The sequence below is a fragment of the Paramormyrops kingsleyae genome, chromosome 12, assembly GCF_048594095.1.
Source record: "Paramormyrops kingsleyae isolate MSU_618 chromosome 12, PKINGS_0.4, whole genome shotgun sequence".
Lineage (NCBI taxonomy): Eukaryota > Metazoa > Chordata > Actinopteri > Osteoglossiformes > Mormyridae > Paramormyrops > Paramormyrops kingsleyae.
Window position 1 is genome coordinate 13,391,345 of NC_132808.1, and position 144,179 is coordinate 13,535,523.

Below are 144,179 nucleotides of genomic sequence, written 5' to 3' on the forward strand. Positions count from 1 at the left end.
AGCTTAGCCGCTAACGAGGCAGACATCAGGAGCCTCCGCTGGAAGCGAGATAGAGAGAGAGAAGAGAAGTCCAGGAGAAGAAGGACCACGGGAGACAGAGGGATGGGAGAGGAAAGAACTGAAGAGAGAGATCTGGCCACATAATCCCAAAGAGCAGCCGCTGGAGGACAGTCCCAGAACATATGAAGAAAGGTACCAGGGACCTGAAGGGGACAGAGGTGACATAAGGGGTCAGGCTCTAAGCCCATGAGATGGCGTTTCCGGGGAGTGGGGTATAATCGGTGAACAAACTTAAATTGTGTTTGCTGGTGATTGGGATTTTTAGAGCAGTTTTTAATATTATGAAAAATAACACTCCAAGATAGGACAGGGGTGTGAGAGAGCTCCCTCTGCCAGACAGAAATTATGGGGAGAGGTTTATGAGAGGATCTGCGGAGGAGAGAATAGAGACTGGACACGGGCTTAGAAACGGGGGAAAAGGACAGAGCAAATCTGCACAGCGGGTGAAGCGGAAGAGGCGAGGAAAAAGAGATATTACAGGCCCTAAGCATGGACCTCTGCTGGAGGTAGAAAAAAATGAGGAAGAGGGAAGATTAAATGTGACCATAAGAGACTGGAACGATTTGAGACCAGAGCTGTCAAAAATGTCACCCAGGGTGGAGATACCCGACTGAGACCACGGCGAGGAAGAGATGGGGCGGCCTCCAATGTTCAAGACAGGATTGTGGAGCAACGGAACGCTGGGATGCCATTATGGGAAGGGGCCCAACAATTTCTCAACCCTTCTCCAGGTGCGAAGCGCCTGAGAGATAATCGGACCGGCTGAGGCAGAGATGGATTTTAATTCAACAGGGAGGAAAGGAAGCGAGGCTAGACGATGGGGGAGAGCATATTCTGCTTCGATAGGAAGCCAGGCGGGTGGATGTTGGGGAGGACTGATCCAGCTCCAAACCGGCCTCAGGGTAAAAGCAAGGTGGTAAAATTCGAAGTCCGGGAGAGAGACACCCCCATCCAACCGGTCGCGGATTAGGGTAGAGTGTCTGACGGAGGGTCTCTTGCCATCCCAAAGAAATGTGGAAATAGCAGACTTGACAGAGGCCCAGTACCCAGGTGGAGGGGAGAGAGGAAGCATGGAACTAATAAAATTAATTCTCGGGAGCACGTTCATCTTAATAATGGCCAGCCTAGCCCGAAATGAAAGGGGAAGAGAAGACCACGAGGAGATTGAGGCTTTAATGCTCTCGAGAACGCGGCGGAAGCCAGCAGCTGTGAGCTCTGGGACTGACGGATAGATGTCCAGCCCCAGGTATCTGAAAGACCTCGCCTGGGGAATAGAAGGAGGAAGTGAAGAGGTGTGGCAGGCAGGATTCAATGGAAGGAGAGAGGATTTTGCCCAGTTAATCTTATAGCCAGACAGGGATTCACATGTTTGAAATAGGTTAAGGACATGAGGAAGATCTACAGGAGCGTTGCCAAGGTAGAAGAGCAAATCATCAGCGTATAAAGAAACTGACTGAGGGACACCTTTCACTAGGATGGGGGAAATAAGGTCTGAGTGGCGGAGGGCAGCAGCCAGAGGCTCCAACGACAGATTAAAGAGTAGGGGGGAGAGGGGACAGCCCTGCCTGGCCCCCTGAAGAAGCCGAAAAGGAGGAGAGATGTTGGCATTGGTCAAAAGGACAGAAGAGGGGGAGGAGTAAAGAGTCTGGACAAGGTTGTTAAAATAAGGGCCAAAGCCCATTCTATGCAAGACTCTCCACAAAAATGACCAATTCATCCTATCAAAAGCCTTCTCTGCTTCTAGGAGGGAATAGAGACTGGACACGGGTTTAGAAACGGCGGAAAAGGACAGAGCAAATCTGCACAGCGGGTGAAGTGGAAGAGGTGAGGAAAAAGAGATATTACAGGCCCTAAGCATGGACCTCTGCTGGAGGTAGAAAAAAATGAGGAAGAGGGAAGATTAAATGTGACCATAAGAGACTGGAATGATTTGAGACCAGAGCTGTCAAAAATGTCACCCAGGGTGGAGATACCCGACTGAGACCACGGCGAGGAAGAGATGGGGCGGCCTCCAATGTTCAAGACAGGATTGTGGAGCAACGGAACGCTGGGATGCCATTTTGGGAAGGGGCCCAACAATTTCTCAACCCTTCTCCAGGTGCGAAGCGCATGAGAGATAATCGGACCGACGGAGGCAGAGATGGATTTTAATTTAACAGGGAGGAAAGGAAGCGAGGCTAGACGATGGGGGAGAGCATATTCTGCTTCGATAGGAAGCCAGGCGGGTGGATGTTGGGGAGGACTGATCCAGCTCCAAACCGGCCTCAGGGTAAAAGCAAGGTGGTAAAATTCGAAGTCCGGGAGAGAGACACCCCCATCCAACCGGTCGCGGATTAGGGTAGAGTGTCTGACGGAGGGTCTCTTGCCATCCCAAAGAAATGTGGAAATAGCAGACTTGACAGAGGCCCAGTACCCAGGTGGAGGGGAGAGAGGAAGCATGGAACTAATAAAATTAATTCTTGGGAGCACGTTCATCTTAATAACGGCCAGCCTAGCCCGAAATGAAAGGGGAAGAGAAGACCACGAGGAGATCGAGGCTTTAATGCCCTCGAGAACGCGGCGGAAGCCAGCAGCTGTAAGCTCTGGGACCGACGGATAGATGTCCAGCCCCAGGTATCTGAAAGACCTCGCCTGGGGAATAGAAGGAGGAAGTGAAGAGGTGTGGCAGGCAGAATTCAATGGAAGGAGAGAGGATTTTACCCAGTTAATCCTATAGCCAGACAGGGATTCATATGTTTGAAATAGGTTAAGAACATGAGGAAGATCTACAGGAGCGTTGCCAAGGTAGAGGAGCAAATCATCAGCGTATAAAGAAACTGACTGAGGGACACCTTTCACTAGGATGGGGGAAATAAGGTCTGAGTGGCGGAGGGCAGCAGCCAGAGGCTCCAACGACAGATTAAAGAGTAGGGGGGAGAGGGGACAGCCCTGCCTGGCCCCCTGAAGAAGCCGAAAAGGAGGAGAGATGTTGGCATTGGTCAAAAGGACAGAAGAGGGGGAGGAGTAAAGAGTCTGGACAAGGTTGTTAAAATAAGGGCCAAAGCCCATTCTATGCAAGACTCTCCACAAAAATGACCAATTCATCCTATCAAAAGCCTTCTCTGCGTCTAGGAGGGAATAGAGACTGGACACGGGTTTAGAAACGGCGGAAAAGGACAGAGCAAATCTGCACAGCGGGTGAAGCGGAAGAGGCGAGGAAAAAGAGATATTACAGGCCCTAAGCATGGACCTCTGCTGGAGGTAGAAAAAAATGAGGAAGAGGGAAGATTAAATGTGACCATAAGAGACTGGAATGATTTGAGACCAGAGCTGTCAAAAATGTCACCCAGGGTGGAGATACCCGACTGAGACCACGGCGAGGAAGAGATGGGGCGGCCTCCAATGTTCAAGACATGTATATCAAAAGCCTTCTCTGCGTCTAGAGAGAGAAGGGCAGCAGGGAAGGGAAAGGAAGGAGCAGCGTGAAGTACATGCAGCAGGCGACGGATGTTGTCGGCCGCATGACGGGATTTAATAAAGCCAGTTTGGTCCGGGTGAATCAATTTGGAAATCACCGCCTGCAGTCGATGGGCAAGCACCTTGGCAAACAGTTTGATGTCTGAATTCATCAGGGACAATGGGCGATAGCTGGAGCAATCTGAGGGGTCCTTACCCTGTTTGAGCAACAAAGTCATCAAGGACTGATTAAGAGAAGGATGGAGATGGGAGGCAGAAATAGCAGAATTCAGCATGTGGAAGAGCGGGGTAGAGAGCTGCTTCCAGAAGGCAGAAAGAAGTTCAGGAGGGAGGCCATCGGGCCCTGGAGACTTCCCAGGGCTCATGGAGTCCAGAGCCTCTTTAAGTTCTGTCATCGAAAGGGGAGCCTCGAGCATAGAGGCTTCTGGGCCTGAGAGACAAGAAAGAGGTACAGAATCAAGAAACAAATCAGGGTCAGAGGGTGGAGAGACAGTGGGAGGGGAGAATAAATGAGTAAAATTGAAAAAAGCTACTGTTAATTTCCTGTGGGTCAGTGGTGAGAGCTCCATCCTTGGTTCTAACAGAAAAACAAAAACAAGAAGGAAGAGGTGGTTCCAGTATTTTGTGGGAAGAACACCATACAACACTGGTAATGCATATAATCAGAGATCCCCAGTCAGATGCTTTCCAGTATTTCCGTTCTTTTACTGAACATGGGACTCCTGTTAACTCTACTGGAGGTTGGACCACACAGTTAGGTTTTATACACATATGTAACTGAAGAATGCGTTATGATTGGCTCTTTAAGTGTTTTCATAAACCACGTTACTGTACACACACACACACACACACACACACCAGACAAACAATAATAGACAATAATAAATATTAAAATCCCTCTGGGTTAAGAATAAAAAGCCAATAGACAATAATCACAGTAAAAAAATCACACTGATTTATTTAAGACACATATGACAGCCAGGACAAATTAACATTTAAATTTTATGATATAAAATAAACATGATATAGCATGATATAAACACATTAAATTATTAAGCATAATTATCATTTATTGACCAGATTTGATTGATTGAACTTAAATACAAAAGAGATTAGCCCATACATAGCTATTTTTTTTTTACAAAGAACAAGACAGAACAGAACAAAACATATTCGACCCCCACCCCTCAATACACCCTGAGACAGCACCTCAAAGGAGACCAACAATGGTCACCGGCACACCCAGCCCCGAAGGGCGCAGCTAAAAACTGAGGAGAAAAGAGATAACATACTTAAATCAGTAAAAAAAAAAGGAATACAGCTTCAGGACGTGACCCGCAGCCAGTCCTCTACCAGCTGCACGTCACGGAGCCAGCTCTGGATCGTAGAAGCAGACGAATTGTTAATCCGGGCCGCAGAGAGTTCCAGCAGAAGCAGATCAAGAAAGGTGGACTTCCAGACAGTGGGAATGGCACGATCAGGAGACTTCCAACGAGAGGCTAATAACAGCTTAGCCGCTAACGAGGCAGACATCAGGAGCCTCCGCTGGAAGCGAGATAGAGAGAGAGAAGAGAAGTCCAGGAGAAGAAGGACCACGGGAGACAGAGGGATGGGAGAGGAAAGAACTGAAGAGAGAGATCTGGCCACATAATCCCAAAGAGCAGCCGCTGGAGGACAGTCCCAGAACATATGAAGAAAGGTACCAGGGACCTGAAGGGGACAGAGGTGACATAAGGGGTCAGGCTCTAAGCCCATGAGATGGCGTTTCCGGGGAGTGGGGTATAATCGGTGAACAAACTTAAATTGTGTTTGCTGGTGATTGGGATTTTTAGAGCAGTTTTTAATATTATGAAAAATAACACTCCAAGATAGGACAGGGGTGTGAGAGAGCTCCCTCTGCCAGACAGAAATTATGGGGAGAGGTTTATGAGAGGATCTGCGGAGGAGAGAATAGAGACTGGACACGGGCTTAGAAACGGGGGAAAAGGACAGAGCAAATCTGCACAGCGGGTGAAGCGGAAGAGGCGAGGAAAAAGAGATATTACAGGCCCTAAGCATGGACCTCTGCTGGAGGTAGAAAAAAATGAGGAAGAGGGAAGATTAAATGTGACCATAAGAGACTGGAACGATTTGAGACCAGAGCTGTCAAAAATGTCACCCAGGGTGGAGATACCCGACTGAGACCACGGCGAGGAAGAGATGGGGCGGCCTCCAATGTTCAAGACAGGATTGTGGAGCAACGGAACGCTGGGATGCCATTATGGGAAGGGGCCCAACAATTTCTCAACCCTTCTCCAGGTGCGAAGCGCCTGAGAGATAATCGGACCGGCTGAGGCAGAGATGGATTTTAATTCAACAGGGAGGAAAGGAAGCGAGGCTAGACGATGGGGGAGAGCATATTCTGCTTCGATAGGAAGCCAGGCGGGTGGATGTTGGGGAGGACTGATCCAGCTCCAAACCGGCCTCAGGGTAAAAGCAAGGTGGTAAAATTCGAAGTCCGGGAGAGAGACACCCCCATCCAACCGGTCGCGGATTAGGGTAGAGTGTCTGACGGAGGGTCTCTTGCCATCCCAAAGAAATGTGGAAATAGCAGACTTGACAGAGGCCCAGTACCCAGGTGGAGGGGAGAGAGGAAGCATGGAACTAATAAAATTAATTCTCGGGAGCACGTTCATCTTAATAATGGCCAGCCTAGCCCGAAATGAAAGGGGAAGAGAAGACCACGAGGAGATTGAGGCTTTAATGCTCTCGAGAACGCGGCGGAAGCCAGCAGCTGTGAGCTCTGGGACTGACGGATAGATGTCCAGCCCCAGGTATCTGAAAGACCTCGCCTGGGGAATAGAAGGAGGAAGTGAAGAGGTGTGGCAGGCAGGATTCAATGGAAGGAGAGAGGATTTTGCCCAGTTAATCTTATAGCCAGACAGGGATTCACATGTTTGAAATAGGTTAAGGACATGAGGAAGATCTACAGGAGCGTTGCCAAGGTAGAAGAGCAAATCATCAGCGTATAAAGAAACTGACTGAGGGACACCTTTCACTAGGATGGGGGAAATAAGGTCTGAGTGGCGGAGGGCAGCAGCCAGAGGCTCCAACGACAGATTAAAGAGTAGGGGGGAGAGGGGACAGCCCTGCCTGGCCCCCTGAAGAAGCCGAAAAGGAGGAGAGATGTTGGCATTGGTCAAAAGGACAGAAGAGGGGGAGGAGTAAAGAGTCTGGACAAGGTTGTTAAAATAAGGGCCAAAGCCCATTCTATGCAAGACTCTCCACAAAAATGACCAATTCATCCTATCAAAAGCCTTCTCTGCTTCTAGGAGGGAATAGAGACTGGACACGGGTTTAGAAACGGCGGAAAAGGACAGAGCAAATCTGCACAGCGGGTGAAGTGGAAGAGGTGAGGAAAAAGAGATATTACAGGCCCTAAGCATGGACCTCTGCTGGAGGTAGAAAAAAATGAGGAAGAGGGAAGATTAAATGTGACCATAAGAGACTGGAATGATTTGAGACCAGAGCTGTCAAAAATGTCACCCAGGGTGGAGATACCCGACTGAGACCACGGCGAGGAAGAGATGGGGCGGCCTCCAATGTTCAAGACAGGATTGTGGAGCAACGGAACGCTGGGATGCCATTTTGGGAAGGGGCCCAACAATTTCTCAACCCTTCTCCAGGTGCGAAGCGCATGAGAGATAATCGGACCGACGGAGGCAGAGATGGATTTTAATTTAACAGGGAGGAAAGGAAGCGAGGCTAGACGATGGGGGAGAGCATATTCTGCTTCGATAGGAAGCCAGGCGGGTGGATGTTGGGGAGGACTGATCCAGCTCCAAACCGGCCTCAGGGTAAAAGCAAGGTGGTAAAATTCGAAGTCCGGGAGAGAGACACCCCCATCCAACCGGTCGCGGATTAGGGTAGAGTGTCTGACGGAGGGTCTCTTGCCATCCCAAAGAAATGTGGAAATAGCAGACTTGACAGAGGCCCAGTACCCAGGTGGAGGGGAGAGAGGAAGCATGGAACTAATAAAATTAATTCTTGGGAGCACGTTCATCTTAATAACGGCCAGCCTAGCCCGAAATGAAAGGGGAAGAGAAGACCACGAGGAGATCGAGGCTTTAATGCCCTCGAGAACGCGGCGGAAGCCAGCAGCTGTAAGCTCTGGGACCGACGGATAGATGTCCAGCCCCAGGTATCTGAAAGACCTCGCCTGGGGAATAGAAGGAGGAAGTGAAGAGGTGTGGCAGGCAGAATTCAATGGAAGGAGAGAGGATTTTACCCAGTTAATCCTATAGCCAGACAGGGATTCATATGTTTGAAATAGGTTAAGAACATGAGGAAGATCTACAGGAGCGTTGCCAAGGTAGAGGAGCAAATCATCAGCGTATAAAGAAACTGACTGAGGGACACCTTTCACTAGGATGGGGGAAATAAGGTCTGAGTGGCGGAGGGCAGCAGCCAGAGGCTCCAACGACAGATTAAAGAGTAGGGGGGAGAGGGGACAGCCCTGCCTGGCCCCCTGAAGAAGCCGAAAAGGAGGAGAGATGTTGGCATTGGTCAAAAGGACAGAAGAGGGGGAGGAGTAAAGAGTCTGGACAAGGTTGTTAAAATAAGGGCCAAAGCCCATTCTATGCAAGACTCTCCACAAAAATGACCAATTCATCCTATCAAAAGCCTTCTCTGCGTCTAGGAGGGAATAGAGACTGGACACGGGTTTAGAAACGGCGGAAAAGGACAGAGCAAATCTGCACAGCGGGTGAAGCGGAAGAGGCGAGGAAAAAGAGATATTACAGGCCCTAAGCATGGACCTCTGCTGGAGGTAGAAAAAAATGAGGAAGAGGGAAGATTAAATGTGACCATAAGAGACTGGAATGATTTGAGACCAGAGCTGTCAAAAATGTCACCCAGGGTGGAGATACCCGACTGAGACCACGGCGAGGAAGAGATGGGGCGGCCTCCAATGTTCAAGACATGTATATCAAAAGCCTTCTCTGCGTCTAGAGAGAGAAGGGCAGCAGGGAAGGGAAAGGAAGGAGCAGCGTGAAGTACATGCAGCAGGCGACGGATGTTGTCGGCCGCATGACGGGATTTAATAAAGCCAGTTTGGTCCGGGTGAATCAATTTGGAAATCACCGCCTGCAGTCGATGGGCAAGCACCTTGGCAAACAGTTTGATGTCTGAATTCATCAGGGACAATGGGCGATAGCTGGAGCAATCTGAGGGGTCCTTACCCTGTTTGAGCAACAAAGTCATCAAGGACTGATTAAGAGAAGGATGGAGATGGGAGGCAGAAATAGCAGAATTCAGCATGTGGAAGAGCGGGGTAGAGAGCTGCTTCCAGAAGGCAGAAAGAAGTTCAGGAGGGAGGCCATCGGGCCCTGGAGACTTCCCAGGGCTCATGGAGTCCAGAGCCTCTTTAAGTTCTGTCATCGAAAGGGGAGCCTCGAGCATAGAGGCTTCTGGGCCTGAGAGACAAGAAAGAGGTACAGAATCAAGAAACAAATCAGGGTCAGAGGGTGGAGAGACAGTGGGAGGGGAGAATAAATGAGTAAAATTGAAAAAAGCTACTGTTAATTTCCTGTGGGTCAGTGGTGAGAGCTCCATCCTTGGTTCTAACAGAAGAGATTGTGGAGAAAGAGTCACATTGCCGGAGCCGAGAGCCAACAACTTACTGGGCCTAGCACCCGAGACATAATATCGAGACCTAGTGCGATGAACCAAAAACTCGGCACGGCGTGACAGAAGAACATTTAGCTCTGCCCTTGTGTTTAAGATGAGGGTCTCATGATCCGGATCAATCACTGCAGGACGAACACTCTCTAAGTGAGTTAGGCGCCTTTCGAGATCACAGATCTTCTGGCGACATTCACGAGCCAGGCCACTGGCAAAAGCAACCGTGGTGTCACAGAGAAAGCCCTTCATCGCCATCCAGCAGTAGACTGGGTCATCAGTTGAGCCTGAATTAATTGAAATAAATTCTTCAAGTCTAGGGATCAAATAGGCTATATATTTGGAGTTTCGAAGCAAAGAAGTATTGAGCTTCCATCGTGGGGCCCGAGGAGAAAGAGAAGGTACAGCTAAGTGGAGGAGAGCACACTTGTGGTCAGATAAAGAAGAAGAGATCAGAGAAGCCGTAGAAACAGCGGGGGCAACAGATCGAGAAACAAAGATGTAGTCTATGCGAGATTGGGAGTTGAAGCGGGGTGAGAAGAAGGAAAATTCTCTAGCGGAGGGTTAATTAGGCGGAATGAGTCAACCAAGTTCAGGACCTCCACGAATTTACACAGGGAACGTGTAGAGGGGGGCAGCAAGGCTACCCACGAGAGAGGGAGATTTATCAAGGACAGGATCATGGACAGCGTTAGCATCAGTTCCAATAACAAAGTCCAAGTCTTGAAATTTAAGAAGGTGGTCAGAAAGATCCTGAAAGAATGAGGTGCGTGGGGGAGTGGGAGCGTATGCAGCAACAAAGCAGACCTTCCTGCCCCCCAGGTCGGAGAGGGCATAACAGTACCTGCCATCAGCATCACCCCCGGAATTGAGAATATGAATCTGAAGGGTCCGCCTCACCAGTATGGCCACCCCACATCTACGCGAGGAAGCTGATGAAGTGGAGACAACCCTGTAGAACCTGGAGGCCGCCCGCAGTGCATCTCGCTGGAGTAAATGGGTCTCAATTAAAAAGGCAAGGTCAGCGTGCTGCCTTTTCAGAAATTCAGTCACACTGGACAGTTGTTGTTCGGGGGTATTCAGGGCCCTAACGTTCCATGAAGCTATATTTATATTGACCATTATCAAAACAGAACAGACAGTAAGGTGTAAACAAGGAAAAAATAAAAAAATTAAAAATAAAAATAAATAAAAGTCTCAATATGCCAGGCATGCACCAGAGGCTGAATGCCCTGGTCGGTCAACCGTAACTTTAGGAAGTGTGTCTCAGGGAAAACCCCCTTCCCACCCCCCCAAACAAACACAACAATTCCCCAAACCCATGCTCCAGACCGGCAACGCAGCAGCAACATTAAACACAATAGAAAGGTAAATGGTTCTGCTGCCAGGTCCAGAACATCTACCCTCCCGCCCCCTCCGACCGATGTCGGAAACTGCGCGCACGTGGCGCCCGAAGCCAAGCCGCAAAACACACTGACTGTGCGCACACGTCCCCCACCTCTTTCTGAGTAACAGCAACGGAAGTAAAATAAAACTGACCCCGTGCCACTACTTGCTGCCCCGTGTACAGAGCAGGAAAAAACGGCAAATGGGAGTAACCGTCAGCGAACTGGGCAACAGCAGTACAGCAAACGTCCAATTAATATAGTAGTAGAAGCAAAAAAAATAAAAAATAAAAAATCACATAACAGTACATTAATAATAAAATAAAATAACTGGCTTATAGGGGCGAGAAGAGGTTTCGGACCGGCCGTACAGCCTGTGGGCACGGTCAATGGCTGGCAGGAAATTGGGAAGATGGGGGAAAATAGCCGGCCAGAGCTTATTAAGGAAAGACCGCATATCGCCCCCTTCGCGCCCTAGCTTAATCCAAACCACTTTAAGATTGAGGCGACGGCTGCGGTCCTCAATCTCCGTGATTTTGTTATCCAGGGAAAGCAAAGCCTTATTAAAATCAGCCAGCTCCCTGGAGTGCCGATCGGTCACAGCCTTCACTGAGGCGACTTCTTTTTGTATAGATTTAAAGTCTGCCCTCAGCGAGTTCAGGTCAGCACGGAGCTCCGAATGGTGTTGCTGGAGCGTGCCATTTAGCGAGTTCACCTGTTCGGAAACGAAGTTCTTCATCTCCGCGAGAAAGGGAGCCAGGAGAGGGGAAAGGGCCTCCTCAGTAACGCCGCCATCAGAGCGGGGAACTTTCTTCTCCGGCCTGGAAAGGGCTGGGCGAGGTCTACGCTGATTAGCAGCCATCAGGAGGAATAACAGGGCAAGCGCCGAAATCGTGCGAAATTGCGAACGGGAGAGTGACAAGGGGACAGACTAAAGGACAAAAAGGTGGATGGGACGCGCGGACGAGCAGAGCTAGGCAGCCATTAGCGACGAGCGTCCCCATACATAGCTGATACCTAGTAAGTTGGCCCAGCCCTCGGAATATTTTTCCGTATGTGACCCTCACTAAAAAAAGTTAGGACAGCCCTGCTGTAGACGAAAGGGCCGCTGTTCTCTCTGCTGGGTTTCATGTTCAATTCACAGTGGGGCATATCTGCAAGAACACATGGGAAAATCAGGTATCTGAGCCTGATGAACTGAGAGATACTAGACTAGCAAGGTTTGTGTTGAAGGAGCTTACTTACCTTTGGGTCTCCTTTGTCGAAATATGCGGCGGAACAGCCTGACGAAGAAGTGCTTTACACGTTTAACTGTGCTGAAACTTGGCACCTTGTGGTAGCTGTTTGATGGGATTTCCTCAGGAGTGAAGCCCTAGGGTTGTAGTTTAAGATGTTTCGGTTGAGCAAAGCAATTCCTCAGGACGCATGAATACTATTGAACTCAGCAGACCAGCAGTTTGCATGTACCTTAGTGAAGAACGTATGATTCAGGATTTGCTCCAATGTGGGCCGATCCTGTGGATTCTTTTGCAGGATCCAAGAAATCAATTTCTTGGCTGATGAGGAGAGGGACTTGGGTAGAGTGTACTCTACTTTAGTGACACGCTGCTTGATTTCTTCAGCGTCGCCATCAAAGGGGTATGCACCAACAAGCATCGTATACCTGTATCGAGAAAGTCAGCAACGGCATTTGAGTTTCATTTGCATATAACAACATTCTGCATTGGTGCATTTCAGATATCATTCTTGACTCTGGCTCTGACTGTGAGGACGATTGAGAAGGTATACATACATGATACACCCCAGCGCCCAGACATCTGACTCTGGCCCGTGTCCCTCCATCTTCCACACTTCAGGAGCCGCATACTCTCTCGTCCCACAAAAGCGTCTACAACACACACAAAAGGAAAACAGTATACATGTGTTTCAGCCTGCCGCATGAGCAATTTGAAAGATTTGCTGGAGAATCTAAGAAAAAGAACCCACTTCTGCCTGCTTTCCAGTGGCTCCAGCTTGGTGGCCAGTCCAAAGTCGGCCACTTTTAATTCCAAGGCCTCCGTTAATAATAAGTTCTCTGAAAGACCAATGACTCAAATATTTCACCTAATAACACCAGACATTAAACAGTTGCAGAATACAACAGCAGGCAGCAATCATATAAACCACACAGGAAATGCCATGTAAAATGCCAACACTAACATGTGAAGAATTAAACAAATCACGTGTGCAGGCACACATACCTAATTTGAGGTCCCTGTGGACAATGCCTTTGCCATGGATGTGTCGTAAGGCCCCAATGAGCTGCCTCATGTAAAACCTCACTTCAGGCTTGCTCAGGATTTCTCGTTCCTGAAGGAGGTCTAGCATCGACTGGAATGGGAAAAGAAAGGATGGCGTGAGTCGACATAGAGTCTTAACCTTAACAAACTGTCTGCAAAGGCCAGAAACAGCTGGGCTCACCCCCCTACTGCACAGCTCCATGAAGATATACAAGAATTTGTCATCTTCTACATGATGGGAGAAGTTAACAACATGCTGGTGTTGCAGCAGCTTCAGCAGCACCACTTCTCGGAGACTCTGAAATGTCAGACGTGTTACCACAATGAGCATAAGGGAAATGCAGTTTAACTGTGGAGGGGGCTGACTTCAAGCAGGATTCAGACCACATACCTCTTTTATTCCATCAGAGTGCTTTATCGGAATCACCTTCACTGCAAATATCTCTCCAGTGAAAATGTCCATCATCTTGAAACATTGGGCAAAACCTCCCTAAAAACACAAGTGCATTAAGAATTTAAGAATTTCTGCCATACGTAATTGATTACCCATTTTCCGTAATCTATGAAAAATAATTTTTCATCCCGCTCCCGCAGAAATGTGTAATATTTCGACCCGCTCCCGTCCGCATCTGTTATGATTTGTCCAGCTCCCACCTGCTGAATCCCGCAAGCAAGGCTGCTGAAGTATAGGGTGTGCCAAAAATACCGGACACATTTTAAATGCTATAATATCTTGGCTTATAAAAATTAAATAAGGTATCAAATTTTTTTTTATCTAACTAGGCTACAGACCTGAATTAAAAAATATCTAAACAGTCTCAATAGAAACATTTCACAGTCAAAATGAGAGAAATATAGGGAAACATTGAAATTTGTGGCGCGGCTCTGCGTTTATTTCAACTAGAGGTCTGCGCAGGACTGATATTTCATCCCGCTCTGGCACAAGAAACTGTCAAATGTAGACCCGCGCCGCGTCCTGCGAGTACCGCGGGCGTCCCGCCCCGTTGCAGACCTCTACTCTACAAGACAAATTGTAACTTAATTATCTACGGTATCTTTATAGTACATACTTCTCCCAACAGTTCGAGTCTGCGGTAAAATCGCTCATTTCTGTGATCAAAGATGATCTCAGGAACTTCGTGTCTCCGCTGAGGACAAGCCATGTTGCAGTAAGACAGAAACCGACGAAGTGGCGTCCAGTAACTTGGCAACGGAACAAGGTACGTTCCATAATTACGTAACGCATAGGAAATTCGAACGAAAACATGAAAAAACTTTTTTTCCCTTCATAAAATCACAGGTATTACATAAAACGTTTCTGCAAACACACCCATTGGCATTAGTTCGACCAAAAAAAATCAGTTTCAATAACTCACAATATACACCTCTAGTTTTCATGAGAATATTAAATCAGCCATCCGACACGCTTTTACTGTCAGGTACCCAAACCCAAAGGAGGGAAAAACACCACGCGCGGCGGCTGTAAATGGCGCGCGGAGAGGAGGCCGGCAATTAGCCAATGAAGCTATTGCCATGGTATTATTTTATAAAGGGGAATCTAAGTTGCATTTAGTTAAGTATATTTATAATTTAATTTAGTAATCGCACTCTTATTGTGCTGGCGTAATATACTTAGTATACGATTAATAACAAAAAAGGAAAGGTGAAAAATATATACATATATACACGATTCTTATGATAAGCAAGTCGCAAGCACGGACACATTTTAAACGCTATAATATCTTGGCTTATAAAAATTAAATAAGGTACCAATTTTTTTTTTATCTAACTAGGCTACAGACCTGAATTACAAAATATCTAAACCCAGTCTCAATAGAAACATTTCACAGTCAAAATGAGAGAAATATAGGGAAACATTGAAATTTGTGGCGCGGCTCTGCGTTTATTTCAACTAGAGGTCTGCGCAGGACTGATTTTTCATCCCGCTCTGGCACAAGAAACTCTCAAATGTAGACCCGCGCCGCGTCCCGCGAGTCCCGCGGGCGTCCCACCCCGTTGCAGACCTCTACTCTACAAGACAAATTGTAACTTAATTATCTACGGTATCTTTATAGTACATACTTCTCCCAACAGTTCGAGTCTGCGGTAAAATCGCTCATTTCTGTGATCAAAGATGATCTCAGGAACTTCGTGTCTCCGCTGAGGACAAGCCATGTTGCAGTAAGACAGAAACCGACGAAGTGGCGTCCAGTAACTAGGCAACGGAACAAGGTACGTTACATAATTACGTAACGCATCGGAAATTCGAACGAAAACATGAAATAACTTTTTTTCCCCTCCAAGAAATCACAGGTATTACATAAAACGTTTCTGCAAACACACCCACTGGCATTAGTTAGACCAAAAAAAAAAATCAGTTTCAATAAGTCACAATATACACCTCTAGTTTTCATGAGAATATTAAATCAGCCATCCGACACGCTTTTACTGTCAGGTACCCAAACCCAAAGGAGGGAAAAACACCACGCGCAGCGGCTGTAAATGGCGCGCGGAGAGGAAGCCGGGAATTAGCCAATGTAGCTATTGCCACGATATTATTTTATAAAGGGGAATCTAAGTTGCATTTAGTTAAGTATATTTATAATTTAATTTAGTAATCGCACTCTTATTGTGCTGGCGTAATATATTTAATATACGATTAATAACAAAAAAAGAAAGGTGAATAAAATATATATATATGCGATTCCTATGATAAGCAAATCGCAAACACGGACATCGTTGATCTCTGGAAATGAAAGTTAGTTACAATAACGTAGACCGACAATTTCCCTTTGTGGCATGCAGCGAAGGATGTATTTAATGTTTCTTTGCAGCTTGTTTTACTAAAATGTAAATCCGCAAGCTGTGCATTCTATTGATTTGTGTGTGGAGTTCGCATGTTGTCCCTGTGTCATCATGGGGCTTCTTCCAGGTTTCCCAGTTTCCCCCCACAGTCCAAAAACATGTGAAGTTATTCAGAGTTACCAAACAGCCCATAGTAGTGAGTGACTGTGTGTGCTTGGTGATAGGTTGGAGCCCCATCCTGGATTGCTCCTTCCAGGGCAGGGTGTGCCAGTGCTTTTCCTGGGTGCTGCCTCACAAAAAAGATCTTGACCTGGTTTCATTTTGAGACAAATTGGCCCAAAATTGAAACAGCAGCACTAGGTGGCAACAAAGGAAGGATTGGACGGCTATAGACGACAATTGACCTTGTGAACACAGAACCTCTAAAAGTATTCAATGGATCTTTTCCAAACTCCCCATGAACATTGTGGGGCCAAAGATGATTTTCACCTCTCTGTGAAAGTTATCATGTGGGATCTCACCATACAATTTATCTGTAACAATCTGTGAGAAGGTTGGAAAAAATTATCATGGGAAACCCCCCCCCCCCACTCAGTACATTTTATTGTATCAAAAGGGATCATCAGACTTGACAAACATTTTTTGGAGGCTCAGTCAAGGTTGAGAATCTCTGGTATAGGTGATGATCTGAGACATTTCACACCAAAACTGAAGCAGTATCACTTGATGATGGCAGCTGAAAGGACCACAGACACAGATCTGCTGAACCTGATTACATTGAGAAAAGTCACACAATGTTGGGCTTTAGGTGTTACAGGTATTTTAAACCTCCCCTCGTAATTAGATTGATAATCAGGTACTTTGAGGCAGCATTCAATGATTTTTCTAATCTGAGATAAGAGTTAAAACACATTAATCGTAGCTCAAACATCTGGACATGTCATCAATGAATATGCTTTCCAAGTTAAAAGTGTGTCATTTAAGTCTGATGTAATATTTCTACCTAGTTATTGTTCTTTGTTCTGCTTCTATAAACACTGTAAGAGAGATTTGTGTTTACTAATCTCCTGACAAAGTGAGTGAAGATCATGTCTGTGGTCAGAGTTTGTTTCACGTGCATTAACTGGTGATCGTGTGGCTGCAGTGTGACTCAGTGGGTTACGGTGCTGTGTCTGTGAGCCTAAGGTTGCCTGTTTAAATCCTACGACTTCACAGTTGGGCCCTCGAGCAAAGACCTTAACTCCAATTGCTGCAGGGACTCTGCTTTTTCAAAAAGAAGTTTGTTGCTTTGGGTAAAAGTGCCTGCTAATACATATTAGATAAATGTTTATTTCTTTTATCTATCATCCACCCCCACCTCAGACACACAGCCCCTCTAAAAGGACGTGGTTAGACTCTGCTGGCCTCAGTTTAGCTGTAGAAACGGCGCTGATCTTCAGAAACGTCCAGTGGAATCATGAAGTCCCATCAGATCTCTGCCTTCTTCCTCCTGATGACAGTGCTGCTGTCCTCCACTCTGGCTCAAGGTAAGTCTGCAGCATCTCACAGCTTTCATCAGGACGTTGTCAGTATCTTGGATTTTAATAAAGATCATGGACCCAATTGTGAAACATGAACACAGTTTCTCTGGGCGTATTTCTCATGTATGTATGTATGTATGTATACATGGCTGTATATACTTTGTATATAGATTGTGTATACATTTTCCGTTCTTCATGTCTGTCCAGATGGCTGCAGACCATTTAAGTCTAGGACTTATAGGATTCTTTAAATTTCTTTGATACAAGCAAGGTTACTGACCCAATTATAAGTTTTTTCGCTGTGCATTTTTCATGTATATATTCAGAGTGGCTGTATATATTTTGTATGCAGGCTGTACATATATACATTTTATGTTCTTTATGTCAATCCAGTTGGCAATCTGTCGGTGTATTGCTGTTTTATGTACTTTCCTGGAATACTGAGGATGGACCAGATAGCTGGATATGTAGAGACCCGTAAGAACTGCATTAAACCTGGAATTATGTAAATATTTACTTTACTCATGTATTGTTTTGAACTATTACTGTTTTGAGATTTAATATTTGTTGTGTGCAAAAAATCTATAACAGAACAAAACATGATGAATGAATTTTATTACACTTGAGCTTCCATCCATCCATCTTCCAAACCGCTTATCCTTCTGGGTCGCCGGGTCGACTTTAATTCATTTGTAAAATTATTTTCTGTCATTTTCCAAGTCATATAAAATGTTACAGCGTGTTATACTTGAATATATTGGGTTTTAATTCTTTTATCAGTATTTTAATTATAAAACAACATTCTGGTACTTGGTGGGCATCTGAAAAAGACTATTAGAGAATCATGCAATTAGCATAATATAAATGTATCCATTCTCTATGTGCGTGTCACGCCCACATCAGACCCCGACCACACCCAGCCTCACCAGAACAGCCCCGCCTACATACACATCACCTGAAAACACTTAAGTAATCAAACTTTTAAAGTAAATTCTTGCCAAAATATATGTTCAATTCAGCACTTAAAAGACATGAATTTGTTATATTTGCACTACACTCAAATATTATGCTCTGATGTTCTTAGCTTTTCATCTACACTCAATCCTTCAATATTTCAGCTCTTATTTGGGGGATTTTCTCCCATTCGTCCTTGCAAAGGGCTTCTGATTCTGCAAGATTCTTGGGTTGTCTTGCATGCTCTGCTTTTTTGAGATGTATCCACAGATTTTCAGTGATGCTTAGGTCGGGTGACTGAGGGCCATGGAAAACCTTCACCTTGAGGTATTCCATTGTAGATTTTGAGGTGTGTTTAGATCATTATCTTATTGTAGGACCCATCCTCTTTTTAACTTCAACTTTTTGCTGCTGGAATTTGCTGCATGAAATTCATTCAAATCCATTCTTCCCTCTACCAATGACATGTTCTCTGTGCCACTGGCTGCAACACAAGCCCAAAGCATGATCGATCCACCTCCATGCTTAATAGTTGGACAGGTCTTCTTTTCCTGGAATTCGGTATGTGGCCAAAAGGTTCTATTTTGACTTCTTCAGTCCACAGGTCTTGTTTCCAAAATGCATCAGGCTTGTTTAGATGTTCCTTTGCAAACTTCAGATGCAGAATTGTGTGGCTAGGATACAGGAAAGGTTTTCTCCTGCAGACTCTACCATGAAGGTGACATTTGTTCAGGTACCGCTGCACAGTAGAACGGTGAACCACCACTCCAGAGTCTGCTAAATCCTCCTGGAGGTCTTTTGCGGCGAAATTGGGCTTTTTATTTGCTTTCATAGCAATTGAATGAGCAGTTCTTTCAGAAAGTTTTTTTGACCTCCATCATTCCTGTTAACTGCCATTTCTTAATAACATCATGAACTGAGGAGACATCTATCTGGAAATGCTTTGCTATCTTCCTGTAGCCTTCTCCTGCTTGGTGAGCATTAATTATTTTAATTTTAAACGTAAACGTTATCTGAGGGCTGATCTTGGACTGGCCAAACTTTTGCTTCAGACCCTTTACATCTTTTGTTATTTTGTACCTGTGAACGATGGAAATAAAATTTAATCTTGCTTAAAATATGAAAGAAATGTGTCATCATTAACTTTATGATTATACTTTTGGTGATCAGTTCATCTTCTGCTGACTTAACAGACATTTTAAGCCCAAACTTTTGCATGCCACTGTATGCTTTTGAAACAAATAACCTCAGAATTTCCTCATTTAAAATTTTTGGAAAACAAGAACAGGATGAGCTAAGAACATCAGAGAGCGCTGAGCCAGAAACCAGGGGCACCAGTGAAGCTGAGGTTGACCAAGAGGTTGGAGATGAGCTGTTGCACAGCGAGATGTTTGATCAGAAGGAAACAGGAGTCCCACCTCCTAACTAGGCAGACACTCTCGGGTGAGGAGAGCCTTCGCCAGGCAGAGTTGGAGTGGCAGGTCCTCCAGGCCCGGAAGCAGGAGGTGGCAGGACCAGCGTTGGCCTGGCATCTGGGTAAGGAAGCCGTACAAACCCAGATGGAGCAGATCCAGGCAGCCGAGCGGCACAAGGAGAAGGAGCTGGCGCGTGTGCGCCTAGAGAACATCAAGCTGAAGGCGGGCATCGCCAAGGGTGAGAGAGCACTGTCTGCCAAGAAGGGGCTGGCGGAGGGGCTGCACATCCTCGACTTCGAGCAGCTGAAGCTGGAGAACCATACGTACAGCGGTAAGGTCGAGCGAGTCGCAGAGATTCTGTTGCTGCGCGACAAGATCGCAGGTGCGTGCACGTCACAGAGAAGCTGCGATGGGTGCAGATGGCACTTGCAGCTGACCTGGCAGAGATGGAGGCGGCGGTGGCACGGTCACGTGACTCTCTGACATGCGGCAAGCGGACTCGGGACAGGGTGCGGGCAGACAACCTGCGGCTGCGCCAATGAAGCGGGCTGCTGGGGAAGAGCGTGCTGCTGAGAGACATGGAGGAAACGGTGGACGATGTCATGACGCTGGAGCTCAGGCTGGGGGCGCTGAAGAGCAGCAACTGCAGAGCCGAGAGGAAGGTGGAGCCGGTCTGGGACACACCGTAGTGGGATGAACAGGCAGGCAGACAGATAGACACACACACACACACACACATGTAAACTGTCACACATGCAGGCTTTCAGATCTATTAGTGATGGACTAATATTTAGCATCATTACGGATGTCATTAGAGATTTTGGGCCCCATGAAAGCATATCATATTGGGCCCCAACCCAGCCCAATTGCATTTTAGGGCCCCTGTAATCATCCTAACTGCAACCCCCCCCCCCCCACCCCCCTTTTTGGTGTCCCTGAACATCGCCATGCTTAAATATGAAAAAGGCGATCTGTAATTTAATGCAGTTTATTTTAAAAATCAGTTTTTGTAACAGATTGAGTGGTAGCTGAATCCTCAGCAAAGATGGATTCCTTTGCAGTACATTGCAGTTTAACACAGCAAACAGCATGTTCAACAGTGAGATTTCCCCCAGATGTGTAAGACAGTTACAAGATGATTATAGAAGAATAAAAGACAAACTTGTTTCTCTCACTCTGCATGGTTCTCCCTCGATTCCTTTGTGTGAAAGTTTCAGGTTTTATTGTCACAAGTGTGCAGAGGAACACAGTGAAATTCTTATACTGTACCACAGTTGCAGGGGAGGGGACAGGTGGGGTTGGGGGGGGGGGGGTTGAGCAGTGGGACAAATAGCAGTGTGATGCAGGAGAAGACAGTGCAGTATGAGAATGAGCAAACATGTAAGAAGTGCAATGGGGATGGAAACTGGCTGCAGTGTAATAAATACTAATAAAGTGCAGAAGTGTAATTTTAACAATGTGCAGTACAATGCAGTGGGGGGGACAGATGCAGGTCACTGTCTTGGTCACTGTCTTGGGTAGAGAAGCTGTCCCTGAAACGGGGGGGGGGGGTGATGCACCGGTAGCGTTTCCCAGAGGACAGGAGTGTTAAGGGGGTGTGAGCTGGGTGGCTGACGTCCCAGATGATGGATCCCCTTCTGTCAGTCTCACTGGACGCCAAATGCCAGAGTGGCTGATCGGCAGGATCCATGAGACACACAGACACATATATGCAGCTGAGCGTAAGCTTGGGGGGTCACAGCACAGGGTCAGACAGTGTACAGTGTGCAGTGCCCCTGGAGCAGGGATACTTTATTTCCCATTCGCACAAGTACAGGATCACTGGAATCCCTTAGTCTCCACATATCTCACCTTGCTCTCTTTGGGGCACAAACGCGGATCAAATGTTAGAGTACAAACGCAGGGTCAGCCATTTATTTTGGGGGATTAAGGACCCAACAGATATGCCATTGAATTGTCTAGGATTCAATCCAGCGACCTTCTGTTCACTGATACAACCTCCTTATACTTGTAACACACAGTGTTGGAACCATTTTTAAATTGCATATCTTTATTTTATTTGATAAGCTTGTAATAGACAAAATATAGCCTGTTTTGTATATATAATGATGCCTAAATGTAATCTGTCTTTCTAAATGCCTGTATATTGCTATATCGTATATAGGTCCCAAACCTTATTTAAATATGAATTCATTTGTCATATTGGGGAGGGGCATGTTTTTCTGGCGGAGGGGGATACAGTTTTTGGACCATTACTGACGATCGCTTAGAAGTTTGTGTAAGTGCCCTTTTCCAGGAGGGATCTACGCTTCCAAAGATCTCGGAGTCGAAATTGAGTAGCCATTCTGTTAATTTAAAGCAGCTTCGGGTAAGACACAGTTAACGCAACCCGCGTCGCCTATAGCTTATACATACGGGTATAATGAATAAGTTTGTTTGTAAAGGCTATTTAACCAGGAGTTAATAATGAAGGCGACGCGCCTGTTTATGAGTAAGTTACACGGAAAAGGCCGAACTCAGGCAGACGGTTCCGTTGCCTGATGTCCAGGACAGAGAGACTCAGGAAGAGTTTTTTCCCCCAGGCCATAAGGCTTCTCAACTCAAACTAACTCTGGTCCTTCTGTACACTACGTTCGTTTGTACTGGAATGCACATATACTGCACATGTTCACTTTACTGTACAAATAACTTTAGTCTGTACATCCTCGCCATTACACTCACCATTGCACTATATTTTAGATTTTAGATTGTATATTTGGATTGTATATTTTAGATTATGTACTTGTTTCCATAGAAAACAGCCCGAATGTGCAGGTAGCTCTCGTCACACACGCAGCATTCTACAGCACCAATGCCATGATTTCAGGGAGGTTAATGTAACACTTTGGCTTAACTGTAAAATTTGCAGGAGAAAATACAAGCTTAGTGTGAGAGAATGAGATTGGACCCAGTTGTGAGTGTCTCACGGTCAGTTATGGGACGTTTGACAGCCCTGGAGTCATTGGTTCTAACAAAGACATTGGATTAATTTAATCAAGTGCATGAATCTGTTCAAATACTGCTGACTGACGATATTATAGAAAATGAGAGGATCGATCGGAATGAGTCCATAATGGTCACTTTTAAGGACCTTGAATCTCAGGTTCATCCACATGTACTGGTAGATCCCTCTGTGCTTTCAGTGTTTCAAAAGGATCAAATCTGTGAAAGTCAGCAAAGTGTAGCTCTAATGTATCCTGTTCTATATCATCTGCTCCTGTGGCAGGTCTGGGTGGGCCGGGGGGGGCACCTGCATTTTATAGCTTCATGACTTGGACCTACTGTAGGTGTCCATTACAAAGTGATTTGTAATTTTGAAAAAAACATCTAGAGTCCTCATTACACATTAACGGTTCATTTTACAATGTAAAAATCTAATTGATGTCCCCCCCCCCCCCCCCCCCCCCCCATTCAAATGGACCAGAACCTCCAGTGATGTGCTTGTGAAAGACAATGCAGCCTTAGAAGCGATGGACGACTTAGACTGAAGGGTAGGGGTAAAAAAATAAAACAGGCACCTTCCCAACACCCCCCCCCCCCACACACACACACACTAGTAGAATCGTACGCTATGCGTGGTGAAGTAATGTTAGTCCCTGATTAAGATTATTCAACTAGAGTTTTGTCGGCTAAAGGAGACTGAAACTGCGAGCCCTTGGAAAATGTACCTGGGGGATCAGTCAGCTGAGCTCATGGATGCTGACCTGTCATCCTTACATTTTGTGACAATAGGAACAATCTCTAAACGCAGCTTTGAAGCAGTGGCAGCTCCTGCCAAATCTCTCTCGGGGGTGATTGTTAAGATGATGACTAAGGTGACCCTTTTAATAGGTAAATTAACAGCTAACTAATCAGGCAAATGTTACATTGCATTGTTCAAATTAGTCAGCTAGCTAACATGATATTTTCACGCTGCACTGAACAATTAATATTTTTTTTGGTCATCTCAGTGAAACAATACCACCAGTAACCACTAGATGTCAGAATAACACACCTGCTCCTGGTATTTACTAGTGTGGCTCATCAGAAGCCAGGTAGGACAGAAAACTTACTGGATAGTAGCTCTCCAGGACCGGAGTTGGTGACCCCTGCTGTACAGTGATTGTGGACAGTTATGTCCAAAATTTATAATTATTATCTACATTGACTGACCAATCTACTGTGGTTATAAACAGATAAATTGTCATCTATCAGTTTGCACTCATAAAAACCTTCACCATGAAGAGCGATACCTGCTTTTCTGTTAATTGCATAAAATTGAGTGAAGTCCTCGCTCTCACAATAATCTGATTCGGTCTTCATCAATTTATTCTGATTACTATGACCAGGGCCGCCCCAAGCCTTCAGGGGGCCCTAAGCAGAATTTTATTTGGGGGCCCCTCTGTGCCACCAATATGACTAATTATTGTCAATCCTTTATTATTCGCACACTATAAATCTAACACACCCAATATAAATTTTATTTTTTTGTAGCTGTGTTGCTTACATCATATCAATGTTTTTACCCTTGCTATGATCTTTAATTGTAACAGTAGCAAACCCACAGGAGCAGTCAGGTGTTAATTTGCACTTTAACATTCAAAGTCTTGCAGTACCAGTTGGCATACTTAATGTGGTGTACTGAAAAGTGGCAAAATAAACTAGTAGACAATGCTCTTACTGTAAACACTTTAATTTTTTTTTTTTTACAACATGTAAAAAGTTCAATACAATCAACACAAATAAAATAAATAATAAAATATAAGGCTAACGTTAACCACTTTAATTACTTTTGGTCAGAAAATTTTGCAACATTTAAAAAGTGCAATACAATCAAGTACAATATAATAAATAATAAAATATAAAGCTAAATACCAAAGAACTACAAATTAGTCAAATACAAACAGGATATTTTATATGAAAAGACAAACTAACTCAACATTCCACCTCAATATTCCACTTTCCTTAGAATTTGTGTTTCCTTGTTTTTCTGGAGGCAAAGTCGTTTATGATATCATTATAAGATATCTAATGGGCAATTATGTTATTAATACTAATTAGTGCAAGTCCACTCAGTCTTTCTTGGGCCATGGAAGATCTCAAATAGTTTTTGATCAGTTTGAGTTTGGAAAAGCTCCGCTCTGCAGATGGAGAGTGCAGGCTATCCGGAGATAACAACAACAACAACAAACAACAGTTATTTTAACATCAACCTATATGACACCGCAGCGAGCCATCTGTACACCTAAAACATTAAGACATAATGATATAATAACACAGACCCCAAACTTAGGCCAGTCCAGTGTAAGTAATGTTAAACTGTTATCAGTACCAAAGTTATAAAACAGAAGCTTATTTTTTATTATTCATCGGTAATTTTTGTCCGTCTCATCCTTTGCACGAGCATGAATTGACGAGCCGTTAGCTGCCGCTGGTGATCGCTAAGCGGAAGAAGCAACATTAGCTTGCAATTTAGCCTCGTTTAGTTTATACTCATTTTTTTTTACTTACCTTTATCTTGCTGTTTTTTCTCTTCCTCTGATTTCTTCCGTTTTCTTTTCTCTGCACCAGAAAGATATGTCCTTTTTTGTGACATTATTAGTTGTTTTGCTGCAGTGACGCTGCTTCTTCAATGAATTTAAGTTAACTTACCTCAGGCATCGTACAGTACGGCTGTCATACTCCAACTGTGCATGCATCCTGCAGCAGCCAGTTAAAATAATATTGCGTTGTTTTTTTTAATTGAATAATGGATTTCATTACCAATATGATGTCAACTGAAATATTAAACATATATAAATAAATAAAAAAACGATGTAATTTCATGTACTCTTGGGGGCCCCGTGGCCACCAGGGGGCAGCCGCTTAGTTCGCTTATGCCTTGGGCCGGCTCTGCTATGACGACCAATAGCAGAGCCAGAAATCACAGCGTGGGTGGGTCAGCAGAAAATCAGGCCAATTCACATCATAATCACACTACAGACTCAACTACCATACGTTTACAGTATTTTCAGTTTTTAAATGACCTGTGGCATCACTAAGACCACATTAATAAAGAGAGAGAAAAATCTACTTGTCTCTTAACAGCACATTTCCTCCAACTGATCTAACGACACACACACGTGTCTGTCTGTCGCAATCATTGCATTGTACTGTATCGCTCGCTTTGAGTGCTGAGGTGGGCCTGAGTTCCACATGGCTGCACCCAGGACTATCTGTGCCAGCATGGTAGGTGACAACTGGACGGTGTTTCTATTAATGACATGATCAAGTCATTAATAATAATAATAATAATAATAATAATACATTTTATTTATAGGCGCCTTTCTAAACACTCTAAATGCTAAAGAACAATATAAAAACCATGATAATGCAAAATACAAGATTAAAAACACAAGTTAAATTAAACAAAGCACCTGAATTCACAGAGAGAAAGCCAGCTTGAACAGATGGGATTTGAACAGTGGAAGTTAGTCAATGTTTCTGAGCTCCGATGGTAATGCGTTCCAGAGTCGAGGTGCTGAGCGACTGAAAGCTCTGTTCCCCATGGTAGCCAGACGAGCGAAGGGGATGGTGAAATGGATGGAGGACGAGGATCTGAGGGTGCGAGCGGGAGTGGCAACTTGTAGGAGGTCAGACAGATATGGAGGGGCAAGGTTGTGGATGGCCTTAAATGTTAACAGCAAGATCTTAAAGTCAATACGGAACCTAATTGGCAGCCAGTGAAGCTCCAGCAAAATGGGAGTGATGTGGTGGACGGAGGGGGTTCGGGTGATGATACGGGCAGCGGAATTTTGTACCAATTGTAGCTTATAAAGGGATTTCTTAGAGAGACCAAAGAGAAGAGAATTGCAATAATCCAAGCGAGTGGTAATAAGACTGTTAACAAGAATAGCAGTGGAACGTGGGGTAAGGGAAGGACGTAGGCGGTTAATATTGCGCAGGTGGAAATATGAAGACCGGGTGATGTTATTGATGTGAGACTGGAAGGATAAGGTGCTGTCGAGGATGACACCCAGACTCTTAACCTGGGGGGAGGGGAGGACAGATGAGTTATCAATTACTAGAGAAATACTGTCAGTGATGGACAGTGCTGGTTTAGTTCCAACTAGAAGAACCTCAGTTTTGTCTTTATTTAATTTGAGAAAATTTAAAGAGAACCAGGACTTAATTTCTGCAAAACAATCAGTGAGGGTGGAAGTTAAACTGGAAGAATTGGGTTTGCTACTGAAGTAGAGCTGGGTATCATCCGCATAACAGTGGAAATTGATACTGTACTTGCGAAAGATATTGCCAAGGGGAAGGAGATAGATAATAAAGAGGAGGGGCCCCAGGACAGATCCCTGTGGCACACCTGAAGTGACAGTGGAAAGCTGAGATGTGAAGGATTTGAGCTGAATGAACTGAGTACGGCCCGAGAGATAAGATTTGATCCAGTGTTTGCCTGATACCAATGGAGGATAATCTATCTATGAGAGTGTTGTGACAAATGGTATGAAAGGCCGCACTCAGGTCAAGAAGAATGAGAATAGTTAGTAAACCAGAGTCAGCTGCCATAAGTAGGTCATTAGTGATTTTTATGAGTGCTGTTTCTGTGCTATGAAGAGGGCGAAAGCCAGACTGGAACTGTTCATACAAATGATTGTGTGATAAGTGAGAATGAAGTTGAATAGCTACTGTTTTTCAAGAATTTTACATATAAATGGTAAGTTAGATATTGGACAGAAGTTATTGTAGTCGGTTGGATCAGCACCGGGTCGTTTCATTATTGGAGTTATTACAGCAGTTTTGAACGACGGAGGAACAGTTCCAGTGGTGAGAGATGAGTAAATGATAGAAGAAATGAGGGGAATCAGAGAAGGGAGACAGGCTTTTACCAGATCTGTGGGTAGAGGGTCTAACTGACAGGTGGATGACTTGGACTTACATATAATATCTGAAATTTCTGAAAGGGTGGGAAGCTGAAAGGATGAAAATATAAGAGTAGGGGAGTAGAGTTCAAATGAGCTACTAATGGAGGCTGACCCAAGGTCCCAATGGATCCTCTGTATTTTTTCGTTAAAGAAGGACATAAGGGAATTACAGAAATCTGTTGAATAAAGATGGGATGGTAAAAAATCCAGGGGTTGGGTGATATTGTTGAGTATTGAAAACAATGCCTTAGTATTACCCTTATTGGATGAAATTATATGGGAAAAATAGTTGGATTTAGTTTGAGCAATAGAATCTCTGTAGTGTGATATATGGTCTTTGAACATCTCTTTGTGAACAGTTAGTCCAGTTTTCCTGTAAAGCCTCTCTAGTTGGCGGCCTTTGGTTTTCAAAAGCCGAAGTTCAGGTGTAAACCAGGGAGCAGAAAAACAAAAAGAGACAGATCTGGTTTTCAATGGGGCAACAGAGTTAAGAATGTCGCGAAGCCCAGAGTTGTAATAGGTAACTAAGTCTTCTGAGGTGGAAATATTGGGAATGTCCATAAGGGAGTTAATGCTTGACATAAGTAAATCCAAATTAATATTCTTGATATTGCGAAAGGAAATGAAACGAGGGAACTTCTGAACAGAAAATGTGAGTTCAACTTTGAATGAGATGAGGAAATGATCGGTTATGGGGAGTTCGACTGCTGTACAATCAGAAGGGATAACATAGAGCAGCAAATTAAATCCAAAATATGCCCTTTAGAGTGGGTCGGAGCATCGCTGTACTGCTGAAGTCCAAAACTCTTGAGACAAGATATAAAGTCTCTTGTAAAGGGGTTATTATTATTGTCCATGTGTATATTAAAATCCCCCAGCAATATTATATTTGACAATAACGTAGATAGGTGGGTTAGAAAAGCAGCAAAGTCATTTAAAAAGTCAGTATGTGATTTAGGGGGACGGTAAACAGTTGCAATGATGGTAGGAGTAGGTCCAGACAGTTGACATACAGTGGATTCAAAGGACCCGAATGTCTGAGCAGACACCGGGGAAACTCTCCATTTCTCACGGTAAATTATCGCGAGACCTCCGCCCCGACCGGAGCCACGGGGTTCAGATATATAAACAAACCCCGGAGGAGTAGATTCATTAAGCTGAGAAAAGTCATCAGGCAGTTGCCATGTCTCAGTTAAACAGAAAAAGTCAAACTTACGGTCAATCAGGAGATCCTGGATGAGATGTCCCTTGCTCTTAAGTGAGCGGATGTTTAATTAACAGACCGAAGTTGACAGTTGAAGTTTCACGTAAGGTAGTAGTGCTAGTCGACCGAGCTAGGCTTGCTAGCACACTGTGGTCGACAGTCCTGCTGGAGTTACACGGAGGACGACGGGAGCTGGACCAGATGGAGCTTATTGTTTTCGAGGTGTCGGTCAGGAAATCCCGGCGGGACCCACGGTGAATGTATCTCCGGCGAGGGCAGAAAGCGATGTCCGGGTAAAGCTGCAGTATAGTCGGCGAATGTTCAGACAGGTGGAAACGTAGCCGGAGGAGGTCAGCCGCCGAATATTGGAGCAGACCCGTTGCAGGTTGGAAAACAAGCGACAGTGGAGTCCAGATAAACACAAACCAGATAAAAATGCAACTGAGCCACATAGTGAGTGAGGACTCGGACAACTTAACAACTTAAGTGTCCAGTGGGCAGATCCAGATCCAAGGAAGACTCGATACTGGCGAGCAGCGGCAGTCAGATCGCGCCAGCGTTCGCCCAACCGGTAGTCTCCAATGTAAGTGGGTGTGTTGAATCAAGTTGAATCATTAAGTTCAATCAAGTCATTTGAGTTGAGGTAACATTAGTCATGTTGACCTTGAATGTGACAGATTGCTGGCTGCCCCAATTATAAAGCAGATTGCATTTGATAAAGCCAAATTAGTGCAAACCCTTCTCGAGCCCATACAGAGTACAATACAGTGCCTGCAGTTTGAAAAAAAATGCCTTAACATGACAGAGTACTCCACAGAACATGGCCTGATGCTGATTGGACTATGATATTCAGATGCAAGGCAAACTGTCTACGTTAGAGTAACTGTCTACGCTAGAGTAACTGTCTACATTAGAGTAACGGTGTGGTAGATAATTCCCTCCCTTTCCCACTCTGGTCGTGCGTCGTCTGGTCGCCCTAAGGAACAGACTGCCCCTGCTTTAAAGGATGATACATGAATATGAAAATCACCAAATACATGCGTTAAATCAAACAGCACATAATATACTGGGTTCACCGTCCAATCAAACAGGCAATTACTGCAGTCAGCTAAGAGCTGCCAATGATCGTACTTACAGCAGTAATAGCAGTTATCCAGGTACAGAATGACTTCCTGCAGGTACTTGCACTCTGCATGTTCTCCCCATGTCATGTGAGTCTCTGGTTACTCCAGGCCTCTACTGGGTCCAAAAACATGGACAGGTGCCTTCTGGGATGGATTTGACCCCATAGTTGATAAGTGATTGAAATCTTGTTTCCTGTGTCTTTGTAACATATGACAATGGATTCTCTGACCTGAAACAAGAGTTAACACAACTTATTCAAACATGTCATCCATGATACCATAAGTATGCTTTCCCGATTAAAAATGTGCCATTTTAACAGTATGATTTAATATTTCTAGCTAATTATTGTTCCTTGTTCTGCTTCTACAAAACTATGAGAGATTTGTACCCACTAATCGCTTGACGTGCATTAAGTGTTGAATATCAGAAGGTTGTGGGTTCCAATCCTAAGATTATGAGAGTGATTTCACCATTGGGTACTTAAGCCAGTGTCTCTCGAATCAGTGTGGGGGGACACTCAGACGGTCCATGTTTTTGCTCTCTCCCAGTTCACTGAGAGTTGGGAGGGAGCAAAAACCTGGACCGTCTGGGGGCCCCGAGGACTGGTTTGAGAAACACTGACTTAAGCAAGGCTATTAACTCTATTTGCTCACGGTGCTCTGCTTTCTCAAAGAGTGAAATTTACTGTTATGACTTATGTAACTCCTGCACTGCCAATTTTGCAATAAAAAAGGACATGGAAGCCTTGCAAACCAAGAATCATTGTTTAATAAGGATGTCTGTAGACTATTCAAAACGCAGGGAGCAGCCAAACTGTGATTTCATGGAAATTTTCAAAAAGGCATCAAGAAGGTAAAATACAAATATTCAGAACTACATCTGAACAGCAATCTCTGCTAAGTCTGTCACAGACTAAAAATGCAACAGCTCTCCACCCTCATCCAAAGGGACGCCCCAGTGCGTGAGAAATACAACAACTTCTTTGCTCACTTTGATAGAGGAAGCAGTGAACCTGCCAGCAGGACCTCAGAATCTGAGAGCTGGGCCAGTCAATCATACAGGCTGTCTGAGAGTGAGCAGATACTGAACCTCCACACCAGTCAGACACACACTGCACAGGCTCAGTGCCAGCAGGCAGTCAGGCTGGATGTAGTTTGGACTAATTGGATTCTCCCTGCCCAGAGACGTCTTATATGGAAAAACTGCTATCTGGCAAATGCTGCCCAAACGACAAGCCTAAAAAAACTTTTCCCCAACAGCTGTAGCCAGACTGTCCCACTTCTCCGTCCCCCACCCCGTCTTGTAAATGATACACCGCCCCCACACCACACCATAAAACCAACCCATGGATTCAGACACCATTCTGCACTGCTTCACACATACCGAACATAAAGCTCTGGAAAAATGAAGAGACCACAGCAACATTTTTTGTTTCACTCATTTCTCAGTTCATGGGTATCCGTCTGTGAATAGTATTGTAGCGCTGGTTAGATGGCACTGCACAGAAGAACCTATTAGTATTTCCCAGCATGCTCGCCAGACATGTAAATACCCCCATGTGTAATTGTTGTAGTAAACAGTAATGCTGAATCTTCAGTCTATGTAAGTGTGTCTGTCTATGTTTGCTCTGTTCTGTGCCAGTTTCCCTGCCCTCTGTAAATCGTCACCATCTGTGTGTCTTACATTCCAGTGCATGCTTGTTATTTGTGTGGTTCTTTTAAGGACCATAATTAAAGATTAGCTCCAACTGAACCCATCTGGCCTCATCTCTTCTCTGCCACTGTGATGTCTCAGTCTGCTAAGTGCTACACTGGTGTTAGAAGTGGGATGCAGGAAGTGGTCCCAGAGCCGCAGCATGGAGCCCCATGTGTAACTTGCTGCGAGGAGCCATAGCATGACCATAGCTGTGTGCAGGACCATAAGAGGCAGCAGGTGGAGGCTGCTTTGTTTGGCCGTGAGGAGGCGTGTCGCAGCTGGGAGGCCCGGCTGACTCAGGAGCGCCATGAGCTGGATGAGCAGTGGGAGCGGGAGCAGTAGGACCCGAAGCGCCATGCAGCTGCTCCAATTTGTGTCGCTCCTGCTTCACAGACTCACGCAGCCACTATGGGCACAAAGCAGAGAATAATCCAGGATGCATAGTGTCCATCTGAAGCCTGCATGACTGTATAACTAACGCCGACTACAAGGCAGTTTTTTGGTTCACTCATGTCTCAGTTTACGGCTGTGTGTCTGATTTTTTATTTTTTTTTAACTGCAGCCTGGTTTTTCTCTGTTTCTCATTAATGAAGGGCTTCTTCCTTGCTTTATGGGACTTCAGTCCTGCTTCTAGGAGCCTGATATGAACTGTTCTAGCACTGCACATCACACCTGCACTTAATGCTTCCCATTCCTTTTGAAGGTCACTTGAGGTCATCCGCTGATTTATGAGGCACTGACGGACAAGTTGTCGATCATCTCTGGCATTAGAAAGTTGCGCCCTTTACCCGGCTGGTTTCTAGTAGTTCCCAATGTCTCCTGCTTCACCGTGTTCTTGTGTACTGCTGTACTTTTGAAGCAGCCTGCCTCGCAGTGTAGCCTTCTGTCAGCACAACTATGTTTCCAGAGCAGTAGTTATATTAGAAATATTAGAAACCTACATATATTGCATATTAATTACCTTTGCAAGTAAAAATGAGGATCCATTGAAATGTATTGGCTATTTCAACTAGTTTTATGTTTCATCTAAAAATGATGTTGAATATATTTTCCTGTATGTTTCATATATTATCTGTTGTTTTTATCTATTTTCATGGAAGTTTTCTTCATGCCGCTGTGGCATCCTGGCAAGTGAGATGTGTTTGGAGGAGTGGAAGCAAGGATCAGCGAAATGTGGATCAGCAAGTCTCGACTTCTGCAGGGTAGCCGGCTTGTCTGCCAGTTTGGGAGCAATTTCAAATGTGAGTAATAAGATAAGACTTTTATTGTCATTGCAGTTATACAACGGCATTGTGTTTAGTAGCTCCCGAGAGAAGACCGCAGCAATGGAGAATACAAAATGCTCAATAAGCCTGCAAGTAGACAATAAAATTACAAGTAGACAATATTACAAGCAGAATACAAGATAAGGTAAAAAGGAAAAAGTGCAAGTATGCAGTGTAAACAGGTATTGCACACATTATGGTAATTATATTAATATTTATTGTCGGGGATCCGGGCGGCTTGGGCACGGGAACGACGCATGGTGCACGAAAAAGGGCGGACGACCCACTTGCGGCTCAGGGAACAGAAAGGGTTTATTAAATAAAACAGAAGACACTACAAATCACTAACCAAAAACAAAGGACCACGGGGGGTCAAACACTAAAGGGAATAAATAACAAAAACTAGGAAGGAAAACAGGATGCAGATCAACCCAAACTAACCAAGACAAGCAACATCACACAGAAACTACCATCAACAACAATGAACCACTAGTGAACTAAACTCAGGCAGGAACTTAAATAGAAAAACTGAACAGAGTAACGAGGCAGCAGGAGTGAGACAAGCAATAAACCAATTGGGGAAGGTGCAGGACAACGAGCAATCAGGAAAACACACAAGGGCAGGCACAAGAACAGGAAACAGGTGGAACTAATGAACTCAGGGAACAAAACAGGGAAACTAAGAATTAACCAAGGAAAAAGGGAAACCGAAACCAACACTAGGGAATTTAAACAGATAAAGACACAAGCAGGGGCACAAGGAACAAAACCAAAACCAACTACAAAATCAGACATAAGAACTAAAGAAACTCAAATGAAACACTAGGGAGCCAAAATACAAAAACAGGAGGTGGGATTCAAACACACGACAGAAGGGTACACAGACAACCACATGCTCTACACATTGAGCCACATGACCAGACAGGTAACAGGAAAAACTCAAAGACAAACATGAAGGACGGGATGACCAGCAATGCCTGCTGGTCAAACGGGGAAGGGACACGGAAGGACCACAGCAGGGGCTGACCCTGACAATTTATATTGTACATGTTATAGTATTTGTACTTATGAAGTATAAAACAGGTAAACCATGTAAGCAGGTATGCAGTTGAGAAGGAAAGCTTGGGCGGTAGGGCCAAGCTGGGGGGCTGTAATGACACAGGTGAAGCTATGAGGGGAGATGCTGAGTGTGTCTCTGACACTCCAGATGGGGTTTTATTCACTGGCAGCTCGAGAGAAAGCTGAAGACAAAGTTACAAGTTACACATTTATCTACCAGATATTTACAAGAATTATTTCCAGTCAGCTGCTTGGATGTTCATCCCAGTCAGCAGAATCATTCTGGGCCGGATGTAGCCTGCATACACCATTTTCATCTGGCCCTCTGACGACATGGAATGAGCAGATCATTGCTGGTTTCCACTGGGACACTTCAGCCAGAAGAGGCACAAATGCAGATGCAGTTTCTGAATCTCACACAGAAGTAATGCTTGTTAGGGCCACTTGACAGCCAGACCTCTCTGCAGTTAATACCCAGCCCTGGTCAGGTTTTATTCTTGTTTATATCACATTCACCTAACCACCTGAATGTCTTTAACCCTATGGAATGAACCAGGGGCCCATATTTATTTTTCAAAGCACAGACGAGCTTAATTAAGCAACATGTAAATTTACACACACACAATTTCTGATTTTTTTCTACCAAGCACTTATCAATTTAAATGAAAACCAATCTCAATACTGTATACTCTTCTTAACCACGACGTAAAGACTGGTAATAAAAACGGTCTTTCAGCAAGAGTGTCAATGTAAAGGCAGCACTCATGGACACAGATTGTACAGCTTCCTATTCTGCATAAGGCAATTGGCCAGGGGCCCAAGGCAGGGATTTACCCAGGATGCAACAGTGTCTATCTGCAGCCCAGAAGACTACAATAAATGCCAGTATAAGTATAACGCCTGCTGTAAGGCCTGCCCACCTGACAGTAATGTTGCACTACAAATAGGGAAGTTTAGTATTGACTACCCTCTCCATCAATACATGAACTGAGGACAAACATAATGATGAATACATTAGGTTTTAATCAGTTAGACTTTATCCAAAAATATCCAATTGAACAGAAAAAAATATCTAGGTTAGACGGCTACTTAAATAACCAGTCTTTGTCAGTTAATCTACACAGGTTTGTGCCATTGAGTTTTCTTGAGAAAACAAACTGGTTTATGTGATTTAGAAAAGTACCAAACATGCCTCCCCCTACAAGTTACACCCCATACTCCTTCCCTCCCTGTCTTGCAATCTACAGACAGCCCCCCCTCTAGGACGAGGTGCCAGTCCATCACGGGGCAGACTCACACAGGTTTTAGAAACCCAGGCTTAGCATTTAGAAACCCACCGTGTTAGAGGATGGTATGCCACAGATATCAGTCTCTAGCTCATTTTACTCCTAATGATTCTTCAGAATCCTTTGGGTTGCTTGAGTTAATTGATGTTGCCAGTTTGCTCATTGCCTTTGGTACTGTAGTGGTACTTATAGGTGTGTAATGCCACAGGGATCCTGAATCATCCTCTTCAATGGGTGGGGTACACCAGGGTTGATATAAAAGACCTTCATGTGTAATGTGAGCTTAGCTGGGAGCAGAAACAAAATGGCCATTGTTAAGATTTTTCCATAACCTTTATTTCGACCATACAGTAGGTCCTGCCCACCCCCTTAGTGGTCCAGGCCAGCAGCTCCCCCACTCAGGAACCTATCAGACAAATCCAAAGCCCCACACACAGCCACAGGCCATCAAAAAGAACAGATCCCACCAGGGTCTATTTCAGTGGTGACGCATGTGGGTTTTAGAAATAAACGACAGCCTCTGACTATATCAGGGGAAATGGCTCCTTTATTAACCTCTTCAACCTGCTGAACACCGTACCCTTCGCTCCTATATCCCTTTAACTCCACTCCCTGGCGGTATCCTTAATGTTCCCATATACCGTATATTACCTAAAACATCTTAATGTCACCACATGTCCCCTTCTTTTTTTTCCAAACTTTATTTATTGGTTTTTTAAGCAGTACTGAATTAAAACAGGAGATTAATAAGCATATATTAAATAATGTATCAATAATTCTTCTACAAAAGTAGACTAGAACATACCCCAACAAACACATACATAGACACAAAAACAACAAAAACATACAGTAACACCATCAGTTATAATGAACAGCAATAAATAAACCAAGAACTGAAAGGCATATTCCCCTTCTTAAAATCAATGCAAACATTAGCAGACTGTTTAACATTAACATATACTGAACGTTCCCTTCAGGAATGACTTACTGTCATACTTTCGTACGGTGCAAACCCCTATAAACTAAACCAGGGTTCTTCAACTCTGGACCTCGATTCTAAATCCAGGCCGTGTTTTCAGTTCTCCCAGGTAGTTATTTAATAATTACTGATTCTGATTGGTCAGAGGCTTCACACCTGACTGACAGGTAAAGAAAGGCTAGAAAACCAGCAGTGCTCAGACCTCGAGGACCGTGAGTTGAATAACCCTGAACTAAACATACATACTTTCCTCTGTGTTAACCCTTACAAGTCCAGTCTTTGGAGTTTAACATCCCATCTCCCACTACTAGTTGTAATGCAAGTGGGTTGCATCTGGACTGGAAGCTGGAGTGGAGCCTGTGTATCTCCCTTTGGCTCTGCAGATCCTCTCAAGATATATTTATCCAGCGTGTCCCATTCTGCAGATTCCACTGGCAGAAGATGTTTCCGGTTCCTCCGCACAATCCCACATGGCCCTTCCACTAAAAAAAAGCTGGAGAATTTGCATCTGAGATCCACATTTCCTGGCCTGATGTAAGTTGGTGCAGGTCTCTGGACCTGGGTCTCCTATCATAATCTCCTCACTTTTTCCTTGGCAGCCACTGCCGAAAAATCTGGAAATTGGGGAACCAGCAGAGAGAGAGCCTGAGGAACAGGCGTGCAAAGTCTCCATCCCATCAAAAGTTGTTCTGGGCTGCAGCCATTAGCTAGTGGTGTTGCTCCATATGTGAGGAGTGCCAAGTAGGGATTGTGAACTTTATTTAACATCCTCTAAACAGTCTGGAGCTGAAGCTCTGCCTCAGCATTACTTTGAGGGAACTTTGGGCTGCTAGTAAGGTGTCTAAAGCCGTAGCATTTAGCAAACTGGGCAAATCTTTGCAAAGAAAACTGAGGGCCATTGACAGATATCAGAACTTCCGGGATGCCATGTCTGGCAAAGATAGATCTGAGATGTACTACAATGTCCTCTGACCTCGATGGCAACAGTCTGGCAATTTGCACAAAATATGAAAAATAGTCCACAACTAATAGGTAATTCTGGTCATTCAATGAAAATATGTCAGCACCTACTTTTGATCAGGGTCTCTCTGGCAGTTTGCTAGACATTAATGGCTCTACAAGACCGACTCGCTGTTTTGTGCCAATTGTGCAGCGCTGCACCAGTTTGATTAGCTGATCACCTAATCTTGCCCACCAAACAGAGTCTCATGCTCATCGAGATAACTTGAGTTGGCAGGTAAGTTGTCCATTATGGCATCCATGTAGATATTAGTGTTTTCCATGAGGTCATGATCCAACTGTTTTTCCTCCTCTGTACGCTCCACCGGTGCTCGTGACAGGGTATCTGCAGTTAGCAGAGCAGAGTGATTCTACTTCGTTGGGCCCTTGAGCAAGGCCCTTAACCTGCAGGTGCTTCATCCTGGGTATGATGATAATCTACATCCAGTCCTATAAGGAGGTCCTCCAACTTACAGGGAATAACTTGGGGGTTGGTGGCAGGAACGACACTCCAGCCACCGGAAACAAACCTCACATTGGTCCATTCAGACTAGTGTGGTGCTGAGGTACCACCTGCCTCATGGCTGCACTCAGGTTCTCATCCCTGAGGTGGTTTGTCGTGTGGTGGGTGTGGCAACACGCTGTAATGAGAACATGCTCCTTACCTCCTCCCTGTCACTCAGGGCCCCCTGGAATCATCATAACTCCCCCCGCCCCCTTATGGCGCCCCTGACTGTGGGAATCAAAAACACAACAATGGGGTATCACTACAATTTATGGAATATATTTGTAATCGTTTTGAAAGCTTGGTTAACGGTTTTGTATGTGGTGGCTAAGACAATGATCTCATACATATATAGTTTTGGGTGTAAAATTATTACAATGGGAAACTACGTAATCTATTTTTACCAACAAGACTAAATCAATTGAAAATTGTGCCAAGTGATGACAATTGTATAAACCCATGCATATATATCTGCTAAAACATCTGGAAATTTGTGTGAAGCAATGAGGAATGATTTTCTGCTGTGCAAAATTGACATGATGGTTTTGGGAATACACTTGTTTTTTCAAATGTTAATTGTCATTTGAGGAATGTGCCAAAGCAATCAAGAAAAACTGTAAAAAAAAAAATCTCTTTAATAAAAAAAGCATGCAAATATACATCCTGCACCATTGGTCTGCAGGGGAATGGGTGCTTCCAGGAACTGCACAGCAAAGGGCATCACAGAACATAAGAATTTTACAAACGAGAGGAGGCCATTCGGCCCATCAAGCTTGTTTGGGGAAAACTTAACTAATAACTCAGAGTTGTTAAAATCTTATCTAGCTCTGATTTAAAGGAACCCAAGGTTTTAGTTTGTGCTACACTAGCAGGAAGACTATTCCATACTCTAACTACACGCTGTGTAAAGAAGTGCTTCCTCAAATTCATTTTAAAATGTTCTCCCGCTAATTTCCACTTATGGCCACGAGTTCTAGTACTTAAACTAATATCGAAATAGCCATTTGGCTGAACTGCATCCAGACCTGTTAGAATCTTATACACCTGGATCATGTCCCCCCTTTGTCTCCTTTGGTCGAGGCTAAACAAATTCAGTTCAGCTAACCTCTCCTCATAAGATATTCCTCCAGACCAGGAGTCATTCTTGTAGCCCTACGTTGCACCCTTTCCAAGACAGCAATGTCCTTTTTATGGTATGGTGACCAAATCTGCACACGATATTCTAGGTGGGATCTTACCAAGGAATTATATAATTATTAGGGGTGCACCGATTGCAGTTTTCTGGCCGATCAACGATCACCGATCCTTAGGCAACCTTACCTGCCGATCTCGATTTTTTTTTGCCGATCTTGTTTCTTTCATAACTAAAAGACAGTTACTTCAATGTTTCCATTTTTATTGAGTAAATTGATATGAATACTCACAAAACATGAGGTAGTGTCCTCAAATATAAATGAACATATAAATGAGCATTGCTGTTTGAACTACAAAATCATATTTTTTCTTCCAGACTTTAATTTCTCTAATTTTGTAAAAAAAAAAAATATATATATAGCTGTTATGACACACTTGTCCAAAAAATAGGGAGGGAGGCAGCCTGCACTGCACCTCTCTCGGGAATGGGAGAAAAGGCTGATTTAACCCTCTGGGGCCTAGGGGTAGGAAACACACTTTCACTGACTGGGGCATGATCACACATTTCATCACACTTAATTCATGGCAAATAAATTATTTCTTATATATTTGTTTTGCCATTACACTCATCTTTATTTTAATATATATTGTAAATATGTCAGATTTTTGTTAAGTTTGAAATTTGACATCAAAGTATAGACATTGCAAAATGCAGTTTGGAACACTTGCAGAAACATGATAAAAGTACATAGTAAGCAATGCTGGCAGTTTGTTTTGATCCCAGATATCTGATCACCAAAGTCTTGGCTACATGAAGATGACTAAATGGTGTAGATGCAACATTAATTTGGATAAATAAATAAGAAAAACCTAACTCATGTAACTATTTCTGGCTCCTTTCATTGAATATGTAGCAACTTTCATGTGTATGAATGAGCCATTGTCACCTGGCCACGTCCCCAACCCCCTTTTATGGCGCTGAAGGGGATGTATCTGGATCGCGTTTCACCGTTGTGCTGTTAATCAAATTACCATGCGAATGCGATTTGAATACGCGCTAATGCGGATATTTAGAACGTGAATAGCGATCTTCGGGTGAGAGCGGTACTACACGCCCCCGATGCAGGTAAAACAAAGTAAGATGACATGGTTTACTTTTTTTCCGATTTAACCTAATTAAAAAAACTTTAATACTTCCGACAATGGACGTTTTGAAAAGAAGACAGATTACGGATTTAGCCAGCGTTTTTTTCATGATTATACATTAAGATTTCAGCGAGATATTTATAAACTGAAATAGACGCGAAAAGTACGCGATGTCGTCGACGACATACTCGACCCCAAAGAGTTAAAAGCATATAACTAAGATCGGTGGATCTCATGGGAATATGGTCGATTTCTGATCCCCTCAAATTAACGTGATCGAGGCCGATCGATCGGTGCACCCCTAATAATTATAGCATCACCTCCCTTGACTTAAACTCCAGACACCTAAAGATGTAACCCAACATTTATCTACGTTAAATTTCATCTGCTAGGTATCAGCCCAGTCGCTAATTAAATTAAGATCCCATTGTAGCCTCTCTGCTGCTAGATCAGTATCTGCTACACTGCCCACCTTGGTGTCGTCTGCAAATTTAATCAGTTTACTGTATGTATTGGTGTTAATATCATTAATGTAAATTAGGAACAATAGTGGTCCTATGAATGAAGTGGCCCTAACAAGCATTACTTCTGTGTGAGATTGAGAAACTGCTTTTGGGCCACATTAGGACCAGATCTGAACCACAGCCTGGCCTCTACTGGCTGATATGTGGCCCAGATGTGTCCCTGATGCGGAAACCAGCAGTGGTCTGCTCAAGTGCAATCATTCCATGTCTTAAGTGGGCCAGATGAAAATGGTGGATGCAGGCTACAGTACATCCGGCCTAGTGCTGTCTGGGAGCTGTCCGTATGTGGACATTTGCCGTCTGGGAGCTCATATGTGGACATTTGCCGTCTGGGAGCTGCCCATACTGTATGTGGACATTTGCCACCTGGGAGCTCATATGTGGACATTTGCCGTCTGGGAGCTGTCCGTATGTGGACATACCACCAGGTAGTGATCAGTTGACAGCTCCGCCCCTCTCTTCACCTGAGTGTCCAAGACATGCGGCCGCAAATCCGATGACACGACTACAAAGTCGATCATCGAACTGCGGCCTAGGGTTTCCTGGTGCCAAGTGCACATATGATCACCCTTATGCCTGAACATGGTGTTCATTATGGACAATCCATGACGAGCACAGAAGTCCAACAACAGAACATCACTCGGGTTCAGATCGGGGGGGCTGTTCCTCCCAATCACGCCACTCCAGGTCTCACTGTCATTGCCCACGTGGGCATTGAAGTCCCCCAGCAGAACAAGAGAGTCCCCAGAATGAGTGCTCTCCAACACCCCTTCCAGCAAAAGAGAAAAAAACCCATCATTATTTTGGGTTACAATAAAAACAAAGGAGGGGTGGACAACCTGGACAAGCTGACTGCCACCTATACATGCCAGAGCATGACCAGGAGATGGCCAGTGGTATTGTTCTACAATATCCTGGATGTGTCAGCCTACAACGCATTTGTGTTGTGGACCCAAATCCACCAAGGGTGGAATGCAAGCAAGAATCAAAGGCGAAGAATGATTCTCAAAGAACTAGGGGATTCTCTTATAAAGGGACACATTGAAAAAAGGGAACGCGTCCCCCGAGACCCAGCCGCTGCAGCTGTGGTCAGACAGCTGCAGACCTCGGCAAGCACTCCATCCACGTCAGCAGGAAGACGAAAAGCTTCAGCACCAGCATCCTCCTCAGCCAGCCCTGCCACAGCCAGCCCGGTCGAAGCCAGCCCTGCTGCAGCCACAGACCCAGAGAGGCCGGTGGATTCCAAAAGAAAGCGATGTCAGGTCTGCCCAAGCAGCAAGGACAGAAAAACCAATACAATGTGTGTCAAATGCCAGAAATATATTTGCAAAGAGCACACTAAAAATGTCACTTACTGTCCTACTTGCACGTAGTGTAAACTACTAATTCTATTGGTTTGATTGTTTGTTTGATCTGCATTTTGTAATTTATTTTGTGTTTTATTTTGTCTTACTTGTTTGGCTTTGTCTTTGTGATTTGAATTAAAGTTCAACTTTTGGAAAAAAAAATACTTTTTTTGCCTTCTTCTTGAAGTAAATATATATGGGTCAAAACCGACCCTAACACCACAGATGTTACTAATATTAATAATATTGATATTGATAGTAATATTATTAAAATTAAAAATTGTAATTTTTTTCTTCTCAGTTGTGTTCTAATACCCCTCAGTAATACTCAGGTAACATATAAACCTTTGATTTATTTATATAATTCTCCTGAGGTTTATTTTACCATTTTTTTTTTGGACTGGGCCGTTCTATTGACATCATACCTTCATACATACATCATTGTCTTCAGAGGGCCACACCAAAAATTTTAAAACCAAATTTTAAAATCTTTTCATGGATAAGGAAGCCTAACAAGGTAACCAAGAGGTAAGGAAACAAACTGGATGATAAAAAAATGTTTGAGGGTTGTGGGAGGCTGATTTAGGACACGGGTCGGCGCCGACCCGACCAGCCACGCCCAAGATAACAGATGGGTGGAAATGCTAAGGAAATAGTATGGCTAGGCAAATCTTTGCAAAGAAAACTGAGGGCCATTGACAGATATCAGAACTTCCGGGATGCCATGTCTGGCAAAGATAGATCTGAGATGTACTACAATGTCCTCTGACCTTCATGGCATCAGTCTGGCAATTTGCACAAAATATGAAAAATAGTCCACAACTAATAGGTAATTCTGGTCATTCAATGAAAATATGTCAGCACCTACTTTTGATCAGGGTCTCTCTGGCAGTTTGCTAGACATTAATGGCTCTACAAGACCGACTCGCTCTTCCGTGCCAATTGTGCAGCGCTGCACCAGTTTGATTAGCTGATCACCTAATGTTGGCCACCAAACAGAGTCTCACGCTCATCGAGATAACTTGAGTTGGCAGGTAAGTTGTCCATTATGGCATCCATGTAGATATTAGTGTTTTCCATGAGGTCATGATCCAACTGTTTTTCCTCCTCTGTACGCTCCACCAGTGCTCGTGACAGGGTATCTGCAGTTAGCAGAGCAGAGTGATTCTACTTCGTTGGGCCCTTGAGCAAGGCCCTTAACCTGCAGGTGCTTCATCCTGGGTATGATGTTAATCTACATCCAGCCCTATAAGGAGGTCCTCCAACTTACAAGGAATAACCTGGGGGTTGGTGGCAGGATCAACATTCCAGCCACCGGAAACAAACCTCATATTGGTCCATTCAGACTAGTGTGGTGCTGAGGTACCACCTGCCGCATGGCTGCGCTCAGGTTCTCATCCCTGAGGTGGTTTGTCGTGTGGTGGGTGTGGCAACACGCTGTAATGAGAACATGCTCCTTACCTCCTCACTGTCACTCAGGGGCCCCTGGAATCATCATAACTCCCCCCGCCCCCTTATGGCGCCCCTGACTGTGGGAATCAAAAACACAACAATGGGGTATCACTACAATTTATGGAATATATTTGTAATCGTTTTGAAAGCTTGGTAAACGGTTTTGCATGCGGTGGCTAAGACAATGATCTCATACATATATAGTTTTGGGTGTAAAATTATTACAATGGGAAACTACGTCATCTATTTTTACCAACAAGACTAAATCAATTGAAAATTGTGCCAAGTGATGACAATTGTATAAACCCATGCATATATATCTGCTAAAACATCTGGAAATTTGTGTGAAGCAATGAGGAATGATTTTCTGCTGTGCAGAATTGACATGATGGTTTTGGGAATACACTTGTTTTTTCAAATGTTAATTGTCATTTGAGGAATGTGCCAAAGCAATCAAGAAAAACTGTAAAAAAAAAAATCTCCTTAATAAAAAAAAGCATGCAAATATACATCCTGCACCATTGGTCTGCAGGTGAATGGGTGCTTCCAGGAACTGCACAGCAAAGGGCGTTACAGAACATAAGAATTTTACAAACGAGAGGAGGCCATTCGGCCCATCAAGCTTGTTTGGGGAGAACTTAACTAATAACTCAGAGTTGTTAAAATCTTATTTAGCTCTGATTTAAAGGAACCCAAGGTTTTAGCTTGTGCTACACTAGCAGGAAGACTATTCCATACTCTAACTACACGCTGTGTAAAGAAGTGCTTCCTTAAATTCATTTTAAAATGTTCTCCCGCTAATTTCCACTTATGGCCACGAGTTCTAGTACTTAAACTAATATTGAAATAGCCATTTGGCTGAACTGCATCCAGACCTGTTAGAATCTTATACACCTGGATCATGTCCCCCCTTAGTCTCCTTTGCTCGAGGCTAAACAGATTCAGTTCAGCTAACCTCTCCTCATAAGATATTCCTCTCAGACCAGGAGTCATTCTTGTAGCCCTACGTTGCACCCTTTCCAAGACAGCAATGTCCTTTTTAAGGTATGGTGACCAAATCTGCACACGAAATTCTAGGTGGGATCTTACCAAGGAATTATATAATTATAGCATCACCTCCCTTAACTTAAACTCCATACACCTAGAGATGTAACCCAACATCCTATTGGCCTTTATTATTGCTTCCCCACACTGGCGAGAGTGGGACATGGAAGCATCAACATACACACCAAGGTCTTTCTCATAATCAGCTACCTTTATTTCAGTGGAACCCATAAAATATCTGTACTTTATATTTCTGCTCCCTGCATGGATTACCTTACATTTGTCTATGTTAAATTTCATCTGCCAGGTATCAGCCCAGTCGCTAATTAAATTAAGATCCTGTTGTAGCCTCTCTGCTGCTAGATCAGTATCTGCTACACCACCCACCTTGGTGTCGTCTGCAAATTTAATCAGTTTACTGTATGTATTGGTGTTAATATCATTAATGTAAATTAGGAACAATAGTGGTCCTATGAATGAAGTGGCCCTAACAAGCATTACTTCTGTGTGAGATTGAGAAACTGCTTCTACAAAACTATGAGAGATTTGTATCCACTAATCGCTTGATGTGCATTAAGTGTTGAATATCTGGATGAGGTGTTCAATTGAATGCTGTGCCTGTGACCAGAAGGTTGTGGGTTCCAATCCTAAGATTATGAGAGTCATTTCACCATTGGGTACTTAAGCCAGTGTCTCTCGAATCAGTGTGGGGGGACACTCAGACGGTCCATGTTTTTGCTCTCTCTCAGTTCACTGAGAGTTGGGTGGGAGCAAAAACCTGGACCGTCTGGGGGGCCCCGAGGACTGGCTTGAGAAACGCTGACTTAAGCAAGGCTGTGAACTCTAATTGCTCATGGTGCTCTGCTTTCTCAAAGAGTGAAATTTACTGTTATGACTTATGTAACTCCTGCACTGCCAATTTTGCAATAAAAAAGGACATGGAAGCCTTGCAAACCAAGAATCATTGTTTAATAAGGATGTCTGTAGACTATTCAAAACGCAGGGAGCAGCCAAACTGTGATTTCATGGAAATTTTCAAAAAGGCATCAAGAAGGTAAAATACAAATATTCAGAACTACATCTGAACAGCAATCTCTGCTAAGTCTGTCACAGACTAAAAATGCAACAGCTCTCCACCCTCATCCAAAGGGACACCCCAGTGCGTGAGAAATACAACAACTTCTTTGCTCACTTTGATAGAGGAAGCAGTGAACCTGCCAGCAGGACCTCAGCATCTGAGAGCTGGGCCAGTCAATCATACAGGCTGTCTGAGAGTGAGCAGATACTGAACCTCCACACCAGTCAGACACACACTGCACAGGCTCAGTGCCAGCAGGCAGTCAGGCTGGATGGAGTTTGGACTAATTGGACTCTCCCTGCCCAGAGACGTCTTATATGGAAAAACTGCTATCTGGCAAATGCTGCCCAAACGACAAGCCTAAAAAAACTTTTCCCCAACAGCTGTAGCCAGACTGTCCCACTTCTCTGTCCCCCACCCCGTCTTGTAAATGATACACCGCCCCCACACCACACCATAAAACCAACCCATGGATTCAGACATCATTCTGCACTGCTTCTCACATACCGAACATACAGCTCTGGAAAAATGAAGAGACCACAGCAACATATTTTGGTTCACTCATGTCTCAGTTTACAGCTGTGTGTCTGAATTTTTTTTTTTTTTAACTGCAGCCTGGTTCTTCTCTGTTTCTCATTAATGAAGGGCTTCTTCCTTGCTTTATGGGACTTCAGTCCTGCTTCTAGGAGCCTGATATGAGCTGTCCTAGCACTGCACATCACACCTGCACTTAATACTTCCCATTCCTTTTGAAGGTCACTTGAGGTCATCCGCTGATTTATGAGGCACTGACGGACAAGTTGTCGATCATCTCTGGCATTAGAAAGTTGCGCCCTTTACCCGGCTGGTTTCTAGTAGTTCCCAATGTCTCCTGCTTCACCGTGTTCTTGTGTACTGCTGTACATTTGAAGCAGCCTGCCTCGCAGTGTAGCCTTCTGTCAGCACAACTATATTTCCAGAGCAGTAGTTATATTCGAAATATTAGAAACCTATATATATTGCATATAGTTGCATATTGCATATTAATTACCTTTGCAAGTAAAAATGAGGATCCATTGAAATGTATTGGTTATTTCAACTAGTTTTATGTTTCATCTAAAAAGGGATGTTGAATATATTTTCCTGTATGTTTCATATATTATCTGTTGTTTTTATCTATTTTCATGGAAGTTTTCTTCATGCCGCTGTGGCATCCTGGCAAGTGAGATGTGTTTGGAGGAGTGGAAGCAAGGATCAGCGAAATGTGGGTCAGCAAGACTTGTATTGTGTTTGGTTACTTATGGTTAAGGTTAGGGCTGAGTAGGGGTTAAGGTTGTCATTGTCGGAATTTGGGTTTTGCCCATAGAAATGAATGGACGATCTCCACAAAGATATGAGTACAGGTTTGTGTGTGTGTGTGTGTGTGTGTGGGGGGGGGGGGGGATAGAGGCTACAGCTTTGGGGAAGAAGCTGTTTCTCTATCTGTGTCCTGATGGTCTTCAATCTCTTGGCCAATGGAAGGGGGCCGGGGGGGGGGGGGGGGGGGGGTTGATAGAGGCTACAGCTTTGGGGAAGAAGCTGTTTCTCTGTCTGTGTCCTGATGGTCTTCAATCTCTTGGCCGATGGAAGGGGGACAAACCTTAGTGGGTTAAGTCCTTGATAATTTTGCTGGTCCTCTTGAGTTGGCGGCTGATATAAACTGTATCTAGGTTCAGGAGCCAGGCTTCCACAGTCCTTGGTTACATATAAAAGACATATTGCAAGAGACATATTTTACATAAAAGACATATTGCACTCTAGTTGTATGAAGGTGATTAAGTGTCATTCAGCGCCCTGATAGTGACAGGGTAGAAACTACTGTTCAGTCTGTTAGTCCTTGTTTTGATGCTTCTGTATCTTTTGCCTGATGGCAGCAGTTGGAATACGTCCTGAGCGAGATGTGAGGAGTCTTTTAGGATGTTTTCTGCTTTTCTGAGGTAGTGTGAGCTGTGCAGTTCATCCAGAGAGGGTAAAGGGCAGCCGATGATCTCCTGGGCAGTCTTTACAATCCGCTGGAGTGATTTCCTCTGCATTATTGTGCAGCTAGAAAACCACACACAGAGACAGTAGCACAGGATGCTCTCAATGGAACAGCGATAGAAGGACACCAGCAGTTTTTGCAATTTTTCCTGAAGACTCAGGAAATAAAGCCTCTGCTGAGCCCTCTTTGTCAGCCCTGCTGTGTTCACACCCCAGGACAGGTCCTCCGTGATGTGATGTGTTCACACCCCAGGACAGGTCCTCCGTGATGTGATGTGTTCACACCCCAGGACAGGTCCTCCGTGATGTGATGTGTTCACACCCCAGGACAGGTCCTCCGTGATGTGAATTCCCAGAAAGCGGAAGTCTGACACTCTCTCCACACAGTCCCCTCTGATGTAAAGTGGTTTAATGTCCGTTTTCCTTTTCCTGAAATCCACCACGATCTCCTTGGTCTTAATTGTGTTCAGGAGCATGTTCTTATCTGTGCACCATGCTATCAGCCGCTCCACTTCGTCCCTGTAGGCGGACACATCCTCCCCAGAGATAAGCCGAACTACAGCGGTGTCGTCTGCAAATCTGACGGGGCTGGGTTAAGAACACAGCCGTGTGGTACTCCTGTGTAATGGTCTAATCTGGAGGCTCCATGGAGGATCCGTGGTCTGGGCACTGGGGTGGGGTGGCATATGGACTGAAGCAACGAGCAATGGTGGGCCTTTGATAACAGAAGGGGTTGGCCTATGAGGAGGAGTGTCTGTCAGGGAGGGCACTAGATCAGGAAAGCTTGGGCGGTAGGACCAAGCTGGGGGGCTGTAATGACACAGGTGAAGCTATGAGGGGAGATGCTGAGTGTGTCTCTGACACTCCAGATGGGGTTTTATTCACTGGCAGCTCGAGAGAAAGCTGAAGACAAAGTTACACATTTATCTAACAGACATTTACAAGAATTATTTCCAGTCAGCTGCTGGGATGTTCATCCCAGTCAGCAGAATCATTCTGGGCCGGATGTAGCCTGCATACACCATTTTCATCCGGCCCTCTGACGACATGGAATGAGCAGATCATTGCTGGTTTCCGCTGGGACACTTGCAGATGCAGTTTCTGAATCTCACACAAAAGTAATGCTTGTTAGGGCCACTTGACAGCCAGACCTCTCTGCAGTTAATTCCCAGCCCTGGTCAGGCTTCATTCTTGTTTATATCACATTCACCTAACCACCTGAATGTCTTTAACCCTATGGAATGAACCAGGGGCCCATATTTATTTTTCAAAGCACAGACGAGCTTAAGCAACATGTAAATTTACACACACACAATTTCTGATTTTTTTCTACCAAGCACTTACCAATTTAAATGAAAACCAATCTCAATACTGTATACTCTTCTTAACCACAAGGTAAAGACTGGTAATAAAAACGGTCTTTCAGCAAGAGTGTCAATGTAAAGGCAGCACTCATGGACACAGATTGTACAGCTTCCTATTCTGCATAAGGCAATTGGCCAGGGGCCCAAGGCAGGGATTTACCCAGGATGCAACAGTGTCTATCTGCAGCCCAGAAGACTACAATAAATGCCAGTATAAGTATAACGCCTGCTGTAAGGCCTGCCCACCTGACAGTAATGTTGCACTACAAATAGGGAAGTTTAGTATTGACTACCCTCTCCATCAATACATGAACTGAGGACAAACATAATGATGAATATATTAGGTTTTAATCAGTTAGACTTTATCCAAAAATATCCAATTGAACAGAACAAAATATCTAGGTTAGACGGCTACTTAAATAACCAGTCTTTGTCAGTTAATCTACGCAGGTTTACGCCATTGAGTTTTCTTGAGAAAACAAACTGGTTTATGTGATTTAGAAAAGTACCAAACATGCCTCCCCCTACAAGTTACACCCCATACTCCTTCCCTCCCTGTCTTGCAATCTGCAGACAGCCCCCCCTCTAGGACGAGGTGCCAGTCCATCGCGGGGCAGACTCACACAGGTTTTAGAAACCCAGGCTTAGCATTTAGAAACCCACCGTGTTAGAGGATGGTATGCCACAGATATCAGTCTCTACCACATTTTACTCCTAATGATTCTTCAGAATCCTTTGGGTTGCTTGAGTTAATTGATGTTGCCAGTTTGCTCATTGCCTTTGGTACTGTAGTGGTACTTATAGGTGTGTAATGCCACAGGGATCCTGAATCATCCTCTTCAATGGGTAGGGTACACCAGGGTTGATATAAAAAAACCTTCATGTGTAATGTGAGCTTAGCTGGGAGCAGAAACAAAATGGCCATAGCTAAGATTTTTCCATAACCTTTATTTCAACCATAGCACCTGCCAACCCCCTTAGTGGTCCAAAGACCCCACGCAGCCACAGGCCATCAAAAAGAACAGATCCCACCAGGGTCTATTTCAGTGGTGACGCATGTGGGTTTTAGAAATTAACGACAGCCTCTGACTATATCAGGGGAAATGGCTCCTTTATTAACCTCTTCAACCTGCTGAACACCGTACCCTTCGCTCCTGTATCCCTTTAACTCCACTCCCGGGCGGTATCCTTAATGTTCCCATTTACCGTATATTACCTAAAACATCTTAATGTCACCACATGTCCCCTTCTTTTTTTTCCAAACTTTATTTATTGGTTTTTTAAGCAGTACTGAATTAAAACAGGAGATTAATAAGCATATATTAAATAATGTACCAATAATTCTTCTACAAAAGTAGACTAGAACTAGGCATGTGCCGGTATCACATTTTCATGCTGCGATTAATTGATTGAGCTTTTATCACGGTATACGGTATTATCACGATATTGTAATTTTACAAGAGAAACAGGTAAAAAAACACAAAAAACTTCAGTTTCATCAACTTAGTAACTTTAATAACTTTTTAATTAACTAAAAGTACTTCAAACATTTAAATACAAATAAATATAAATAAAACAATACACAATATAAAAGTAAACTTGAGCAATTATATCAAAGTGAATGTGCAAACTGCAAAAGAACAACATTTGTTATATGTTTTTAAATAGATTTAAGAAATAGTGATAGTTAAGTCTTTTTTCGCTCAGCCGAGCCTTCTCTGTTACTGTGTGGAGCAGCCTGTGTCAGTCACCTCTTTTACAACCCCCCCCCGACTCCTGAACTCACTCACTCATCCGGGCATGCACTGCGGTCTCAAGAGGAAACGCAGCTTTTTGATATAAAGTTTTTCTTGTTCCCGAATACAAATATTTTTTTAAGTATTTGTTCGAAATAAGTATTCGTAAAAAACACATTATTTGTGCCTTTCCGAATACCGTATTCGGGTTCGGCTCCACCCCTAATTACAAGCAAAGTAAATTTTCGTTTTTTTTTTTTTTAGATTAAAAATAACCCAAGTTCCAACTTTCAACTAAATGCATCTGTCATTTCATACTATATTTTAGTAATAGAAAACACACGATGATGAGCTTAAGTTTTGCACTTTACTTGTACTCTCTTGTAAACATGTAAACATCAAGTTTACTCGCACTGTGTGAAAATGTATGATTGTGTTGCATTCCTTTTTTAAATTAAAATCAAATTATTCTGCCTAACTTCCATTATTAATTACAGAACTTACTTTTAGCTGAGTATTGTATTTTGTTGTTAAAATACGAGACGCAAACTTAAGTGTAGCAAGTGGAGTTCATGCTAACTCTTAAACTAACGTTACATGGAAGCAAGCAACATGCAGCAAATGGAAATAAGTTAACGTAATTTTGCCATCCTGTCTTTCAAATAGTTGTTTTATGTGGTATTCAGCATGAGAAATGAAGTGTCTTACCTTTATCTCCCTGAATTGCAGTGGATGGTTGTCGCGAATATGAGCGAACATGTTAGACGTGTTCCCGTGTTTAGCAGCCACTTTCCGTCCACATGTTTTACACAAAGGGAAACCGTCTTCGATCAGCAATCCCTCTGCATTTTTTTGGAACCCAAAATATTTCCAAACCTCTGACTTTACCCTTTTTGAAGGGGGATAAATTGTCGGCAGCGTTTCTCCTTCCGCCATGCTTCTTCTTCGTGTGAGGATTAGAGTGCGGTGGCAGCGGCAGCGCGCACTGCGTGCACACGGTGCTTCTACATGTGGGGATTGTTTACATCAGAGTGCGCATCAGTTCTGCGCAGCATATACGCAGTGTTTCTTCAAGCGGTTGATGGAAATAAGTTAATGCGCGTTCTAAAAATATAAATTCGGATCTATTATTTTTCACGGTATTTTGAAGTGCCCGCGATAACAATATCGTGCATATTCATTACCGCGATTTATCGCATTACCGAATACCGGCACAAGCCTAGTTTTCACATTTTTGTACATCACTTAAGTAGGTTAACCTGTGGACACTTTTGACTTTTGCTCTATACTACATCTCACAGCAAATATTTACACTTCCTTCTCTATTACATTTCTACTTAGCGTTGCGTTACATTTTACAATCACTTATCCAGTATTTTTTAATCGGATGAAGACAGGGAAAGTATAGCCATGGGACAGATAATATGTAGATTTCGGGGGTTTTCTCGTCAAAGTAAAGTCCAGCTACCCGAAGCGGATAGTCGGTATCCTGTCACCTCTTAGAAACTTACACACGGAAGATAAACCTTTAGGCGTCATGCTTTTCTGGTTGGAGAGACTGATTGTTATGCAGTTTGTACTACATTACAGTACGATTCATTATGGAAGCGACTGTGGGAATGGCAGCAGTGATACTCGGAATCTCGGATGTTTGTGATCAGGGTAACTATTGGTAGAGGTGTAACAAGATCTCGCGATATTACAACATGAGATTTCTCGTCGGAGTGGAAAGCGGTCTAGCAAAGGCGCTGCAAATCAGCTGCTGTATGCATGTCGGCGTCAGAAGAAATTTCCATGGTAGATGCTCCCGACCCTTTAAAATCCTTTGTGTGGCAGTATTTTGGGTACCCGGCGGAAAATATAAACGGCGAAAGGGTGACAGACAAAACACGATCCACCTGTAAGCATTATAAGAGAATAAGTAGCTAACGCTACTACTATGCAAAGCCATTTTCAGCACCATCATAGCTCTTTACTTCAATCCACTGCAACGGTGAAGAACGGTTAAGGTTTTATGTTTGTTATTTATATTGTCTTATTTTATGTTCAGTTGATAAGTCAGATAGGAGAGAAGCCTGTTATTTGAGTTTGTGGTGAAATGATGCGGTATGGTGCTAGATATTTGTTCTGTTATTTACCGCATATGATGATGGTGATTATTTAACACATTTCACCGGTCATACACCTGCATTATTTTGCATTTTTTGGCTTTCAAATTAATCAAATAAATGGCTGCTTTCCAGTAATATATTTCCTCTTTGAAGTTTTCCTTAAAAAAATGTCTCGTCTCGTGGGCCGATCAGTATATCGTTACACCCCTACTTATTGGTGAAATATGAATAGCATGTTGATAATGTCCTGACAAAAGTGTTCAAATCTACATCCTGTGGCCATTACCTGGTAAGTTTAATAACACATACATATAGGGCTTTGCGGTATGACCAAAATCTCATATCCCGATAACAATACAAATCACGAAATAGCACATTATCTGTAAACTGAAGTTCAGAGCCCTACACACATATATCAGTGCTACAGCTATTGTTGAACTGTGTGGCTGAGAGCTTGTGCTCAGCTTAGATGTGCTTATCAGCCTTAATCACTAGAACTCAATGGAATATGATACTTCTGAAGCTCATCATAAACTAGCATTTCATGTTTTAAACGTTTACATCAGAAAATATAACACTAGCATGCCTGAATTTTTGTATTTAATGAAATATACGTACAGCTGACACAATGCCATGTTATACAGTTGCATCAGGGACTACAAGTTCTAGTATTTTTACTTTAATACTTTAAGTATGTTTACAAGCAAGTACTTGCTTTTACTTAAGTGGAAAGTCCAATGGGGGTACATCTGAGCATATGGACTTCCTACCAGAGTACATATTTGCCTGTTTATTTCTGTTTTTACTCAAGCAAAATGCTTGAGTACTTCCTCCACCCCTGAAAGGCACACAGCTGTCTGTAATGGACCAGCCACTGTAACCTTTCAATAATCTTTATGCAGTAACATGTATGTAAAGCAGTATAAGTGCAACTGAAATTTGACTACTGTTTTTAAAAATATAAGCTAAAGATATGGAAGTATAAAATGCAGCAAAAGTTTAAATGATTTGAACGAGGACACAATGTTATATGTGAATTAAAGTAGAAGCTGAAATGGAATAAAATTCATTCTTCATGTTTTGCCGGACAGACAGGAGGCGTTACTGAGGAAGGCGCTGATCCAGCTCCTTCATGACCCACTGAACCCAAGGAGATCTGGGATTGACACACACTTCATAGCCCTTTGTGGTGTAAAATCTGAAAATTATATAAAGAAAAAATTACATGGATCTGCTTCTCACTTGTTAATCTCTTCATATGTATCAATCCCAGAACTAAAAATCATTTCTGTTATACATATTTTGCACAAAACAAACTTTAAATCTCAGAACAGTAATAGGTAAAAACAATACATAAAAAGGTAAATATTTACATAATTCCAGGTTTAGGGCAGTCTGCTCTGGTCTCTTCATATCCAGCTATCTGGTCCATCTTCAATCTTCCAGGAAAATAATAAATACAGCACTGCTCTGACAGACTGGTACCTGGATAGACATGAAGAACAGAAAATGTCTACATACAAAATATATACAGCCACTCTGAATATATACATGAAAAATGCAAATGAAATCTGAGATACTGACAAAGTCCTGATAAAAGCTGTGAGATGCTGCAGACTTACTGTGAGCCAGAGTGGAGGACAGCAGCACTGTCATCAGGAGGAAGAAGGCAGAGATCTGATGGGACTTCATGATTCCACTGGATGTCTGTGAAGATTAGTGATGCTTCTACAGCTAAACTGAGGCCAGCAGTCGAATCACATCCATTTATAGAGGGGTTGTGTGTCTGGACGTGGAAGGGGTGGGCAGTATTTATGATACATGTATTTAAAATAATTATTTCAAATACAATATAGGATTTCTATTTTGCATTTGATTGGGATGATAAAAATGGCTTCATATTTTGTATGCAAATAATTTAGTGTTTTATCATTTGTAGTTTTAAAAAAAACTGTTAAGTACTTTTTGTGAAACGTATACGTGATGTAACATGCTGCCATACGCGTATTTACGGCTATAGTAAAATAAAGACAATACAGGTGTAATTACGGTAGAGTAAGAGGAGCGAATGGAGAGTTACAAAGACAGACGTCTGTTATTGCGATTAATGAAGTTTAACTACTATGCTACACAATGGCTGGACTGGAAGCGGCGCTTTATCAGAATTAGGACGGCTACTGAACTCCATAATGATGACAGAAGCCGACGTCAGTCGTTTGATTTACGATGGAAAAGCGAAGCAGAACATATTTTCTGTTCCTTTCTGTTTGCGGAGGAGAGAGAGAAAAAGGACTTTGAAGCAGTACTGAAGAAGCTCGATGAGCACTTCTGTCCAAACTGCCACGCAGTTCATGAACATGCCTGTTTCCATCAAAGACTTCAGTGTCCTGGTGAGAAATCGGAGACTTTTAGAGCTCCACGGGCGGATCTACAGGGTCTCAGGTCCCCCAAAAAGGTGCACGGCGGCGCTCACGGGACATTTTAAAATGTGGTTTAATGTACCAAAACAGCAACTAATAATCACCAAATTTCTCATAGACAAATCTGATCATAAAGACTTTCACCTGACAAAAAATCAAAACCGAAATGCAAGGAATATAGACTTTATCTCATGTTAAGCGTTTTCCTCTCCATTGACGCGAATTATAAGAATTAGAAAGCATTAAAAAAGACAATAATAAATAAATGTAATGGACTGTAAGGTGTTCACATATTTAGTTGTTTATTATCATTATTATTTGCAGACCTCTCCCGACTACAGGAACTTCGATATATCCTCCTGAGACCCAAGGAAAAAAGTGTCCTTGGAGGAAATAAGACATTTTACAATTTAGATTTTTTAAATTTATGTTTATTTTTAATTTCACAGCATGTCCTCTTTAGTGTACAACAGAAATAAATACGTTTCCTAACATCAGTGAAAAGATAGATGCAAAAATAAAATGTCCACTACAATGGACACAAATGAATGGGTGGGGTCTCAGGAGGATATATATGATAGCATAAGTACATTGAAACAATTGAACCAGTTGTATGGCCAGGATGAAATGATGTTTAGCATACACCAACTGATACATTTGTCTGATGAGTATTGGCTGCTTGGCCCTCTTGGCAATGTGTCATCTTTTCCATATGAATGTTTCCTTGGGAAAATTAAAAAAATGTTAAGAAAGCCAAATCAGCCATTACAACTAATTGTGAAAAGGCTTCTGAGGTTCCAAGTATTTTTGTCCAGCCCCCTAGTGAACAGACTGAATTACTGGAACTTCATCAGAAAGGTCCATTGCCATTTCAGTTTAGCTCTGTTCAGCAGTGCAAAAGAATTGTAACCAGGGATATTATGGAGCTAAATTAGGGCCAAAAGTTTCGTTAATTTGAAAAAAAAATCTGAAGCTGAAAGTTCAAGTTTTGCTGTTGAACTTTAAAAAGTACAACGATGTATTCAAACTAAAAAGACGTGTTTGAAAGTTTTTTTTTTCTTTCAAATTAACGAAACTTTTGGCCCTAATTTAGCTCCATAGTATTTCTCATTTTCAACACATAAGGGAGACAACTGTGTCACAATAGGGAGTAAAATTGCTTTGGTGTGAAACAAACTGAAATCCAATAGTGCAGTTTATGTGGTTTATCAGAGGTTTAAGAATTCTCAGTCGTTCTTTTCGTATCCCTGCCCTCATCTTTAATCAGTTGTTACCTGGTTTATGGATTGGATGAAGAGTTTGCAGTAGGAAATCTGATTAATATTAACAGAAAATGTGTTGTTCCCATATAATGAAAGTTTTATTGCAACTCCTCTACTTCACCTAAACATGAGCTTTTGATTTGATACTAGTATACACACACAATTTATAGTAAGCTTTTCCTTGACATATTCAGAAATACAAAGGACATAGTACAGTTGTGGAAAGTAGTGGAGTTTGAGGACAAAGGTACAGCTATTGCACCATCCAACTGGCTGAATGAGACGGATAATGAGAAGTCATGCTACTGGCCACCATTTGATGGGCAGCGACTTCATAAGGCTGTCATAGACCACATCCCACCAGAACAGGACTGGGCCATTCACAGGCATATCAATATGTTGGCAAGCTGAGGTAAGTAACCTTAATTTTTTGTTTTCTTAAAAAAAGTAATTTTTAACTCAAAACTTACATTTTATGCTTCTAGTATCATATTATAAAGCCAAACAATGTCTCAAGAAGTCTGTATAACCAGATTGCCCAACAACAGACATTCAGTCAGATGAAGAAATGGATGTGAGACGGAAAAGAGCGATGTAAACAAGAACATTTGACAATTCATTTTGTGTTTGCTTTTCTATGTATATTTGTGTGTGTGTATGTACAGTATATGTATGTAAATATACTAAAAAAAATAATTAGCTGATTTTTCTCAAAAATATAGTGCACCATTTTTGTACCCTTGTTTTTAAGTATACTCTACATAAAATTTTAGGTAACTTTTACTTAGAAAACTTAAACTGACACTACCAAACAATATATATTCAATTTAATGTCTTTACATAAAAAAATATATTTCTCCAGCCAATGAAATTAAGCAGGTTCATTTAGATTTCTTTAATATTTAAAGACACGTTTGAGTAATAATCTGAGTTATTACTATCACTACCATAACCACTACTTTAATTACTACTGTTACTACTGAAAATAGCAGGTGGATGTTAACATGTAAAATAATTTTGAACATCACAACAGAAATAAAATCTGTATTACCTTATTTTCTGAAAATACAAAATGGTATACAGCCTTTCATTTAACAGCCAATGAAAATAAATGGTGAAAAAAAAATCAATACCATTTTTCTTATAACTCAAAAGAAAAATGTTACTGTTCTGGTACATAAGTATGTCTGCAACTGAAACACAAACTTGCAATGCAGTAAAATCCTCTTAATCACTGCTCACTGAAAACCTCTTAAGTTTTAACTGAAAAACATAACAGTATGCTACATTATCTGTTAAACATCCTCACTGCCATAAACTATTACCACAATAAAATAACAAACCCTTTATCAATGGAAAAATAAGAAAAAAAAATACTGATCTTCCAAGATCTTAGAGGTCTGATGTGGTAGTATGTGGTTGCATTTTCAGCCGTATCAGTGCTTACCCTGCATTTATGGCAACAGATTGTTCTTTAAAGATAGCATCTTTGGGGACAGTTTCCCACTGTCGAGTTCCAGTAGAACTTTTTGGAAGACTTCAAATGTGTATCTCAGTGGCTTGGGATAGCTCAGATTGATCACATATCAGGCCAAGAAGGATGACACATGCATTTGGGACACTTTGTAATCCTGCAATCACCTGTGTCCCCTCCAAAACAATCCCTGCCTCTAACGGACTCCCATCTGCAAAGCCCCCTTTGGTTACAATCCTCAGTGTGTGGTGTTTCAGGTCATCAGGGTCCAGGTCGCCATGAGTATCCTGAAATAAACAAACATAATGGATGGTGTCACGTCGTGGAGCAGACGAACCGGGAAGCAGGCGAGCAGAGCCGGTAATACGCACAAAAAGGGTTTATTACGGGATACGGGCACACTTCGAACAGCCGACATTACAATACAATGACAGATCTGGGAAGACTAACTGCTCCAGACCCTCCACGAGCCTGAATAGGACAAGCAGTTATAGAAAATGGATGGATGGAAATGGAAAATGCACTTCTTTAGCCACTAGGGGAGCTCTTACCTTTCAGCCCTGCTAAAAAATTAATTTTCTGATGCAGTCTAGCAAGCTGTACAATCTGTATCGGTGAGTGCTGCCTGACACTGATATTCTTACTGAGAGGCCATTTTGATGTATAGTCTTTGCCTTGTGGTTCATAAGATTATATAGCTACATCCATTTCAGAATGATTTTGCTATCTGGGGGCTGTCCGTATGTGGACATTTGCTATCTGGGAGCTGTCCGTATGTGGACATTTTGCTCACGTTTGTTTTTCACAAGTGCGCCACTTTTGGTTTACAACCGTTTGCAGTTGCCGGCACCAAGCCAGCAGTGCCTCCTCTGCCAGTGATTTCCGGTTACAGTATGGTGCCTTCCGGTGTAGACACTTTTCTACACATACATACATATTTTTGTACACACATCCATACATACTAGACACACACATACGTACATTCTCACAATAATATACACATATACTGACACACACACATATACATTTTCACAGTCATACACCTACATACTGGTGCACATAAGTACAAGTATAAACCACATGCTTATAATTTATATTATTGCATATTACGGTTATCGTGGTTTCATTATGCAATGGTGACGTCAAGCCATTAGTTTGTTCTGGGCTATAATGCTATATATATATAGCATTATAAACACGTTTGAGCCGTATCAGTGTATCATGGCATAGTTAAAGGACATTTTAGTGGACCTCAGAAAAAGACCTGCTGATGCTCATCACCCTGGGAAAGGTTACAAAAACATCTCTAAAGAGTTTGGACTGCACCAATCCACAGTCAGACAGATTGTGTACAAATGGAGGAAGTTTAGCAACGGTGTTACTCTCCTCAGTTACTCCCCCAATCACTCCAAGGGCAAAGCATGTGCTTGTCTGTGAGGTCACAAGAGGACCAAGGGTAACTTCTAAGCAACTAAAAGCTTCTCTCACATTGGTTAGTGTTAATGTTCATAAGTCTACCATCAGGAGAACATCAGGAGAGCACTGAAGAGCAATGATTTGCATGGCAGGAGAAAGCTGCTGCTTTCCAAAACAACATTTCTTCCCGTCTACAGTTTGCTGAGGAGCATGTGGACAAGCCTGAAAGCTGTTGGAGGAATGTTTTATGGACAGATGAGACCAAAATAGGACTTTTTAGTTCAAATAAGAAGCATTATATTTGGAGAAAGGAATACACTGAACCTCATCCCATCTTTGAAACGCGGTGGAGTTAATATTATGCTTTGGGCCTGTTTTGCTGCATCTGGGCCAGGACAACTTGCTTTGTTTATGGGATAATGAATTCTGAATAATACTAGTGAATTCTAAATGTCAGCACATCTGTCTATGGACGACATCTCAAGAGAACCTGGGTCATGCAGCAAGACAACAACCCCAAGCACGTAAGTCGATCTACCAAAGACTGGTTGAAGAAGAATAAAATAAAGGTTCTGGAATGGCCAAGTCCTGACCTTAACCCAATAGGAATGCTGTGGAAGGACCTGAGGCATGCAGTTTATTTGAGGAAAACCCAGAAAAATCCCTGAGTTGAGGCATTTTTATATGTAGGAATAGGCTAAAATTCCTGCAAACCGATGTGCAGGTCTGATGAAGACCTGAAACAGGACCGGAAACATTTATCTGCAGTTATTGTCACACCAAATACTAAAAGCAAAGGTTCACATACTTTTGCCACCCACAAATTTGTGACACTGGATCATTTATCAAAATAAATGAATGGCCAAGCATGATATTTTTGTCTCATTTGTTGAGCTGTGTTCTCTTCACTTACTTTTAGAAATCGTGTGAAAATCTGATGATATTTTAAGTCATTAATGCAGGAATATGGAATATTCTGTAAGGTTCACTAACCTTCAAGCAAAACTGAACATTATCACATTATGCATACATATGTATGTCCCTGTGTGAGTATGTACATGGAAGTGAAGTATTCAACTTTGCCCTAAATGGCTTCTTATACTAATCACTGCACCAACACACAAGAATGAAATGCAGGGAGGTCAGACACCAGACAGTAAGGCACACACGGGGTGGATAGTTTACACAATGTATAAAGACACATGAGGATTGGACAGGATTCATATGTGACTGGTGGGACATTAGGACCCAGGAGTGATCGAGAAGAGTATATATACTGGTCGGTCAAAGGTGTTTCCATTCAACTGCAAGTAGGGGCAGTCGGAAAGGGTGGCCTGTATGGAGGCCACGTGAAGTTTGCATGTTTAACCATTTGCGCTACGGTAACATTTCAGGATCGAGAGTGCTTTTCGGTGCGATATCGCATGAGTGTGATTGCTGTGTTGATTATAATGGGGTGGTTTGGGTGTGGATTAACCCAGGTTTGAATTTGTAGCGGAGTACGTGGCGACACTGAGGATTGGGATACCACCCCGGACATGGGGTGGATTTTCCTGCCACTAAGTGTATTTTTATTGGCTGGATAGTGTTTCTTACTGTGACAATCTCAGTGTGTGCAAAGATATGGATCCAGCTTTTTAATGGTTTTTGTGACTGTCCTGTAAATAAAGTATTGTGTACATTGCTTTTGTTCATTTATTTTGAACACTACCAGTGCAGGGTGGTCCCTTGTGGTAGGGGTCAGTTAAGGGGTATTAATTTCCTGCTCAACCAAGAGTGGGTGGCGTAGTTGGACGTGACAAAGGGGAGCACGTGGGACGGAGCAGGGGGCAGTTCCCCTGCAGGTGGGGAGGGCCACACATACTGTATGTGACAGTAATGACAAAGACAAGGGCTTGTGTTTGAGAGGCTATCATCCATCCATCCATCTATCTATCTGTTTGTCTGCCAATATTTTGACCCCATTTCTGTCCTTAGACCCGTCCTGCCCCCTTCATCGCCCGACCTTCGTCTGCCCCTTGACTATGACTTCGCCCTCCGATTTGGCTCTCTGGCTCTGATCTGGACTGTTTGACTATGACATTGTCTTGCGCTCCAATAAAGCCGCATTCTGTACCTCCACACAATTGTCTTCCTTTTTCCATGCTGTCTAATCACAGTTAATAAGCTCCGCTACGCAGAACCATCGCGCCGGTGCTACAGTATTCAGACCCCGTCGCTATTTGTTATGTTGCACCCTTATGCTATAATCATTAAAATAATTTTTCCCCTGATCAGTCTACACTTACTGTAGTACCACATAATGACAAACTGAAAACATGGTTTCTGCAAATTTATTAAAAATAAAATATCCGAAACATCACATTGAAATAAGAATTCCGACCTTTGCTATGACACCTGAAATTTAGTTCCATTTCTAATGTTCACTTCTGAATGTTCCTCTGATGGTTAATTCAATTGACTGGACATCATTTGTAAGGCACCAGTGGTGAAGGGAAGTACAATGACTCTGTTACTGTACTTAAGTACATTTTTCACAAGTTCTTAAGTAGCATTAGCTGTGGACACTTTTGACTTTTACTCTACTACACCTCACAGCAAATATTTACACTTTCTACTCTATTACATTTCTACATGGGTTACATTTTACAATCACATTCCTGTTTTTTTTATTTTTTATTTTAACCAGATGAAGACAGGGAAAGGTAGCGATGGGACAGATAAGGAGATGTCAAAGTAAAGCGATTTAAAGCAGGGAGTAGGTGTCTGAGGTTTAAAATCCTGTCACCTCTTAGAAACTTTTATAAAAGCAAGATGAAACCTTTACTTAAATATATTTAAGACAAGTACTTACTTTTACTTAAGTAGAAAGGCTAATGGGGCACCTCTACTTTTACTAGAGCACATCTTGTTTGTAACTCTTGTTTGAGCCATAAACATTTACCTAAAAAAGAAATAATAAACAATTTCCCTCTAAGTTTTGTCTGGTTCGCTCTCCTGTATATTGTATTGAACCCTTTGGTTTCACGGTTTGGATTTACACAAAAAAAGACCTTACAGATAAAACTGAAACAGGAGAAAATGAATAACTGTTATAACCAATAAGACCAGAAAATTAGATGATTTCGTCTGTTCCTTGTCTTTTTTTTTTTTTTAGCTTATCTGAAATCCATGGAAGTTCAGCTCCCATAAAATCCTGGCAAGATTCAACAGTTCTCCTTTTGCTTTGGGCATGGAAAACTCAGATCACAGTAATATGTAATTTTCACATATCGGCCACAAAATGATAATTAACTTCTTATCCACTCGGCATCACTACACGGTGTGTTTTCACGCTCTTTCGCGCCTTGTAAGACCAACGAGTTATCACATTGTTAAAGTATACCACCCCCTGCTGGGAAAAAATAGTTCTTCCTAACACAAGCAAAATTTCAGCCAGACTGCCCGGCAAATTTAGGAGGGTTACATGTTTATTTATATTTTAACTTAAGCAAATTTTTGAGTACTTCCTCCACCACTGAAAGGCAGACAGCTGTCTGTAATGGACCAGCCACCGTAACCTTTCAATAATATTTATGCAGTAACATGTATGTAAAGAAGTATAAGTGTAACTGAAATTTGACTAGTGATTCAAAAAAACAAAAATCCAAACGATACTACAGTATAAACAGCAAAAATTAAAATGATTTGGATGATGACAGAAAATAATGTTATATGAGAATTTCAGCAGAATCTGAAATGTAATAAAATTCATTCTTCATGTTTCGCCAGGCAGACAGGAGGCGTTACTGACGGAGGCGCTGATCCAGCTCCTTCTTGACCCGGTGAACCCAGTGATCCTCGGGATTAACACACAGTTCCCGGCCCTTTTTGGTGTGAAATCTGAACATTACAAAACAGAAAAATGACATGGTTCTGCTTGTCACTTGTTAGAATCCTTCTCCATACGCATCTTACCCTGAACTAAAAATTAGTTTTTTTATAGATATTTTACAAAACAGTAATAGTTCAAAACAATACACGAATAGAGAAAATATTTACATTATTCCAGGTTTACTGCAGTCCCCTCTGGTCTCCTCATATCCAGTTATCAGCTCCATCCTCAGTCTTCCAGGAAAGTATGTAAGACAGCACATGTCTGGTCCATTGGCATGATCTGGAGATATATGAAGAACAGAAAATATATGTACAGGCTACATACAAAATATATACAGCTCTGAATACATATGTGAAAAATGCACACTGAAAAATTAGTCAGAACTGTATTGATGTCTCAAAATTGGGTCCATAATCTTTAAATCATTAAAATCTAAAATACTGACAAAGTCCTGATAAAAGCTGTGAGATGCTGCAGACTTACTATTAGCCTGAGTGGAGGACAGCAGCACTGTCACCAGGAGGAAGAAGGCAGAGATCTGATGGGACTTCATGATTCCACTGGACGTTTGTGAAGATCAGTTTCGCTTCTACAGCTAAACTGAGGCCAGCAGAGTCTAACCACGGCCTCTTATAGGGGTTGTGTGTCTGGAGGTGGAGGGGGTGGGCAGGAATGGGCAGTATTTATTATACATGTGTTTAAAATATACATTTCAAATACAAAATAGGATTTTGTAATTTGCATTTGATAGGGATGATGAAAATGACTTCATATTTTGTATCAAAACGCTTTAATGTTTTGTACTTTGTAGTTTTAAAAAACTGAAATACTTTATGTGAGATGTTCAGGTGATGAACATGCTGCCATATTCGGGTATTTACGGCTAAACGACGTAAACACAATACAAGGGTAATTACGGGATAGTTAGATAGAGGAGACATTGTTACAAAGTAAGACGTACGACAGAATGGCTGGATTGAAAGCAGCGTTTTATCAGATTCAGAACTTCTACTAAATTCGATAAGGATGATAGAGACGTACAGGTCAGTGGTTTGGTTTACGCGATGGAAAGTGAAGTAGGACATATTTTCTGACTTTGAAACAGTATTAAAGTTCGAGTGAGCACTTCTGTCCAAAGCGCGACACAGTTCATGAACGTGCCTGTTTCCATCAAAGACTTCAGTGTCCTGGTGAGAAATCGGAGACTTTTAGAGCTCCATGGGCGGATGTACAGGGTCTCAGGTCCCCCTAAAAAGGTGCACAGCGGCGCGAGCTCACAGCCCGAGGCTGCCTGCGTCCCGTGCGGAAGAGCGGCTGAGCTGCGCTGCAGCTTACGGTCAAATCAGAGCTGCTCCGTTTGAAGTTTAACCGAAAACACGAATGTAAGTCAAAGTTAAATTAGTAATGAATGTAATGTATGCTAAATCGGCAAAGTATAGCTTGTATGCTAAAGGAGAGTAACCATGTAGAGTCCGTTACTATAGTGTTAGCCAAAAGTATGGGCCAAAGTCGCTCCCTTAACGAAGTTAAAAGACGTGATTTCTAGGATCAGTTTAGATTTAATGAGCTAGCTTTTGTAATAAGCTAGTTTTCGTTTTAGTAAAAACAATACGAGCTGAAAATGCACCATTGTAGTGTTAAACACTGGTATGTTTGTATCCAAAACGTTTAAGCAGTAGGTTGGCAGTGGGGATTGTAGCAGCATTGCAACTGAAAGTGAAGACCGCGCTAGGATCTATTATATCTATTGTCAATATATTCCAAAATTTATCTGCTCTAAACAAGTACAGCGCTGATCTGCACATAAACAGGCTACATCCTTGACTGTCAAACTGAAACTGGGAATCTACACTATATCGACAAAAGTACTGGGACACACCTCTTAATCATTGAATTCAGGAGTTTCATTCAAACCCATTGCCACAGGTGTATAAAATCAAGCACCTAGGCAAGCAGTCAGGTTTTCAAACATTTGTGAAAGAATGGGTTGTTCTGAAGAGCTCAGTGAATTCAAGCATGGTCATCGGATGCCACCTTTATAAGTCAGTTAGGGAAGTTTCTTCTATGCTAGATCCTCCATGGTCAACTCAAAGCCAAATTATTGCAAAGTAGAAACACAGCCACAAAGTGTCAGACCATGTGAAGTAACAAAGTGGGGTCACCAAGTGTTGAGGCGCATAGTGTGTAAAAGTCACTAACACTTTGTTGATTCAGTAACTGCAGAGCTCCAAACATCCTCTGGCATGAACTCCAGCACAAAACCTGTGCTTTGGGAGCTTCATGGAATGGGCCTCCATGGCTGAGCATCTGCATGCAAGCCTCGCATCACCAAGCACAATGCCAAGCGTCGGATGGAGTGGTGTAAAGCACACCGGCAATGGACTGTGGAGCAGTGGAAACGTGTTCTGTGGAGTGATGAATCTGGATGAGTTTGGCAGATGCAAGGAGAACATTACCTACCCAACTGCAATTAAGACCAATTCATACTTCACTTAAGTGATGTAAATCTCATCATCAGGTTGGCTGCGGACGGCTGTGATTGGTGTGTGTGTTGCCCAGAATTTTATGCCTAAGAGAAACTGCGTGTCCATGTGCATTGATCATGCGTGTGCAAGATAATTAACTAGGTGTTTCCAGTAGGTGGCAGCAGATCAGAGATCACAGATCAGGAGTCGCCGACAAAGAGTAGAGGAGGAATAGCAGTGGTAGCTGTGGTGAGGAGGGTCAGCGCTACCTGCTTATCTAATGTTTCATTCTGTCCAGACATAACGAGGTGTGTGGTATTTAAATAGCAGCATTATTCTGGCATTCTGAAGTAACATTCACAGTCGGGGGTGGGGTCCAGGCTAATTTTATCATAAGGATTTTCAAAATACCATGGATTGCCTTATTTCTTTAATACTGCCCATAACTTTAAAACTGTTGATAAAAGTTTATCCATTATACTTCCTTGCCTATATTTATATTTGTTGCATTTAGGGTTGCAAAGGGGTGGAAAATTTCCGGAAACTTTCCAGAAACTTTCCAAGGCGAAGTTAAGCTGGGGAATTTTGGAAATGTTGAACCCTGCAAGCTATCAGATATGGCAAAGAAAGCAAATGCGGAATACAACATTGGATATAACTTATAAGCAGTGCGAATTGATGCAGATGCTTATTTTGTGGTGTTTTTATACAGACATAATTACTTACAGGCATTTGGTTACGCAATGATATCACTGTTAGTGCCATCAAGTTTTTTATTTTTACTTTTTAAAACTACATTTAAGTACCCTATTTGGTTAACCTACAATTCTGGAAACTTCCAGTTTATTCCCATTAATGCCTATGGAAAGTTTTCATCTTTGATAATTCCCAGAATCGGAAGCTAGGGATCTGGGCCAGCAACTGGAAGGTTGCTGGTTCAAATCTCATGAATGCCTGGAGTGATTCTATTAGGTTGGGCCCTTGAGCAAGACCCTTAACCTGCAATTGCTTCATCCTGCCCTATAAGGAGGTCCTCCAAATACAGGGGAAAACTTGGGGTTTGTGGCAGGATTGTCACTCCAGCCACTGGAAAAAACTCACACTGGTCCATTCAGACTAGTGTGGTGCTGAGGTATCACCTGCCTCATGGCTGCACTGTGTGGCGGGTGCAGCAACACACTGTAATCAGCACATGCTCCTTACCTGAGAGATAACAGTAAGATCCAAAAGAGAACTTGATTGGCTAATAAATGAGCTGCACAATGTCAGAAACTTGTCTCATTGATCACATTGATCACCGCCGTGCAGAGTTACCAGGCCCAAATTTATAAATCATATAAATCAATCTTAATACATATGATTATGAGAAAGACCTCGCTGTGTATGTTGATGCTTCCATGTCCCACTCTCGCCAGTGTGAGGAAGCAATTAAAAAGGCAAATAGGATGTTAGGTTACATCTCTAGGTGTGTGGAGTTTAAGTCAAGGGAGGTGATGCTATAATTATATAATTCCTTGGTAAGATCCCACCTAGAATATTGTGTGCAGGTTTGGTCACCATACCTTAAAAAGGACATTGCTGCCTTGGAAAGGGTGTAACGAAGGGCTACAAGAATGATTCCTGGTCTTAGAGGAATGTCTTATGAGGAGAGGTTAGCTGAGCTGAATTTGTTTTACCTCGAGCAAAGGAGACTAAGGGGGGACATGATCCAGGTCTATAAGATTCTAACGGGTCTGGATGCTGTTCAGCCAAATGGCTATTTCAATATTAGTTTAAGTACTAGAACTTGTAGCCATAAGTGGAAATTAGCGGGAGAACATTTTAAAATGAATTTGAGGAAGCACTTCTTTGCACAGCGTGTAGTTATTCTTGCTAGTGTAGCGGAAGCTAAAATCCTGGGTTCCTTTAAATGGGAGCTAGATAAGATTTTATCAACTCTATGAGCTATTAGGTAAGTTCTCCCCAAATGAGCTTGATGGGCAGAATGGCTTCCTCTCTTTTGTAAATTTTTTATGTTCATATGTTCTTATGTCATAATATCTCAAAATTTGATAAATACATACAGTGACCTATGTACTATTAAAATAACTAAAATTTAGCGGGTTTTTTTTTTTTTTTACCAATAATTATTTGCAGGTTTATTGTATCTGTCCGTAACAGGGTGACAGGTAGCCCATACCAAGATCTAAAATATTGGGGGGGGGGGGGAGACCTGAGATGGGAAAATATTGTTTTTTACTATTGTCTTTTTTCTAAAATAAAAAAGAATGTATCATAAAACATAAATCTAAGAATAAGATTTTAAAAAGTGAAAGGGAACTTGTTTCATAGAATCATCCATTGAAGGATTCTCATTGCATTTTATTGGATGTTTTTATCCAAAGAAATATCTTCTGATGATTGTCAGTCTCTGGAGTAATCGGGATTTGAGGGATTTTCCTCAAGGACCCAAGAGTGACATCATTCTCCTGAATAAGAGATTTGAATCAGCAACTTTCCAATCACAGACACAGCATACAAACCCGCTGAAGCACACAGCTCCCCTGCAGCTGCTGTGTCTGCAGAATGAGGGCAAAAGCATAAAGGATTTATTTATTTGAAACATGCCAACAACCAAACTCTGACTCTCATACTTAACTGTTCATAGACACAGTTCTCTATATACAACAAAGTTTGGATTTCAGCTGCTATTATAATGTCCAGGTCTGTAAGTTTTTGTATATATACCTTTATTATTATTCCTTTGACTTAACATACACTACCGTTCAAAAGTTTGGGGTCACCCAGACAATTTTGTTTTCCATGAAAAGTCACACTTTTATTTACCACATGAGTTGGAAAATGAATAGAAAATATAGTAAAGACATTGACAAGGTTAGAAATAATGATATTTATTTGAAATAATCGTTTCCTTCAAACTTTGCTTTCGTCAAAGAATCCTCCATTTGCAGCAATTACAGCATTGCAGACCTTTGGCATTCTAGCTGTTAATTTGTTGAGGTAATCTGGAGAAATTTCACCCCACACTTCTAGAAGCCCCTCCCACAAGTTGCTATGGCTGGGCGGGCACTTCTTGCGTACCATACGGTCAAGCTGCTCCCACAACAGCTCAATGGGGTTTAGATCTGGTGACTGCGCTGGCCACTCCATTACAGATAGAATACCAGCTGCCTGCTTCTTCTCTAAATAGTTCTTGCACAATTTGGAGGTGTGCTTTGGGTCATTGTCCTGTTGTAGGATGAAATTGGCTCCAATCAAGCGCTGTCCACAGGGTATGGCATGGCGTTGCAAAATGGAGTGATAGCCTTCTTTATTCAAAACCCCTTTTACCCTAAACAAATCTCCCACCTTACCAGCACCAAAGCAACCCCAGACCATCACGTTACCCCCACCGTGCTTGATAGATGGCGTCAGGCACTCTTCCAGCATCTTTTCAGTTGTTCTGCGTCTCACAAATGTTTTTCTGTGTGATCCAAACACCTCAAACTTCGATTCGTCCGTCTATAACACTTTTTTCCAATCTTCCTCTGTCCAATGTCTGTGTTCTTTTGCCCATATTAATCTTTTACGTTTATTGGCCAGTCTCAGATATGGCTTTTTCTTTGCCACTCTGCCCTGAAGGCCAGCATTCCGGAGGCGCCTCATCACTGCAGATGTTGACACTGGCGTTTTGCGGGTAATATTTAATGAAGCTGCCAGTTGAGGATCTGTGAGGCGTCTATTTCTCAAACTAGAGACTCTAATGTACTTATCTTCTTGCTCAGTTGTGCAGTGGGGCCTCCCACTTCTCTTTCTACTCTGGTTAGAGCCTGTTTCTGCTGTTCTCTGAAGGGAGTAACACACCGTTGCAGGAAATCTTCAGTTTCTTGGCAATTTCTCGCATGGAATAGCCTTCATTTCTAAGAACAAGAATAGACTGTCGAGTTTCACATGACAGTTCTCTTTTTTCTGGCCATTTTGAGCGTTTTATCGACCCCACAAATGTGATGCTCCAGATACTCAACCTGCTCAAAGGAAGGTCAGTTTTATAGCTTCTCTAACCAGCTAAACTGTTTTCAGCTGTGCTAATGATTGCACAAGGGTTTTCTAACCATCCATTAGCCTTCTGATGATTACAATGAGCAAATGAGCAAACACACTGTACCATTAGAACACTGGAGTGAAAGTTGCTGGAAATGGGCCTCTATACACCTATGTAGATATTGCACCAAACACCACACATTTTGAAGTGACCCCAAACTTTTTAACGGTAGTGTATGTGAAGCACTTTGGGCAGCAGAAGCTGTTTTTAATTTAAGTGTTATATAAATAGTTTACTTACCATGTCAAATGAATCTCATTACATTTTAGGCAAAGAGACATTTTCTGGTGATTAATAAAGCAGGTTCAGTCCCTGCAGCAAGAGTTTTTTCCAGCCCACTGAACTGCCGGTCACCCCTGAAGCTGATGTAACTGTAGAATCTTGGCAAACACTTAGTTGTACTGCAAGGAGGGAAATTCCCATACAAAAATCAGTTCCTTCGCCTGCTTCCCTGTGTCGATCGTGACACACTTAAAGCAGCGTCAGTCAGTCCCTGGGGCAACTGGGATTTATAGGTTTTTTCCAGCTCGCTGAACTGCACATCCAGAAGCTGATGTAACTGCAGAATGTTAGTAAACAAAAAGGAAAATTCCTAAAGTCACATACATCAGTTCTGTGTATTTTTATATGACATGCACACAAACTTAAGCCCAATTTTCACCTTTCTCTATCACTGCACTCCACCCCCCATGTCCCCCCTTAGTCTCCTTTGCTCAAGGCTAAACAGATTCAGCTCAGCTAACCTCTCCTCATAAGACATTCCTCTAAGACCAGGAATCATTGTCATAGCCCTCTGTTGCACCTTTTCTAAGGCAGCAATGTCCTTCTTAAGGTATGCTGACCAAACTTGCACACAATATTCTAGGTGGGGTCTTACTGTATGAAGGAATTATATAAATGTAACATCACCTCCATTGACTTAAACTCGACACACCTACAGACATAACCCAACATTCTATTGGCCTTTTTTATTGCTTCCCCACACTGGCGAGAGTGGGACATGGAAGTATCAACATACACACCGAGATCTTTCTTGTAATCAGCTACCTTTATTTCAGTGGAACCCATAAAATATCTGTACTTTATATTTCTGCTCCCTGCATTGATGACCTTACGTTTATCTGTGTTAAATTTCATCTGCCAAGTATCAGCCCAGTCGTTAATTAAATCCAGATCCCGTTGTAGCCTCTTTGCTAGATCAGTATCTGCTACACCACCCACCTTGGTGTCATCTGCAAATTTAACCAGTTTACTGTAAGTATTGGTGTCAATATTGTTACGATCCCCAGTCTAGGGTTGGGGATCGCCAGAAAGGTAAAGGAGAGAGAGAGAGGGGAAGAGGAGACAAGCAGGGAACGGGAAAGGGGAACACGGATCTTTTTTTGTATTTTTTTTTTGTTTATTCACAGACACGGTTACAAACACGAGGTGCAACAAACTTCGGGAGTGACCCAGGCCAAAACAACAACCAAAACAGCTAACGAACACGTCCCAAACTAAGCTAACTCTAAGTGAAAAACCAACAAACAAAACGACAAAATCTACATCTGACTTCCTATCCAAAAACACACAATAAACCACGTTCGCAAAAACAACAAGGCAATCACTCCTTACGCACCTAACAGACATGTACAAAAAAAAAAAAAAACACACAAGCCGAAACACAGTATCCAAAAGGGCGAGGCAAAGAGTTGTCAGGAGCTAAGCAAGAGTTCAAAAACCAGAAAATCAAACAAATCAAAGCAACAGTACCAGGGAGGGAAGAAGCGAAAGTCGTAGTCCAGAAGCCAAAACCAGTCATACGCATATAATCAAAACCAACAAGCAAACCAATAGCAGAAAACTCGGGAGCTCTGCTCGTTTAGGTTAACTCGCTGTCCGGCTTTTCTGCTCAGGAACCAGGAAGTGACACGCGGCGCATTGGAGGAGCCGTGGGCGGGGTCTGGTCAGCAAGGTGGAGCCAAGATGCAGCCGGCGAATGACGAGGGAGGGCGGTCCGGAGCGGAGTCGAAGGAGCGGCGGAGGAATGGGCGAGGGGGCAGACTTCCGAAGAACCCGTAGGCTTCCCCTGGAAACTTACGGCAAGTAACACCCCCCCCCCCCCCCCCCACACACACACACACACACACGAGCGAACCCGGCAGGTGTTCGCAATCACAAACATGACTCACACGATTAAAGCACCCACATACAAGAGAACCGAGAATCAGAAAAAACAGAAACCACTGGCGAAGAACCAAGGGTAACGAGGTGCCAAGTTCTGGAGGGGTCCGCTTCCGCATCAACACTCGGTTGCCATAAAAATATTCGGTGGGGTGGTCCTTTAACTCACCCTTTTCCACAGCAGAGGTAGGACAAACCTCCAAGGAGGGATCATCCGCTTGTGCCATAATCAGAGCATCTGTAGTGAAGGGGACCTCAGGGGAGACAGTAAGTTTCACAGGGGCCAGGGAATCAGGATCATTAGTTGTCGAGGGGGTTGGCAGAGCGGGGTTGGACATAAATGTATCGGCTAAGTCGATGTCCGCGAGCCGGCGCCACTGGGCGCGGGTAAGCACACATGCAGGAAGCACAGTTGGGAGTCCCACCGCAACATCTGTACTAAGCAGTGGTTTGGGAAGGACTTCAGGCAGAGGAACAACTCTTTCAACCGCAATGTCATTCCCCAGAACAAACGTGACGCCAGGGACAGGAAACTTTCTGCACTGCAACACGCACGTAGCCAGAAAAGTCAGGGGTCCTTAAGTATACGGCGTGTAGGGGAACAGCGGTCACACGTAGATCGATGCCTTGCACCAACACATCCGGACCACAGTAGGAAGTATCCGCGAGTGGTGCAATACCTTCCACCAGGAACGACTGAGCGGCCCCTGTATCCCGCAGGATAGTAACCGGGTGCCGGGTGTCAGTCTCACTAAGCGAAACAGAACCAGCAAACATAAAAGGTACGAAAACAGCGTCAACAGCGGAGGACGAGGGTGACGAGTTGTCGGGGCAGGCAGCAACATTAACTTTCCTTACAGCAGCACGAGCGTCCTTACGCTTCAGCACAGGACAAATAGAGATGTCAGGAGCTAAGCAAGAGTTCAAAAACCAGAAAATCAAACAAATCAAAGCAACAGTACCAGGGAGGGAAGAAGCGAAAGTCGTAGTCCAGAAGCCAAAACCAGTCATACACATATAATCAAAACCAACAAGCAAACCAACAGCAGAAAACCTAAACGAGCAGAGCTCCCGAGTTAACTCGCTGTCCGGCTTTTCTGCTCAGGAACCAGGAAGTGACGCGCGGCGCATTGGAGGAGCCGTGGGCGGGGTCTGGTCAGCAAGGCGGAGCCAAGATGCAGCCGGCGAATGACGAGGGAGGGCGGTCCGGAGCGGAGTCGAAGGAGCGGCGGAGGAATGGGCGAGGGGGCAGACTTCTGAAGAACCCGTAGGCTTCCCCTGGAAACTTACGGCAAGTAACAATATCATTAATGTAAATTAGGAACAATAGTGGTCCTAAAATTGAACCCTGCGATACCCCACTATGAATGCAGTCCCACTGTGACATTGTGCCTCTAATAACTACTTGCTGCTTCCCGTCGGTTAACCAGTTTTCGATCCAAGCTGCCACAGTTCCTAAAATCCCTGCAGCTTTGAGCTTTAGCAAGAGCCGTTTGTGGGGGACAACATCAAAGCCCTTCTGGAAATCTAAGTAGATCACATCGTAGGCCTTTTTGTGATCAATTTCACTTGTAGCTTCCTCAAAGAACTCAAGTAGATTCGTTAAACAGGATCTACCTCTCCTAAATCCATGTTGGCTATCCCTCAGAATGTTTTTTGCATCCAGGTAATCTACCATTTTCACTTGGATTATAGCTTCCATTATTTTTCCAGTAATGCTAATTAAACTGATTGGCCTATAGTTTGCTGGATTACTTCTATCCCCTTTTTTGAATATGGGTGTTATATTAGCATGCTTCCAATCTGAAGGTACCACACCCACAGATAACAAATTCTGGAATATTAGAGTTAAAGGTTGGCTAATTATATCCCTCATTTCTTTTAAAACTATAGGTAAGATGCCATCAGGGCCCTGCAATTTATTTATTTTGAGCTTAGCTAGGCTTAGTACCACATCAGCCTCAGTTATACATATATTGGTCATAGACAACGCTGTATTCGTACTAATTGGTGGTAAGTTACTTGTGTTCTCTACTGTGAACACCCGTGAAAAATAATCATTAAACTCATTTACTATATCAATTTCATTTTCAATTATACGGCCCTTACTATCCTGCAAATTAGTGATTTCAGCTTTTAGAGTTAAAATATTGGAAGAAGCTTTTTTTGTCATTCTTAGCCTCCAATGAAATTTTTCTTTCCACATCCCTCTTGGACAGTCTAATGTTATTTTTTAACTCTACCTTTAGACTTAGATACTCCTGCTTAATTTCGAAATCATTAGTCATTTTCCAGTTGTGTAACAGAGCCCTTTTCCTCCTGACTTTATTCTTAATTTCCTTAGTAAACCACCTTGATAGTCGTTTCCTAGATTTAGTTTAGCTGGAAACAGGTATGAAGTCCTCTTACACTTGCAACAATGTGCTTTTAAAAAATTCCCATGCCTCTTCAACTGTTTTGCTATTTAACTCCATCCAGTTTACAGTTTCTAGTTTCAGCCTCATACCATTAAAATTAGCCTTCCTAACATTGTATACTTTTAATTTCGACTTTGCTTTTCGGACACTAAAATTACCCTCGAATTTAACTATGTTAGCACTGACATTCAGCAAAGACGGCATCTGCCATTCTGGCGGCCATTTGGGCCCCTGGGCTGCAGCCTAGACAGGCCTGTTCCTGAAAGTGGGGGTAATATAACTTATTCTTCCCTAAAATTAAATGAGCAGCATAAACTTTAAGTCCCAAAGCTACCACATTTGTCCTACTCATACAACCCAGACAGTCAATGGGGGGCGCTACAGCACAGCGTTTTTTGTTTTTCCTGTATCTCCTGACCAAAAGATTCTTTTTTCCTCAGATACAGGGGACCATGCCATACTAACTTCTCAATCACACTATTTAGTTCTGCCTTGAATTTTTTTGGCTAATTTGCATAATTTATCAAAACCTACTTTTGCAAACTAGTCCTAGGTTTTCTGACCAATCAGAGCCCTGAGCTGATCAATAATTAGCAAAAAACCTTTGACACTTGTCTACCGCAAAGCCAATAGCCACACACAAACTGTACCATAATCTGACCAGTTTTAATCAGACAGCTATAACTCATGATGCCTTAACTAATTTTCACCAAATTTGGAATCCAAAAGGCCATTCTGGGGAAGCATTTCATCAATCAGCGGCACTACAACTAAAAACTACATACATCTCTTGACCTCCTTGGCCAATAGAAGTGAAATTCGGCACATATATTCTGTGACCAAACCAGGTCAGCCATGTGCAGTCATATGTCATAAAACCCCGGCCACCATCAGCCAATCAAAATCAAGCAGTCATTACACAAGCTTAACAATCACTAGTCTGAACCAAAACTGGATGATCCATTTCTATACAGACCTTCAACCCACCATGTTAAGGGAAACCCAGTCTGCCAGATGGTGGCGCTAGAGACTACAGAAGCAAACTCACAGGGGGAGCCGATCCTCCTCTGGCCTGGCACCAAGGCAGTGTGGTGAACGATGTCGCTATTGAGCTTATTCAGTTTGATCCTGCCTCATCCTCATGTATGAGTTTATACCTCACCCACCTGACACAAGCCAAGCCTCCTAATTGGAGCTTGTCAGAGCAGGCGTTTAAAAAACTCTGACTTCACCTGATTCCTGTCATCCACTCTAGTGAACCTGATCTGTTGCAGTGGGCCGGGTGTGATGGGCCTGTTTCTTTGCACTGTGTGTGCTAACTGCTTTGTCCTTACTGCCGTGGACTATTGCACAAAGTGGTAGGAGACATCCCAGTGAAGAGCTGCCTGCAGCCAACGCCAATCGGATAGACCGGCCTGTAGTGGCAAATAATTGTGCTACTATACTGTATATGGTGCTGACCAGCATCACCAGTCAACATTGCTGACCCATAAATAGTGACATCACTTCGGATCATAAGAGCCATTCTCAAATTCTTGACCCCAGAATGACCCACAACCATCCCAGCGTCAACATTCCCAAAGTCAATCATCTGTGCCCCTGCTTTTCAACAAAAGCACTACACATCACAGATCTGAGGATCCGGCAGTGTGTCATCCTGATAATGTTCTCACTTTACCAGACACTTTATGCAGAATCATGCAGAACCCAGATCCCTCCCAGGGAAGCACAGGACATATAGGGCAGGGACACCCTGAACTGCCTCACTATGAAAGGAGGCTATTTTAAATCAAGCCCCTCACATCTCCACTAAAGCCAAAATAAGATCATCTCTGTGATTCATCTGAGCATTTACAAACATGGACAAATTTGTTGTTCCCCTTACAGCTCATTGAAACAGTGCTTCATTTCTCCAGAAAAGTGATTTGAATTAAAAGCAATTGTCTAATGAGAGTAAACCAATCAAATTGTGAAAAGAAATGATTTGTTGTTTATTTTACAAAGATATGCTAAAATAGTATGGACAGATTTGTTGGTACCCCTAAAGAGACTATTTATCCTTGCATTATAGTCATGTTACAAACTGTTTCACCTTAATTCGTATCACAGGTGCCTTCAAGCTTTTCATCAGCCATTCAGCCTATTTAAAGGGAAAGAACAGGCTACTGTGTTTAGTATCATTGTGTGCACCACACTGAACATGGACCAGAGAAAGCAGGGGAGAGAGCTGTCTGAGGAGCTCAGAAAGAAGATTATAGATAAACATGTTAAAGGGAACGGCTATAAGACCAACTCCAACAGCTTCATGGTCCTGTGACCACAGGGTCAATATTATTAAAAAGTATAAGGAATATATAAGGTATAAGGTTCATGGGACTGTAGCCACGTGGACGCAAGAAGAAATGCAACCCCAGGTTGATCAGAAGGATAGTGCTGATGGTAGAAAAAGAGTCAAGGAAACCATCCAAAACCATTCTAGCTGAGCTCCAGGGTCAAGATACATCACTTTCTGATCTCACCATCTGTCGCATTTTGAACAATAATGGGCTCCATGGAAGCAGACCCAGGAGGGCTCCACTATGGACAGAAAAACATAAAAAAGCCAGAGTGGAATTTGCCAAAAAGTTTCTGGGAGAATGTCCTTTGGACTGATGAGACAAAACTGGAGCTTTTTAACCAGTCACATCAGCTCCATTCAAGGAAAAATTAAGCTTTAAAAGAAAAGATCACCATACCTACTGTGAAACATGGAGGGGCTCGATTTTGTTTTGGGGCTGCTTTGCTGCATCTGACACGGGGAACCTTGAATCTGTGCAGGACACAATGAAGACTCAAGACTACCAAGGCATCCTGGAGTGAAACATACTGCCCAGTGTCAGAAAGCTCAGCCTCAGTCGCAGGTCATGGGTCCTCAAACAGGATAATGACCCAAAACATACAGCTAAAAGCCCTCAAGAATGGCTGCAAAGAAAACAATGGACTATTCTTACAGTAAATGGCCCTCCATGAACCCAGATCTTAGTCCTACTGAAAGTCTATGGAAAGATCTGATAAATTGTAGTGTGGAGACATCACCCTTCAAACCTGAGACAGCTTGAGGAGTTTGCTCAGGAAGAGTGGGCCAAACTACCTGCTGGCAAATGCAGACGTCTCATTGTGAAGTACAGAGATCACTTGATGGCGGGTGATTGATGCAAAAGGTGGAGACAAAATGATAAATTAAGGGTACCATCTTTTTTGTCTGTGCCATTTTCATTTGTTTATTGATTCAGCTGAGTATTTTATATAAAGCAAAGTCCCATTTGTGTTAAATATGGAATAAACATTAAGGGATGCCATTGAGCTTTTGTCAGTTTCAAGTTATTTTAAAGATAGTTGTGTTTTTATGGAAGAGTGCCAACAAATTTGCCCACGTCTGTGCATCCTGTAATTGTGCAGCTGAGAGCTCCATCAGCGTGTGACCGTCGGCTTACACTCTCTAATCTGTTTATCATGTTATTCTTCCCTCCAGATCCTGACATTAATTGCTTGGGACTGTTCTGTCCTGTTGCTTCACCGGGCTGCTGAAACAAGTGCCGGGGGGGGGGGATCTGAAAGCTTCTGGCCGGGCAATTCTGCTCCATGCCAGCTTTGTGGGACTCAACGTTCCGCTCACACACAACCCCTCCCAGCTGCCATGACTTCCCAAGGGAACATCTCCCCCCACTTTCCCACAGTCATGGCTATCAGTCTCAAACTCACAGAGGGCCATGTCATCTGGTCAGGGGGTGGGTGGATGCTGGGGGAGGACAGAGAGCCATGGCTCCCAGCACACCTAGATCCGTGTTAGAGGAACAGTCTCATTGTGACAGGGCGCTGCAGCATCCATACTAAAATTTTTAGCTTTGAAACTTTAAGCTTTTAAGATTAAAGCAAGATAAAAAGTTAGTAAGTCTAGACTTCATGGGACATCGTGGAAAAACTATCATGCAATGCACTTCCTGTACAGCATAAATGGACAAAAGGAGGGAAAACAAGCCAAAAGTGATGTGGAGTGTCACTGCGCTGGCAGGCTGATTTTCTTACATTACCCAATCAGAATGGGGGGTGTATAAAACATCTGTATCTGGAGGGTCAGTGAAAGCCCATCAGGAAGGATCAGCCCCCACAGCTGGATTCCTGTTTCCTGGCTCTCACTTTCCACTGCTCTCACTTGGGGATGCAGTCGGGACTCTAGGTGTCATGCCCCGCTCCGTCCGCTCCCGATGCGTGCCACGCCCACCTCGTTACCTCCTGTTTCTGCTTGATTGTTTCCACCTATGTCTAGTTAATTCCAACCTGTCCTGTGTATATTAGTCCGCGTTTCCCACTATCCCCCAGATCCGTCTTTGTATTGTCATGATGTCTGTCCATGTCTCGCCGGATTCCCCAAATAAACCCTGTTTCCCGGAGAAGTCACGCAGCCCTGTGTCTTCCTTCGCCTCCGAACGTGACACCTAGGGGTTTAGTGCACAGATTTTTATAATACCCAATACCCCATAATGTATCATATTTTCTATTCTTGTCCATGGCCAGATGTCCAACTAATCATTTAATAAAAGTTCATCTACTCATCATACATGGCCAACAGCCAATCAAATTTCAGCAGGCTGTATTTATGCATGAATTGTGAAATTTAGGGTCATTTAGCAGCATTCCTTCCATTGTCCAGGGCTGCAAAGATATAAAGTAATATAGATATTATATAGCCATACAAACACAAAGTGCTTCCATACTGAATACACATTCATTTACGGACTATAATGGAACATCTGATAACTGTCGTCTGTAGCTATATTTGTCATTATACATGTACAACAAAACTATGTGTGCTTCCTACCAGTGCTATAGATGAATAAAAGTAAATTCTAATTAAATGAATAAAATCAAATTAAAAAGAAAAGAAATATATACAATGTAGGTGTACAGTATAAAGATAAAGGGTGAATCACAGTGCACTAGTGCAACCATATTTTCTTTCAGCAGTAGGCTGTTCCGTTTCTTCTAATGAGTAGAATGTGTGGCTGCACAGGGTTCCCGAATCACCAGAGGGCCCCCACACAGCTATTTTTAGGACGGGACAGATAGAAGACACAATTAAGCTCTGGGCGGGTTATAGCTGAGGCTGTCGCTGGGAGCCCCCTTTGGACTGACACAAGAATAACGTTTTCTCCCAGCTACCTTTGGCAGTCATAAATATTGGCAATCAATCAGATGTAAAAGATGAGGTGTAAAGATGCTGCGTTATTATCCCCTGGGATCTGAAAAAAATAAAGGGCAGAAGAAGAAAAACCCACCCAGTATACTTGAGCCACTTTGCATAATTAAGTAAATTGCTTTATTTGGTGAGTCCTTAGCTGAAATATTTTGTCATTAGCTACTAGATATACCTGGTATGCTAGCATATCAAAAAATGCTATATATCCTCCTGAGACCCGACCTATTCATTTATGTCCATTGTGTCACGTTCGGGCGTAAGGCGAGCAGGGAAGCAGGCGAAAGCAGCCAGGAAGTCAGGTAAATGGGGTTTATTCCACGACAGACGGACATCCACGGACAATACAATGACGGATCTGGCATACATGGGGAGACGCGGACTCATATACACAAGACTAGGCAAACGAAACAGGAAACAGCTGGGCACAATCGGGGAAGCACACGTGGATAATGAGGGGGCGTGGCACACACTAGGAGCGGACGGAGCGGGGCGTGACACATTGTAGTGGACATTGTATTTTTGCATTTATTTTTTCACTGATGTTGGGAAACGTATTTATTCTTGTTGTGCACTAAAGAGGACGTGCTGTGAAATTAAAATAAGAATAAATTTGAAAAAATCTAAATTGTAAGATGTCTTATTTCCTCCAAAGACAAATAACCTACAATTGAAGGACACTTTTTTCCTTTGGTCTATATATAATATAATATAATACAATATCTGTCGTTCAGAGAAAACAACAAATGTGAAAATGAAATATATGAAACTTCTTTGATAATGTGCTAATCGGATAATCGGTTTGTGATGGGTGGGGCTCATAAATGTTTAAAAAACAGCCATGGCAGTCGTTTTATTTTTTAATGAACAGCATGTGGTTAAGAATTAGTATCAGTGTACACCATCGGGGGAGGTGTGGTGATACAGGGGCAGGATTTGAGCCTCTTCCTTGGCTCCATGTCTGTGGAGTTTGCATGTTCTCCTGTGTCATCACAGTGTTTCCTCCTCAAGAAATATGCTATAAATATTTTTAAATAACAATTACATATTTTTAACAAATTATCATTAAAAGTCATGCTTTGCACAAAATAATACACGTGCCATTGTCTAAAAAATCAGTTAATATGCATCCATCCATTTTCTGTAACCACTTGTCCTCTCCAGAGTTACTGAGGGTCCAAAGTCTATGGATACAAGGCAAGGAATTACATAGCATAGGGCAGCAACCCATCACAGAGCACAGTGACACCCCATTCCCTCACACAGTCATACCACCTGTAATTCAGACTAGGTCATCCACCTAGAGCTAAGTAGGCTTGGGCCTGGATAACACTTGTAAGGGAGACTAGCTACAAAGGCTGGGTTGCTGTTGTAGGAGGTATTGGTGTGGCCAACAGGTTAGCCAGTCATGTGGATCCCAGTGCCGTGACTGGAACACTATGTAGTGAAAATGGCCCCATCTAAAACTGAGGTCCTGATTCTCTGAGGTAATAAAAAATCCTGGGGCATCTTTTGAAAGAGTAGGGGTGGTACCCCAATGTCCTGGCTAAATTTGCTCATTGTGGCCCTATTACATCTGGCCTCCTAATCATCCTCTTTATGTAATTGGCGAATTCTCTCCTGCGCACTCACCACTACTTTGTGATGAGCGCACTGGCACAGAATGGCTGCCGTTGCATCATCCATCTGCGTGCTACTCAGTAGTGGTGGATGAAGTGGCTCCCCATTACTCAGCTGACGTCTTCGTGTGAGCATAAGTACATACATACTCATTAACTTGCGAACGGTATTTGACATATGACTTATGTCAGAATGTATGCAGGTGCAGAATGTGCCACTGTATAGTAAATTGCATTGTGAATAGGAACACATCTTTTTCCCTACAAAACCAAAAAATAAGTTTGAATCTGCTGGGAAGTTGGTTTAATATCGGACTGTTGCGTTCTATTGGCATGGAAACGTTGTCGAAGTGCGGATCATTAATCGTACATGCAAATTCAGGAAAAATAAATTGTGTAAGAAGTGATTTATTAAAGATGGTGTGGAATCTGCACAGATCATATACTGTATTTAATGTGCACTTTGTGAAGCCTCCTTATTTATGTCAAGGCTCCATGCTTTATTAATATTGGTAAAATGTGGCAGTAAAAATTACTTAAACTCAAAATTAAAGCATGTGCATTCAATAGCCTAGATAATGGATACATTAATATACAATTCTAATTCAGAAATGATCAAAACCAAGATGTTATAGAAAAAAAGTGATTCCTCTTACCAGTTTGTCCTGCATTTCTTTGTTCCTAGGCCACACATGTATTTGTTTCATCTTCTAAAAAAGACAAACAAATAGCCTACTACCATGTTAAACTTAGCCAATTATTGTGATTAACAATTAATTTGTTTAATCAATTCACACCACTGCTATCTAGCCATACATTCATCCATCTATGCATCCATTCATTTTCTGTACTTGCTTGACCTATTCAGTCACTGGGGTCTGGAGGCTATCCTGGAAGTTATGGGCACAAGGCAGGGAATAACCCAGGACAGGGTGGCAACCCATCAAACTTCAGATATATTTACAATTAACAATATCAGAACATCTGTTTGTGCTGATATAGACATAAGTAAATGCTGTGAGAATTTCCCATTTTGTGGTCGTCCAAAGTTACCCATCCATCATCTCTGGCCGGGATTTTCAGATCTTCCTCTCCTCAATATGGGAGGTATTTTCTGCAAAAAATAAAATGAAAATGAAAATGATAAAAAGAAAATACAATCTCCACTTTGCCATTTAGTTTCCATAGTCTGTGCGCAAAAATCCTGCAAAAATTAAAAAGAAATCAAATTAACACCATTTGCATTTTCATTTTCCACTCAGGCACGAGTAATTTGTGCAAAAATTAAGTATAAAATTAAAAGAACACTTTGTCTTTTCATTATCTCTTTTGCATTTTCATTTTCAATATACTCGCGGTATTTTAGTGTCATAATTAAAATGAAATCGCTAATCGGTAAAAGAAAGAGCAATATCGACTTTGCATTTGCTTTATCTTCACAGCATGCACATTAACTGCTAAAATGAAAATGAAAATGAAATCTTTTCATCATATTTACTTTTCTGAGGCTTATCGGTACATCTATGACAATATTAAAAAGAAAACTCAAAATGGATAAACCGAAATCAAAGTGCCCGTTTGGATTTTCATTTTCAGCACAAACAGCACTGAGGCTGTAAAAATGAAAAGACAAACACAAATGAGTTACAGCGCCATCTACTGCACTTTGACTTTTCGTTTTCCATTTAGCATTTTCGTTTCCTACTTTTCATTTTCGTTTTCAAGTTCACATCATGCAAATATATGCTAATAAGGCGGGTGGGTCGATGGGCGTGTCTACGACTACAAAAAAGGACCAGTAAGGGTTCAGTCCCAAAAAGGCAGCTGGCAGGAGGAAGTGACGTCACAGGCACCCGTCAAGGCAGGTAGCGGCAGCTGCCACTAAGGAGCTTTTAGTTCTTAGTGGCAGCTGCCACTTCTGTCCGTCGCTAGTGGCGCTTAACAGTGGCAGGTCCCGTTCGAATACAGTGCCTGCCGGCAGGGGCGCCGCTACAGATTTTGGGCCCCATGAAAGCATATCATATTAGGCCCCCCAGTCCAAACCAATCCAGTTATTTTCCTAATTTTTTAGGGCCCCTGTCACTCAGGGGCCCTTGGAATCGTCCTAGCTTTCCACCCCCTTACGGCGCCCCTGCCTGCCGGGGTATAGAGACAGCCACCGCCGCTCGTGGAAGTAAACCCGAGATGCTGTGCACGGCTACGATAAACTGGAATACGGAAATAAATTGAGGACTTGTTTAATCTTTGTATGACTACGAATGATATTATTGTTGCTGACTGTACATCTCTTTAAGATAATATTTGAGAAAACAATGATTGTACTGTCGCTAGTGGCGCTAAACAGTGACAGGTGCCGTTCAGATACAGTAGAGAGGCACCTACCTGCCACTCCTGGAAGTAGCCTAAACCAGAGATTCTGTACATCGGCTAAATGATCAAAAGCAATGATTGTGCTGTCGCTAGTGGCGCTAAACAGTGACAGGAGCCGTTCGGGAACAGTGCCTGCCGGTAGTGGCAGGTCTAGTGGCAGGTCCCGTTCAGATACAGTAGAGAGGCACCTACCCGCCACTCCTGGAAGTAGCCTAAACCAGAGATTCTGTACATCGGCTAAATGATCAACCGCAATAGTTCGGTAAAATTGGAACGATATTGGCAGATCCGAACTTCGCGGCTCAATAAATCTTAAACAAAACGTTCTTACAACACAATATACGGGTCTATTTAACAGTGGTAAGGTAGACAATGAGCTACAACCGGATTTTCGTCCAAACAATATGTATTTACAGAAATACGGATAACATTGCTCCCTATGAGCAGTCCGCTGTCTGAGGAGAGCTTAGGGACCGTCTACAAAGTGCAAATCGACAACGGAAAATGTCAATAACTTCGCTTCCAAAGAGTGAAGAGCCACCAAAATCACTAAAGGCTTTTGGAATGTTATCATGGTCATACTACACCCCTTAGTTTGGTGAAATGTGCCTACGTCTATTTCTAAAGAATTTATATTAGGAATAACATTCAATAACTTTGCTCCTATCAACTGTACTGCCACCAAAATCACTACACACTTCTACAGTCTCATTATGGTCATACTACATCACTTAGTTTGGTGAAAAAAGCCATTATTATTAAATAAAATGCAATAACTTTGCTCCTATCAATTGTAGCGCCACGAAAATTACTATATACTTTTGCAATTTAATTATGGTAGGACTGCACCACTTAGGTTGGGAAAATGTGGCTTAGTTTATTGTTAAAGGGATTTTATTGGCAATAAAATTCAATAACTTTCTTCCTATGATACTGTTAAATAGACCCGTATATTGTGTTGTACGTAAGAACGTTTTGTTTAAGATTTATTGAGTCGCGAAGTTCGAATCTGCCAATATCGTTCCAATTTTACCGAACTATTGCGGTTGATCATTTAGCCGATGTACAGAATCTCTGGTTTAGGCTACTTCCAGGAGTGGCAGGTAGGTGCCTCTCTACTGTATCTGAACGGGACCTGCCACTAGACCTGCCACTACCGGCAGGCACTGTTCCCGAACGGCTCCTGTCACTGTTTAGCGCCACTAGCGACAGCACAATCATTGCTTTTGATCATTTAGCCGATGTACAGAATCTCTGGTTTAGGCTACTTCCAGGAGTGGCGGGTAGGTGCCTCTCTGCTGTATCTGAACGGCACCTGCCACTAGACCTGCCACTACCGGCAGGCACTGTTCCCGAACGGCTCCTGTCACTGTTTAGCGCCACTAGCGACAGTACAATCATTGTTTTCTCAAATATTATCTTAAAGAGATGTACAGTCAGCAACAATAATATCATTCGTAGTCATACAAAGATTAAACAAGTCCTCAATTTATTTCCGTATTCCAGTTTATCGTAGCCGTGCACAGCATCTCGGGTTTACTTCCACGAGCGGCGGTGGCTGTCTCTATACCCCGGCAGGCAGGGGCGCCGTAAGGGGGTGGAAAGCTAGGACGATTCCAAGGGCCCCTGAGTGACAGGGGCCCTAAAAAATTAGGAAAATAACTGGATTGGTTTGGACTGGGGGGCCTAATATGATATGCTTTCATGGGGCCCAAAATCTGTAGCGGCGCCCCTGCCGGCAGGCACTGTATTCGAACGGGACCTGCCACTGTTAAGCGCCACTAGCGACGGACAGAAGTGGCAGCTGCCACTAAGAACTAAAAGCTCCTTAGTGGCAGCTGCCGCTACCTGCCTTGACGGGTGCCTGTGACGTCACTTCCTCCTGCCAGCTGCCTTTTTGGGACTGAACCCTTACTGGTCCTTTTTTGTAGTCGTAGACACGCCCATCGACCCACCCGCCTTATTAGCATATATTTGCATGATGTGAACTTGAAAACGAAAATGAAAAGTAGGAAACGAAAATGCTAAATGGAAAACGAAAAGTCAAAGTGCAGTAGATGGCGCTGTAACTCATTTGTGTTTGTCTTTTCATTTTTACAGCCTCAGTGCTGTTTGTGCTGAAAATGAAAATCCAAACGGGCACTTTGATTTCGGTTTATCCATTTTGAGTTTTCTTTTTAATATTGTCATAGATGTACCGATAAGCCTCAGAAAAGTAAATATGATGAAAAGATTTCATTTTCATTTTCATTTTAGCAGTTAATGTGCATGCTGTGAAGATAAAGCAAATGCAAAGTCGATATTGCTCTTTCTTTTACCGATTAGCGATTTCATTTTAATTATGACACTAAAATACCGCGAGTATATTGAAAATGAAAATGCAAAAGAGATAATGAAAAGACAAAGTGTTCTTTTAATTTTATACTTAATTTTTGCACAAATTACTCGTGCCTGAGTGGAAAATGAAAATGCAAATGGTGTTAATTTGATTTCTTTTTAATTTTTGCAGGATTTTTGCGCACAGACTATGGAAACTAAATGGCAAAGTGGAGATTGTATTTTCTTTTTATCATTTTCATTTTCATTTTATTTTTTGCAGAAAATACCTCCCATATCTCTAGTCACAAAGACAAAAAGAAAAAAAAGTCATATTGCCCTCTATGTTTGTCCTAAAAGGTGTTGCATGTATTTTTCCTCTCTATATACACCGATCAGCCATAACATTAAAGCCACTGTCAGGTGTAGTGAATAACATTGATTATCTCATTGATTATCACATTAATTATTACATTACAATGACACCAGGTATATTAGGCAATTGAACAGTCAGTTCTTGAAGTTGATGTGTTGGAGGCAGGAAAAATGGGCAACCATACGGATCAGAGCTACTTCAACAAGGGCCAAATTGTAATGGCTGAATGACTGGGTGAGAGCGTCTCTGAAATGGCAGGTCCTGTGGGAGATTCCCAGTATGCAGTGGTCAGTACCATGTAAGCGTAGTGGAGCGATAGGAATTTCCACTCATTGTTCTCGGAGCAGTACGCTTCCCTCACTCCCCCGCTCATAGCCACTCTGGCTCCAATGAAATCACTCTGTCAGGGTCGGCCTCCCGCTGTGGTCCTTCCGTGCCCCTTCCCTGTTTGACCAGCAGGTGGTGCTGGTCATCCCGTCCATACGTCAGTCCTTGTTTCTCCCCTGTCACTTGTCTGGTCTCGTGGCTCAATGTATTAAGCATGTGCTGTCTGTTTGCCCCTCGGTCCTGAGTTCCCTCTTGTGAGTTCGAATCCCGCTTCCTCTGTTTTTGTATTTGGCTCCCTGGTGTTTTCCTTTATGCTTAATTATTCCTGGTGTTTGCTTTGTAATTGGTTTTGGTTTTGTTTCTTGTTCCCCTGCTTATGTTATTGCCTATGTACCTTCCGTGTGTTGATATATGCTTCCTTGGTTAGTGTTTAGTTTCCCTGATTGTTAGTGTCTTTGAGTTAATTGGTTTCACCTGTGTCCTGTTTCCCTAGTCTTTGTTAATCAGCCTCACCTGCCCTGTGTTAGTCATTACCCCCGTAGTATATTAGTTCCTGCCTTTGTTCTGTTCCCCGCTGGTTCATCGTGTCGTCTCGTGTCTAAACTATCGTCTCTGAGGTCTACGCTCGTCTATGGTTTGTCTAAGTCGTCTATGCCCTTGTCTATAGGCTTGTCTCTGGTTTTCCCTTGATTGTAGTTTACCTTAGTGTCGTGCTAGTTAGTTTTCCTTGAGTGTTATTTAGTCGTTAATTCCTCCCTGTGTTTAGTTTTGACCCCTCGCGGTCTTTTTGGTTTTCTTGTGTTTTGTTGTCTTTGTTAATAAACCCCTCTATTGTTCCTGGAGCTGCAAGTGGGTTGTCCGCCCCTTATTTGTGCACCATGCCCCGTTCCCGTGCCCGAGATGCCCGCAACCATGACACACTCATTGCTCGCTCCGAAACAGAAAACAATCTTGGATCCAAGCATTCATGTGGATGTTACTTTGACATGTACCACCTACTTCAACATTGCTGCACCCCATCATGGCAACAGTATTCCCCTGATTGCAGTGGCTTCTTTCAGCCAGATGTGCCCTGCCACACTGCAAAAATGTTCAGGAATGGTTTGAGGAACATGAAAGAGAGTTAAAGGCATTAACTAGACCTCAAAATTCCTCAGATCTCATTCCAAACATGCATTTGTGGGACGTACTGGACAAACAAATCTGATCCATGGAGGCCCCCCCACGCAACTTGTACGAACCCCCCCAGCACCAGACATCCAGGGACTTTTTTTTTTTTGTTGAATTACAGTAAAATACAGTGAATACAAAAACTTTGAAACTCTTTTTTTTTTAACAGTCAGTTACTTTTTACTGTCACAGTAATTTTGCAGTACTGCAGCATCATTCATGGAACATTATTGTAAATTTACAGTTCTTTATCGGCAGCTTTTTTTGGCTATTTACTGTCAATTTTACAATGATTTGTTAGTGTCTATTCATGTAATTTTTGACCTTCCGGTTTTACAAAATTTCTGTTTTGTGCAGATCTTGAATTGGTACCAAGGGACATAAGAAAGCAAAAGTCTTTATTTTCTTAAATAGATGCCCGTAAGCCAGGGAATGGCATTCAAGTCAGAGTTTGATGTTTCCCTTCATGTTGTGTTTGTATCCTGTTTATGTTTTTCAGGAGGCTGCACCACATCCATCCAAGACACACTGAGCAGTTTGAAACCGGGATGGCTTTCCTAATTTAATTAGTCATCTTAGCTGTATTTAGTCTCAGCATATTCCATGTAAACTGATTATTATGAGTCACAATCCCAGGCATAGGATATGTAGAGGTTATGATTCATTGTGCCCAGCAAAGCAGGAGAACAGATGAACTCGTCCTTTGTTGTTTTAATCATTATGTTGAGCTGGCACGTTAAGAACCAGAGCAGGTTATTAATCACTTTGGCAGAAACTCAAGTGTCTTTGTGCCTGTCACCGTGTTTCCCTCACAAGATACTTCTGCCTTTCATCTACTTTTCAAATTTTCCCCTATAAAAAAAAAAGTTGTAAATAAATCAATTTCCCACAAACATGTCTATTCATGAGTGATTTAACAAGCAAGGATGAAAATGATGAGGAATGGCCTGAAGACCCATGCAGAGCTCATGCAAAAGCAGCGGCGGTGAACTTTACACTAATGTTAAACATGTAGTAGATAATCCCGAAAAGGAGCGTCATTAAAGTTGCACGGCTTGCTAAGTTACGTATCTTATAACAATATAAATGTTCTAGCGAAACGTAAATATCACGCTCTCCGTGAATTTTATAACCAAGATTCATAAATACCAGAGCTGTATTGAAAAATATTGTTGCTTATGAAAGTAGGCAAGTCAGAATTCCAAGTTAGAGTTGTAATTCGTACATAAGATGCTACTTTCTTAGAAAATTACTGCCATTAAATTTTGAAGACGCTGTACACAGACGGACACCATAGTGCTCTCAATTTTCTCTTGCCTCTGAAAATATACAGCTCTACCGGCCATTCATTCTTAAACAATCAGATGTTACTTTAATACTAACTGCCGTATATATACAGATAATCCCGTGACAAAAGGTGACCGTAATGCCACCCCAGTTTTTGGTGGGATTGCATCTCGTGTACATGCATCTATGACGTGTGGAATGAACACAGAAAACATGTGGCAGCCATGATGCATAGGCGTATGTGTTGTGAGAGTAAAGTATAAATCAGCCCTTATGCTCCCTTCCAGACCCTACTGCAGGATTCCAGCCAATCAGCTGCAGTGGCATTTAGTGAGATCAATAAATTTTCACCAGCAGTTACTGGGTGACATTACTTCTTGTCCAGAAGATGCTTCCCTGGTAAATGCAGAGTAGATGCAGAGTAGATGCAGAGGGCCCTCCCATCTGCTGTATGTGACCAGGTTTTGGGGCTCCTGAGAGACATCACTGTCCCCTTTTAGCCTGAATCTGCACTTTATTAACATCTGAAAGCCCCGTGTGTGTCTGACTCTAGTCTGGAGTTGTATCACTGAAGGGCTTGAACTGGCAACTTCCAAAAACAGCGGAGCGGAAATCCCGGCTACGCTGATGATGTCAGCGGAGCGGAAATCCCGGCTACGCTGATGATGTCAGCAATGCCAACACTAGCAGAGCTGAAAGGGAGTCTGGCTGGATCCGAAGTTATATATCACAGCTGCCATCAGTGTATTCCAGCATCCTGACCCACAGCTCGGATGTCCTGCCACCTGCTTGTGTTTCCGGTGCGTGGGGGAGGTTGTAATTACATATTGTTTTCCACTTTCCCCCATAGACACGAACAATTGTAACTCTTACCCCCGGTAACTAAAGCTCTTAGTCAAATTTAAATTTAAATCATCCGGTTTGGGAAGTAAACTTGAATCACTTGGGGTCTATTTTTGAAAAAGTCTGGATGTTGGGGCAGGTATGAGCATGTGAAAGGTCACTAATCATTATCCATGTCTAAGTGTACTAGCAGGATTGAGTCTGTGGAGGGCACTATGAAGAAAGGTCTTTGTTTTGTCCCACAGTTACAACAGCGGCATCCGTGTCGACGGGGTGAACTGGTTCCACTGTAAATGCACCCTGGGATTTGCTAACCCAGACTGTCATATCAGTGAGTACTACACTTTTGACCTTTGACCCCTGCACCCCAGCAGTGGCTGGCCTTAGGAACCTGCAGATGACGTGGATGAGTTACTGCCTGTTTAAGCGATAAGCATAGTCAGATCCACTTGTGGGAAGACTGGATGGACCACATGACGGACAGGCACCCTCCAGGGTGTACCCCAGCCACATTCCCTATGCCACCCTGTGACCCTAACTGGGACTAGCGTCTTGTGGTTTATACTTTCATTTATTCTTTGGTACATGGAGTAATCTGATCAGTCACTGAAAGGCTGATTAGGATATGACTGGATGGGTTGAATCGGAATGAAGTGCAGATTTATTAAGGCTCAGTTTGGCTTCAACACTGGCTATGGTAGAAACTGCAAAGTATAGTTTAGTTAGAAGGTTAGTTACCCCTGACTCAGCCAAGTGGCTCTTGTGGTTTGAAAAACAGCCAACAGGAAACATGCAATGCGGCCAATGTTAATATCTGCTGTTCTGTATAGGAAACACCCAGAATGCATGTGACGTCAGTTCCAACAAAATCTGCCCCTCTAACTTGTCTGTGGTCAGTTAATTTTAGGTACATTAAGTGGTAATTGTTTTTTTTTCATCCACGCCACCCCCTCCACCTCCAGACACACAACCCCTATAAAAGGTCGTGGTTCAACTCTGCTGGCCTCAGTTTAGCTGCAGAAGCGACGCTGATCTTCAGAGACGTCCAGTGGAATCATGAAGCCCCATCAGATCTCTGCCTTCTTCCTCCTGGTGACAGTGCTGCTGTCCTCCACTCTGGCTCACAGTAAGTCTGCAGCATCTCACAGCTTTTATCAGGACTTAAGATTCATTAAATTTCTTTTATATAAGAACCAGGTTACAGACCAAATTGCGAGTTTTTTTGGTGTGCATTATTTTTTATGTATATATTCAGAGCGGCTGTATATATTTTGTATGTAGCCTGTTATACATTTTCTGTTCTTCATATCTCTCCAGATGGCAGTGGACTAGATCAGTGCTGTTTTACATACTTTCCTGGAAGACTGAGGATGGACCTGATAGTTGGATATGTAGAGACGAGTATGAAATGCCCTGAACCTGGAATTATGTAAATATTGACTTTATTCATGTACTGTTTTGAACTATTACTGCTTTGGAATTTAATGTTTGTTGTGTGCAAAATGTCTATAACAGAACTGACTTGTAGTTCGGGATCAGATGTATATGGAGAAGGATTCTAACAAGTGACAAACAGACTCATGTTATTTTATTTTTCATTTTCAGACTTTACACCAAAAAGGGCAATGAAGTGTGTGTCGATCCCAGAGCTCACTGGGTTCAGGGGGTGAAGAAAAGGCTGGATCAGACCTTCTTTCAGTAATGCCTCCTTCCTGACTGGAAAAATATGAAGAACAATTTTATGAAATTACATTTCAGCCACTTTTTTATTCTCCTAGAATATTATTTCCTGTCATCTTTTGCTGCATAATATACATCAGTATCTTTAATTTATTGTTTTTTTAAAACAGTAGTTAAATTCTTCTGTAACGTTATTTCCTATCTTCCAAATCATATACATTTTAACTGCATATTATAGTTTAATATCTAAAGTTTTCCAGTAGTTAAATTTGAGTTGCACATATACTGCTTTGCAAGCATGTTACTAAATAAAGACTATTGAAAGGTTATGGTTCAGGTTTTCCATTTAAATCATTTAATTTGCAAAATAACATTCTTCTCAATATTAGAATGAATAATGTAAATGTATGCATGGAAAACAGACACATAAATCCATGTGTCCATGCTAACCCCATTCAGAGCTCCATGCTAACCCCATTCAGAGGGTCCATGCTAACCCCAGTCAGAGGGTCCATGCTAACCCCATTCAGAGGGTCCATGCTAACCCTATTCAGAGGGTCCATGCTAACCCCATTCAGAGGGTCCATGCTAACCCCATTCAGAGGGTCCATGCTAACCCCATTCAGAGGGTCCATTCTAACCGCAGTCCACTGTCCAAAGAGCCTACAATGGCCATGCAAATGATCGATCAGGACCATAGATCAGTGGAAGAAGGCCGCCTGGTCAATGAATCCTGCTTTTTATTGTAGTATGAGTATGGCCAGGTATGTGTCAAGCATCTATGCGATGCATAAAGGACTGTTCACAGTTTGTTACATTTTGAGGAATGACTTCTACTGACCTGTAACTCAATATAGTGACAGTATGATGAGCTGCTAAGCAGCCAGTGGTTTGATCACAGGCTCAGTTCTGTTTATCACACCTGAATCAGGCACCTGAGACAGGAACCAGGGCAGCCATGTGTGACTCAGCATGGAAAGATTAAGCACTCAGAGTCACTTCAGTTAGCTGTATATTTACAGAGCTTTATTTAATAAAACAGTATTTACACATCTACTGGCATATTTCCCCCTCGGAAATAGTATAATTACACACAGACCCCAAGGGAATGCAGAGCACACAGAAGTACGACACAAAAACAGACACTCAGACAATACCAGTGTTATAGGTCGGCGCCTCATCCTAGGTTATTCCCTGCCTACTTTCCTTGTGCTTGTTGTTTCTGTGGTAAGTTCCGGACCCCCATGACCCAGCATAGGATAAGGGGGTTTGGCAAATGGATGAATGAATGAATAAATCTCCAGTGTTCGGCTACATTGATGCTTCTTTCATCACCAAAAGCATCATACTCATAACAAAAGGCTGCTTTCTGAGACAAATACAGCAGCAGGTAATACACTGTATATATACAGGTCCGGAAAAAAGTAAGAGACTAGTCTATATTGTTAAAAAAATCTGTACTTTTTAATCCTGGTTTAATCCTGGTTCTGCTGGCAGAAGCTACATTGAGCAGCAGGTTACTTCTAGGTTCAAAATGTCTAAGACAGCAGTAGAGAAGAATAAGGTGAAGCAGGAGACACTGGGAACGACCAGAAACCAGCCAGGTAAAGGGCAGAAGCAACTTTCTAATGCCAGAGATGACCGTTAGCTTATCTGACAGTTTATCATGAATCAGAGAATGACATCAAGTGACCTTCAAAAGGAAACATTAAGTGCAGGTGTGAAGTGCACTGCTAGGACAGTTCGTACCAGGGTCCTAAAAGTAGGACTGAAGTCCCACATATTATTATTCACAGACCCACACCCACAAATTAAGAAATAAAGGAAAAAAGAACTGCTGTGGTCTCTTAATTTTTTCCAGAGCTGTATATAGGAGTTAGTATATACAGTGGAATTAGTAAAGTTATGGATGGGTTAAACCCTGCTGAATATAGCAGAAATGTACTACAGATGAAGTCCAGAAGAGACACAAACTGCAGAGAAGTTTGATGATAAATCACCAGGCAGCAGTGGCAGTGATGACAGAATAGAAAGTGCACTTGGCTACTGTAAGGAACCTTCCTTACAACAGGCAGCTGACAAGTGACTGTCCTGTCCTGACTGTCCCCCTGAACACTCTGCGGACCGGGTTGAGTAACTGTAGCTCCATCTGCTATTTCTGACACCAGCGATTGTATGAGGATCCGCAGAGAGTCCTTGTGTTAATCTATTCATACTCACCATTTCATTGTTACATTTTACGCACAGGCTACCCAGTGTGTTGAATCTGAACGATCAGGAACAGTGCTCGATTAAGGCGCTTGTGGACAGGAGTTGGCAGTGCTTTTATTTTGAAAGGGTGGCTTTGTCGACGTCAGCACACATCAGCGGGCTATATGGACGTATATAGAGGGCAAAATGTTACGTATGTGAACGTGAAAAATTGACGTGTTAATTTTTTTATTCTGAAGGTGTGAAAAATTGATGTTGATTTTTTGCGTCTACAGGTGTGCAAATTTGACGTGTTGATTTTTTGCGTCTGCAGGCGTGCAAATTTGATATCTGTAGGTGTTAATATTTCACGTCAATAAGTGTAAAGCTTTAAGACATTTTGGCCCTATGGAAGGCCAACGAGGCCAAAACGTCTTAAAACGTCTGTAGGCGTTAATATTTGATGTCTATAGGCGCAAAGTTTTAAGACGTCAAATTGAGCACAAGGTGGTTCTGTGTTTATATATTGGTTTTATAACAAATCCTTATGTGTTTCTAAAGGAATGATTTTATTTATATTTGTGTGAATGACTGGACGATGGTGTGTGTGTGTGTGTGTGTGTGTGCTTAGTTTCTTTTGTATTCTCTTGCTGCCTCCCCCTTAAGTATCTGATGGGTGGCGTGTGAAGTCGGGCTGATCTGGTTCAAGACTGTGCAATGTACGTGCAAGGGACCTGCTGACGACCTGATTAATAGAACGTATTGGGATTTCCTTCAGGGAGTTTTATCATGGGCCCATGTAATTAGAGATTATTTATACATTATTTCTGATATTGTCATTTCCTATTATCATGTGGCAGCATTGGGATTTTTTTTGGTTGTACAGTGGTACCTCAGAACTCGAATTTGATCCGTTCAGAACTCCGGATCGAATCCTAAAAAGTTCGAGTTCTGATCGAATTTTCCCCATAAGAAATAATGGAAAACCAATTAATTGGTTCCCGGCCTCAAAAAATTACACCTAAATATGTTTTTTTTAGCATTTAAACACAAAATGAACCGGATAAAACAAGAAGAGCATATACTGTACTAAACACATCTAAGCACATTTATCAAAACAGTAATTTGTAAAGTAAGAAAATAAATATATCCAAACAATGTGTAAAGTTAAAAAAATAATGTGTCCTGCCCCGATCTTCTGCTCCTTCCGTGTGCCACACCCCCTCATTAACCCTGTGTGGAATCCCCGTGTGATCAGCTGTTTCTGGTTGTTGTCATTAGTCCTCTGTATTTACTCCGCGTTTCAGTTTGTTTCCCCAGTCCGGTCACTGTATTGTCCATCTGCGTTTTGCCTGCCTTACCTGTAATTAAACCCCGTATTCCCCGATACCCTGACGTCTGCGCCTTTGTCTCCGTTCCGTCCCTGCTTGGCACGACAATATTATTATAATAAAATATATTAATGGTTTATTATTAATATTAAAATAATTAATAAGAAATCTTTATTTTTAAATGTATTTTATTATAATAATTACTGTTACTGTCTATCATTGTCTAAATATATGTATTCAGCAAGTATAAACATGCACGCTGCTATCACAGCGAATGCAAGGCTGAGACTGAAGCATTACCCTTTGTGTTTTGCTGAGAAACGTTCCGCATGACTCATTTCCCCGCGTGTACAAGTTATCTTAGGTCGGCGTTCTCGGTTTGACTTCTGAGATTCAGGTCGAGTTCTAGGTAATTTTTTTTCCAACTGGCTGGTTCGACTTTTAAGAAATTCCAGTTCCAATGAGTTCGAGAACTGAGGTACCACTGTACTATTTTTTGTCATTAGTAAGCTTACCTACTACATGGTTTTTGTGCTGGAAATGAAATGTTTTAAGTGTCATTGGAGCTGTGGTCCATAACTGGGAATCTAGAACCTGCATAATAAGAGGGGCTTAGCTGTCATGGGCTGGTCCCCCGACATAGAGCTGAAGACAGCTATTACAATAATGGAGATGATTGCATTGGACAATTAGGCATTCTCTATAGTGAAAGGTGAGGGATTTCAGTGGCTCATTCACTATCATTTTGAGAAATAAGGGATGTGTCTTCACTTCTCTGGTCCCCAACAGTGTTGGGAAGATTACTTTGGAAATGTAATTTGTTACAATTACAAGTTACTCTTTTTAAAATGTAACAGTAGTGTAACTATTTCAATTACTATATGAACGTAATGTAACTAATTACATTTGATTACTTTTTCATTACTTTTCTAAATTATGAATGAATATTCTCAACCATTAACCGTTTTCAAATTTTGTAACCTGGCAGTGTTTGCCTTACAGCAGTACTAAACACTGACTACTGTCAAACTCCTTGCAATACATGAATTAACATGATTTTTATTGATCAATTTAATAAATATATCAAACATACAGTACCATACATTCCATATAGGCCTAATAATGATTTTAAACAACGGCTTAAGAATGACATACTCAGTTCATACTCATGCTTCATGCTTCATACTCAGTGAAAACCCAGATTCCCTCAGTGTAACAAGTCATAACATTAATGTTACATAAAATATACCTAAAATTAAAAAAAAAAAAAAAGTTAAAACTCAGCCTTCAGTTATTAAATTCTAATGTGTGTTCATAATATAAACTTTTTGGGAGACAAAACAAGATAAACTACGAGTGATTTGACCACTCCGTGACGCTTCAAGATTACATTATGATACAAACATTTTATATACTTGCAAAAATAAATGGTTCCATTTACTTTTTATCTGAACAGTTCTTGCATCAGACAGGAAATGAAATTTCAGCTGATTGTGTAATCACTCTGTTTAAGTCAATTTTTCAATCGCAAATCACGGAGTAGCACTGTAAAATAAAATGGGTTAGCAGAGTGGTAAGGCTGCATCGCCCAGGGGTTATAGCTAGTTAGTGAATTTGCAAAACTCAATACGACATAGCATGTCGGGGGTGCTAATATCAGACCTAACATAAATTACCAATAACCTTAGCATATTGAAGGACGACGGCACATTTTCTGTCAACGGGATCAGAAATGCTAGTGTGGCTTTAAAGTGCGGTACACACTTCGTGATTCATTGTGGGGTTTACGCATGCTGTCAGTGTTTACGCATGCTGTCAGTGTTTACGCATGCTGTCAGTGTTTACGCATGCTGTCAGTGTTTACATTTTGTTTTGTTGTCCTATTCACCGTATCTTATGATTGACTTGGTGTTGTCGTCGTAGTCTGCATACCTGTCATAGCCAAGATTATTAGATCCGTATCGCACAGTGTGATCGGTAATGATTTTATAAGATTGCTGAAATCACACAGTGTGTACCGGGCATTACACTTTATACGCATGGTGTGGCACACTGAAGGTAGGCATGTCTTCCCTGCCTTGGTTAATATGACTGTTTGCAATAGGTCGTATTAAGCTGATGTCATTGTCCAAGGTACGCATAAGTGAAAATGAGCGGCAGCCATTTTACCGGGGTGCGAGTGACAACAGCAGCAAGAAAACCCCAAATCTAAGTTCCTTCTGTATACCTTCGGATCGTACAAATCAAGGCAAAGAGACCGAAGAGCTGCCGGAAGGCTACAGAAAACTTGGCTAAGGTCCATCGATCGAAAGAACTTGAGCACACTATCGTTCACTTGACGCTGCCCCACTCGGGCAGCTCTCCTGCAGATGCCATGGGGACAGGATCCATGGTGCACTCCTGCTCAGGCCCTGCAGTCCCCGCCTCGCCAGTGATTGAGCCCAGGGGGGTCCACCTCTCATGTCCACTGCCTCTCCCCAGGGTCCAGGAGACTCCCAGGACATTTCCTGCTTTCTCCAGTCATGCCTTGGTCCCTCTCTTAATACCCTGTCCTGCCTCTGTTTTTCCCAGGCATGTCCCCTATGTCCCCTTCCTATGTTTCTATCCCTGTCCCTGGAGAGATCTGGAATGACTCCCTGCATCTGGAGGCTTTATTGTAATTTGCAGTTTCTTTCTAGTTCGCAGGTTTTCTCCCCCCTTTCGCTGCAGCTGGTCTACAGGCAGGTATCTTCAGTCTTTTGCTTCTGCTCTACCTCTAGAGTAATCTGAGGTGTGTGACTTTTAATGTCTGAAGTCCATGAATACTGATCATAGGAAATTATCTGGGACATCCGACTGGGGTCCTGATCCAGGGCTGTGTTTAGTGGTCCAGCAGATTTACGACCGTACACTGAAGCAACTTAAGAGCTAATTTCTATTCATGTGTTTCATGTGTACAGTTTTGTGATAATCCATGATCAGATTCAAGTTTATGAGAATTTCTCTGTTATTTTGATACCCAACATGACATTGTAATCTGAAGGTTTACACATCATACGATCTGCATTAATTATTTCATAATTAAAATTACACTGTACATGTTGGTTATTCGCATTGTTACATAGCATGCATGCATCATCAGATAATGACAATTTTAGATGTTTTACAGCAGTTCCATTCCTAATTACAAACAGCGCATCTTAAGTCGGTTTAAGTGGTCATTAGTTTCCTAGAGTAACAGGCTCATTAAAACCATTTGTAAATTACAATTTGTGGTTGAATTGGAATTACAATAACATGGTATCTGTGTTAAAGAACTGTCATGGTCTCCTCCTGTGTGCCACGCCCCCTCATTTACCTCATGTGCAGATCCTCTCAAGCTCTGTCATCTTGGGTGGGGGCTGTCAGAGGTCGGCCAGTTCCAGGTCACTCCAGAAATGTTCAGTTGGGTTCAAATTCAGACTCTGGCCAGCCCACTCAAAGACATTCACAGAATTGTCCCTAAGCCACTTCTGTATTGTCTCTGCTCTGTGCTTAGGGTCATTGTCCTGTTGGAAGCTTTGGCCCAGTCTGAGGTTTAGAGCGCTCTGCAGCAAGTCTTTGTTAAAGACATCAACATTCTACTTTTCCCTTAGCTCTGACTTGTTTCCCTTCATAGCATGATGCTGTCACCACCATGCTTTACCACTGGGTTGGTATTGCACAGATGATGAGTGGTATCTGATTTCAGACCTGACATTCGGAATAAACATTTTAATCTTGGTTTCATCAGACCAGAGAATCTTGTTTCTCACAGTCAGTTCTTTAGGTGCCTTTTTGCAAACTGCACATGGGATTTCATGTGTCTTTTGCTGGGGCTTTTACTGAGCCCAAATTGGCTTTAGTGTTGCATGAAAGAATCCATATGTGTGTTCTTGCTACAGACTCGCTGGGCACAGACCAAGGAATCAGGCGCTGGAGTCGGGAATTCAGGCAACACGGGATTTAATAACGGGCAAAAACACACTCAACACAGGCAACAATAATAACCGGACTGGGAAACAAACTCGAATGTGGACTTACATATACAGGACTAATTAACAAGACAGGAAAGAGCTGGTGATATTGGAATTCCAAAAAGAATGGCAGAAAATCCTTAACCTTCCTATGGTGTTAGAGTCGGCACCAACCCATTTTTAAATTTAAAATACACAAAAGCACCACATTAATTTGTTTACTGCATCAAGGCTTTTTGACTTGGTTGCTGTCAGGGTTAGCACCGATCCCTTTTTAAGTTTAAAATGCATAAAAGCACCACCAAAAATATTAAAACCAATCTTTTCATGGATAAGGAAACCTAACAATGTAACCAAGAGGTAAGAAACAAATTGGATGATAATTGTTTTGAGGGTAGTTTATGGCTGATTTAAGACACGAGTTGGGACCGACCCGTCTAACATAAGAGACAGGAATAGAAAGCTAAAACAGGCCGAAGGAGATCCAGGTGTACAAAACATGTCATGTCATACCCACAAAGACTCCAGGTTGTATTCACTGCAAAGGCAGCTACTAAGTATTGTGTAAAGGGTTTGAATATGTCAATGTGTCACTTCGCTAGAGGCGAGGAGTAAAACCCCCGAAACAGCCTTTGTACAGGTGATACCCTTGAAGGGGACATTATTAGGGGAGTAACAGAGGGGAGTAGGTGCCACCTTCTGAAAAAAGGCCAACTGAGGCTCTTCATCTTTAGGAAACAAGCTGGACTCCTCCCTCAGTTCCTGGTAAACTTTATTGCAGCAGCATAGAGAGCTTCCTTCTCCTCTTTGCCATTGAGAGGTGCGCCAGCTGCACCTCAGAAAACAGAAAGGTCCTCGTCCAGGTGGCAAAACCTGCTCAGAGAATCACAGGAACTGAGTTTCTGAATGTGGACCCGGTGTATGGTAGCCACCTGCGTAAGAAGACAACCGACATCAGCAAGGACCCAACCCATCCGGGACACAGTCTTGGTCCTTTTGTCCTTTCAGCATTGTTAAGTGCCAGTCTAGGGTTAGGAGACCTTAACAAAGGAAAGGAGGCGGCAAAAACCCTCCAACACACGACGAACAAAATAATCAGCAAAACAAAAGGTTTATTACAAATAATACAAATAATGGCTCGTATAACAAAAGACGGAAAAATAAGACCCAATAACAAAAACAACAAGGCATAACGCCAATGCCTGTCTCTCACATAAGCAAAAAGCGGTCATGTGACAAAACGTGACTGGAAGAGCGCAGTGTCCTCTCTCAAGGGAACAGCACCCCTTTATACAGCCGCGCACCCAATCATCAATGGCAGGAACAGGAACAATTAACCACCGCCATCACTGGAATGTCCTGCAACACAACGCAGTCACAGAGCAAAGCACCGCAAATACACTGAGACATAACACCCCCACCACCAAAAATCAACACCTACAGTTGATCACCAAAACAGATTCTACTAATAAGAACAGGACAGGGTGCCAATACATTATCAAATTCCTTTTTTTTTCCTGATCTCCAGATTAAACCCTTGCAAATACAAATACCAGCGTATAAGATGCTGATTCGCATTTTTCATCCTGGAGAGAAAGACAAGAGGATTATGATCTGTGTAAACCACAACAGGAATAGAGATTGAACCAATGTAGACCTCAAAATGTTGCAAGGATAATAGGAGAGCTAATGCTTCCTTTGCAATGGTGCTGTAATTCCACTGACGTTTCAAAAGCTTTTTTTGAAAAACAACAAATGGGGTGATCAAGCCCATCAGTATCCTCCCATAAAAGCACACCACCAACTCCAGTAGCACTTGCGTCCACCTTAAGCTTGAATGGCAGATGAAAATTTGGAGCTGCAAGAACTGGGAAGTTACAAAGTAACACCTTAGCATTTTCAAACGCAGTCTGACAATCTGCAGATCAATCAAGGGGTTTTCATTTTACCAAGCAGATTAGTCAGAAGCATCAGAGAAGTTTCTACAGAACCTGCCATAATAATCAATGATTCCAAGAAATCTACGCAGTTCTAGCTTAATGGTTGGAATGGGAAATTTGGAGAAAGCAAGACTTTAGCCTCTAGTGGACGGACTTGACCTTGACCGACTCGTTTCCCCAGTAACTTACCGTAGCTTTACCAAACTCACACTTGGCCAAATTCAATGTGAGTGAAGCATCAAACAATCGTTTAAACCCTGCATGGAGTGACTGCACATGTTCAGACCAAGAAGCCAAATATATCACTACATCATCAAGGTACGCCTCGCAGTTCGGCATAGCCACCAGCCCCATATTCATAAGGCGCTGAAATGTTGCCGGGGCATTCCGTAACCCAAAAGCCATCATGCAGTACTGCATGAAACTATCAGGCATCACAAATACAAAGATCTCAGCGGCTTTAACCCTCTGGAGTCGGCGATCCCATCTGGTTTGGGAACCAAAATACATGGTGAGCTCCGTGCACTAAAGCCAGGCACAGCTAACCCATAATCGACAAGATAGGCAACAAAATACAGAGTGGCTTTTGGGGAACCCTATTTTATAGCATATATTTTCTACAAAGTTATGTACTTTATACTATATACAACTTATACTATTATTTATTTTATTTTAGGAACCCTACTGTACAGAAAATAAAATATAACCCATAACAGAAAAGTGGACACTTTCAGAGCTCCCCCTGAAGGCCTTAGGGAGGCTTTCAAGGAGCTGCTGTCCTTTTCAGGGGAGCCGGGTTCCTCTTTGCTCCCCCGTAATTCAAACCATGCTGCTAGTAATGAATAAAATATAGAATATGGCCTTTTCCCCTTCAGAACGCTTTCATTTGAGAATAAGGAGGTTATACAAGTGGATTTCCCTGTTTACAGATTTTTTTTCCGAACAATTCACTATAGCAAGTTTACGAGTAAATGATAGTACAGACTCTGAAGAAGGTGCAGTAGGCTTTTCGTATGCAGTATGTCCTAATATTACACAATATGTACTGATAGAGAATACATTTATGGCGCATCTTCCATTTGTTATGGCCCTGGAACACATGTATAATTTGAGCAGCCACTTGTGTGTTTATACCAGGACTTACCAAGAGAGGGGGCCATTGCTTCTCTTACATATACCATATGTAGGGCTACATCCATTCAGTGTGGCTCTGTGTGGTTTGGAAAACAGCCAATAGCAAACATGCACTGTAGCTAATGTTAATATCTGCTGTATCTTAAAGGAAGTGTTCAGAATGCATGTGATGTCAGTCCCAGCAAATTCACCCTGGTCTTGTTTGTGGTCAGACTATTTGAGGTGCATTAATGCTACATATGTTTTTTTCTTTTAGTTTTCATCCACCCCACCCCTGCCACCACCTGTCACACAACCCCTCTAAAAGGACGTGGTTCGACTCTGCTGGCCTCAGTTTAGCTGCAGAAGTGACACTGATCTTGACAAACGTCCAGTGGAATCATGAAGCCCCATCAGATCTCTGCCTTCTTCCTCCTGGTGACAGTGCTGCTGTCCTCCACTCTGGCTCACAGTAAGTCTGCAGCATCTCACAGCTTTTATCAGGACTTTGTCGGCATCTTAGATTTTAATGATTCATAAAGATTATGGACCCAATTGTGAGATTGAGATGTGAATACAGCTTTTTTGTGTGCATTTTTCATGTATATATTCAGAGTGGCTGTATATATTTTGTATGTAGCCTGTTATACATTTTCTGTTCTTCATATCTCTCCAGATGGCAGTGGACCAGAGCAGTGCTGTTTTACATTTTTTCCTGGAAAACTGAAGATGGAGCTGATAACTGGATATGAAGGGACCAGATCAGACTGCCCTAAACCTGGAATTATGTAAATATTTACTCTTTTCATGTATTGTTTTGACCTATTACTGTTTTGTGATTTAAAGGTTGTTGTGTGCAAAATTTCTAAAATATGATTTTTACTTAAGGGATCGATACATATGAAGAAAGATTGTAATAAGTGAGAAGACCCATGTTTATTTTTCAATTTTCAGACTTTACACCAAAAGGGACAAACAACTGTGTGTCGATCCCAGCTCTTCTTGGTTTCAGCAGGTCAAGCAGAAGCTGGATCAGCAGTAATGCCTCCTGTCCAACTGGCAAAACATGAAAAATTAATTTTTATTACATTTCAGCTTCTGCTTTAATTCTCATATAACTTTATTTGCTATCATCCAAATCATTTAAACTTCTGCTGCATTATACTTCAATATCTTCAGCTTATATATTTTTTTAAAAGTAGTCAAATTTCATTTGCACTTATATTGCTTTGTATGCCAAAATACACTGATTAAAGTGTATTGAAAGTTAATGGTGGCTGACTCAGGTTTTTCATTCAAACCGTTTAATTTACAAAACAACAATTCTTTGGTTGGTGGGCATATGAAAAAGACAATTACAGATAACATACTGTACACTGCCCGGCCAAAAAAAAATTGCCATTTGAATTTTCATTGGACCGCCTTTAGCTTTGATTATGGTGCACATTTATCATGGCATTGTTTCCACAAGCTTATGTCACATCTCACCCTTTTATTTTCATCCAGATTTGCATTCATTTCTCACCAAAATTCTGTATTGACAAGTGAGTTGAACCACTTCATAAAGCCTCCTTCCTCACATCCCAGAGACCTTCAATGAGGTTAAGGTCATAACTCTGAGGTGACCAAGTCATGCTTGAAAATGGTTCCTCATGCTCCCTGAACCACTCTTTGACAATTCGAACCCAATGAATCTTGGCATTCTTGTCCTGGAATATGCCCATGCCAACAGGGAAGAAAAAAATCCATTGATGATGGATGGAGGTATAACCTGGCCATTCAGTAGATTCAGGTACTCAGCTGACTTCACTTTATTGCTGCATAACGTTGCTGAGCTGTAATAATGATCCAGTCATTGGCTCTTAAGTATTTGCTAGTATAAATTCAAATGGCGACATTTTTTTTGGCCGGGCAGTGTAAGTAACCAAACAAAATGTTCTAAACTATTAATTTTCATATGTACTAATGTTAAATTGTGTTTTTTGTTCTGAGCACATTTACCTTTACTATCCATATAAATAGCATTAAACATTTCCTTTGACTGCCTAAGACTTTTGCACGGTAGTGTATACATAACCCACACACAGTCACACAGACACGCACACACACACGCAGGTCTTCAGCTCTGGTTGTGGTGGAGTAACACCATACACCATTCACCATGCTTGAATATGAAAAAGGCGATTTGTAATTTTATGCAGTTTGTATTATAATCAGTTACTTGTAACAGACTGACATGAAACTGAATTCTCAGTAAAGATGGATTTGCAGCACCTTACAGTTTGACACAACAAGCAGCATGTTCTCTAGTGAGACTTTGCCAAGATGTGTAAGACAGTTATGCAGGAATAAAACACAAACCATGGTTTCATTTTGCTCTCTCACTCTTCTTGGCCTGACACTCTGTTATATGTCATCTAGTGTTTCCTGTATGGGCTGCCAGTCACCTCATAGCTCCAGGGCCAAACATATTCAATGAAGGAACAGCTGTTCTACACTCTGGTGCAAAATGGTTCATGGTTTTAACAAGAAATCAGTGGTCAGGATATTAGACAAAAACAAGCAAATAGATAAAATAACTTCTAGAAAAAGGTTCTAGAAAAAGTCTTCTTGTCTAATGTCTTGAATTCTCCTGACACTTGTCTTTCTGGTCACCCCTGGATGAGGTGGCTTTGCACCTTCCACATATTTTATTTCTATCCGCACCTTCTTTCAAAAACATACTCAATAGCCGATATAGAAATATGGATTTGCTAAGCCTTTACTTTTTTCAAAAAGTTGTTTTTTCAAAACAATTCACTATAGCAAATTTACTAGCAATTGATGGTACAGAGACTGTCAAGAAGGTACAGTGGGAGTTTTAATGTGCAATATGTCCTGATATTACTCAAGCTGTATTGTTAGAGAATAAATATATGATGAATTTTCCATTTCTTATGGCACTATGGTGTAGTGCTTCTCAAACGAGTCATTGGGGACCCCCAGACGGTCCATGTTTTTGCTCCCTCCCAGCTCTCAGTGAATTGGGAGAGAGAAAAAACCTAGACTGTCTGGGGGTCCCCGAGGACTGGTTTGAGAAACACTGCATAGTGTATGTCACATGCTGAACACTATCTTTCACATGCCAAAATAACTGACCTACTGCTCTCAGGTTGATACCAAGAATGACCAGGAGAGGGGGCCCTTGCTTTCTTGCATATACCATATGTAGGCCTCCATCCATTCATCTTCCAGCTGCTTTTTCTGGCCAGGGTGGTGGGGATGTTTTACTTCATCAGCTAATAATTAATGTAAGTACAGAAAATGTTCTAAATGCCAATCACAAGTATACAACACAGACAAGTCCCTCTGCTCATCTTTTCTACTATGTACAGAGTAAGAGAGTCAAACACTGTAATCTTTACAACTACTGTCTATTCATGAACATAATCTCATTAATCCTGTCTAGTTATAACATAGACAAAACCAGTTTTAGTCAAAGAGTATGTTTTATTGAAACAAAAACCTCAAGGTCAAAGGAACAAACACATCTGAAACTGTAAGTTGCAATGGTAATAAAATTATGGACTATGGAATGTAAATAAGCACTAGAATATACATTACATGTTTAAAAGATGCATTTCAATTAGTGGACTACCATCCCATCCAGGCTGTACCCCAGCCACATGCCCTATGCCGCCCTGTGACCCTGACTGGCATAAGTGCTTACAAGCAGCTATCCTACTTGCTTATAAGTAGGATAGCTGGATATATAGGATATATTCTTTGGTATACGGAGAAATTTGATCAGTCACTATGTTTCTGACTGGGATCCCTCAGAAGAGTATTAAGATATGACTGTGGATGGCTTGAACCAGAACTAAGAGGAAATAAATTAATTTGGACTCTGCTAGGTATGGCTTAGTTAGAAGGCTACCACACACTCAGCCAGATGGCACTACGTGGTTTGACAAACAACCAATAGCGATCATGCATTGCAGCCAGTGTAAATACCTTATAGGTCATGCTCAGAATGCATGTGATGTCAGTCCCAGCAAATTCTGCTCCTCCGCCTTGTATGTGGTCAGTCTATTTCAGGTGCATTAAGTTCTAAATGTTTTTTCTTTCATTTTTCATCCACCCCCTCCACCTACAGTCACACAACCCCTCTAAAAGGTTGTGGTTCGACTCTGCTGGCCTCAGTTTAGCTGTAGAAGAGACGCTGATCTTGACAAACGTCCAGTGGAATCATGAAGTCCCATCAGATCTCTGCCTTCTTCCTCCTGGTGACAGTGCTGCTGTCCTCCACTCTGGCTCAAAGTAAGTCTGCAGCATCTCACAGCTTTCATCAGGACTTTGTCAGTACTTCTGTGCATTTTCAAGTGTCTTTCATATGAAATACGAGGTTTCAGACTCAACTATGAGATGTAAACAGTGGTGTAGGAAGGAGTGTAACACTGGGGGGAGCAAATTTGCCCTACCAGTGGGGGGGGGGGGCATATATATCTTGATATGGAAATGAACACTCATGTAATAGTTACTTTGTGAAAGGATGGGATGTAAGGAATATTTCTAAATAATATTAGAATAATACAGATTTCATCATTTAAAATAAGACTAACACTGTTGACGGTACAGATTAACAACTAAAAATAACTGATCCATATTGTGATGGCCAGATGGTCAGTATTTGAGATTTTAATGATTCAAAGGTTACTGATCTATTTGTGAGACATGAATCCAGTTCTGACTTTGCATTTTTCATGTATATATTCAGAGTGGCTGTAGATATTTTTTGTATGTAGACTGTATATACATTTTCTGTTCTTCATATCTATCCAGATGCCAAAACACCAGAAAAATGTTGTTTTACACATTTTCCTGGAAGACTGAGGATGGAGCTCATAAGTAGATATGAAGAGACAAGAACGGACTGCCCTAAACCTGGAATTATGTAAATATTTACTCTTTTTATGTATCCTTTGAAAACTTTAAATCACAAAATTTAGTTGTCACATGCAAAATATAACAGAATTGACTTGTAGTTTATGGTAAGATGTATATGGAGAAGGATTCTAACAAGTGACCAGCAGACCCGTGTCATTTTATTTTTCATTTTCAGACTTTACACCAAAAAGGGGAATGAAGTGTGTGTCGATCCCAGTGTTCGCTGGGTTCAGGTGGTGAAGAAAAGGCTGGACCAGAACTTTTTTCAGTAATGCCTCCTTCCTGACTGGCAAAATATGAAGAACAATTTTATGAAATTACATTTTTTATTCCCCTGTAACATTATTTCCTATCATCGTCCAAATCAAACTTTTGTTGCATTTTTGTACTTTAGTAACTATATATTATAATTTTTGAAAACAGTAGTTCAATTCTTCTGTAACTTTATTTCCTGTCATCTTCCAAATCATATACACTTTAACTGCCTTTTACATTTTAATATCTAAAGTTTTATTTAACCAGTAGTTTGAATTGCACATGTACTGTTTTGCATGCCTGTTACATAATAAATACTACTGAGAGGTTATGGTGGCTGACTCAGGCTTTTCATTTATATCATTTCATTTACAAAACAATATTCTTCTGGCTGGTGAGCATCTTAAAGGTACAGTACAATTAGAGAAACATACAATGCAAGAATGAGTAATATAAGTGTGCATTCTCTAGGTATGTAAGCATAGACATATAAATCCATCACAGTAGCCATGCTAACCCCAGGCCACTGTCAAAAGCACCTACAATGGACACGCAAGCAATGGAACAGGACCTAGGATCAGTAGAATAGGTCACCTGGTTGGTGAATCCCGTTTTCAGTTGCATCATGGGTATATCAATCATCTGTGGGATGCGTTGGACTAACAAGTTCGATCAGCCTCTCTGCCTATACACAGCTGAGCTCAGTGTACTCTGTGTCATGATGTATTTTTATATAAATATGCACAAACACTTAACCCAATTTGTTCACAGCTATTTACGTCTTGACGAATGGTGTTACAGCAGCTCATGACGCAGAAAGGACAATCCATGTAACGGCTCTTCAGACAAAGGGGTTTTATTAATAACAAATATATAAAAGGGTAAGTGGAAAACAAAGGTACAGACAGGAGTAACAAAAATAGAAACTGACATAGATCAGTATGAGAGATGAGCTTTATCCAAGATGGCAAAACAGCAACGAAATCACCCAGATGGGACAAACCGTGGTTGTGAAGCCTGCCGACAAGTAGCTGAGGTGGAGTTGTGGAGGCAGGTGTAGCAGTCGGGCAATTGGGGTCAGGCGGCAGAGAACAAAGGCGATGAATCGGGTCGGGTAACTGGGCATGGGTCAGCTTCGGTCGTAGATGGGGGGAGGCGAAGATTGGAATCCTGTCGACGGGCAAGGGTCGTGCAAACGGCTTCAGGCTTTGACAGGCTAGGCAGGTATCGGGGTCTAAGAAACAAAAGAAGATGTTGGTACACAGAAGGGTAAACTTGGAAGAAAATGCTCAAACTCATGCAACACCATGAAGATCTCGCTACAGGCAGGTGAGCCTGACCTCCCCATATAGGTGTCTGACTCGGAGGGAGAGAAGGAGCAGCTGGGCAGGGTGTGGCTCCAAAGCAGAGCTGCCTGGACAATCATGGAGGTCGGGTTCTCCCGGTCAGGCATAAACGAATGACAGGGATTCCCCAGGGGGCGTGACCGCAGTGATGCAGGTGGGATGCCTCTGGGCTGATCCTTAACAGGCAACATGAGGGATCAAAAATTAACAGATTTAAAAAAAAAAAAAAAAAAAAAAAAAAAAACAGGACTAACTAAAGTATAACTAATATGAAGCAAATCTAACACCAAAAGACATCTAGGAGGACACGTAGGGACTGGAAATAGTATAATCACACACAGACCCAAAGGAGATGCAGAACACACAGAAGCACAACACTAAAAACAAGCAAAATCAAACAAACATCGCCAGTGTTCACTACATTTATGCTTCTTTCATCATCAAACTCATCATGCTCATAACAGAAGGAGCAGCTGCTTTCTCAGACAAACCCAGCAGCAGGTAATACATGTATTTATATTAAGAAGCACATTCGTAAGGTGATATCTGTGTCTGCCAGGTATTTGCCAGAGTAACAAACATAGCACACAGGAACATGAACATTCTAACACAATGACCAACTAAGGAATCGACCTACAGCAGGAACATAAATACACAAACCAAACCAGGCAATGAAGCAGGAGGAGTGAGACATGGAACATTTAACCAATCAGGGAGGGTGCAGGACAAGGAGCAATCAGGTAGAATAATCATGATGGACAGGGAAACAGGGGGGTCAAATCAACTTAATCAAGGAACCAAGAGACCAACAGGGAAGCTATGAAACAGAAGAATATAACAAAGACAAGTAATATATAATCACAAACACAGAGACCTAGTAAAACCACAAACAGAACGCAAACCAAAAACTAGGACCAAGAAAACTGAAATATAAAATAAACACTGGGGAACAAAATCCAATAATTACAAATAAGTAGGAAGCTGGTCTCAAACTCATGACCAAAGGGTTTGTAGCCATGCACTCAGCCCATAGAGTTACACAGCAGTCTGAGGGGGCTGGGAAAACACTAAGGGCTTGTAGGACACAGGGAGGACAGGATGGCCAGTGACACCTGCTGGCCAAATGGGGGGGGGGGCATGAAAGGTTGAGGAGGACTTGTGCTGACCCTGACAAATTGATAGTAGAACTAATAAAGGTTTGTACCTGTTCAACTTACAGGTTGGTAACCTGCATCTCCTGCCTGAAAGCATCAGCTTATACTCCTTATGAACAATGACAACAGTATCACTGATTATTTTAAGGCCCTGTCTCCTCCTCCTCCATGGATGAATTATTAGTATCTCCACCAATATGTTTTGAAATTAATAAAATTGTAATTAATTATTATTTAATGCTGATTATTAACCAATTGTTATGCCGAATGGTCGGCTCCTCCAAACTCAATTGCAGTATCCACGTGAGTCTGTTAATGTGAGACTTAAATGGGATTCACTAATTACCAGTATTGCTTAGTAACCTGGGTTAGAAGGCTCGTCCACCGAGCTGCATCACCAGGTAATGTAAACGATTGGTAGCGAAGTTCCACTCACGGCCGATGAGAGAGATATTTCAGGCGAGTTTGAGGTTTCAGAGTGTGTAGCAAGACCGCACAGAGGCAGGGACTATTGTGAGCAGTCTGGAGTTGTGTAAAAGACATGCATTTATTCCTAACACTACAACTAACATAAGACTAACATCACACTTAACACAAACAACAAACATGAAATAACGGAATAGAAATAAGCAATGTAATTATGGAAATGCAGTGACCCGATTTAAATGAGTAACCTTAAAAGGGAAATACTGTTCTGCAAAGCAAGCACAGTTTGTGGAAACACGACCCTAAAGTCATATAGCAGGTTAACAGAACAGCTTAGGTTGTTAGAATAAGAGGAAGTTGGTTTACTTGGTTGCAGAGTGGGGGGGGGGGGGTAGTCTTGGCAGTTGGTTGCAGAGGCTGATGAGCTGATGGGATGATGGCACTCAGGAAGGCGTGGCATCGGAGCAGTTATTGGAGTGCAGCCCCTTTGGATTCTCTCCTTGTGAAGCTTTGTCTTGGTTCCAGTTCTCTGTCCAGCTGGGCCTTACCTGGAGGGTTTCTTGTGGGCTTCTCTTCTCCTGGGCTGATGTTCTCTGCCTCTCTTAGGGCTGATGGTCTTTCTGCTCCTCCCCTGGCTTTGTTCTGAGGTGCCAGGTTTTATAGTCTAAAGTTCATGAATAGGGATGACCAGGAATTCGACTCCTGGACCAATGGCTGACCATCCATTTGGCGGGCTTTCAGAGGGGGTCTGAGGCAGGCCTTTTGGGATTTATGACCAGACTGATTCCCCTTTACTGATGATTTTCATTAAGCTGGTGTAACTTTTGATACATACACTTTTTTGGTAACCACTGACCAGATTTGGAATCAAGATTGTTTAAGGACACATACAAACTTCCTTTAGGGTGTTGGGTGAGTCCATGGTATGTAAGGCAGGATGGATGGGGAGGGGGTTGTGTGCCAAGTCGAGGGACCCCTGTCCTTGAGGTCCACTCTGCTGTCTGTAGGTCCCTAAATCTTTGGCAATAAAAGTTGGAGTGCTGGCCTCCCTTGTTATCTGTGTGTGTGTGTGTGCGTGTGTGTGTGTGTGTGTGGGGGGGGGGGGTCACTAACCCCCCTTTGGTGCCTAGGCCAATGTGTACCTCTCGTACCAGGCTAGGCCTTGTCTCAGGCCACCTGGAATTTAAGCTCTGTGATATGTGCATGTGTGATCCTACATCCAAGATCTCTTGTAGAGAGGATGGGGGCATTACTTTGATTATTTTAGCCGCTTTTCTGATCAAGTTTTGGAGTCGTGATCTAAATTTAACAGTCAAATTTCCATCCCATGTTGTAATGGCATAGAAAATAAGCAATTCAATGGCTGCTCTGTAAAATAACGACACAATATTTTTGTCCACTGCATTGACTCTGAACCTTCACAAGAAGTGCAGGTGTTGACTAACTCTTGAACAGAGGTACTCCACATGGTAAGAACAAACACACATACTGTAGATACATGTAAACTGTCACACACTGACCCCCAGTCACACACACCGGTCGTCAGATCTATGCATGGTAAAGTAGCACAAGACTTCGCAAGTATCAAAAAGACTCAGACATTTCCTGTATGGGCTGCACAGTCACCTCATACCCCCAAGGTGGGGGTTTGAATCTCACCGCACTCTGCATGTTCTGACTGTGTCACGTAGGGCTTCACCCATACTTTCTCCCCACAGCTTCAGCTTCCCAGGGAGAGCAGTGTTGTCAATTTTCTTGAGGCCACTGATTGTGTCCTGCCTGATTTGTTCCAAATATTGTGAGTCTTTGAGGTCTGTGATGTACCAACAGCCAAGGCTTTTGATGGGCTTCTCCATGATTGTTGGTATTAGCTTGTGACCTCTTGTTGGTGAGCCAACCTGTGACAATGGAGATGCTGCAGGATTTGCTGGGTTTGATCTCCATTCGCACCCAACCAATGTTTTCCTGAAGTTTACCCAGCTGGCATTTGGTGCATGCTTTTGTTGTTGTGATTGTTGTCATGTCATTCCCCACCAACCCACCATGACCTTTGAATAATGAGCTCCTTTTGCCATGGTGACGTCCAGGGGAGAGATGGTGCAGCCCGCCCCTCTAGTAGAGGCTGCTGCCAGGCGATGGTACTGTCCTGTCTTGTAACACAGAACTGTAGGTCCTGGAAGTCGGCTTTGACTAGTTTTGTTATTCCCTCTGGGACATGGAAGAAGTTGAAAGTTGCCCACAGTATTTCATGTATCTCAGTAATTTTAATGTTATGGCCACTGTGTATATAGAGAGGAAAAATACATGCAACACCTTATAGGACAAACACGAGGGCCAAAGTCTTTGTGAATAGAGCAGAAGAAGGTCTGAGAATCAGGTCAGAGATGACAGACAGGTAGCTTGGCATGACCACAAAGTGGGAAATTCTCACAGCACCAAACATACACATGTTCTTACATACAGACATACATAATCACATATATCAATTTTTAAGCACAGACAGATGTTCTGCTATTGTTAATTGTATAGTAACTGGCTATTTTTGAAGCCTGTGATGGGTTGGCGCCCTGTCCTGCAAGAAACATGTTATAACCATCAGGGCCAAACAAATTCAATGAAGGAACAGCTGTTCTACACTCTGGGGTAAAAATGATTCATGAATTTTAACAAGAAATCCATGGTTATGATATTATACAAAAATAAACAAATACATGACTAAGGATAGGAAGGCTTTTCACAGTTGTCATTCTAGAGCCTTGTTGTCTAAGGTGTTGAATTCTCCTGACACTTGTCACTTTCACATGGTGGTCACCCTTGGATGAAGTGGCTTTAGGCCCTATGGTGTAGTGCTTCTCAAACCAGTTCCCAGGGACCCCTAGACGGTCCATGTTTTTGCTTCCTCCCAGCTCTTAGGTTATTGGGAGAGAGAAAAAAAACCTAGACTGTCTGGGGTTCCCCGAGGACTGGTTTGAGAAACACTGCATAGTGTATGTCACATGCTGAACACTATCTTTCACATGTCAAAATATCTGACCTACTGCTTTCAGGTTGATACCAAGAATGACCAGGAGAGGGGGCCCTTGCTTTCTTGCATATACCATATGTAGGCCTCCATCCATTCATCTTCCAGCTGCTTTTTCTGGCCAGGGTGGTGGGGATGTTTTACTTAGTTTAAATTCATCAGCTAATAGTTAATAAAATTACAGAAAATATTCTAAATGCCAATCACAAGTATACAACACAGACAAGTCCCTCTGCTCATCTTTTCTATGTACAGAGTAAGAGAATCAAACACTGTAGTCTTTACAACTACTGTCTATTCATGAACATAATCTCATTAATCCTGTCTAGTTATAACACAGACAAAACCAGTTTTAGTCAAAGAGTATGTTTTACTGAAACAAAAACCTCAAGGTCAAAGGAACAAACAAACATATCTGAAACTGTACATTGCAATGGTAATAAAATTATGGACTATGGAATTGTAAATAAGCGCTAGAATATACAATACATGTTTAAAAGATGCATTTCAATTAGTGGGAATCAGTGCAGTCTTACGTCTTAACTGGTGCAGGGCAGCAATGGCAGCTATATAATGATCCCCTGTCCGTATGTTACTTGTAACACATTATGCACACAGTAATGTATGTGTGACGGACAGCTGCAATAGAGATATGCCCAAAACGACTTGCATCCGGTGGTTTTAAATGCCTGTAATTATTTTAATAATTCTATTACTTATTGTTTTAGTGAGATAGTACTTTTGTATATTTTGCTAGTTTGAATATGCAAAGCCAATTGTTTTTGATCTCTTAAACTTGGTATTTAAACGCTTGTGTATATAATAATGTGATGGACTGCCATCCCATCCAGGCTGTACCACAGCCACGTGCCCTGTGCTCCCCTGTGACCCTGATTGGTCTAGGTGCTTACAAGCAGTGGCGGACTGGAGCAGTTTGAAGGGCAAGGATAGAAAAATAAAAAGAGCATTTATTGTGCGGTGTGTGGACCCCCCTCCCCCCACAATGGGCAGTGGTCGCTTAATGGTTAGGGAAGCACACTTGTAGTTGAAAGTTTGCAGGTTCGAATCCCCGACCAGCAAGGTATCACCCCCAGGCACTGAATTAGCTGCCCCCTGCTACAGTATGTCCCAAAGTCACATACAGGTTAAATGCAGAGGACACATTTCGTTGTTATGCAATGTGTGTCTATAATGACAATTAATCACTAAATTCTAATTCTAGTAGAATGGGACACAATGTTTGACAAAATAGTGTTCATCCCTGATTAAGATTATTCAACTAGTGTTTTGTCGACTACAGAAGCAAGCTAGATGCCTCATGTTCTTACACATAGGAACACCTAGAGGGTACATTATTTCATTTACTTTTCTCACCTCTACTGGAAACTATATGTCACAGTGGGGTACCATTTCTCATTTCCTTCACTGCGAGGGCAACCATCAGACATATTTTTCTCTTCATCAGGCACTTCATCTCATTCCCTCTACTAGAAGGGCACTCATTAATACAATACATCACATTCCTCCACTAGAAGGCTACTCATTAATACACTACATCACATTCCCTCCACTAGAAGGGTACTCATTAATACACTACATCACATTCCTCCACTAGAAGGGTACTCATTAATACACTACATCACATTCTCTCCAGTAGAAGGGCACTCATTAATACACTACATCACAGTCCCTCCACTAGAAGGGCGCTCATTACTAAACTACATTAAATTCACTCCACTAGAAGGGCACTCATTAATACACTACATCACATTCCCTCCAGTAGAAGGGTACTCATTACAACACTACATCACAGTCCCTCCACTAGAAGGGCACTCATTAATACACTACATCACATCCCCTCCACTCGAAAGGTACGCATTAATACACTACATGTCTCCAATAGAAGGGCACTCATTAATACATTACATCACATTCTCTCCAGTAGAAGGGCACTCATTAATGCACTACATCACATTCCCTCCACTAGAAGGGCACTCATTAATACACTACATCACATCCCCTCCACTAGAAGGGCACTCATTAATACACTACATCACATTCTCTCCAGTAGAAGGACACTCATTAATGCACTACATCAGTGGTTCTCAAACTTTTTCAGCAGGAGGCCCCCTTGTGTAGGGTGAATCCTTTTGTGGCCCCCCTCCTCAAAAAAAAAATCATGACGCAAAACTGCCACGCCCAGCTCCGTACGATTCTCGTGTGTGCCACGCCCCCTCATTACCTCGTGTCAAGTCCTGATTGTGATCACCTGTGTCCTGTTATTTCTGGCTAGTCTTGTGTATTTAGTCCACGTCTGAGTACGTCTTGTCAGATCCGTCATTGTATTGTACGTTAATGTCCATGCCTGTCTCACCTTTCGTTACAATTAAAACTCGTTTACCCGTATCTCCGGCTGATCTCGCCTGCTTCCCGGCTCGCCTGCCTGCCGACGCGACAAAAACATCCTCAAACTTACAATTTTACTTAATTTTAGATTTTAGATTCTGTTTGTAGTCTTTATTTCTCTGGTTTGTTAAATTTACATTTCACAAAATATAACATTGTATTAAAACAGTTTTGACAGTAAAACTACCATTGTCTGAAAAGTGCAACAAAAGTACTGAATACTGAACATTAATTTATGATGTCCATAGCAGCGTAGTGTGCTACGTAAAATTTATATTTACTTTTTTTTATACTTATATATTTTTTTTTAAATACATTATATTTTACATAGGTTGATAAGCCTGATTTACATACAGGTAATTTTTTTTTTTAGATTCTACAATTTCGATGCAGCCCCCCTAGCGCCATCTGGTGGCCCCCCAGGGGGCCGCGGCCCCCAGTTTGAGAACCACTGCTTTAAACACATGCAAACTTATTAAAACAACACATATGATATGTGTATGTTGGGCTAAGGATATGAGTAACATAATAATAATAATAATAATAATAATAATAATAATAATAAGTGTGTGTGCGTGTGCACATCTCTCTCTCTCTCTGTACGAAATGGAATATGTAAAAATAAGATCATAATAATGGCGAGCGACGTCCGCGTAACGCTTTCCTTCCCGAAGCATATCCAGGAGTTTTACCTTCTCCTGAATGGTCACGGTCTTCCTCTGGCGCTTAGGCTCATTACTACCAGAAGGCTTAGAAGATGCAGGATGCTTGGGAGCCATCGTAGGGCTTAAAACAAAACGAAAATATTCGGACCACAAGCAAGGTATATATAGACGCAAAAAAACATTAAGTGAGCAACTATTGATTATATTTTTCACAATATAAATACAAAAATAACTTCTGTATCAAAACCTCTTGACCTTTTTTCCTTCACAGCCGAGGATTATAAAGCATCTCTCATCTTAAATGAGCTGACCACTTTCTAGCTTGTGTGCCCTGGGCATAGCCTCACAACAGCTGTATTCTGTGATTGTTGTGGTTTGCAGCAAAACGATTATCAAAATTGTTCAAGTCAATAGTCTTTGCTCGCTTGAACTATACACTTAAAACTTTTAAAACTTAAAAAAGTTAACTGAATAAAAGCTTACTGAACAATGTAAATGTGGAAGATTACGTCATATGATTTGTACACATGCATAGCTACTGCTAACTTTTAGCTATTCTTGCCTGTGAGTTAGCTTGCTATGGGTCCTAAACCATTAAATACGTACATACATAGAGTCACGGGTGGGACAACTGACATAAAAAGTCGCTATCTGTTGATGATTAGGGTCTGAACCACTGCTACAGACTGCAGTTTTCAGAATCTGACCGCGCCAATCATCTGAAGACAGGATGTGTTCACGTAGCAAAAGTGGTAGAAACGTTGCAGTGCAGGAAAGGTTCCATGTGGGATAAAAAAATAGCGACGACTGTGATGCAATGCTTGGGGTGGCCAATAGGGTGGCCAGGATTCACCGTGGGGTGGCCATGCCCACCCCACAACTCCACCCTTCCCCACCCCCCCGCCACCTGCAGTCACACAACCCCTCTAAAAGGTCGTGGTTCGGCTCTGCTGGCCACAGTTTAGCTGCAGAAGCGACGCTGATCTTCACAAACGTCCAGTGGAATCATGAAGTCCCATCAGATCTCTGCCTTCTTCCTCCTGATGACAGTGCTGCTGTCCTCCACTCTGGCTCACAGTAAGTCTGCAGCATCTCATAGCTTTTATTAGGACTTAGATTTAAGTCCAGGACTTAAGATTCTTTACATTTCTTTGATATGAGAACCAGGTTACAGACCCAATTGTGAGTTTTTTCGATGTGCATTTTTTATGTTTATATTCAGAGCGGCTGTATATATTTTTATGTAGCCTGTATATACATTTTCTGTTCTTCATATCTCTCCAGATGGCAATCAACCAGACAAGTGCTGTTTTACATACTTTCCTGGAGAACTGGGGATACAGCAGGTAGTTGGATATGCAGAGACCAGAGGGGACTGCAGTAAACCCGGAATTATGTAAATATTTACTTTATTCGTGTATTGTTTTGAACTATTACTGCTTTGAAATTTTAAGTGTGTTGTGTGCAAAATGTCTATAACAGAACTGACTTGTAGTTCGGGATCAGATGTATATGGAGAAGGATTCTAACAAGTGACAAACAGACTCATGTTATTTTATTTTTCATTTTCAGATTTCACACCAAAAAGGGCAAAGAAGTGTGTGTCGATCCCAGTGTTCCTTGGGTTCAGGTGGTGAAGGAAAGGCTGGACCAGCTCTTCTTTCAGTAATGCCTCCTGTCTGCCTGGCAAAATATGAAGAACAATTTTATGAAATTACATTTCAGCCACTTTTTTATTCTCCTATAATATTTTTTCCTATCATCTTTTACTGCATAATATATGTCAGTATCTTTAATTTGTTATTTTTTAAAACAGTAGCCTAATTCTCCTGCAACTTTATTTCCTATCTTCCAAATCGTATACATTTTAACTGCATATTATTGTTTAATATCTAAAGTTTTATTTAGCCAGTAGTTAAATTTGAGTTGCACATTTACTGTATTGCAAGCTTGTTACTAAATAAAGACTATTGATATTCATACTGATAACAGAAGGAGCAGCTGTTGGCTTTCTATAATTTGCAAAATGCATTTTGTTCACAAAAAGTCACGAAATTCATGAAATGCATATCATCCTGGAAATGTTTGATGTTGTAGGGACCATTTTTAGGTGCCCACAAGGGGAATCTCTATTTTATAAAAATCTATGACTGAAATCTAAATTTTATGTGTATTCATGACTAAATGCAAAACTTCCACTATTGTATCTGGTCGTTTTTGAGGCTGACAGCATTCCAAATTCAGAATGCACGAGGTTTCAAGTTTGAAATCACAAGTTTGCAGGGGTTATAGCCTAGAGTAATCTTGGTCATTACAGCACATTATATGTTTTTTCATTTCACTGTATATTTGTTGCCATTTAGCTAATCTCCTTGCCAATGTAATTTTATTGATTTTATTGAATCACATCTGAATTACACATGGAAGCTGACATCTTGTTGTTGTTGCTGATTCCTTAAGACTTCAGCTGGGAAACTTCAGGTGACACAACGGCACCCGTAACCACCACAGTACTGGCTGCTCGGGAGCCCATTTGAGCAGCTGGATGTTTTACTGAATCATCACAGAGGATGTGTGAGACTGAGGGGGACATCCTGAAGGGGCCTTTATTGTTACGGGAGACTGTTACCGTGCGGATCTCAAGGCAGTACAGCCTCATTTCTGCAGAAATGTGGAAATCCTAACAGGGGAAACTGCACACTGGATCAAGCTTATTCAAACGTCCTGATTACATACAAAGCAACACCCATCTAGGCCTCTGAGATCACATATCATACCTGTGAGGGGCCCTTTAAAGACTCCCCGTCTGTGTGTGTGGGTTTATTCTTTTCTCGCTTGTTATTTTACCACTGGTCTACCAAGCTGTTTCCTGTCTTGTTAATTAGTCCTGTATATGTAAGTCTGCGTTCGAGTTTGTTTCCCTGTCTGGTCATTATCGTTGGTTGTTTTGAGTGTGTTTTTGCCCGTTATTAAATCCCGTGTTGCCTGAATTCCCGAATCTAGCGCTTGATTCTTTCGTCTGTGCCGAGCGAGTCTGTAGCAAGAACACACATATGGATTCTTTCATGCAACACTAAAGCCAATTTGGGCTCAGTAAAATCCTCAGCAAAGGACACATGAAATCTCATTTGCAGTTTGCAAAAAATCACCTAAAGAACTCTGACTGTGAGAAACAAGATTCTCTGGTCTGATGAAACCAAGATTAAAATCTTTACTCCAAATGTCAGGTCTGAAATCAGATACCACTGATCATCTGTGCAATACCAACCCAGTGGTGAAGCATGGTGGTGACAGCTTCATGCTATGAAGGGAAACAAGTCAGAGCTGAGGGAAAAGCTGAATGTTGATGTCTTAAACAAAAACCTGCTGCAGAGCGCTCTAAACCTCAGACTGGGCCAAAGCTTTACCTTCCAGGACAATGATCCTAAGCGCAGAGCAGAGACAAAACAGGATTGGCTTAGGGACAATTCTGTGAATGTTTTGAGTCGGCTAGCCAGAGTCTGGATTTGAACCCAATTGACCATTTCTGGAGTGAACTAGCCATTCACTGACAGCCCCCACCCAAAATGACAGAGCTTGAGAGGATCTGCCAAAAAAAATGGCAGAAATCCTTAAATCTGGGTGTACAAAGCATGTCATGTCACCCACAAAGACTCAAGGCTGTAATCACTGCAAAGGGAGCTTTCACTAAGTATTGTGTAAAGGGTCTGAATATGTCAATGTGTCACTTCGCTAGAGGCAAGGAGTAAAACCCCAGAAACAGCCTTTGTACAGGTAAAACCCCTGAAGGGGACATTACTAGGGGAGTTACAAAGGGGAGTAGGTCTGTACTGGAACATATGTGGAGTTCGGAGACACAGCAATGCCAGGACTGGAGAACACAGGATGGAGGGGCACATATAAATACTGGTAACAAGGAGTACATGAGGAGGGGGGCAGACCATAATAATAAACTCGAATCAATGTGATATTTCAACTTTTAAAAAATTTGTAAAAGTTTCTAAAATCTTGCTTTTGCTATTTCAATGTGTACTATTGTATGTAGATTGTTGAGCAAGAAAAAATGAATCTAAATCTAATTTTAGCATAAGGCTACAACATAAAATATGGAAAAGTGAACGGGTCTGAATACTTTTCACTGTATGTATTGCTTTGTAGAGATTTTTGCTTCATTTGTCCAAAGGCACAAAATACTGTAAAACACTGTGCAAAGGGCAATAATCATTGTGTGATCAGATTGCACAGTACTTAATGAGTAATCATTGAGCTATACGGTACACCCTCCCTTGGGGGTCCGCAGTAATGGTTTTCAGCAGTGTAATGTATCATGTATGGAACAGAGGTTAGGGCTGTAGTTATTAATAAGGTAATCACTGAATGTTGATGCAAACAAGGTACGTTGCCAGTTGTAAACTGATTACGTCAGTCTAAATCAGGGGTCACCAACTCCGGTCCTGGAGAGCTACTGTCCAGTAGGTTTTCTATCCTACCTGGCTTCTGATGAGCCACACTAGTTCTCAGGTAAATACCAGGAGCAGGTGTGGCTCATCAGAAGCCAAGTAGGATAGAATATTTGGTGACCCCTGGTCTAAATATATGTAGAGAGGAATAATATACATGCAACACCTTATTGGAGAAATACAGAGAGCAGGATGTGACTTTTTCCCCAGTGTCTTTCTGACTAGAGCAGAGGAAGGTCTGACAGTCCTGGCCAGAGATGACAGACAGGTAGCTTTGGACGACCACAAAGTGGGAAATTCTCACAGCATCAAACATAACAGTGTTTGAGCTATTGGAACTGGTTGTATTTGAAGCTGACCCAGAACAGCTCTCAGAATTCATAGTATTCCTGTTTATTTATTTTGGGAGAATATTGATAATGACAGAGCAAATCCCTTTATGGACTGAACAGCAAAGAATGAACCACATGAAGTGCAAATGCTGTCATTTGTAATATTACAAGTAAAGTCCAGAATGTTCTAACACTGCAATGATCAAGGGAGCTGTGATTGTGGCAGGAAATTTCAATCACATGGAGCTGATGAAGGATATCAGAGAAGCCAATTGGAGGTACATAAAGCACATTGAAGGTCAATCACTGCACTATGTGGAAATGTATTAAAACCATGACAGACTATAAGAACAGTATCTCACAGATCAGCAACGATGATGCACTGCATGAAGTCCTGAAACTCTTCTTCACCCTCTTTCATACTCAGAATATCATAGTTGGAGCTCAAATGGCACCAACCAAGCAAGAGCAAGTACTTTTCTTACAACGTAAAGGTCAGTCAGATGAAAATAGACACCAACATAACAGCTACACCTGACAGGGTCTTGGGCCACACACTGAAATTTGTGCTGATCAGTTAGCTGGGGTTTTTACCAGGATTTTCAATCTCTCCCTATAACAAACGGCTGTCCCTACCTGTCGTTCCCGTGCCCAAAAATCAACAGTGTAGTGCTACTGCCCAGTCACTGTAACCCCAGTTGTCATGAATTGGTTTGAGAAACTCATGCTACTCTATATCAAGACCTTCACCCCAATCAGTCTGGACAGTCATCAGTTGGTTACTGAGCAGACAGATCAATGGAGGATACTGTCTAAATTGCTCTTCATGCAGCCCTGTCCCACCCAGAGCATCCAAACAAATAGGTAAGGATGCTATTCATTGACTTTAGCTCTGCTTTTAATATGTTTATTTCCCATAAAGTGGTACATAACATTACATTGCTTAACACCTCCCACCTTCTGAAGAAAGGCCAACTGATGCTCTTCTTAAGGAAACAAGCTGGACTCCTCCCTCAGTTCCTGGTAAACTTTATTGCAGCAGCATAGAGAGCTTCCTTCTCCTCTTTGCCATTGAGAGGTGCACCAGCTGCACCTCAGAAAACAGAAAGGTCCTCGTCCAGGTGGCAAAAACTGCTCAGAGAATCACAGGAACTGAGTTTCTGAATGTGGACCCGGTGTATGGTAGCCACCTGCGTAAGAAGACAACCGACATCAGCAAGGACCCAACCCATCCGGGACACAGTCTTGGTCCTTTTGTCCTTTCAGCATTGTTAAGTGCCAGTCTAGGGTTAGGAGACCTTAACAAAGGAAAGGAGACGGCAAAAAGCCTCCAACACACGACGAACAAAATAATCAGCAAAACAAAAGGTTTATTACAAATAATATGAATAATCGTATAACAAAAGACGGAAAAATAAGACCCAATAACAAAAACAACAAGGCATAACGCCAATGCCTGTCTCTCACATAAGCAAAAAGCGGTCATGACGACACAACGTGACTGGAAGAGCGCAGTGTCCTCTCTCAAGGGAACAGCACCCCTTTATACAGCCGCGCACCCAATCATCGATGGCAGGAACAGGAACAATTAACCACCGCCGTCACTGGAATGTCCTGCAACACAACGCAGTCACAGAGCAAAGCACCGCAAATACTCTGAGACATAACACCCCCACCACCAAAAATCAACATCTACAGTTGATCACCAAAACAGATTCTACTAATAAGAACAGGACAGGGTGCCAATACATTATCAAATTCCTTTTTTTCCTGATCTCCAGATTAAACCCTTGCAAATGCAAATACCAGCGTATAAGATGCTGATTCGCATTTTTCATCCTGGAGAGAAAGACAATATGATTATGATCTGTGTAAACCACAACAGGAATAGAGATTGAACCAATGTAGACCTCAAAATGTTGCAAGGATAATAGGAGAGCTAATGCTTCCTTTGCAATGGTGCTGCAATTCCACTGACGTTTCAAAAACTTTTTTTGAAAAACAACAAATGGGGTGATCTAGCCCATCAGTATCCTCCTGTAAAAGCACACCACCAGCTCCAGTAGCACTTGCGTCCACCTCAAACTTGAATGACATATGAAAATTTGGAGCTGCAAGAACTGGGAAGCTACAAAGGCTACGTTCACACTGCCATGCTGAAGTGACTCAAATCGGATTTTTTGCCTTAATGTGACACAGATCTGATCTTTTCAGGGCTGTGTGGACACGCAAATCTTATCTTTTCAAATCGGATTTGTGTCACTTTTATATGTTGTACTAAATCTGATATGTATCCATGCGACCTGAATGTGAACGCTCAGATCGGAATTCATGTGGCTTTTTGCTTATACGCATGCGCTAACATAAGCCTGCACCGGCAGCGCAGGAAGGTAAAAATGGAGGAGAGCTGCGATAACAGTCAGTGGAAGGATGGAGAAGGTGGGGATTTAATTGATATTTGGGGAAATTAATCTGTTCAAGCTAAACTGGAAGGAACCTATTGTAATAGAGTAGTATTTGAAATAATTGCCAAAGAAATAGCACAGCACGGACACGAACGTGGCTACAATGCCAAAGAAAAATAAAGAGCCTGAAGTCAAAATTTAAGTAGACAAAAGACTCGAATCAGTGCAGCGGTCATGGCCGCACAACGTGCCAATTTTACAACCAGCTTATTACCCATGTAAAAACGTATCAATGTGCGCATGCGTGATGTTTCGGCGAACCGATGCATTCACATTAGTCAGTTACAGGTCGCTTGTAGTTATGAATGTGAACCGTCAAGATAGACAAATCCAGGGCTCTCAAGTGTCACGCATTGAGAGTGACAGTCACTCTTTTCAGTCTACTGTCACGCACTCCCGCCACACATTGTATTTCTCACGCGGAAAAATAATTTGTAGGCTAATATGCCGCAGAGCCCAATTTTTCCCCAGACCGCGGCACAGTAGCGCCTCACTATAAAAGCGTGTCTCCGCTGGAGTTTAATGGTGCGTTCGTTTTTCTCTCGGAACTCGGAAATTCTGAGTTGAGTGACATTATGCTGCGTTCGATTATTTCTCTCCAAGTCGGAACTCGGATGAAAACGTTATGAAACGTCAAGAAAAACGTCGCTTCCCGTCGGAAACACGCCTCTTTTATGAAGTCGGACAAGATTTGCCCCAAGAGCCTGTCACTTACCAGCCAATCAAAAAAAAAAAGAAAGGGCCTACACAATAGCCAATCAGAAAATAGTACTACTGTATCTGGGTAAAATACAACACAACAACCAATGAAAAGGCATCCTGTGGAATGTCACTCTTGCCTGTCTTCAAAACTTGACAGCCCTGCAAATCTGATCTGAGCAAAAAATCGGAATTGAATGATGTGGCTGGCAGTGTGAACGTAGCCAAGGTAACGCCATAGCATTTTCAAACGCAGTCTGACAATCTGCCGATCAATCAAAGGGTTTTCATTTTACCAAGCAGATTAGTCAGAAGCAACACAACATCAGAGAAGTTTCTACAGAACCTGCGATAATAACCAATTATTCCAAGAAATCTATGCATTTCTTGCTTAGTGGTTGGAATGGGAAATTTGGAGATAGCAAGACTTTAGCCTCTAGTGGACGGACTTGACCGTGACCGACTCGTTTCCCCAGTAACTTCCATCCATCCATCCATCATCTGCCGCTTTTCCGGAGTTCGGGTCGCGGGGGTAGCAGCTTCAGTAGAGGCACCCAGACCTCCCTCTCCCCAGCTAACCCCACCAGCTCCTCGGGGGGGACACCGAGGCGTTCCCAGGCCAGCCGAGAGATATAATCCCTCCAGCGAGTCCTGGGCCTGCCCCGGGGCCTCCTCCCTGTAGGACATGCACGGAAAACCTCTCCGGGTATCCGCCCAGGAGGCATCCGCACCAGATGTCCAAACCACCTCAACTGGCTCCTTTCGACGTGAAGGAGCAGCGGTTCTACTCTGAGGCCCTCCCGGATGTCCGAACTTCTCACCCTATCCCTAAGGGAGAGCCCAGACACCCTGCGGAGAAACCTCATTTCGGCCGCTTGTATTCGCGATCTCGTTCTTTCGGTCATTACCCATAGCTCATGACCATAGGTGAGGGTAGGGACAAAGATGGACCAATAGATCGAGAGCTTGGCTTTTTGGCTTAGTTCTTTCTTAGCCACGACGGACCGGTTAAGCGCCTGCAGAACTGCAGACGCCGCTCCGATCCGTCTATCCAGCTCCCGATCTCGCCTACCCTCACTCGAGAACAAGACCCCGAGATACTTAAACTCCCCCACTTGAGGCAGTACGTCTTCCCCAACCCGAAGAGGGCAAACCACCCGTTTCCGGCTGAGAACCATGGTCTCGGACTTCGAGGTGCTAATCCTCATCCCTGCCGCTTCGCACTCGGCTGCGAACCGCCCCAGTGCCTGCTGGAGATCCCCAGCTGATGGAGCCAGCAGGACGACATCGTCTGCAAAAAGCAGCGAGGCAATCCTGAGGCCACCAAACTGGACACCTTCAACGCCTTGGCTGCGCCTAGAAATCCTGTCCATAAATATAATAAACAGGACCGATGACAAAGGGCAGCCCTGGCGGAGCCCAACACGCACCTGGAACACGTCCGACTTATTGCCGGAAATGCGGACCAAGCTTCTGCTCCGTTCGTACAGGGACCGGATCGCCCACAACAGTGGACCCCGGACCCCATATTCCCGAAGCACCCCCCACAGAGCACCTCGGGGAACCCGGTCGTAGGCCTTTTCCAAATCCACAAAACACATGTAGACTGGATAGTCAAACTCCCAGGCCCCCTCCAGTACCCTTGCAAGGGTATAAAGCTGGTCCAGCGTTCCACGGCCAGGACGAAAACCGCATTGTTCCTCTTGAATCCGAGATTCGACTATCGATCTCACCCTCCTCTCTAGTACCCCGGAATAGACTTTCCCAGGGAGGCTGAGAAGTGTGATCCCCCTGTAGTTGGAACACACCCTCCGGTCCCCTTTCTTAAATAAGGGGACCACCACCCCGGTCTGCCAATCCAGCGGCACTGTCCCTGACCTCCACGCGCTGTTGAGAAGGCGTGTCAGCCACGACAGCCCCACAACATCTAGAGCCCTCAGGTACTCCGGGCGGACCTCGTCCACCCCCGGGGCCCGGCCACCACGGAGTTGCTTAACCACCCCGGCCACCTCAGCCTCAGTGATGGGCAAGCCCCCCCAAGCACCCTCGGGCTCTGTGCCCTCAGATGTCTCAAAGGCAGTATGCGTAGATGTATCTGAGGCAGGGTTGAGGTCCTCAAAGTATTCCTTCCACCTCCGGATGATGTCCCCAGGTGAGGTCAACAGCCCCCCCCCCCCACTATAAATAGTAGGAACCAGGAGCTGCTTCCCCCTCCTGATACTCCGTATGGTTTGCCAGAACCTTTTTGAGGCCGACCGAAAGTCGCTTTCCATGGCCTCACCGAACTCCTCCCACGCCCGGGTTTTTGCTTCTGCGACCGCCCGAGCCGCGTTCTGCCTGGCCCGCCGGTACCCGTCAGCTGCCTCCGGAGACCCCCGGGCTAATAATTCCCGGTAAGCCTCCTTCTTCAGCTTCACGGCCCCCCTCACCTCTGGTGTCCACCATCGGGTACGGGGGTTACCGCCACGACAGGCACCGACCACCCTGCAGCCACAGCTCCGTACGGCCGCTTCCACAATGGAGGTCCGGAACAGTGTCCATTCGGACTCAATGTCCCCTACCTCCCCCGGCATGCAGTTGGAATTCTGCCGGAGGCACGAGTTAAAGCTCCAGCGAACAGGAGCCTCTGCCAGACGTTCCCAGCAGACCCTCACTATGCGCTTGGGCCTACCGGGTCTGACCGGCTTCCTCCCCCGCCACCTGAGCCAACTCATCACCAGGTGGTGATCAGTTGACAGCTCTGCCCCTCTCTTTACCCGAGTGTCCAAGACGGAGGGCCGCAGATCAGTTGATACGATTATAAAATCGATCATTGACCTGTAGCCCCGGGCCTGTTCGTACCATGTCCACTTATGGACACCCTTATGCTCGAACATGGTGTTCGTTATGGACAAACCATGCATTGCACAGAAGTCCAATAACAGAACACCACTCGGATTCAGATCAGGGAGGCCGTTCCTCCCAATCACCCCCTTCCAGGTCACACTGTCATTGCCCACGTGAGCGTTGAAGTCCCCCAGCAAAACGATGGAATCCCCCCGCGGCACACCAAATAGCATACTGCTAAGGGAATCCAAGAAGGCCGGGTACTCCGAACTGACATTCGGCGCATAAGCGCAGATGACAGTCAGAGACCTATCCCCGACCCGAAGGCGCAGGGAAACAGCCCTCTCGTTCACCGGGGTAAACTCCGGTGTTAATGCACCGAGCTGTGGGGCCACCAATAGCCCCACCCCAGCCCGGCGTCGCTCACCTGCCGCAACTCCAGAGTAAAAGAGCGTCCAGCCCCTCTCCAGGAGATTGGTTCCAGAACCCAAGCTATGCGTTGAGGTGAGCCCGACTATATCTAGCCGATACCTCTCAACCTCCCGCACAAGCTCAGGCTCCTTCCCCACCAGAGAGGTGACATTCCATGTCCCGAAAGCCAGTTTTGTCAGCCGGGGATCGGACCGCCAGGGCCTCCCTTGGCCGCCACCCGATCCACACTGCACCGAACCCCTGACATTCCCCTTGTGGGTGGTGGGCCCACCTGGGGACAGTCCCGCGTGCCTCTTTCGGGCTGTGCCCGGCCGGGCCCCACGGGCCAAGGCCCGGCCACCAGGCGCTCGCCAACGGGCCCCTCCCCCAGGCCTGGCTCCAGGGTGGGGCCCCGGTGACCCTAGTCCGGGCGAGGGAAACGGGACTTTGGTATTATACTTTTTCATAGGGTTCTTTCCCCAGTAACTTACCGTAGCTTTACCAAACTCACACTTGGCCAAATTCAATGTGAGTGAAGCATCAAACAATCGTTTAAACCCTGCATGGAGTGACTGCACATGTTCAGACCAAGAAGCCAAATATATCACTACATCATCATCGTACGCCTCGCTGTTCGGCATACCCGCCAGCCCCATATTCATAAGGCGAAAAGAGAATCACATATGCAACAGTTCTTTGGTTGGTGGGTATTTCTCAAAGAATTTCCCCATTGTGGGATTAATAAAGTCTAATCTAATCTAATCTAATCTAATATGCAAAAATAATCTGAGCAGCCATAGGGCACTTGTGTGTTTATACCAAGACTTACCAGGAGAGGGGGCCATTGCTTCTCTTACATATACCATATGTAGGGCTACATCCATTCAGTGTGGCTCTGTGTGGTTTGAAAAACAGCCAATAGCAAACATGCACTGTAGCTAATGTTAATATCTGCTGTATCTTAAAGGAAGTGTTCAGTCCCAGCAAATTCACCCTGGTCTTGTTTGTGGTCAGACTATTTTGGGTGCATTAAATGCTAAATGTTTTTTCTTTTAGTTTTCATCCACCCCACCCCCTTCACCTCAAGACACACAACCTCTCTAAGAGGTCGTGGTTCGACTCTGCTGGCCTCAGTTTAGCTGCAGAAGTGACGCTGATCTTCACAAACGTCCAGTGGAATCATGAAGCCCCATCAGATCTCTGCCTTCTTCCTCCTGGTGACAGTGCTGCTGTCCTCCACTCTGGCTCACAGTAAGTCTGCAGCATCTCACAGCTTTTATCAGGACTTAGTCGGTATCTTAGATTTTAATGATTCATTAAGATTATGGACCCAATTGTGACATGAGTCCAGGTCTGACTAGTTTTTCACTGCATTTCTAATGTACGTATTCAGAGTGGCTGTATATATTTTGTATGTAGCCTGTTATACATTTTCTGTTCTTCATGTCTCTCCAGCTGGCAGTGGACTAGGTGAGTGCTGTTTTACATACTTTCCTGGAAGATTGAAGATGGACCTGATAGCTGGATATGAAGAGACCAGAGCAGACTGCCCTAAACATGGAATTATGTAAATATTTACTCTTTTCATGTATTGTTGTGACCTATTACTGCTTTGTGATTTAATGTTTGTTGTGTGCAAAATGTCTATAACAGAAATGATTTTTAGTTCTGGGATCGATACATATGAATAAAGATTCTAATTATTGAGAAGTAGAACCATGTTTTTTTTTTCTTTCTATTTTCAGACTTTACACCAAAAACGGCAATGAACTGTGTGTCGATCCCAGCGCTCGCTGGGTTAAGCAGGTCAAGCAGAGCCTGGATCAACAGTAACGCCTCCTGTCCGCCTGGCAAAACATGAAGAATGAATTTTATTGCATTTCAGCTTCTACTTTAATTCACATATAACATTGTGTCCTCATTCAAATCATTTAAACTTCTGTTGCATTTTATACTTCAATATCTTTAGCTTATATATTTTTAAAACAGTAGTCAAATTTCATTTGCACTTACTGTATATTGCTTTGCATGCATGTAACTGATTAAAGTGTATTGAAAGTTAATGGTGGCTGACTCAGGTTTTTCATTTAAAATGTTTAATTTACAAAACAACAGTTCTTTGGTTGGTGGGCATCTGAAAAAGACAGTTACAGCTAACATGTTGAATGAATAATATAAATATATGCATTTTTAATTTATGTTCAGTACCAGTCAAAATTTTGGACACACCTACCCATAGAAAGGTTTATTTGTACAATTCTATATGTTTTTGAATAATTATAAAGACATAAAAACTATAAAATAACACATATGGAATTATGCAATGCAGTGGAAGGGGAGTTTATGGAATTGTTGTTTGTTGGTCAGGGTCACGGAGCTGAAGAAGTCGTAAGCCAGGAAAGTCAGTCTTACAGGAACACAAGAGACAGAAGGTAAAGACATCGGGAAGGTCCGAGGCAGTCAGGGAGAGGAAGGACTGGGGCTGAGAAGGTAGGGCAGGTTAGGGCAAGATGAGGGACACGAGAGAAGTGCTATATAGTCTCAGCAGGGAAACCCAGACTTCCCTCTCCCCGGCCACTTCATCCAGCTCCTCTGGGGGAATCCCAAGGCGTTTCCAGGCCATAGAGACATAGTCTCTCCAGCGTGTCCTGGGTCTTCCCCGGGGCCTCCCAGTGGGACATGCCCGGAACACCTCACCAGGGAGGCGTCCAGGAGGCATCCTGACCAGATGCCCGAGCCACCTCATCTGACTCCTCTCAATGAGGAGGAGCAGCGACTCTACTCTGAGTCCCTCCTGAATGACCGAGCTCCTCACCCTATCTCTAAGGGAGAGCCCAGCCACCCTGTGGAGGAAACCCATTTCGGTCGCTTGTATTCGCGATCTCGTTCTTTCGGTCACTACCCACAGCTCATGACCATAGGTGAGGGTAGGAACGTAGATCGACTGGTAAATCGAGAGCTTTGCGTTTTGGCTCAGGTCTTTCTTCACCATGACAGACCGATGCAGCGCCCGCACCGATGCGCCTGTCGATCTCCCGCTTCATCCTTCCCTCACTCGTGAACAAGACCCCGAGATACTTAAACTCCTCCTCTTGGGGGAGAACCCCATCCCCGACCCGGAGAGAGCATTCTACCCTTTTCCGGCTGAGGACCATGGTCTCGGATTTGGAGGTGCTGATTCTCATCCCAGCTGCTTCACACTCGGCTGCGAACCGTCCCAGTGAGAGCTGAAGGTCACGGTCTGATGAGGCCAACAGAACCACATCATCTGCAAAAAGCAGAGACCTAATCTTGAGGTCACCAAACCGGACACCCTCAATGCCCTGGCTGCGCCTAAAAATTCTGTCCATAAAAACTATGAACAGAATCGGTGACAAAGGGCAGCCCTGATGCAGTCCAACCCTCACTGGAAACAAGTCCGACTTATTGCCACCCATGCGGACCAGGCTCTGACACCGGTCATACAGGGACCGAACAGCCCTTAAAAGGAATATATATATATATATATATATATATATATATATATATATATATATATATATATATATATATATATATATTTACTTATTACTTTATTATTGTTGTTGTTATTTTATGTTCTTTTTTGTGGTCAAGTAATCCATTCCTCTTATTATTATTACTATCATTATTATTTGCTTGGTACTTACACTATATTACCAAAAGTATTGGGACACCCCCACCAAATCATTGAATTCAGGTGTTTCAATCACTTCCATAGCCACAGTTGTATAAAATCAAGCACCTACGCATGCAGACTACTTATACAAACATTTGTGAAAGATTGAGTTGCTCTCAGGAGCTCAGTGAATTCAAGCGTGATATTGTGATAGGATGCCACCTGTGCAATAAGTCTATTTGTGAAATTTCCTCGCTACTACAGTAAATATTCTGCGGTCAACTGTTAGTGGTTATATAACAATGTGGAAGCAACATCAACTCAGCCACAAAGTTGTAGGTCACGTAAAATCACAGAGCAGGGACAGTGCATGCTGAGGTGCACAGTGTGTAGAAGTTGCCAACTGTCTGCAGAGTCAGTAGCTACAGGCCTCCAAACTTCATGTGGCCTTCAGATTAGCTCAAGAACAGTGCGTAGAGAACTTCATGAAATGGGTTTCTAGGGCCAAGCAGCTGCACCCAAGCCTTACATCACCAAGTACAATGCAAAACGTAGGATGCAGTGGTGTAAAGCACACCGCCACTGGACTCTAGAGCAGTGGAGACGTGTTCTCTGGAGTGACGAATCACGCTTCTCTGTCTGGCAATCCGATGGACGAGTCACTCAGATACAGACACACACACCCACTGAGGTATTCAGCTCTGTTTGTGGTGGAGTAACACCAAACTTAACATCACCATGCTTCAATATCAAAAAGGCGATTTGTAATTTTATGCAGTTTGTATTATAATCAGTTACTTGTAACAGACTGACATATAACTGAATTCTCAGTAAAGATGAATTCCTTTGCAGCACTTTACAGTTTGACACAACAAACAGCATGTTCACTAGTGAGACTTTGCCAAGATGTGTAAGACAGTTATGGGGTGATTATGCAGGAATAAAAGACAAACCATGGTTTCATTTTGCTCTCTCACTCTTCATGGCCTGACACTCTGTTATATGTCATCTAGTGTTTCCTGTGTGGGCTGCCAGTCACCTCATACCTCCAGGGCCAAACGTATTCAATGAAGGAACAGCTGTTCTATACTCTGGGGCAAAATGGTTCATGGTTTTAACAAGAAATTAGTGGTCAGGATATTAGACAAAAACAAGCAAATAGATAAAACAACTTAGTTTACTGGCAATTGATGGAACAGAAACTGTCAAGAAGGTACAGTGGGAGTTTTAATGTGCAATATGTCCTGATATTACTCAAGCTGTATTGGCAGAGAATAGATTTATGGTGCATTTGCCATTTCTTATGGCCCTATAGTGTAGTGTTTCTCAAACGAGTCATTGGGGACCCCTAGACGGACCATGTTTTTGCTTCCTCCCAGGTCTCAGTGAATTGGGAGAGAGAAAAAAAACTATATTGTCTGGGGGTCCCCGAGGACTGGTTTGAGAAACACTGCATAGTGTATGTCACATGCTGAACACTATCTTTCACATGCCAAAATAACTGACCTACTGCTTTCAGGTTGATACCAAGAATGACCAGGAGAGGGGGCCCTTGCTTTCTTGCATATACCATATGTAGGCCTCCATCCATTCATCTTCCAGCTGCTTTTTCTGGCCAGGGTGGTGGGGATGTTTTACTTAGTTTAAATTCATCAGCTAATAATTAATGTAAGTACAGAAAATGTTCTAAATGCCAATCACAAGTATACAACACAGACTAGTCCCTCTGTTCATCTTTTCCATGTACAGAGCAAGAGAGTCAAACGCTGTAATATTTACAACTACTGTCTATTCATGAACATAATCTCATTAATCCTGTCTAGTTATAACACAGATAAAACCAGCTTTAGTCAAAGAGTATGTTTTACTGAAACAAAAACCTCAAGGTCAAAGGAACAAACACATTAATACACTACATCACATTCCCCCCACTAGAAGGACGTTCATTAATACACTACATCACATTCCCCCCACTAGAAGGACGCTCATTATTACACTGCATCACATTTTCTTGCTCCAAAGGGCAAATTGTTTGCTTATAAGTAGGATAGCTGGATATATAGGATATATTCTTTGGTATACAGAGAAATTTGATCAGTCACTATTATTCTGACTGGGATCCCTCAGAAGAGTATTAAAATATGACTGTGGATGGTTTGAACCAGAATTAAGAGGAAGTAAATTCATTTGGACTCTGCTAATTATAGCTTAGTTAGAATGTTACTTACCACACACAGCCAGGTGGCTCTATATGGTTTGACAAACAACCAATAGCAAACATGCATTGCAGCCAGTGTAAATACCTTATAGGTCATGCTCAGAATGCATGTGATGTCAGTCCCAGCAAATTCTGCTCCTCTGTCTTATATGTGGTCAGTCTATTTCAGGTGCATTAAGTTCTAAATGTTTATTCTTTCATTTTTCATCCACCCCCCGCCACCTACAGACACACAGCCCCTATAAATGGACGTGGTTCGACTCTGTTGGTCTCAGTTTAGCTGTAGAAGCGACGCTGATCTTCACAAACGTCCAGTGGAATCATGAAGCCCCATCAGATCTCTGCCTTCTTCCTCCTGGTGACAGTGCTGCTGTCCTCCACTCTGGCTCAAAGTAAGTCTGCAGCATCTCACAGCTTTTATCAGGACTTTGTCAGTACTTCTGTGCATTTTCAAGTGTCTTTCATATGAAATATGAGGTTTCAGACTCAATTGTAAGATGTAAACAGTGGTGTAGGAAGGAGTGTAACACTGGGGGGAGCAAATTTGCCCTACCAGTGGGGGGGGGGGGGCATATATATCTTGACATGGGAATGAACACTCATGTAATAGTTACTTTGTGAAAGGATGGGATGTAAGGAATATTTCTAAATAATATTAAAATAATACAGATTTCATCATTCAAAATAAGACTAACAGTGTTGACGGTACAGTTTAACAACTAAAACTAACTGATCCATATTGTGATGGCCAGATGGTCAGTATTTGAGATTTTAATGATTCAAAGGTTACTGATCTAATTGTGTGACATGAATCCAGTTCTGACTTTGCATTTTTCATGTATATATTCAGAGTGGCTGTATATATTTTTTGTATGTAGACTGTATATACATTTTCTGTTCTTCATATCTATCCAGATGCCAAAACACCAGAAAAATGTTGTTTTCCATATTTTCCTGGAAGACTGAGGATGGAGCTCATAAGTAGATATGAAGAGACAAGAACGGACTGCCCTAAACCTGGAATTATGTAAATATTTACTCTTTTTATGTATCCTTTGAAACTAAATTTTGTGATTTAAAGTTTGTCACATGCAAAATATAACAGAATTGACTTGTAGTTTATGGTAAGATGTATATGGAGAAGGATTCTAACAAGTGACCAGCAGACCCATGTCATTTTATTTTTCATTTTCAGACTTCACACCAAAAAGGGCAATGAAGTGTGTGTCGATCCCGGAGCTCGCTGGGTTCAGGGGGTGAAGAAAAGGCTGGACCAGAACTTCTTTCAGTAATGCCTCCTTCCTGCCTGACAAAATATGAAGAACAATTTTATGAAATTACGCTTTTTATTCCCCTGTAGCATTATTTCCTATCATCGTCCAAATCAAACTTTTGCTGCATTTTTGTACTTTAGTAACTATATATTATAATTTTTGAAAACAGTAGTTCAATTCTTCTGTAACTTTATTTCCTGTCATCTTCCAAATCATATACACTTTAACTGCCTTTTACATTTTAATATCTAAAGTTTTATTTAACCAGTAGTTTGAATTGCACATGTACTGTTTTGCATGCCTGTTACATAATAAATACTACTGAGAGGTTATGGTGGCTGACTCAGGCTTTTCATTTATATCATTTCATTTACAAAACAATATTCTTCTGGCTGGTGAGCATCTTAAAGGTACAGTACAATTAGAGAAACATACAATGTAAGAATGAGTAATATAAGTATGTGCATTCTCTATATATGTAAGCATAGACATATAAATCCATCACAGTAGCCATGCTAACCCCAGGCCACTGTCAAAAGCGCCTACAATGAACACACAAGCAATGGAACAGGACCTAGGATCAGTAGAATAGGTCACCTGGTTGGTGAATCCCGTTTTCAGTTGCCTCATGGGTATATCAATCATCTGTGGGATGCGTTGGACTAACAAGTTCGATCAGCCTCTCTGCCCTATACACAGCTGAGCTCAGTGTACTCTGTGTCATGATGTATTTTTATATAAATATGCACAATCACTTAACCCAATTTGTTCACAGCTATTTACGTCTTGACGAATGGTGTTACAGCAGCTCATGACGCAGAAAGGACAATCCATGTAACGGCTCTTCAGACAAAGGGGTTTTATTAATAACAAATATATAAAAGGGTAAGTGGAAAACAAAGGTACAGACAGGAAGTAACAAAAATAGAAACTGACATAGATCAGTATGAGAGATGATCTTTATCCAAGATGGCAAAACAGCGACGAAATCACCCAGATGGGACAAACCGTGGTTGTGAAGCCTGCCGACAAGTAGCTGAGGTGGAGTTGTGGAGGCAGGTGTAGCAGTCGGGCAATTGGGGTCAGGCGGCAGAGAACAAAGGCGATGAATCGGGTCGGGTAACTGGGCATGGGTCAGCTTCGGTCGTAGATGGGGGGAGGCGAAGATTGGAATCCTGTCGACGGGCAAGGGTCGTGCAAACGGCTTCAGGCTTTGACAGGCTAGGCAGGTATCGGGGTCTAAGAAACAAAGCAGATGTTGGTACACAGAAGGGTAAACTTGGAAGAAAATGCTCAAACTCATGCAACACCATGAAGATCTCGCTACAGGCAGGTGAGCCTGACCTCCCCATATAGGTGTCTGACTCGGAGGGAGAGAAGGAGCAGCTGGGAAGGGTGTGGCTCCAAAGCAGAGCTGCCTGGACAATCATGGAGGTCGGGTTCTCCCAGTCAGGCATAAACGAATGACAGGGATTCCCCAGGGGGCGTGACCGCAGTGATGCAGGTGGGATGCCTCTGGGCTGATCCTTAACAGGCAACATGAGGGATCAAAAATGAGCAGATTTAAAAAAAAAAAAAAAACAGGACTAACTAAAGTATAACTAATATGAAGCAAATCTAACACCAAAAGACATCTAGGAGGACACGTAGGGACTGGAAATAGTATAATCACACACAGACCCAAAGGAGATTCAGAACACACAGAAGCACAACACTAAAAACAAGCAAAATCAAACAAACATCGCCAGTGTTCACTACATTGATGCTTCTTTCATCATCAAACTCATCATGCTCATAACAGAAGGAGCAGCTGCTTTCTCAGACAAACCCAGCAGCAGGTAATACATGTATTTATATTAAGAAGCGCATTCGTAAGGTGATATCTGTGTCTGCCAGGTATTTGCCAGCGTAACAAACATAGCACACAGGAACATGAACATTCTAACACAATGACCAACTAAGGAACATAAATACACAAACCAAACCAGGCAATGAAGCAGGAGGAGTGAGACATGGAACATTTAACCAATCAGGGAGGGTGCAGGACAAGGAGCAATCAGGTAGAATAATCATGATGGACAGGGAAACAGGGGGGTCAAATAAACTTAATCAAGGAACCAAGAGACCAACAGGGAAGCTATGAAACAGAAGAATATAACAAAGACAAGTAATATATAATCACAAACACAGAGACCTAGTAAAACCACAAACAGAATACAAACCAAAAACTAGGACCAAGAAAACTGAAATATAAAATAAACACAGGGAACAAAATCCAATAATTACAAATAAGTAGGAAGCTGGTCCATGACCAAAGGGTTTGTAGCCATGCACTCAGCCCATAGAGTTACACAGCAGTCTGAGGGGGCTGGGAAAACACTAAGGGCTTGTAGGACACAGGGAGGACAGGATGGCCAGTGACACCTGCTGGCCAAATGGGGGCAGACATGAAAGGTTGAGGAGGACAGGTGCTGACCCTGACAAATTGATAGTAGAACTAATAAAGGTTTGTACCTGTTCAACTTACAGGTTGGTAACCTGCATCTCCTGCCTGAAAGCATCAGCTTATACTCCTTATGAACAATGACAACAGTATCACTGATTATTTTAAGGCCCTGTCTCCTCCTCCTCCATGGATGAATTATTAATATCTCCACCAATATGTTTTGAAATTAATAAAATTGTAATTAATTATTATTTAATGCTGATTATTAACCAATTGTTATGCCGAATGGTCGGCTCCTCCAAACTCAATTGCAGTATCCACGTGAGTCTGTTAATGTGAGACTTAAATGGGATTCACTAATTACCAGTATCGCTTAGTAACCTGGGTTAGAAGGCTCGTCCAGCGAGCTGCATCACCAGGTAATGTAAACGATTGGTAGCGAAGTTCGACTCACGGCCGATGAGAGAGATATTTCAGGCGAGTTTGAGGTTTCAGAGCGTGTAGCAAGACCGCACAGAGGCAGGGACTATTGTGAGCAGTCTGAAGTTGTGTAAAAGACATGCATTTATTCCTAACACTACAACTAACATAAGACTAACATTACACTTAACACAAACAACAAACATGAAATAACGGAATAGAAACAAGCAATGTAATTATGGAAATGCAGTGACCCGATTTAAATGAGTAACCTTAAAAGGGAAATACTGTTCTGCAAAGCAAGCACAGTTTGTGGAAACACGACCCTAAAGTCATATAGCAGGTTAACAGAACAGCTTAGGATGTTAGAATAAGAGGAAGTTGGTTTACTTGGTTGCAGAGTGGGGGGGGGGGGGGGAGTCTTGGCAGTTGGTTGCAGAGGCTGATGAGCTGATGGGATGATGGCACTCAGGAAGGCGTGGCATCGGAGCAGTTATTGGAGTGGAGCCCCTTTGGATTCTCTCTCCTTGTGAAGCTTTGTCTTGGTTCCAGTTCTCTGTCCAGCTGGGCCTTACCTGGAGGGTTTCTTGTGGGCTTCTCTTCTCCTGGGCTGATGTTCTCTGCCTCTCTTAGGGCTGATGGTCTTTCTGCTCCTCCCCTGGCTTTGTTCTGAGGTGCCAGGTTTTATAGTCTAAAGTTCATGAATAGGGATGACCAGGAATTCGACTCCTGGACCAATGGCTGACCATCCATTTGGCGGGCTTTCAGAGGGGGTCTGAGGCAGGCCTTTTGGGATTTATGACCAGACTGATTCCCCTTTACTGATGATTTTCATTAAGCTGGTGTAACTTTTGATACATACACTTTTTTGGTAACCACTGACCAGATTTGGAATCAAGATTGTTTAAGGACACATACAAACTTCCTTTAGGGTGTTGGGTGAGTCCATGGTATGTAAGGCAGGATGGATGGGGAGGGGGTTGTGTGCCAAGTCGAGGGACCCCTGTCCTTGAGGTCCACTCTGCTGTCTGTAGGTCCCTAAATCTTTGGCAATAAAAGTTGGAGTGCTGGCCTCCCTTGTTATCTGTGTGTGTGTGTGTGCGTGTGTGTGTGTGTGTGTGTGTGGGGGGGGTCACTAACCCCCCTTTGGTGCCTAGGCCAATGTGTACCTCTTGTACCAGGCTAGGCCTTGTCTCAGGCCACCTGGAATTTAAGCTCTGTGATATGTGCATGTGTGATCCTACATCCAAGATCTCTTGTAGAGAGGATGGGGGCATTACTTTGATTATTTTAGCCGCTTTTCTGATCAAGTTTTGGAGTCGTGATCTAAATTTAACAGTCAAATTTCCATCCCATGTTGTAATGGCATAGAAAATAAGCACTTCAATGGCTGCTCTGTAAAATAACGACACAATATTTTTGTCCACTGCATTGACTCTGAACCTTCACAAGAAGTGCAGGTGTTGACTAACTCTTGAACAGAGGTACTCCACATGGTAAGAACAAACACACATACTGTAGATACATGTAAACTGTCACACACTGACCCCCAGTCACACACACCGGTCGTCAGATCTATGCATGGTAAAGTAGCACAAGACTTCGCTATGCGTAAGTATCAAAAAGACTCAGACATTTCCTGTATGGGCTGCACAGTCACCTCATACCCCCAAGGTGGGGGTTTGAATCTCACCACACTCTGCATGTTCTGACTGTGTCACGTAGGGCTTCACCCATACTTTCTCCCCACAGCTTCAGCTTCCCAGGGAGAGCAGTGTTGTCAATTTTCTTGAGGCCACTGATTGTGTCCTGCCTGATTTGTTCCAAATATTGTGAGTCTTTGAGGTCTGTGATGTACCAACAGCCAAGGCTTTTGATGGGCTTCTCCATGATTGTTGGTATTAGCTTGTGACCTCTTGTTGGTGAGCCAACCTGTGACAATGGAGATGCTGCAGGATTTGCTGGGTTTGATCTCCATTCGCACCCAACCAATGTTTTCCTGAAGTTTACCCAGCTGGCATTTGGTGCATGCTTTTGTTGTTGTGATTGTTGTCATGTCATTCCCCACCAACCCACCATGACCTTTGAATAATGAGCTCCTTTTGCCATGGTGACGTCCAGGGGAGAGATGGTGCAGCCCGCCCCTCTAGTAGAGGCTGCTGCCAGGCGATGGTACTGTCCTGTCTTGTAACACAGAACTGTAGGTCCTGGAAGTCGGCTTTGACTAGTTTTGTTATTCCCTCTGGGACATGGAAGAAGTTGAAAGTTGCCCACAGTATTTCATGTATCTCAGTAATTTTAATGTTATGGCCACTGTGTATATAGAGAGGAAAAATACATGCAACACCTTATAGGACAAACACGAGGGCCAAAGTCTTTGTGAATAGAGCAGAAGAAGGTCTGAGAATCAGGTCAGAGATGACAGACAGGTAGCTTGGCATGACCACAAAGTGGGAAATTCTCACAGCACCAAACATACACATGTTCTTACATACAGACATACATAATCACATCTATCAATTTTTAAGCACAGACAGATGTTCTGCTATTGTTAATTGTATAGTAACTGGCTATTTTTGAAGCCTGTGATGGGTTGGCGCCCTGTCCTGCAAGAAACATGTTATAACCATCAGGGCCAAACAAATTCAATGAAGGAACAGCTGTTCTACACTCTGGGGTAAAAATGATTCATGAATTTTAACAAGAAATCCATGGTTATGATATTATACAAAAATAAACAAATACATGACTAAGGATAGGAAGGCTTTTCACAGTTGTCATTCTAGAGCCTTGTTGTCTAAGGTGTTGAATTCTCCTGACACTTGTCACTTTCACATGGTGGTCACCCTTGGATGAAGTGGCTTTAGGCCCTATGGTGTAGTGCTTCTCAAACCAGTTCCCAGGGACCCCTAGACGGTCCATGTTTTTGCTTCCTCCCAGCTCTTAGGTTATTGGGAGAGAGAAAAAAAACCTAGACTGTCTGGGGTTCCCCGAGGACTGGTTTGAGAAACACTGCATAGTGTATGTCACATGCTGAACACTATCTTTCATATGCCAAAATAACTGACCTACTGCTTTCAGGTTGATACCAAGAATGACCAGGAGAGGGGGCCCTTGCTTTCTTGCATATACCATATGTAGGCCTCCATCCATTCATCTTCCAGCTGCTTTTTCTGGCCAGGGTGGTGGGGATGTTTTACTTAGTTTAAATTCATCAGCTAATAGTTAATAAAATTACAGAAAATATTCTAAATGCCAATCACAAGTATACAACACAGACAAGTCCCTCTGCTCATCTTTTCTATGTACAGAGTAAGAGAATCAAACACTGTAGTCTTTACAACTACTGTCTATTCATGAACATAATCTCATTAATCCTGTCTAGTTATAACACAGACAAAACCAGTTTTAGTCAAAGAGTATATTTTACTGAAACAAAAACCTCAAGGTCAAAGGAACAAACAAACATATCTGAAACTGTACATTGCAATGGTAATAAAATTATGGACTATGGAATTGTAAATAAGCACTAGAATATACAATACATGTTTAAAAGATGCATTTCAATTAGTGGGAATCAGTGCAGTCTTACGTCTTGACTGGTGCAGGGCAGCAATGGCAGCTATGTAATGATCCCCTGTCCGTATGTTACTTGTAACACATTATGCACACAGTAATGTACAGTATGTGTGACGGACAGCTGCAATAGAGATATGCCCAAAACGACTTGCATCCGGTGGTTTTAAATGCCTGTAATTATTTTAATAATTCTATTACTTATTGTTTTAGTGAGATAGTACTTTTGTATATTTTGCTAGTTTGAATATGCAAAGCCAATTGTTTTTGATCTCTTAAACTTGGTATTTAAACGCTTGTGTATATAATAATGTGATGGACTGCCATCCCATCCAGGCTGTACCACAGCCACGTGCCCTGTGCTCCCCTGTGACCCTGATTGGTCTAGGTGCTTACAAGCAGTGGCGGACTGGAGCAGTTTGAAGGGCAAGGATAGAAAAATAAAAAGAGCATTTATTGTGCGGTGTGTGCACCCCCCTCCCCCCACAATGGGCAGTGGTCGCTTAATGGTTAGGGAAGCACACTTGTAGTTGAAAGTTTGCAGGTTCGAATCCCCGACCAGCAAGGTATCACCCCCAGGCACTGAATTAGCTGCCCCCTGCTACAGTATGTCCCAAAGTCACATACAGGTTAAATTTCGTTGTTATGCAATGTGTGTCTATAATGACAATTAATCACTAAATTCTAATTCTAGTAGAATGGGACACAATGTTTGACAAAATAGTGTTCATCCCTGATTAAGATTATTCAACTAGTGTTTTGTCGACTACAGAAGCAAGCTAGATACCTCATGTTCTTACACATAGGAACACCTAGAGGGTACATTATTTAATTTACTTTTCTCACCTCTACTGGAAACTATATGTCACAGTGGGGTACCATTTCTCATTTCCTTCACTGCGAGGGCAACCATCAGACATATTTTTCTCTTCATCAGGCACTTCATCTCATTCCCTCTACTAGAAGGGCACTCATTAATACAATACATCACATTCCTCCACTAGAAGGCTACTCATTAATACACTACATCACATTCCCTCCACTAGAAGGGTACTCATTACGACACTACATCACATTCCCTCCACTAGAAGGGTACTCATTAATACACTACATCACATTCTCTCCAGTAGAAGGGCACTCATTAATACACTACATCACATTCCTCCACTAGAAGGGTACTCATTAATACACTACATCACATTCTCTCCAGTAGAAGGGCACTCATTAATACACTACATCACATTCCTCCACTAGAAGGGTACTCATTAATACACTACATCACATTCTCTCCAGTAGAAGGGCACTCATTAATACACTACATCACAGTCCCTCCACTAGAAGGGCGCTCATTAATACACTACATTAAATTCACTCCACTAGAAGGGCACTCATTAATACACTACATCACATTCCCTCCAGTAGAAGGGTACTCATTACGACACTACATCACAGTCCCTCCACTAGAAGGGCACTCATTAATACACTATACATCACATTCCCTCCACTCGAAAGGTACGCATTACGACACTACATCACAGTCCTTCCACTAAAAGAGCGGTCATTAATACACTACATCACATCCCCTCCACTAGAAGGGCACTCATTAATACACTACATGTCTCCAATAGAAGGGCACTCATTAATACATTACATCACATTCTCTCCAGTAGAAGGGCACTCATTAATGCACTACATCACATTCCCTCCACTAGAAGGGCACTCATTAATACACTACATCACATCCCCTCCACTAGAAGGGCACTCATTAATACACTACATCACATTCTCTCCAGTAGAAGGACACTCATTAATGCACTACATCAGTGGTTCTCAAACTTTTTCAGCAGGAGGCCCCCTTGTGTAGGGTGAATCCTTTTGTGGCCCCCCTCCTCAAAAAAAAAATCATGACGCAAAACTGCCACGCCCAGCTCCGTACGATCATCGTGTGTGCCACGCCCCCTCATTACCTCGTGTCAAGTCCTGATTGTGATCACCTGTGTCCTGTTATTTCTGGCTAGTCTTGTGTATTTAGCCCACGTCTGAGTACGTCTTGTCAGATCCGTCATTGTATTGTACGTTAATGTCCATGCCTGTCTCACCTTTCGTTACAATTAAAACTCGTTTACCCGTATCTCCAGCTGATCTCGCCTGCTTCCCGGCTCGCCTGCCTGCCGACGCGACAAAAACATCCTCAAACTTACAATTTTACTTAATTTTAGATTTTAGATTCTGTTTGTAGTCTTTATTTCTCTGGTTTGTTAAATTTACATTTCACAAAATATAACATTGTATTAAAACAGTTTTGACAGTAAAACTACCATTGTCTGAAAAGTGCAACAAAAGTACTGAATACTGAACATTAATTTATGATGTCCATAGCAGCGTAGTGTGCTACGTAAAATTTATATTTACTTTTTTTTATACTTATATATTTTTTTTTAAATACATTATATTTTACATAGGTTGATAAGCCTGATTTACATACAGGTAATTTTTTTTTTAGATTCTACAATTTCGATGCAGCCCCCCTAGCGCCATCTGGTGGCCCCCCAGGGGGCCGCGGCCCCCAGTTTGAGAACCACTGCTTTAAACACATGCAAACTTATTAAAACAACACATATGATACTGTATGTGTATGTTGGGCTAAGGATATGAGTAACATAATAATAATAATAATAATAATAATAATAATAATAATAAGTGTGTGTGTGTGTGCACATCTCTCTCTCTCTGTATACGTAATGGAATATGTAAAAATAAGATCATAATAATGGCGAGCGACGTCCGCGTAACGCTTTCCTTCCCGAAGCATATCCAGGAGTTTTACCTTCTCCTGAATGGTCACGGTCTTCCTTTGGCGCTTAGGCTCACTACTACCAGAAGGCTTAGAACATGCAGGATGCTTGGGAGCCATCGTAGGGCTTAAAACAAAACGAAAATATTCGGACCACAAGCAAGGTATATATAGACGCAAAAAAACATTAAGTGAGCAACTATTGATTATATTTTTCACAATATAAATACAAAAATAACTTCTGTATCAAAACCTCTTGACCTTTTTTCCTTCACAGCCGAGGATTATAAAGCATCTCTCATCTTAAATGAGCTGACCACTTTCTAGCTTGTGTGCCCTGGGCATAGCCTCACAACAGCTGTATTCTGCGATTGTTGTGGTTTGCAGCAAAACGATTAACAAAATTGTTCAAGTCAAGAGTCTTTGCTCGCTTGAACTATACACTTAAAACTTTTAAAACTTAAAAAAGTTAACTGAATAAAAGCTTACTGAACAATGTAAATGTGGAAGATTACGTCATATGATTTGTACACATGCATAGCTACTGCTAACTTTTAGCTATTC

At 42.7% G+C, this 144,179-nt stretch overlaps 1 protein-coding gene and 8 long non-coding RNA genes across 10 annotated transcripts; 4 read left to right on the top strand and 5 right to left on the bottom strand.

Moving 5' to 3' along the window:
• Positions 1–7,852: 7,852 nt before the first annotated feature.
• Positions 7,853–13,183, bottom strand: LOC140593651 (serine/threonine-protein kinase PLK3-like). Its single transcript, XM_072718779.1, has 7 exons — positions 13,020–13,183; positions 12,800–12,929; positions 12,546–12,633; positions 12,352–12,447; positions 12,027–12,222; positions 11,805–11,931; positions 7,853–11,713 (listed from the first exon to the last, which is right to left on the bottom strand). Exons 1-7 carry the CDS (start codon positions 13,167–13,169, stop codon positions 11,577–11,579), a joined length of 924 nt encoding a protein of 307 aa, XP_072574880.1. The 5' UTR covers positions 13,170–13,183; the 3' UTR covers positions 7,853–11,576.
• An 11,407-nt stretch (positions 13,184–24,590) lies between these two features.
• LOC140593560 (uncharacterized) lies at positions 24,591–29,879 on the bottom strand. The gene is made up of 3 exons (XR_011993951.1): positions 29,803–29,879; positions 25,062–25,112; positions 24,591–24,711 (listed from the first exon to the last, which is right to left on the bottom strand). It is a non-coding gene; the product is annotated as an uncharacterized lncRNA (long non-coding RNA).
• A 23,275-nt stretch (positions 29,880–53,154) lies between these two features.
• Positions 53,155–54,243, bottom strand: LOC140593512 (uncharacterized). Its single transcript, XR_011993912.1, has 3 exons — positions 54,136–54,243; positions 53,887–53,998; positions 53,155–53,711 (listed from the first exon to the last, which is right to left on the bottom strand). It is a non-coding gene; the product is annotated as an uncharacterized lncRNA (long non-coding RNA).
• A 7,161-nt stretch (positions 54,244–61,404) lies between these two features.
• LOC140593652 (uncharacterized) lies at positions 61,405–63,562 on the bottom strand. Its single transcript, XR_011994071.1, has 3 exons — positions 63,446–63,562; positions 63,127–63,241; positions 61,405–62,967 (listed from the first exon to the last, which is right to left on the bottom strand). It is a non-coding gene; the product is annotated as an uncharacterized lncRNA (long non-coding RNA).
• Positions 63,563–63,884: 322 nt separating this feature from the next.
• Positions 63,885–91,638, top strand: LOC111843363 (uncharacterized). Of its 2 annotated transcripts, XR_011981781.1 has the most exons (7): positions 63,885–65,735; positions 72,777–72,962; positions 87,999–89,586; positions 89,875–89,960; positions 90,592–90,755; positions 90,947–91,058; positions 91,235–91,638. It is a non-coding gene; the product is annotated as an uncharacterized lncRNA (long non-coding RNA). The 2 variants fall into 2 exon arrangements; XR_011981782.1 differs by lacking the exon at positions 87,999–89,586.
• Positions 91,639–101,998: 10,360 nt separating this feature from the next.
• Positions 101,999–103,081, top strand: LOC140593514 (uncharacterized). The gene is made up of 3 exons (XR_011993914.1): positions 101,999–102,329; positions 102,534–102,645; positions 102,812–103,081. It is a non-coding gene; the product is annotated as an uncharacterized lncRNA (long non-coding RNA).
• A 4,788-nt stretch (positions 103,082–107,869) lies between these two features.
• On the bottom strand, positions 107,870–109,045 carry LOC140593513 (uncharacterized). The gene is made up of 3 exons (XR_011993913.1): positions 109,022–109,045; positions 108,379–108,560; positions 107,870–108,272 (listed from the first exon to the last, which is right to left on the bottom strand). It is a non-coding gene; the product is annotated as an uncharacterized lncRNA (long non-coding RNA).
• Positions 109,046–128,280: 19,235 nt separating this feature from the next.
• LOC140593515 (uncharacterized) lies at positions 128,281–129,313 on the top strand. Its single transcript, XR_011993915.1, has 3 exons — positions 128,281–128,501; positions 128,706–128,817; positions 128,996–129,313. It is a non-coding gene; the product is annotated as an uncharacterized lncRNA (long non-coding RNA).
• Positions 129,314–133,225: 3,912 nt separating this feature from the next.
• On the top strand, positions 133,226–134,711 carry LOC140593516 (uncharacterized). The gene is made up of 3 exons (XR_011993916.1): positions 133,226–133,497; positions 134,021–134,132; positions 134,301–134,711. It is a non-coding gene; the product is annotated as an uncharacterized lncRNA (long non-coding RNA).
• The last annotated feature ends 9,468 nt before the right edge of the window (positions 134,712–144,179 follow it).

Coding starts and splice junctions, on each gene's coding strand:
- LOC140593651 (XM_072718779.1), bottom strand. CDS start 13,169: ATGCTCATTGTGGTAACACGTCTGACATTTCAGAGTCTCCGAGAAGTG. Junction 12,448..12,545: donor CCACTGGAAAGCAGGCAGAA/GTGGGTTCTTTT, acceptor TGTGTGTTGTAG/ACGCTTTTGTGGGACGAGAG. Junction 11,932..12,026: donor ATCATACGTTCTTCACTAAG/GTACATGCAAAC, acceptor CTACAACCCTAG/GGCTTCACTCCTGAGGAAAT.